General features: G+C 30.3%; 5 protein-coding genes across 7 annotated transcripts in view; 3 read left to right on the forward strand and 2 right to left on the reverse strand.

The window, feature by feature from the left end:
* Nucleotides 1-2,338: 2,338 nt before the first annotated feature.
* Nucleotides 2,339-25,473, reverse strand: LOC135929506 (glycerol-3-phosphate dehydrogenase 1-like protein). The gene is made up of 10 exons (XM_065466115.1): nt 25,318-25,473; nt 21,699-21,879; nt 10,836-10,976; nt 10,094-10,235; nt 9,240-9,352; nt 7,198-7,276; nt 6,084-6,238; nt 5,376-5,482; nt 4,794-4,894; nt 2,339-3,177 (listed from the first exon to the last, which is right to left on the reverse strand). Exons 1-10 carry the CDS (start codon nt 25,359-25,361, stop codon nt 3,164-3,166), a joined length of 1,077 nt encoding a protein of 358 aa, XP_065322187.1. The 5' UTR covers nt 25,362-25,473; the 3' UTR covers nt 2,339-3,163.
* Nucleotides 25,474-26,933: 1,460 nt separating this feature from the next.
* On the forward strand, nt 26,934-46,864 carry LOC135929505 (uncharacterized). Of its 2 annotated transcripts, XM_065466113.1 has the most exons (17): nt 26,934-27,068; nt 27,121-27,314; nt 27,377-27,547; nt 27,783-28,049; nt 28,096-28,225; nt 31,090-31,193; nt 32,768-32,926; nt 37,238-37,333; nt 37,824-37,998; nt 38,501-38,746; nt 39,256-39,566; nt 40,389-40,556; nt 40,857-41,004; nt 41,176-41,329; nt 42,631-42,862; nt 43,638-43,794; nt 45,578-46,864. In XM_065466113.1, the coding sequence occupies exons 1-17, from the start codon at nt 26,975-26,977 to the stop codon at nt 45,901-45,903; spliced, it is 3,132 nt and encodes a 1,043-aa protein (XP_065322185.1). In that variant the 5' UTR covers nt 26,934-26,974; the 3' UTR covers nt 45,904-46,864. The 2 variants fall into 2 exon arrangements, with proteins under 2 accessions (XP_065322185.1, XP_065322186.1); XM_065466114.1 differs by lacking the exons at nt 27,121-27,314; nt 27,377-27,547 and having other exon boundaries at nt 27,048-27,068; nt 45,578-46,862.
* Nucleotides 46,865-52,222: 5,358 nt separating this feature from the next.
* On the reverse strand, nt 52,223-70,455 carry LOC135930454 (uncharacterized). The gene is made up of 10 exons (XM_065467251.1): nt 70,250-70,455; nt 69,551-70,038; nt 63,409-63,662; nt 62,993-63,124; nt 62,545-62,722; nt 58,248-59,194; nt 56,405-56,567; nt 55,101-55,205; nt 53,038-53,193; nt 52,223-52,832 (listed from the first exon to the last, which is right to left on the reverse strand). The coding sequence occupies exons 2-10, from the start codon at nt 70,014-70,016 to the stop codon at nt 52,627-52,629; spliced, it is 2,607 nt and encodes an 868-aa protein (XP_065323323.1). The 5' UTR covers nt 70,017-70,038; nt 70,250-70,455; the 3' UTR covers nt 52,223-52,626.
* Nucleotides 70,456-104,821: 34,366 nt separating this feature from the next.
* LOC135930038 (partner of xrn-2 protein 1-like) lies at nt 104,822-105,700 on the forward strand. 2 transcript variants are annotated; one of them, XM_065466804.1, is made up of 3 exons: nt 104,822-105,021; nt 105,065-105,156; nt 105,228-105,700. In XM_065466804.1, exons 1-3 carry the CDS (start codon nt 104,852-104,854, stop codon nt 105,434-105,436), a joined length of 471 nt encoding a protein of 156 aa, XP_065322876.1. In that variant the 5' UTR covers nt 104,822-104,851; the 3' UTR covers nt 105,437-105,700. The 2 variants fall into 2 exon arrangements, with proteins under 2 accessions (XP_065322876.1, XP_065322877.1); XM_065466805.1 differs by having other exon boundaries at nt 104,822-104,989; nt 105,043-105,156.
* A 25,017-nt stretch (nt 105,701-130,717) lies between these two features.
* The window catches only part of LOC135929688 (uncharacterized), a 25,493-nt gene continuing 12,031 nt past the window's right edge, over nt 130,718-144,179 (forward strand). Inside the window, exons 1-10 of the mRNA XM_065466383.1 lie at nt 130,718-130,967; nt 131,010-131,083; nt 131,127-131,199; nt 131,423-131,472; nt 132,141-133,575; nt 136,112-136,249; nt 137,985-138,111; nt 138,304-138,381; nt 140,035-140,167; nt 140,360-140,583. Coding sequence (XP_065322455.1) covers nt 130,807-130,967; nt 131,010-131,083; nt 131,127-131,199; nt 131,423-131,472; nt 132,141-133,575; nt 136,112-136,249; nt 137,985-138,111; nt 138,304-138,381; nt 140,035-140,167; nt 140,360-140,583 — 2,493 coding nt within the window. The 5' untranslated portion in view covers nt 130,718-130,806. The remainder of the gene's footprint in view (nt 130,968-131,009; nt 131,084-131,126; nt 131,200-131,422; nt 131,473-132,140; nt 133,576-136,111; nt 136,250-137,984; nt 138,112-138,303; nt 138,382-140,034; nt 140,168-140,359; nt 140,584-144,179) is intronic.

A 144,179-nucleotide genomic window follows, 5' to 3' on the forward strand; every position in this document is an offset into this window, starting at 1 on the left:
CACAAGATCATGATTTATACAACGTATAATTAAAATATCATCCAACATATCTTTGTTACATCTCGTTATCCGTATTCGATCGCAATCCTAAAAACGCTCTTTCGAACAAAAATCTTGCGTATTTATAACTAGAATTGTTAAACGAATCGTTTTTAAAAGAAAGAAAGAAAGAAAGAAACGATTTTTAAAAACGGCTAACTCAATATTTTATACCAGAATAATTTTACGCAAACCCTTAAGATTTTGCTCATAGGTAGGAACAAAGGTCTAGAAATCTATTAGCGACAATATTTTTCTGACTAAAATATTGAGTTAACCGTTTTTAAAAATCTGCTCAGAATGATCCATTTAAACTACACTAGCTAGTAACAAGCGATCGATTCATAATATTAGTTTTCAAGAGGAATTCGAATGTATGAAGTTGAAAAAATATTTTATAATTTAACACTTATGCGCTTATTTCATTTCAAATACAGATTATAAAACTGTGCAATCTTTAAATTTTACGAAGCAATATTTTAATTAGAAACTGAAATTGCTTAGAACTGAGCATTAAAATAATACCCCAAATTTTTATACTAAAATTTAAATGTAGTTAATTTTTTTTTTTATTACTTTACTATTTTTTTTTCAAAAAAATGTCAGATGGAACACTCCAATAATCGGGCAACTGTAGATTAAATATTTTTTAAAAAAAAACTCGCTAATATTTCTGTCATGTACACCCTAGAAGTTGGGAAAATGAATTGAGGGTCAAACTCGAAAACATTCATATTATATTTTATACTGAAATATAAAAAATTCTAAGTAATATCTAGAAGAAAAAAATTACATTAAACAAATGCCTTTATAAATCACAAATATTGTGATGAAATGAGATTGATAGGAAAATAACAATTATTCTTGGACATCTTTTTCTCTTCTTCTCATAATCCTCTGGTGCTAAGATCTTTAGATCCAACCTGATGAACAGACTTAGTTCCAGTTTCTTAATTAACTTCGTCCTTGAATATTTCTTGAAAGGAGGCTTAAAATATAGTAATAAATCTCAGAGACCTGCAGGCCCGGCCCTAAGCCCGGGAACATGTGCTAGGCCGAATTTTAATTTTTTTAAATATACCCGGGCCTGAAAAAACCGAACCGGGTTTGAAGATGTCAAATCCGGGACAGGCCACGCGAATGGTACCTCTGCAGGTCTCCGATATATCTATCAAATTTTATTTTTTTTTAAAAAAAGGTTTAAAGCTTCAAGCTACGCTCTAACTGTTCTCCAGAAGCTATTAGGATAATTTCTAATTACTACAGATACTTTTAAGATACGCTGAAAAAGTATATTCATTTTTCCGTTTTTAGCATTACATTCAGAGAAGCTATTTAGAATTCTAAAAAAAAGAAAAACGAGTTAAGACATCCTATAGGAGATTTTCTGCTTAAATTTCTAAAAAAAAAACACTTTACATATACTCAAATAACTTCGCTGTATTATTTTAACTGAATACTAATTTTATACTAATAAAAAAATGGAGGGAAAATATATATCAGAGACGTGCAGAGATACCATTTGCACGGCTCAAAAAAATTTCAGGCCCGGCCCGGGTACTGAACCGGGCTCAGGGCCTGCAGGTTTCTGATATATATATTATATACTGATCAAGATAGTTTAAATTAATTGGTTCCCTTTTTGGGTTAACTCATTAAAAAAATGCTTCATTTCTTATAAGTCGTGCCACCGATTCGAATCCCTATTAGCTTTTTTGACAGCTTGATTTCCTCTGATTAAAAATTATTCTTTCACTTGTATAAAAGGAGAGGAACATCGAGAATGAACGATAAAAATGCTCAAGTTTGAAACAATAAGAAAAAAAGTCATATAAAAATTCTAAGAGATATTTTTTTTAAGAATTGTGGCCGCGAAATAACCTTAATCTATACTGGGCGATGCATCTATCGAAAATGAACATACCTCTAAGTAGCGTTAAGGCTCGTTTTGAGCCGATTTTTTAAAACGGCTAACTCAATATTTTAGCCAGAAAAAATATACCTAAGCCTCTGATTTTGATAATATATGTTTTAGACCTTTATTCCTTCTATCTGAGCAAAATCTTCAAACTTGCGGAGCATTTTTCTGGAAGAAATATTGAGTTAACCGTTTTTTAAAAATCGGCTCAAAACGAGCGGTTTAACAACACTGCCTTGAAGTCAGCTGTAGCCAAACGGAGCGGTAAAATAAAACATTAAAAAAAATAGGTTAAATATTAAATATAATTAGATTTTAATCACATAATTTAACAAAATTAAATTGAAATAGTTATATAATTAAACATTTTAGAAAAACTGCTTTCGTGAAATGAAACTTTTAAGAATGTAATTTATTTTATAAAATTATTGCAAAAATAATAAATCTACAATTTGGATTTGTAAAATAATATGAAAACATTTCTCTATTTTTTAATAATGATTAAGTAAAATATATATATATATAATTTTTTTGTTGAGAAGCGCTACATTTGGAAGTATTGTATCTCAATACAAAAATTAAAAGTAATGTTGGTAACCGGTTTAGGGTGGTTGTGGCGTGATCGATAAAAAAAAAATATCTAAAGTTTATTAGTTTACTTTTATTCTTTCATGAAGACCAGGTTATATTTTTTTTAAAAATCATCAAAAATGTCATCTTTTCTATGAAAGGGTAGAATGGGCAAAAAGGTAAGATTTCATATTATCTTGCATCGTGTATACCTGGACCAAAATCACGAATTTTGTGCGTTTTTTTCTTCCGAATATCGCCAAATTTTTAATAATTAATGAAGTCTTACTACAAGTCACAGTTAGAACGAATTCGCGGCGAGTTATACAAAGTACGCCGTATTTTTGCGTTTTTCGGTGCGAATTTCGAATAATTAACAACGATTCACGCTAATTGTGAATGAGGAGGGAGGGGGTCAATGGCGGCATAAAAAATTTTTAAAATATAAATCACAGAGTGTATGAGAATATGCTTAAAAGCTATAAATTTTGAGAATTTTCACCATAATAAAAAAAATGACAATTTTGAATTTGCTAAAATAATCACAAAATATAAAAATCGTTATTTTTTTAAATAATAATAATATTAATAAATTTGTTTAAATATTTTTTCCTTGGGGATGATGAATGCATTCCGTCAGTTTTTATCATCTGTTTTTTTAGAATGAACAAAAAAAAACAATTTAAAAAAAATAAAGGTGTAAAGGGTTTGACATATAATAATACCTAGACTGACGATGTATTCATTGAAAATGTACATCAATGAAAAACAGCTGGGGACGCCATTTTGGTTACCCATATCATTATTATTTAAACAAGAGAGCCAATTTATTCCTATGTCTGACGTAACTGTATCAAAGAATTGCCCCTGATCATCGAGATAATAAGGAAGCAAGTTAATCAATTTAATAGTAGTTATTTAACATGAGACCTATACTACCAAAAAGGCGGGTCCAGCTGTTTTGCATTCACCGACGCTTTCAAGTGCATTAATATGAATTCAACGTCAATCAAGGTATTATTATCTGTCATTGACTAAAAGCTAGGCTAAGCCAATATTTGTAATTGCCAGAAAGGTGATTTAATAATATTTATTTTTTTAAAATGTATATTAAATTCAAAAAAAAACAATTTCGCTTTTGAATGCTGGTTTAATGACACTTTAAAATAATCACATGATCGACCGAAATCAAAAGTCCGCTAAAAGATATGAGATTGATTACGAGATATAAAAAAATAATAAAAAGAATTCTTTTTTAAAAAATGGCGCTTATTTTCCAACAATAATAGACCAATGATGTGTGTATATATATATATATACTAGATTGGCGATTCGTTTATTAAACGCATTTAAAGGTGTCCACATATATAGGTGTCAGCTGTAACGCCATTTTGTGGTTTCCGCGTCGCTTGAATGACACGCATGCGCATTCTTTGATAAATAAGAGACAATCAGAAGTGTAAAACCACAAAAAGGCACTACAGCTGACTCATATGCATCGACATTTTAAATTACAAATTTGGTCCTAGCTTAAAAAAAGGTTTGTTTTTTAGATGAAAGTCCGAGCAGGGACATTTAGCAAATCGTATAAAATGGATTAATATAACATTCAATTTACTGCTCGTATTTTAGATTTCCTCTTTAAAATAATTTAGAAAAGGTCAAGAAATGGGATTTTCTATTTTTCAAATTAGAAGAAAGAAGCAGGGCCTGGAACTTATCATAAGGATTCGTTTGGCAAAAATAGTTCCGGTAAAATTAGGCATTCGACGAAAGACGCGACAGAAAAGTGGATGCCAAAAGTACCATAGAAACTCCTTCAAAAAAAATTTTTTTAAGAAGAATCTCAGCTGTTGGAACAGTTAAATCGGACGTAGCCCAAAAGGTAAATATCAAAATTTCTCAACAAATGCGATTAAATATGGGAAAAAAATCAAATGATTTAGCCATATCTGGAAACCTAGGCCCGTACACCGGAGCAAATATTTTTTATTTACTCTAATATTTCAATTTTCCCCTTTAAAAGAATTCGAAAAAAAATAAAAAGTAAAAAATTGTAAGAATTCTGGAGCGGGGGCGGCAAAACGATCTAAAATAAAAATTCCGCGCCGAAACTGAAAATAAATATATTTTTTTCAAATCAGTGCCGAGCCAAGAATATTGATCTCCGCAGGTCTCAGATCATATTCCAATCCCAACAAGCTACTATTTTTTTTTTCGAGTATAAGTTTAAAAAAAAAAATGAAAGAAATAAAAAAAAACTTACACAATACATCGACCTTGGGGTGTTCCTGAAGGGTCTCTATGATGTAAGAGGGTTCCTTTTTACCGACGCAAATTAAATGGATGCCGGTAAATATCGGAAATCTATAAATTTGGCGCGTAACGCAAAAAAAATATATTCAAGATTTAATAACACGCTTTCGCGCTTACTATAAAGGAGGCGCTATCAATATTCAGGAGACTAATAAAGGGAGAGGACAAAATCATCCTAAGCATTACACAATACATGAGAGAGCGAATTCTAAATTCGAAAGATTTGACCGGAAATGTATTCCAACATGCATAGAGCATTTAAGACAATTTTGACCAGAACTTTTGTCCCCAATTTATATCAATTTTTCATACGCATGCGCATCAAAAAAAATATATAAGGGTATATGGCGTATACATTTCCGGTCATACCGATTTTTTGAAAATTACCTTCAAGTTATATAAAATACAGAACTATTAAAACCCTCGTAGATTCATATTACTGTAAGGGGCAAGACTGATTTTATCAAAAAAAAATAGAGAAATAATAAAATAGAATAGAATTGAAACATAGATTCAATGAAAGAAAATAAACTCCTTGAGCAGGTTAGAAGCCTCCAATTCCTTATAAACGTCCAAGGCAGTATGAGGTCCCTGTAACTTCTGCCCGTTCAGCATCTCGAGTTCCAGCTCTTCGATTTTCTTATATATTTTAAAATAATACAAAAAATATATATATGTATATAAATAAATTTCGAGAATAAACTGCCCACCCAAAATATAGGGGGAAGATAAATAAACTTAAGAGTATTAAGAATGTTATCAAGGAAGTAATGCCAATAAGGAGTGGGGAAAATTCTTTTTAATACCAAAAAAAGGGTTGTTATGAATATGTTGGCTAAAGAAAACATTTCGAAAAAATTCTTTGAGCTCCTTGTAATATAAGCGTGTTCATAGATGTTCTTTTGAAAGGAAGGAATATTATTAAGTACGGCAAGTAGTATAGTCACGTGGGCGATTTAAAAAGCGGAGCGGCTAACTAAATATTTAGTGGACATCTATTAGGCGAAATATCGAGAAAATATTTTTTTGAATAAAAGTATAGAGTATCAATCCATTTGACAAAACGAATGGCCAGTCAATACCGGCCTTATGGCACTCAACCATGACATCAACGTATCCCCATTAAAAACAAAATAAAAGGGTGCCGTCCTTGAACAACTAATAATTTCTATCGATATTCGTATCTACGAGTTCCATTTTTATTAAAGATAATTTTTTTTAAAAGAGAAAGAGAATAAACTTTTCCGGTTTTGACGAAGGCTTCCCCGACTTTCCTATTCCTGCCTCCGTAACAGGTCGTTATAAGATCGGCGATGCCGCAACTTTCGAAGAAGGTCTTCAAATGGGACGAGGTCGGATATTTCATCTTGCAAAATTTTACCATTTCCATCAGTCCTGCCCATAAAAACAAATAAATAGCGTAAATAATATAGGCTAGCGGTTCAAAAATCATGAATCCCAACCGTAACCCGGCGAAATATTCCTAAGCGCGAATTCGCGCTAAATGTGAATTCGGGGTAAATGAATATTCGGTTTGGTTTAAGAAAATATTTTGTTTCGCCATTACCCAACTAAGGTTACGACATAACACCAATTTTACGAGGATACAGAAACCGATGGAAACCCGTGATGGCTAGCTACTACGATTTAAAAAAAAAACTATTTTATTAAATTTAAAATGAAGAATTATGTTATCATATGATAAACAAAATTTCAACTTTATTATAGTATCATAAAATAGTAATAAATTTGAATATAAAATGAAATAAGTTAATATATTTTATAAAAGGTCATAACGAACATTATAATAATTAATAAATTATTTTAATTAATATTATAATTTTTGTAAAATTAATTTTACATTATATTTTTATAATTATTATAATCATGTATTTTAAATTTATTTTATTTTAATTAATCTATTATTTTATTTTATTTTAATTAATGTTAAAATGTCATTTTATTCATTTATAACGGAAACAAAAGGTTATTTATTTTTAAATAAATTAGCTGTTTTAGATTTACCACTTCAGCAACAAAAATATCGATTAGAAATTGAACGCCAAGTTGTGAGGGGTTAGTTGTTCGAGCTAATCTTTCACTTATTCAAAAATAACGTTGGGGGGAAGTTAATGACTAGTTTGCTAAATAGACCCGGGGTATTATAAATCTGGAATAAGTGGGCCAAACATAAACATTAGTGTATTCAAAAAATATCGTACGCATTTTATATGGAATAGTAGTCGTATATAAAAAAAAAATCTTAGGGGCATAAAACCGAAAATGAAAATTCTATATCTTCGTTCGCATCAACGAATCTCGACATAATTCGCAATCAAAAAAAAATGTCTAACCCAATCTAATTTCGGCGGCTTTGGTGTTGTCTCCGTACTCGAGCCCATCTATGACACCGGCCCCAAATGCTACTATATTCTTTATTTTGAAATGAATTTAGTTTTGAAAAAGGATAATAAATGGAATGAAAAAGAGAAAATGCAAATAAAAGAAAGAGAATGGAAATAAAAGGAAATAAATTTAAATTAGAAGCCTCGAAAGCAAAGTTAGTGTCGGCAAGCGTGGATCATTAGTTTATTAATTTACGAGTATCATATTTTTTAATTTTTTCTTACTATAATTCATTATCCATTTCTTGATAATTTTATATGAAATTACTAATTTTTGACCAATGACATAAAATAATACCTCACTGACGATGCATTCATTATAATGCATTTGAAAGCGTCGCTGAATGCAAATCAGCTGGATCCGCCATTTTGGAAACCCATATAGTAATTATTGTCATGTTAAAAAACTACTATCAAATTGATAACTTGCTTCCTCATTATCTCGATGATCAGGGGTAATTCTTTAATAAAGTTTGCGTCAGACATAAAATTGGTCTGCCGTTTAAAATTTTTAATAATGACATGGATAACCAAAATGGCGTCCCCAGCTGTTTTTCTGTACACTTTTAATGAATGCAATCGTCAGTCTAGATATTATTATATGTAATTGATTTTAACACAATATACATTAAGTAAATTCAAACTACCATTAATTTGAATACAAAAAGTAAAAACACAACAAAATACAATATTATAAAGGTCATTCAGTATTCTGATAATAATAATTTGTTAATATAATCATTATTATAATTTATTTAAATCTGTTCTAAAATTAATATTTAAATTAATATTTTAAAATATAAATCATTTCTTTTTCCACAATATATAACATTCCCCTCATCCAAAAAATTCCCTTATTGTATCTTTGAGCTTAACACTTGACTTTGTTATTTTCTTATTTTGTAGTAATCTTGATAATTTGTAATTTTCAAGCCAATTCAAGGCCAGAATTTTGTCCCAAGTATTTAAGGATTGGAGTGTCTTCGAAGGATGGTTAATCCCCACCACTTTCCTAGAGTTAGCCAGAAGAGGGTTAAGAAAGGATCTTTGTTCCGAGAACTGAGTGAAAAAGATAAAAGGTATACATACATCTTTCCTCCATAAGACACGGGCAGTTTCAAATAAACTATCTCTACCACTTCACAGTATAGCCTCTTCGCATTGAAAACGAGAATAAAGGAAGGCCGACTTAGAAAACTAAATTAAGAGAGAGAGAAGCCTTAAACTAACCTTTGATTGGTCGAAGTTGTTCAAAAGCTCAAACTCGAAAAAATGGGATGCTTAAGAATAACCACAAGGAAATTTTGATTTTCAGGTCTAGGGCTCAAATGAAGAAAAAAAAAGTTTAAAAATGTATACGAAACCCCCTCCTAAATAGACGTAAAATTCTAGGAAGCATTAACCATTTCCTTGCTAAATATAAAGATGATGGGCAGGAATATAACGCAATATGGCTTCCAATTTAGTTTAGGCGGAAAGTTACTTCCTCTATGCTCGCTTTATGGAGATTCGAACTATTAAACGACCGGACCCTAAAAGGGAGATTGAATTCCGGTATTAAAAATATAATATAAAAAACTTAATTTTAAAGAAATCATAATAACGATTATATTAACAATTATTATTATTATTATAAGAATATTGAATGGCCTTTACAATAATTTATATTTTTTATTTCGTTATATTTTTTAACTTTTTTTTGTATTTCAAAATTAATACGAAAATTACTGTACATAATATTTGTGTAATAAATGGTGTTCATATCAAAATTGACAAAAAAATAAAAAAAATAGATTACCAACATGGTGGTGGTGGCAGCTTTTTTAAAAATGAATATTGACAATTTTGAAAAAAAAAATCCAGTTGAAGGGAGATAATAACGAATAAGAGAGAAAAGAGAAAGGGGAAAAAAAAGGTAAAATAAAGAAAAAAATGGAAAATAAAAGGAAATAAGTTTAAATTAGAAGAAAAAAAAATATTTGATAAAAAACTTTGAGTGCCCCGCACAATTCCACGGTTTCCATGTCCTCCACGACAGTTATCCGGAAATAAGGAGTTTGACAAAGCAATTTGAAAATTTCCCCGTTCTCCATATTGTTGGTTCCTTTGTCGGAATCGGAAAAGATGAAGGAATAAATAATATAAAGTTTCCTTCTTTTTTTTTAAAAGTGGAAATATAAAAATTATTTTCTTTTCGCATTTATTAATTTCTTTCTTCCGATTCTTTATTTTATTCTCGTACATTTCTTTTCTTTCTTATTTATCATTATTTTTTTTATCGAAATCTCCTCCGAAATACAGGACTTGTAGGCTCGGCCCTAAGTCCCGGGTATACAGGCCGGGTCCTATTTAAATTTTTTTAAATATCCGGGCCGGGACTAAAAATATAAAACCCGGACCGGGGCGGGCCGAAATTTAAAAAAAAAAAAATCCGATTGGGTCGTGCGATTGATAACCTCTGCAGGTTTCTGTTATATAGGCCGTGGCTATGTTTTTTTTTCTTTTTAATGGTGACAGTAAATAAAATTATATTGGGTTGGTTCCCTCATAATTATTGGATCCGAGATTGGACTCCATTCAAAAAATCGGATGAGAAACATGTCGGTCAAATGTTATTTCTATACATGGGTACGTATCCATTTTAGATCAATTTCAGGCCGGACAAGTTTTACGCGTGTTTTTATCACGGGAAGTGAGTGGCGTGGAACCGGGAAAATATATTTTAAAAAAAAGAAAGAAAGAAAGAAAGAAAGAAAGAAGAAAATATTTATCTTTCCTCAATATCTTACAAAATACTAAATTTTCTCATCTATTCTTTAAAAAAAAAAAATTATTTTTAAAAAACCGATGGTAGTTTCGCAAAATTTTTCCGCGGCGATTTCTGGTGCCAAGTTAGCGCCCATGAGTACGCTCATGTTGAGCGAGGTTAGGGAAGATTTTATCATGTCCGTGACTAGCAAGGTCTTACCGTCTTGGAAATCTAAACCCTTTAGGTGTTCGGTTGAAGAGGGAGGGCGAGATTTAAGAACAAAAATATTTTGATTTTCAGCGCTTGAATTTCGTGAATTTTTTCGAAATTTCTACAAGGTAAAGGGGGGAGGGGGTTAAACATGTGCTTACTTACCGCATGTCAATTTTCAAAATTTCTACAAAGCCTACCTACCACAATGTTCGCCGCAAAAATGGCGGCTATGAATATAATTTATAAATGGCGGGTCAAAAAGGAATATCATAATAGATCAATCGAAAACGTAAAAAAAAATAGTCCTGAGCCGATAAAATAAATTTAAATTTTGTTTAAACAAATTCTGATTGGATAAGATCGAATCACGAGCGTTTCCACGTGTCAAAACGACTATTTGTAATTTATACGTATAAGAACCCTAGAACCAAAAAAAATATTTTTTTGAATGACCAGAGTATAAAAAAAAAATTTTTCGAGATTTCGCTATTTTTGGGGGGCCAAAATCTTGAGTTAGTCGCTTTTAGAAGTCGGCTAAATCGATCCGTTTTACTAATCCTATTTCCGGCAAAAAAGAAATATATCTATTTAGTCCAAAATAACAACATAATCATGCACCCAAAACCTTTATGAGAGACAAGCCAATGGCGGAGGGCTTGACGTGCGGCACCATGGGTTTGCATATGGCGCGAATAAATTGGTGAGGCATAACGAAGATCAAGAGGTCGGCGTCTTTGACGGCTTCGTCGATTAGAGGCGTGGCTACCTAAAGGGATAGAATGGTTTAATTTTCGATAAAATTATGGCGGGCATTGTTCGCGACGATTATTTTTAGAGTAATTATTGTCGCGTTATGATTGACGTCGAATCTTATCATTTAAAAAATAATAATTTTCCGAACAAAGTTATCGTTAAATTAATAATTCAATGCCGTTCATTAAGTTTGTTAAGGGGAGGGCAATGATTTGTAATTAAAACTGCCCATGTATTGGGGTCAGCTGTGGGTGTCATTTTGTGGTTTGCATTTCGACTAATTGACTTTATTTAAATATTAAATGAATGCGCATTATTATCAATAACGTAATCGGCGTATAAATAGCAAAATGGCGCTACAGCTGACTTCTATGTATGGACACTTTTAAATGCACTAATCTAGTAGTATATATGCAAAGGGGAGGATGGGTTTCCCTTTATTTTGCGAATTTTATCTTGTATTTCCGGAATAGATTGTATTGTATTTCCTGAATCTCAAATCCAGGTATTCGAACCGAACCCGAACCCGGAGAATAAAACCCGGTTTTTGGATAAAAATCTGAACCCGAACGGAACCTGAACCCCGTTTATAAAGTGAAGTGTTAAAAAAATTTTTAAACAACTTAATTCATTTACTCCATTTTTAAATTTTTTTTAAAATTTATTCTCGAAGATTCCTATTGGATTGTTAATAAATTTTAAACAATTAAATTTATTTACGCCGTTTATTTTTAATTTTTAACTTATTCTCAAAGAATATTAATTAGAGGAAAATTAAAGTGAACAAGTCAAAGTAAAAATTATTATATTGGGAGAATTTGTAATGTGTAATATATATATAAGGGAAATGTGTAATTTAAATGTTGAATTTTTGGAAAGTTAATGTTGATGTGTTAATAATTAAGTTTAAAAAGTAAGTTTAAGAGAAAAAAATAAAAAATAAAATATGTAATGTATAAATGTGCAGGAAACTTCTGTTGTATTTGTTCAAAAAGAAATATATGCAAGTAAGTAGAGAATTTGTAATGTGTAATATATATATAAGGAAAATGTGTAATTTAAATGTTAAATTTTTGGAAAGTTAATGTTGATGTGTTAATAATTAAGTTTAAAAAGTAAGTTTTAAGAGAAAAAAATGAAAGATAAAATATGTAATGTATAAATGTGCAGGAAACTTCTGTTGTATAAAAGAAGAATGGCAGTGCTTCAATTCCTATTTTTAAGCAGGTCATGGAATAAAATCATGGATATAACATTTGTTAATTGATGAACTAAAAGCATTATTGGTGTTGTAAATATTGTAAATGTTGGTGTTGGTATTTATGTAGGATGTTCAATTGGGAAAAATGTCATTGTATTCATTAGTAGGTTGAATATTATAATTAATTAGATCCATAAAATTGGAATATGATTTTGTGAGTGTTCTTTGGTTTATTGAATTTTTATTGATATAGAGGAGTTAAAAAAAAAAGATCTTCTCAGATATGTGGTCTATGAGTTGAGTTATAATAGACACTTCAATTAGGGGAGGATTGGGCTGATTTTTGTTGCCAATTTGGGGAGACAGCAATAAGAAGTTTAAGAAGTTCACTCAGTATATTATAACTTCCTTATATGTATCGATTACTTAGGCAAGGCAGGCATTGAGCAATGAATAGAGATCTAGATTAGGATAGGTTGTTGCAATGTGTTGTTTCTGATAGATCTGCGTTGGGTAGATTACTTTGACAGATTCTGAGTAGTTGGGTTATTATTGCAAGGGATCTCGATTATAATTAAATGTAGGTGAATTATGTTGCCGATATGGGGTTGTTGGTATATTTCACAATTATAGTTAGGTTGTTATGGAGTTGAGCTCTTCAATTAGGGTAGGATTGGGGTCGTATGGAATTATCATTTCCAAGAAGTTTGTTTTAAATGTCAAATTGAGATATTTCAATTGTAGATTTTCACATCTACACATTACAAATTCTCTACTTGCATATATTTCTTTTAGAACAAATACAACAGAAGTTTCCTGCACATTTATACATTACATTTTTTATTTTTTTCTCTTAAACTTACTTTTTAAATTTAATTATTAACACATCAACATTAACTTTTAAAAAATTCAACATTTAAATTACACATTTTCCTTATATATATATTACACATTACAAATTCTCTACTTACTTGCATATATTTCTTTTTGAACAATAAATTATTATTTTCTTTTTACAACACTTCTGTATTGTAATTTTTTCCTCTTTTTTAAAACTTTTTCAAAAATTTTTTTTTTTTTTCAACACTACAAAATTCAAACCTTCCTATAAATCTTTAATTTTACTCAATTCTTTTTTAACATTTTTCTTTTACAAAACTCAAATCTCTTTATACATCTTTAATTTTACTCATACCTAAAAATACACCCAACTATAATTTCTTTTTTTTTAAAATATATATTCCTCAGTCTTTTAACCTTTATTTTCCCTACCCATTATATTTCACAAAGCAAATAATCAACATCACATACCAACTATTCCCTAAAATTCTTATGCCCATCTCCTTCCATATGGAAAAATCTTGTTTTTACAATCTCATTATTCTCTATAGATCATTTCTCCTTACTCTCCATCACATCTGTATTCATTGTACAAAATAATTGACATTTCTCTCACTGATAAGTTCTTTCACTCAATTCATAGCCTCTCCTTTAGTCACACAATGGAACGCTGCCCCACGTGTTCCAAAAACATAAAAAATCACCAAATCCGGCCTTTTCACCAGGCACAAATCCAAAGGCTGTGCTTGTCCTGAGTCTGGAAAGCGTCCTTCCCCTCCCTTCCAAAATCCCCTCTCCATTTTTTCTACTCACAGTTATACTTCCACCTAATCCAATAACGGCCACATACCAACCACATCAGACACATTCATTTTCCTCCCACCTACCACTCACGTCGACATCATTAACTTTCTAAAATCCGACAAACCTCCCATTATTTCTAGAATTCCCAAAGGCTCTAGAATACAAGTAGCCAAAGCTCTCTCTACCTGTCTTCATTCACTATTAAATAACTTTTCCTCTCTAGATCATTGGCTCAAACTCTTTTCATTTTCTTTCACGACTCTCCAACCTCCCAATCCTGAGATTCACAAATCTTTAACCCAACAAATTAAAGACGCAACCATACACCCCCTCACCCTCACATCCACCTTTTCTTCTCATAATTCTAAAAAACTTTCCAGCCTCCAATTAAAGGCTAAGATAATTTCTAATAAAATAAACAATCTAAACATCAAATCTGCTCTCCGCCTACTAGCATCTGACGACTCAATTGCAACCAGTAATGAGGAGAGCTACAACAAACTTAAACTTAAGCACCCTTCTGGAGGTGACCTCATACCTCCTCCTCCGCCCAACATATTTCCCACTAATTTTACCCCCGTCGAGGTGCGCAAAAGTATCCTATCCTTTCATCACGACTCCTCGCCCGGGTACGATGGGCTTCGCCCCATCTTCCTCCAGGACCTTACATCCCCCCTCATAGTCAGCCAGGTCCCTATTTTACAGAATCTAACAACATTCTGCAACAAAATAGCACATGGACCTGTTCCCGAATCCATCAGGCCACTCCTGTTCGGCGCTAAATTAATCGCACTCGAAAAGCCGAACAAGGACATCCGGCCGATAGCAATCGGGACAGTATTCCGTCGTCTCGTTGCTAAACTCATAGCTTCCAAAATTAAGGATAACGCAGCCTTAATTTTAGCACCCCATCAACTCGGTATTGGTATCCAGGGCGGTTGCGAAATAGCCACACACGCTACTCGCATCCATCTCCAAACCAACCCTAGTGACGAAATCCTCGTCAAAATTGATTTCTCTAACGCCTTCAACTCCATTCGCCGTTCCCACTTTCTTCCACAAATATACCACTCATTTCCCACCTTCTCCCAATTTTTCCACCCCTGCTATTCCAAGCCATCTCATCTCCAATTCAACATCTACTTACTTTCATCTGAAGGGATCCAGCAAGGCGATCCTCTAGGCTCGATACTTTTCTGCATTGGAATCAACGAAATGGTCAAAAACATTTCTACCAACTGCAATCTTCCACTCCACACTTGGTACATAGACGACGGAATATTCTGCGGCTCCCCTCACGAGGTCGCCAAGGCCCTCGCCATCATTAACACACATTCCGCCGCAATTGGACTTTCACTTAACGAACAAAAAACCGAGATCTGTCCACTTCATTGTTCCATCCCATTCACCCATAACTTCCTTACAACCGAGTCATCATCCCTCACTCATCTCGGCTCACCTGTCGATGGCTTGCAATTCATTAATCACTTCTTCTCTAACGCATCATCTAGCTTACTTCATTTCAAAAACATCTCTAAATTTCTCCCTCGCCATCAAGCTTTTTTTCTCCTCAAAAACTTTTACTACATTCCTAAAATTCTTTACGCTCTTCGATCCACCTCAATCTTTAAATTTCCCGACTCACTAAAATCATTTGAAACTTCCGTCAAATCTCTTGCCGAAGAGATCCTTAATCTTCGCTTCAACCATAATTCATGGCTACAGGCATCACTTCCAAAGCTCGGGGGCATCGGCTTACGCTCACCTCTAACTCTTTCCATCAATGGATTCATCGCCTCCCGCCTCTCATCTGACTCACACATTAGCCAGCTTTCTCACTTTCCTGACCCATTATTAGCTGAAGCCCAGACCATTTGGGACAATTCCGTTGTCCCAAACACTCCTCGACCCTCCTCCTGTTTACAGAGAGACTGGGATACTCCACTCAACGAAGGCTCAGTCGCTTACCTAAAATCGAGCCTTCATGACGACGATCTCACAGTCTTTCACCAATTAAACCAAGGATCGGGTTACGAGTTTCTGGAAACTATACCCTCCAACAACCTCGACTTGTTGCTGACCGCTGACGAGCTAAGATTTGCCATTGGATTACGGCTCAATTGCGAAATTGTTCTACCGTACCAATGCAAACATTGCGAAACCAGCGTCGATCGCAAGGGCAGACAGCCTCCATTGCCGCTTTTGCCGAGGCCATTTTCCACGGCACACCAATTGCAATGACATCATATTGCGTGCTCTCAAATCCGCAGGCATTCCATCAAGACTTGAACCGACCGGCATTTTTAGATCCGACGGAAAACGTCCTGATGGAATGTCCTTGATTCCTTGGTCAAGGGGCCAGCTACTAGTCTGGGACTTCACCTGCATTGACCCAAATGCACCATCCAACCACAACGTCGATGCCCTCGCTCTAGCAGAAACTCGTAAAACTATCAAATATAGTTCCATAGACCCCTCTTTCTTATTCATACCTATCGCCTGCTCTACTCTTACCACCTTCGGTAGCAAAGCTCTAAGTTTTTTAAAGAATTAGGCAAACGGATTCGGGAAAAAACCGATCAGCCTAAAGAGTCCCTTTTCTTACGACAAAGACTTGCTACCGCCATCATTCGCTCTAACTACCTAAGTTTCATCTCTTCCATTGAATAATCTCCTATGTCTATGCTCTCTCTCTCTCCCTTCTCTTTCCTAGTTTCCATTCTTTTATCCCTTACCCTCTTTCGCAAATTATATTTTTATATTTTTTTTACCTTTATTAATTTTACCATATAAAAAAATTTATTATTTGCTATAAACTTTTGGTAACATATTATATCAGCAACTATTGAAATAAAGAGAGAATTTACCCCGTCAAATTAAATTATTAAAATTGATACATGACCGCTTTGTATTTTTAACTATATTTTTGCCTATAAATAAAATAAAAAAATTAATTTTTTATACCAAATTTATGTCTAGTTTTTTTTTTTTAAAAAATTATGATTTAAATATAGATTCTTTTTTTATCAATTCAAAAATTCTGAGCTAAACCCGAAACCAAACCCGGGTTAAAAATATTTCCCTTAACCGATCCCGAGCCCACCTATTTTTTTTAATCTAAAACCGAACCCGAACCGAACCGAACCCGAACCGAACCCGAACCGAACCCGGGCTAAAATTTTGCCGGGTTCGCATCCCTGCTCGAATCAAATCGAATTTATATACGATTAAACTTATTATTCACACACTGATAGCAATGACGATGGTCAATTTTCAAATAAATAAAATAATCGTTAAAATTAATGATAAAAAAAAATTAAATCATTTTTCAATTTTATCCATTCTATTTATTTTTATATTTTGAAGAAAAAATGACAAAAAAATATGCTAGCAAGATTAAAATCTTTTATTAATGATCCTTTTTTCCGATAAGGAATGGACGAAAAAAAAAATAATTCCAAGGCCAAAAGTATACGAAATTATTTTCGAAATTTTGACGATAAAATTATCGAGTGGCCATTTTTAATTATATGTACAGTATAATCAGTCTGATTTATTTGGAATTTGTCATTATCGATTTTCTTTTACATTTTGAAAAGTCGGTCTCAGTGGGTTTTTACCTTAATAGGGGGACATAGTTTTTAATGACGAGAGTCGAGAAAGAAGCCTGGGGAGGTAAAATGGAAAGTATTATTAGAGAAAGGGAGATAAGGATTTCCGTTGCGTCAAAGAATGGCAGATTAAACGCTCCAGAAATATAGGTAGGCGTGAATGCGAGCTCATATTAAAAACGTTATAAAATATGAACCGGATGTTATAGTAACCCGCTTTTTTTCGATGAATTTACTATTTTTTAAAAAAAATAAACTATGCCCACCATTTTTATTTGCTTTTGAATGAGTTTTTTTGAGTCTTGGGAAGGAAGGAAGGAAGGAAGGAAGGAAGGAAGGAAGGAAGGAAGGAAGGAAGGAAGGAAGGAAGGAAGGAAGGAAGGAAGGAAAGAATGCATTTAAAATATATAAATTTTTATTTATCCTTTGCTCTCTCTACGAATCGTACTTGATACAGTTCTCACGTATTAGATCTAGTGTACATCTCTTAAAATCTCAATATTGGTTTTATTTTTTACTAACATTCGCAATATCGATTTTAATCCTCATACTTGTTAATATCAATCATAATACACGCAAAATACATATAGATATATAAATATTTATTTTTTTATCCCTCGACTAAAACTTCAATATTTGTTTTTTTTGTTAAGCCAATTATAATTGCTTGTATTGATTATTAACATTTCAACTCACTCATAATATATTAATGTAATTTCTCTCTAAAACCTGTTGCTCTCAAAACTTCAACATTGGTTTCTTTAGTACCTTATATTTATTTACATATCACCTCATATAATATAGTTTTTTATCCTCTCTAAGATCTTTCGAATTTTTCCTTATTCCATTCTCCCTCCCCCTATTTTTCAAAATGTCTAGTTTTATTTTCATTAAACTCTCCCACCATTAGATTTTATAGTAAATGCATGTTTGCATTGATTGAAGTGATTTCAATTTAACCATTAATTTAGATGGAATTCAGAGGAATTCAATTCTGAAAATTCCCCTCCATTTTCCCCAGATTATTTTATAAGATTTCCTTCTACTTCGCGTGATAACCTCATTCCCGGAGATCTCTGCTAAAACAGTTTAAATTCCGACTCCTCTTCCAGATCCTCATGTTTAGACCTAATTAGTTAGTTGATGGTTCCGAGTTCTGGTTAAACCCTCCAATAGCAGCTTCTAGATAAAGTGTTCGCTAAATGATTAATCTTGTTCTCTAAGTCTTAACTCAATATGCGGAAAATTTAGCCCTAAAAAATTTTGACCTTGGTGATATTAGCAGTTCTGCTCGAATTTTTGATATGATATAATTTCTCGGATCAACATCAATACTTTCCAACAACTTGTAGCCATCGGCGCCATTTTCTAACATTAATCCCTCTTAGTAATGAAGTCCTTGAGAACCTGATGTCCTTTAAAATGGTGGCAGGTAGTTTAAACGGTTTCAAATTTGTTGACTGAATCAAATGCCCTGATATTGTTTTTACTGACCCCTTAAAAAATCATTAACCGAATTCTTGTAATATTATTCTCATAATGTGAGTTCCTCTTCCTATACTTCCTATTCCAGTTGGCGCACCCTCTTGTGTTATTAACCAACCTGGATCGGACGGTAGTATTAGAACGCATAACTGATGGGTCGTATTAGTTGTCGAAATCATATTAGACAGAATTCGTTCTACGGTCATTCCCCCGGTTAGGCTTCAGAGATCGGATTCGGTTGCGAAGTGGCCCCTCTCACGTTGTACGTACTTTTATGATGAGCTCGATAAATATTTCTGCAAATTAAGACTTCAGAAGTGGCCTTCAAAATAGCATCCATAAAGGTTCGCTCTTGCCATCCTTCTTTTTCCTACATATGGTCATATTATCAACTCTCGCTATGGCTTCCTCTTACTCAAATTTAGAGTTTACTTTATTATCGCAAGAGGGAATTCAAAGGTCGATCATCTGGATCCCTTGCAAACTATTAGGCATTAATGCCTCAGGCATAAAATCTTAAAGAATGATTTCAACTCTGATTTATATCTTGAGGGTTCCTTGAACCTAAATTTGTGCGATTGAGATGAGTTGTAGGCCTCTAAAAGTAGCCTTGATATCCAGCCTCAACATAAAGATGTTATTTCCCCCCCTTTCCCACGATGAACTCTCTCCTGTAGGTTCAACTATAGGGTTTTCAACAAGAAAAATTGACTAATCTCTTTTTAAATCCCTAAACAATTTTCCTCATTCCACTAGTCAGTTTTTGTTCCTCACTCAAAATTCTTTCTTGCTCATTTTTATATCTTCCCCAGCCTTCCAATATAATTCCCTTCCAAATTCCTTTTTGAATATAAAATTTAAACGTTTCATCTAAATACTTTCTTAGTCCTAAAATTTTCCGATTCAAAATATAATAAGTCCGAGCCCAATTTAGGGTCGCTATAACGTGTCATCGTGATATAAATGGCAATTTCATAAATTCCAATTTCGCGCGTTATTAACCGCGTGACTTTGATGGCCGAGTTTTCCGAATCTCGCAGATTTCACTTTCAAGCGTTATAGCGGGATTCAGGCTGACATGCAGGGTTCAGCCATTGTCGATGAAGAATTATTAAATCTCTGGTGCTATTTTATAAAAATTTCCCAATGATAAAATTATGCTTTTCGCAAAAAAATATTAAATTTTATCAAATTTTTTTTTTCTCGAATTCAACCTTCAAAAAGATTCAAATTTTTTTTTTTTTCAAAAAGAAAAATGATATTTTTGCCATTCACCAAAAAAATTTTTTTAAGAAAATCAGCTGTATTATATCTACCATTTGTTTCTAAGAGGTGTCCTATGTTCAACTTTCTTGAAGTGCGTCTCGTATTCAGGCAATCCTACACAATTATTGTATTTGAGTGACCCGTGTGTCTCAGCCGTTAGATACCCCGATTTTATAATCGGTTTAAGTTTCGAAATCTTCACGGTTATAACTATAGCGAGTCGGTAATCAAGAAATGATTTAACTAAGTATCCGCTAATATACATCAAAAATGGATCTCATTGCGTTTTAGTCAGACCTGCAGGACCGGACCAAAGCCCGTTCCGAGTATGGAGCGAATGAAAATAAAGCTAGGCTATTTCAAACCAAAATATAATTCTAGGAAATTTCATAAATTTTCAAAAAAATTTAGCATACGACTTTCCTTAAAATTTTAAAATTAAGATTTTACACTTTCCGAATTTTTTTTTAAACAGTTTTGGACACCGCCAATTTCCAAGTTATCAGATACTAAAATCTGAAAAACTTATAGTAATGACATATTCTTTTCGGCCCAAATTTATTTTTTGTAAACCGTGCTGTAAAAAAAAAAATTTTCTATATCCGGGCCGAAAAGTAATTTTTTTCGGATAATTCGAGTTAGGCTAAAAAATATTCTAAACCGGGCCGGGCTGTGCAATTTGCGGGTCTCAGATTTTAATATAATTTGGTCGTTTATTTAGTAAATTGTTATACGCTGTCTAACTGCGCACCATCTCATTACCCGGGGTATGAGAATCGAGTGAGAAGACAGACATCATACAGAACTTGTTAAGAAATCTCCAAAATATTTAAAATGCAAGGAAGACTCGTGCTTAATGTACATTAACGGCGGATGGATACTTAATGCATATCGCGTCCCAACTTTATATCCACTAAATATACATATCCCGTAGAAGCCTTATCTTCATAAAAATACCATCCCACCTGGATTGAAACCAAGGTCGAAATTTAGTGATTCCTCAATCACAAGATCCCTTCTGAGCCACATGCTACTCAAAAAGAGCGATTTTTTTTGTGTACGACTTTATTAATAGCACAAAGAAACTTTGCACATAACTACCCTCCTTTTAGGGTAGCCAACCCTGGCATCAATGGTCCTTTTTCGAATATGTATACTGATATAATTCGTAAAAATGACAGGTGTAAATATGGGTTATATAATAATTTTAAATATGGTTCAGTTTCACTTTTGGGAGATTTTTGATGATAAATGTTCTAGCGAATAAATGCGTCGACGCAAATATAAATTTCTATTTAATCTTTCTCTCTTTCTTCTTTCCTTTCATTTATTCTTTTTTGTCACTTTCCTTTCCATCCCTTATTCTTTCCTTTCATTCCTTTAAGTTTAAACAAGGCATATATTACATTTTATTTAACATCCTTATCATTTCACCAATCAGGGGAGTTTAAAAAAAATTATCATAACTTGCTTTCCGTGGCGGAAATTTTAAAAGCGGAAAAATTTATTCTAAAAAAAATTAACTTACGACGTTGAGGGGAATTTTGTAACCGGGTAGGTACTTGACGTTCTCGTGATCTGAGTTGAGGATCTCAGTCAGTTTTCGGTTATTGACAACCTCCTCGTAAACGTACATTTTAACCGTGTTGTCAAACTTGTCGGCGTGTTTCTTAACGTTCTCCCCGATAATCCTCGCTATAACGGTCCCCCTTTATGAGAATTAAAATTAAGTGTCACGTGGTTTCTTAAAGTGTGGACCGATGGGACATTTGGGGCCAGTTGAAATGGGGCCAATCTGACCAAATTTAAAAAGGGCGAAGGCCCTATAAAGAATCGGTGCATCAACTCCTCGTCTTACTTCTTATATGCGATAATCTAAATTTTCGGTATATTTTATATGGGAGAAAGAAAAGGATTGATTTTGGAGCTAGAGAATGATTGGATTGACATTTGGGCAATGATATATCAGACCTGCAGGCCCGGTCCGCCGTATTTTAATTTTTTTAAATATATCCGGATCAGGCCTACTATTTTTTTTAAAAAATAACCGGGCCGGACCGGGTTTGAAATTCTTTTTAAAAAATAACCTGGCCGGACCGGGTTTGAAATTCTTTTTAAAAAATAACCGGGCCGGATCGGGTTTGAAATTCTTTTTAAAAAAAAATTCCGAGTCGGGCCGTATATTTTAAAACGCAATATTTTAAATCGCCATTATTAGCTACAAGAATCAAAAATAAATATAATATATTTTTAAAAAATCCGGGCCGAGCCTGAAAATATATAACCCGGGCCGGGCCGAAAAAATTTCTGAAAAAAATCCGGACCGGGCCTTGCAAATGATACCTCTGCAGGTCTCTGCTGAGATATATCAATTAATGGTAGCCATTCGGCCAAAATCGTATAGCTAAAGGGGTCAAGAATTTTTCTATGAAGGGGCAATAAAAACACAAAAATTCTTAATCCTGTAGGCGTTCTATTTGCGGCCTCTCATAAAAAGTTATATTGTATTCTGATCTGGAAGGAGATGGGGCGGACATTCGTAAAAAAAAATAAACTTCTGAAAGCAAAGTCGAAAAAAATAAAGTTTATACGCCATCTATTGCGCTAAAGTTTATTCGATTAAATTTTATCGGGCCGTATTATGGTTATATAACTCTTTATTAACATTTTTTACAGCGGCATCGAATAATTGTAAGATGATTCACAATAGACATAAAAACAAATTTGGGAGGGCATGCAAAAAATATTTTGAGTAGGAAAAGTTAGCATTTTTAATGGTGGGCTAAATTGGCTTTTAAAAAAGACATCATTTAAAATGGTTTATAAGACAAATCAACCTTTTGTCTGCCAATTAACGTCATCTATAAAATTATAGGGTCAGTCTGACCCCCAAAAAAATATTAGTGTTACATTTCTTTCATACGCTTCCCCTTTATGCCGAAAATTTTAAATTTATTGCAGCACAAACAATGTGGAGACGAAAGACTAAGAATGACTGAATAAAGAGGTGCACCAAAACGGAAGTAAGAGGATCAAGACCTCGAGGAAGTCCCAAGATGATGTGGACAGAGTTTTGGATCTTAAAAATAGCGATGGAAGACAAAAATGGAGAAAGAATCAGAGAGGAAACTGGCTTACTTAGGGTAAACCTGGAAATCGCCATTAAAAAAAGAAGAAGAAGCATTAAAATAGGAAATAAAATAAATATTTCAAGTATTTTTTCCCTTATAAGTTTTTTTAAGGCCACAACTGTACAGGCCAATTTGGACCTTAGGCTAGAATAACGAATTTCAATTTTGCAGGTCACAAAAAGATATAAAAAAATTTTGCGATAGTTACCCGGCTTTCTATTATCCATTTCTATTATCCACTAAAAAGATAAATTTAATATTAAATATTGGATTGTTGAACATATTTACCATTCAAAAAAAAATTGGATAGAGTTAATTTTAAAGATTGATTGTGAATAAAATCATGTTCAGATAAGTTTCTTTGTGTGAAAATCTGAATATAGTTGATCAGATCAGTAAAGAAATTGTGGATTCTACCCCATCCCCAATAAAATGTATCTTAAATATTATTCAATATAGTTAACTATATTAATTTAATAAATATAAGCTAAAAATGTGAGCTCTAAAAAAATTATAATAGTTAAAAAAATAAAGTTCAAAATTTTATTAAAATGCATTTTTAAAAAGCAGATGTATTCACCTAAAATAAATTATAAATTATCTTTTTAAAAAAACCATATTTGCTTTTTGTATTAAAAAAATAAAGGGTATGGAAAATTTTTACAAAATCACACAAAAAAAGTAGATGGAACAAAACAAAAATAAATAAATTCCCTCAGTATTTTATAGATATAGTATTTTAATGTTTAATATATTTATGAGATTAAATTCATCAAAATATTTGCTGTCTGGTCAGAATAGATAAATAAATAATAATATTTCAATCTTAACATTAAATCTTAGATATCTTATCCACTAACATATATCAGGCATTCATCCATATTTCATATATAAATATAATTGTAAAAAAAATATAGAATTTTTAAAAAAAATTAACTAAATCTTAATTTATTTTTAATATTGCTTTATATACATATATCAATTATAATGTAAAGGGAGAAGTAAGCCTACCAGAGTCATAATAAAAACAATTCCCTCGGTCTCCCAAAACATGAGAATCCTCATGAGACTCTTACCCATGATTTGATTTGTACCTTTAATTTAATACTTGTTCTTCACACTTCTGATCTACCATTCATATAAGTCAGTCCTATTGGTTTTAAATAGAAACTAGACTAGTAGGGAGATTAATTTTTTGTATAAGGTCAATAGTCTGGGCAAGTTTTTTTAAAGCATTCCAGCCTGAACCATGATTTGGAGTGGTACACCTACACTTATATAATTTTAATAAATGTCTAAATATTAATCGCAATAGCATTTAGTGCATACAAATTATTCATATTTATGTTATTTGTTATTCCTTTTTCCAGAGCAGTTTCCATTCAATCATTTCCCATTTCCCACATTAAATCTATTATTAAGAAAAAACTATATTTATAGTTTTAACCAAACACAACATTTTTTCCTATCATCAAATATATTTTGCAAAGTAAGGTGATGTTGTTAAAAAAGAAACATCTTTCCAATAAAATGAAGCTATGAATATAACTTTAGAAGCTATGAATATGAACTTTAGAATATAAATATAAAAATGGAATTGATATCCCCCATCTCATTCAATTATAAGCATGTCTTTTAACAGGGATGTTAAAATTTATTATTCAAGATATATCAATATAATTGTTTTATCATGTGTATTTATGATATTTAAATATAAAACTATAAGCCTAGATGAAACATAACCAGGGAACAAATTTAATACAAAAAAAGGTTGATCTTAGACCTGTATTTTTTTTAAATCTGTGTTCAAAGTCAGTTTTTTTTAGTCCATACCAGTCTTTAAGTTTTTTTAGTCCCAAAGTAGATATCATATTTAATTTAAAAATGTTAGTATTACTTTTTATACAAATTTTAACAAATGAAATACCAGAGTTAGGATATATTGATATTAATCGATGTTTATAAAGAGGCAAAAAAAATATATGTATTAATAAAATAGCAGAGTATTATACATACCAGTTTCCTGATCCAATAATTGCTACTTTTTTAATTTGAGCCATATTTTAAACTTTTAAGAAATTTAAGCTTCCAATTACTATGCAAATATGTAAAAGGTGAAATTTAAAAATGGATAGAATCTGCCTCTTTAATTACCTCTAGAAGATATAATTATATGAACTAACCGTTAACTGGTTAAATAGCGATAGTAAAAAGTATATTCTTAAACAAAGATGGTAAAATTATATAAATTACGTTTAATAAAATATGCGTATTTTTTTGTTATATAGCTTAAGCCTCGCTATTTATCATATTTCGCGATTTTAACCCATATCTGAAGAGGGTATAATATGTCTGATGTATACCAGTCGGTGATATATGAGGATCATTAATTATAATCAGGTGTGTATTTTGAGATGGATCGCGAACTGCAAATTTTTTCTTAATTTATTAGTTCGCTTTCCAAATTTCCAGGAGAGGCTGAATACCCCCCCCCCGCCCAAGGTGTATATTTTTATAATATTTAAAATATGTTTAATTTAAATCCCCTTTCTCCTTAATATTATAATTATAAAAATAAAAATTTCATAGGTTTTATTTTAATATTTTTGTTTTCTTTATTTTTATAGAAGTTTTTATTAGTCGTGCTTATCAACCTAAATAATTTGTTCCAAATATGAAATCATAACAATGTTTTAAATATCCTACTAAATTCGGATTAGTTATCTATACATTGTTAGGTCAGTATAAATGATTCCAAAAAATTTTTTTTAGTAAGTTTTATTTTTATTAATATTAAATTCCCTCACTTCATATCAGTTGTACAAAACTCTTCTTCAAAGATTTTAAAGCAACTCAATTTGAGCAAAATCTTTCGAGTTCGTGAAATTTAAGATCTTTATTTTTAAAAAATATTGAAGATTTTTTATTTAAAATATTTTTGATCAGCGATGATCTTCATATTATAAAATATTTTAATATACTATCATTTTCATAATATTTTTTTCAAAGTAAATGGGTTCATAAAATATTAAAATTAAAATTGAATGAAGATGTACCATAAAAAGATTACAAATCTTTTTTTTGACACAAATAGGTAAAAATTCATATGTTAATAAATTGTTATATTAAAATTTCAAAGAAGATGTAATCTAATACAGAAAAGCGACAATCGTTCTAATCGTTATATTTTTTAAACATTTTTTTTGATAAAATGGGTAAAATTTATATTATTAAAAAATATTAAATTAAAATTTCAATGAAGATGTAAGGAACACCGAAAAGTAACAAGTGTCATAATCGGTAGTTTTTAACTTTTTTGAATTTTTTGATGCAAATTGGCTAAAATTTATTTTATTAACAAGTAAATTTAAAATTTCAATAAACATGTACCATAGAAAAGTGATAAGTATCATAGGCAAAAATATTTTATATAAAAAATTTTCAAAGATCTAGATCTTTCAAGATCATTGTTCAAAATTTTTAAAAATTTGAAGATCTTTTTATTTTGAGCAAATGAATAACTCTGCATCAAAATTATTAGAGGCCATATTAGATGCCATTTTAGCTTTCTTGCTTTTTAGTATTATTTAATATTCGAAAGATTGGACCCAACTCCAAATAATCATATGATTGATTACTTAATTTACACCTATCCATTTTTTAAGATTTTATAATGCTTTGTTTTAATAAGAAACATAAGGATAAAAATTTGGAACCTACAGACTTTAATATTATCAGCGATTTAGCAAATATATTAAAAAGCAAAGGTTTAATTTATTACCTTAAAATAATCATTACTCACATTTATATATCATTCAGGCTATGAGCTATTCCGTGAAAACTCTTTTATTTCTTTGACTACCTTAATGCTTACTAAGATAAATCAAGAGTTAGCTTTGCTAACACAAGAGAAATTAGATCCAGGGAATCAACTACTTTTTAAAATAAATCAAGATTTTATTAATGATCTTTATTACCTTATGGATGTATTCTATTTTGCTCCATCTTTAAAAGTATTATAATTTAAAGCATTGTTCTCACTTTTTATATTTTTGGTGAATCTTTAATCAATTAGCTTACTCACGACCTTTTGAATACTATACCTGCAAAAATTGACTTGACTCATTTTAAAAATCTAATCACACTGGAACTATATAATGTTCCCACTCATCTTATTGTAAATGCTCATCATCTTAAATACAAATTGCAAACTTTTGCCATCAACAAATCTACATACGATTTTAAAGTATCCTATTTAATTCATAAATTAATCAAAATTTAAAATGCATCATTTTTTAAAATCTGGGCTGGGCCATGGAAATGATATCTCTGCTGGTCTCTGATATATAATAAGATAAGTCAAAAAATTGATGAATTTGGGGGGATTGGATGGGATCTTGGAAAATATATAAATATTTAAGAATCATAATCATCAAAATCTAATATTGGCATCTCTAGATTATAACTTTATTTTATAATAGGAATTATTAATTTCATTAGAGGAAAAGCATATATCCCCAAACAAGAATGTTGACATTGATTTCGAAAAATGTGCAGATGATGCAATATTTCATGATTCTGGTAATTATGATTGGCCTATGCTTAAAAAGCTTATTGTTAGGCATGATAACTTAAAACATGTGTATCTTAAAGATTTAGTGAATATAAAGAATCCTAACATTTTCTCTCAACTCACCCACTTAGACTTTAGCAATCAGAGTTTAACCACTTCAAAGAATTTTTTAGAGGTTAATATATTTATATATATATTAATTTTAGAATTAATAACCATAGTATATACCAAAATTGAGGCATGTCAATCTGGGCTTCAATCAACTCAGGGACATTCCAACCTTCCATACATTAGCGTCATCATCACTTAAGAAACTTATCTTGAGAAATAATAAGCTCGAATCATTGGAAGGTACAAATAATATATTTTAATACTTGATATCGATCAACACATGTAATTATTAACTATAGCACGGTGCTGTTTAAAGGCAGTCATACAGGGGCACAGATTAGTGATCTGCATTGGGCCTAATTTTTCAATTCCGACATGGCCCAAAAATTTTTATAAAGTTTTGCCAGCCCAGCCCAAACTCGATTTAAAAAAAAAATTTACCTCTCCAGCCCTGCCCCAATTTATTTAAATATAGAAATTAATTTCTATATTTACTCAAAATAAGAGGTATATGTTATATGGCCTCTAGCTTAAAAAAAATTCAACATATAATTGATAAATTTAGATATATTTTAAAAATAATCCAAGCCCGTCTGGAAGCCCATTTTAGCCGGCTATGGGCCAGCCACCTTTTGCAGATCTTTAGCTTAGATTACTTTTAAAGGGGGGGGGGCTCTGTTAAATGTGGCTTGGTGTGCCTCCAATAATATAATTTTAAAGAAAATATATGAAGATATAGTTGGTAATGGACTTCCACTTTCCAATTAAATTGATATATTTTTTTGTGTTATCGACGCCTTCTTTTTTAGAAGACCATCTCCTAACATGCCATATTTCTGTTTTGGTTTGGAGGCTTAAACGATCCCATATCTCTTTATTTTGTTATACGAACCTCAGATTGAATAGATAAATGTTCATTGACAATCGGGAAATGGGGGGGGGGGGGGGAGGAATGATTGAGCCTACCGTTATACAGGTTCAAGTGCTTTCATATAATCATCGATTTTTTCCGGGGATATATATATAGGGCTGAAATTTGCCGCCATTGGCTCTTCCCAATGTTTCATTTTTCATATAAATAATCTTTAGAATTTCTTTCATCCATCCCAAAGAATCATGGTTTTCAAACTAAAATAAAACGATGCCATATTGGGAGATGACCCTCTAGTGGGAAAAAAAAGCGTTGATAATATTTTAAGAAATTATGGAAATTAGATTGAAAAAAAATATAGAAAGAAAGAATGATAATAGTTCTCGACTTTAAATCCACATCAACCAAAATCCAATTTACGAATAATTTCTAGTAATTACGATTCGAATAATTGGGAAATATGAGCGAATCGGATATAAGCGAATCAAATAACGAATAATTCGTTTTCTTAACTATCCTATCCGGGAAACTATAAGTTTAAAAAAATCACCATCCCGCTCAACCGAGTCAAGGGTAAAGCCTAACCGATCCTCCGCCGAATCAGGTTGATGCACGGTTTTACTCTATAGGGGCTCGGCGTGATTTCAGGACACCCCCTCCCCCTCTCCCCACGTTTACCTGATGCGTATTCGATGTATAGGGAGACTCTGTATACATTATATGTAAAGTAAATCTAATGAAAAAAAAAGGTTTATCGATGATATACGTTTTTTATTTTCCTCGCGAATAAATTTTCTTTTTTGAAAAAAATTTTTTGGGCGATTTTATCGAAAGATAAATTTGAATCTATGACATATAAATATTACCTAGACTGACGATGTCTTCGTAATAATGCATTTGAAGGAGTCGTTGAATGTAAATCAGCTGGAGCCGCCATTTTGGTAACCTATCATATAGCAATTACTCTCATGTTAAAAGTTGGCCGATAATTTTTTCTTCATTTGAAATTATTTTTTTAAATCAATTTCTATCCCTTTTTACCCAGTCTCAGTTACCACCCCCTAACGCCATTTATATTTGGCGCGATATCTTAAACATTTTAATTACAGAGTTGACCAGACCAGATATGATGGAAAACTTTTCCCATATTTTTTATCAATTTTTGACGAAATAAATAAACAAAAATATGGAAAAGTTTTTTTGGATTATGATCTAAACACTGCATTTCCCCAATTTCGACTTCTATAAAGTAATATAAGTCAATCAAGGTCATTCCATGTCAAGTCAATCTTCGGCCGACCCCTCTCGATTTCGACAAAAAATTGTAGGCTGGTTATATATGTTCACATTAGATCGCAAACAAAATTTTAGCGGATTAGCAGCTATGTTAGCGGAGATAATCGGGGTTAAAGGTCCAAAAAACCTCCTTTTTTTTTGCTTTTTACCGCTGTTTAATAACTAGTTTTTAATTTTAACTTCTTTCTTTCTTTCTTTAAAAAAATACCCGGGCCGGAATTCGTAAATAAAAAAATAAAGGATAAATTTTTTTATAGGAGCTTCCGATAATTAATTCTTGGTTGGATTTATTTATTTCGTTTCCCATAATTATTTTAAAATAAAATTACTTGAAAAATTGCAAAAAGGGAAAATTTATTTATTATATTTTTTAAATTTCGAATGGAATTTTGAGGTCATATTTTTACGGCCGACTAGTAAAAAAAAAAAAATTCTGGTTTTCACTTTTGACCAGAATGAGAGGTTTTAGAAATGTAAGAAAATTTAAATTTGTAGTATTTTTTTTCCTGGAGAATCTTCTAGCGATTTTTTCCGGGGGGGGGGTGGGGGGGGGGGGTTGGGGCGGAAGCTAGTTCATGATTAAATAATCTAAAAAAAAAATTTTTAGACTCACATTTTTCACTTATTATAAACCATCTATCCTTTTTGGAATTAGAGCCAGTCCTAGTGGAATATCTTAGGAAAAGAGCTCTGTTATAACTTCGAGTAAACTAAAGGGCGGCGCATTTACTGTAAACATGATTGCCCAATATCGTTGCGTAGCGCGTCGTATTTGCTTGATTTTGTATCTCCTCATCGTCATGCGGGACGATAAGCGTTACTATAAAGTGTGCTCTATGCTTAATCCATTTTCCTTATTATTTTTTTTCCTATAATTATTACCATAAAAGTATATTTGTTTTTAAAAAACATATCATATACATAATGCGTGCACTAGGAGTCCAGGTTTTATCTCAACTCTCCATTTTAGACGTATCGAACAACGTTATCTGTTTCCACAACTCGCTGGTCCCCTTGAAACAATCGACCCATTTGAAATTGGTAAATCATGGGATTTATATATAGTTTAAATAGGGGATAGATTTATAAGTGACCCCCGTCACTCGATGACTTACAGCTGACATGGGAAGAGAGGTGGCAAAAGATGTAAGCAAGGCGGAAATACGCTTGTCTTTATGAATACAGTGATTTGTACCATGCCCCTCTCTCCCCGACGAGGATGCTAGTAATCTGGACATTCGACATCGCGATATTGGTTATAGCGGCGTAGGCGTTCGCAGCTAATATCACGATATCGTTTTGCTCAGATTACTCTCTTGCCTTCCAAATAGAATCGGTCATGACATAAATCACCGTAAAAAGGCGAGTACACTCTAGTCTTGCTAAGTCTACGTACATTTAGATTTCATTGGCCCATTCATTCCACGTGTGCCATCGACTGCCGTGACACAAAGGAAGAAGGAAAGAAAGAAAGGACGGAAAGAAAGAAAAGAAAAAATATATAAGAAGGACATCCATCTGAGATATAGTCGAGCGACCTTTAAAACGGTTTGTTTAATCTATTGTTTTTATTTAAATATGAGATGATAGCAATAATTATAACTATTTACACAAATTGTCTAAATATTTTTCATTCTTATGTTAGAAGGAAAGGGAACATGTGCCTATTAAGATTGTAGATTAAAAATTTAAATTATAACCACTGCTGGGGTTGTCTTCCTCTTGACCAGAAATATATTAATCAATGGGAAGATTTGATGCTTTATTTAGATCGTAGGTTAAAATTTAAATCACAACCTGCTCTCGGCATCGTGAAAGATGTATTAAAGGGAATTAAGTTGATTTTTTTTTATACCCAATACGGTTTGGTTTGTTATAATTTTAAAAAACGTTATCATTAATTTTAAATTTATTTTTAAACCTTATAACCTTCTCTTCTTTCTTTTTTTTTCACAAATGAAAACAAAAGAAATTGTCTGTCAGCTGATATGATTAATTTAAAACTTTCTAAGTGGATTTTTGATTCCCTTTTTTAAACTTTTAAAAATGCAAAGAATGGAAGGAAGAAAGAAAGGAAGGAAGATGCTATAGTTATATGTCGGTTTTCATTGCATTAAATGGAGTTTAAAATGTACTATTAATAAGGTAGGGGGGGGGGGGTTACTTTTGTAATTAATAACGAAAAAAAAATTTGTTATCTATTATTAATCGTATTTGTGAAGAAGGCCAATCACTCAAAAATAAGAGCTAATAATTTCTAAACTTACGGGCAATGACGTATAATAATAATACCTAGACTGACGATGCATTCATAATCGATGCATATGAAAGCGTCGTTCAATGCGAATCAGCTGGACCCGCCATTTTGGTAACCCATATAGTAATTATTTCTCATGTTAAAAACTATACTAAATAACGATATGGGTAATGTAATCAAAATGGCGACCCCAGCTGTTTTCCATATGATGTAACACTTTTAATGAACGCATCGTCAGTCTAGGTATTATTTAATGTATTGTAATTGGTTAATTTTTAAAAAAAAACTATTTTCTATTTCTTAATTATATTTTTTAAATATTTATATGCTACATTTTCTCTTGCTCTCCCAATAAAAGTTGAAAACGTCAGGAAACCCTATATGCCTTCATCCCTGCCATCGCCAATTGGTCGCGGCCAATATTCACGCCGACGCCCTCGTGAGGCAATTCATCTTGGACACGGAAATCGTGACGAAAGATCACCTGATCTCTTATTTCCGTTCACCTAATCACCCGGTTTTTATTAATAATAATCTTGTATAATAGCCTGAATAGGAGGGTTGAGGGGGGGGGGAGGATAAGATAATTACCTTTAAAAAGAAAATTTATTACAAATAATGATTGTTCTTTTTTCCCCCCAGTGCAATTTATTTACTAGGGTTGTGTCGATATCAAATATCGAATTGAATGACGAGCCGATATTTACGGTTTTTTAAAACCGGATCGAACCGGTATTTGAAAATGCGTGTCCTCTCCAAGGACTTTGATGTTGTCATCCATGGATGCTGTATATTAACACATTATCTACCATTCTTTTGACATCTGTATTCAACATCATTATTTATTCCTGACCGTCACGTGTATATTCTACTTGCTCTAAATATTTTGTTTTACCGGCGCCTAATTGTCCTTCGTGTAAATGATTATAGGCAATTCTTCATAAATACGCAATACTGTCATCATATTAAACGTCCATCAATTCCCGTATCATTCGAAGTTTATTTTTGCAATCATCTCGGAGTTAATTGGTACGTCCTCCCCCCCCCCTCCACATAAGTCATTGTATTCTTTCTAAACCAATCTGTATAGTGTCATACCAGCTTTATGTTTCATTTCATTGCGAGATTGATTCCATTTCCGCAATGGAATGATGGCTCGTGATCTGTAATCTTCCCGTAATCTTTTTCGTGGCGGAAATTATTCGCTAGCGCCTCATCACGTTCTATCTGTTGGTGTATAATTTCTTTTCCGATTTTAAAAAAAAATGGTGTATGAATTATTAGAATCCAACAGGTCATTAAATTTTAATCACGTATTTTTTTTTATATATATAGATATGATACCAACTCAATTAGTGTCTGTTAAACGGCTCGTTTTGAGCCGATTTTTAAAAAAACGGCAAACTCGATATTTCATCCAGAGAAAATGTTACGCAACCCTGAAGATTTTGTTCTTAGAAGGAACGAAGGTCTATACAAATATTACCGAAATCTCCAGGCTTAGGTCAATATTCTTCTAGCCTAAATATTGAGTCAGCTGTTTTAAAAAAATCGGCTCAAAACGAGCCGTTTAACAACACTAAACTCAATAGATGATTTTTTTTTTTTAAACTCACTTCGAATTTCTTGCGTTTTAAAACAATGTAGAATCCTTAATTAAGCATTTGCGCACTTGTTGTGATGGATTTTTACTATGTGAATTTTATGGTTTATTTTATATGGATCATTCGTACAATTTGGATATGCAAAATGGAAAAAAAAAACCACCAACTCCCTGGTTTTGATTATCTGCTATAGTTCCAGTGGTATTCAGAGAGTCTAAGAGCTGGTAATTAAGTTAGGTCAAATAATCATATTTATATTACTGCCCCTTACAGAAAAAATCATTCTCACAAGATTATAAATGATCCAAAAACATTAATCTAATATATATAATCTCCATAATCATAACGATCGTTTTCGTATCTCCCTAATGTATTTTAAATTTAAGGAGACTATATAGTGTAATGTTAATTTTTTTGCTCTCTACGAGAATCGAACTCGAGCCTCCCGTTTCAAAGGCATATGCTTTACCGCATGCACCAATTGAATATAAATAAATTTAAAATATTAATTATATATATATTAAATTTTCACGCATGCATCAACTTGAATATAATTAAATTTAAAATATTAATTGTATAGATGTTGAAGGGTAATTATTTAGTTTGTGTGTATGGTATTAAATATACTTTATTAATAAATTTTATATAAATATTAAAATTTAAGAGTAAAAGAGGTAAAATTGTTGCAATGTATACTGTGAGCATGTATTAGAAATATCAAAATTTAAGAATGTGATGGAAATCATATTGAATAAAATTTAAAATAGAGGTGCTTTAAGATTTTTGAATTTTAATTATGGGTTATAGATTGGTCTGTTTTTTTTGCAGACATAGCCAGGCCTGATCAAAAAACCATGGGTTGAAGCGTAATTATTTAGTTTGTGTGTATGGTATTAAATATACTTTATTAATAAATTTTATATAAATATTAAAATTTAAGAGTAAAAGAGGTAAAATTGTTGCAATGTATACTGTGAGCATGTATTAGAAATATCAAAATTTAAAAATGTGATGGAAATCATATTGGATAAAATTTAAAATAGAGGTGCTTTAAGATTTTTGAATTTGTCTGAAATTTTTTTTGCAGACATAGCCAGGCTTGTTTAAAAAACTTTAAATGTATTGTGACTTTTTATATATTTTATTTCAGTCCTCAACTATCTAATTGTAATATTTAACACAGAATATTTATATGGCCCTCAGATAAAATCTAATTTAAATATATTTTTATTCAAAAAAATAGTATTTACTCTTAGTCTTAATGGGTTGGCCTTGGTTGGGGTGAGCTGGGTTAAAATAGACTAAAAAATAGATATGGTTTTTAGAGATTTACCTATCTTGGAAAAAAATTTTAAATTACTATCGGTTGGTCAGGTTTTAAAATTTTTTTTTATAAAATTATTATGGGTTGGGCTGGGCTTGGAAAATATTTTTATAAATTATATTGGGCTGGACTTGGGGAAAATATTTCAAAATTATTATGAGCTTGGACGCTTCAGAATTTTTTTATTATTAATTATAGGTCAGACATTGGCCCAAAACAAATTTTTTTGCAGGCCTGGGCTTGACCTGATCAAAAAACCAAGGCCCATGAAAATCTTAATTTTGATTGTATTTTTAAATTCATTATGATTATTTAAATATTTTATTTCAGTTCTTAACTACCAAAATTATTATGATCTTTCATTGAGCTTGGAAGAATTTTTCATAATTATTATGGCTTTGGACTTTGCCTGGGAATTTTTTTAATATTAAATATTAGGTATAAGTAATCAGTAATATTTAACAAATAATATTGGTATTATCAAGTAAATGCTTTAAATTTATTTTTACTCAAACCATAGCACTTAGTTTTAATGGATTAAACCTGGCCTGAAGGGATGAGGGGGTAAGAAGAATAAAAATTGGATATTATTTTCAAATAACAAGTAACATGCATAAAAGTAAGAAGAAAATTTTCATTCCCCGTCATTTTTGACGGGCTATCTACTAGTTATTTTATAAAAAGATAATATTATATTTGTAATACAATATTTATAACTTTTCCTACATTTTAATATTATATTTATCGAGGGTAATCACAAATTGGATACTATTAAGAAGTTAAAATTGATAATTATATAAATGTATATATATTAGTGCTGTAAACGTTACTACAAAAAAAGAAACGCGTTACAGTTACTCGTTACATCTGAAAAATTGAACGCGTTATTACTTTTTTGACGTTATTTCACAGCACTCATATATATATACAAAAGAATTACAAAATAAAATTCATTATTGTTTTTTAAACTTTTAATCGATATAATAATAATAATATTACTTTTTTTTTAATATAAAAGAAATTTTCATTTTTTGTTTTTTTATTTATTTTTTCTTAAATAAAGTTGAAAATTGATTTTAGTTTTATTTTTGTAGTTAATTATTTAAAATCTTGTTTTAAATTTAAAATTAATATCATTTAAAGTCCAATACCACAACTTCGAAAAAGCGCCTTATGTATATATATGTATAAATGTAATAAAAATTGTAACTATATTTAGATACTTTTGAAAAGTATTTCAACAACTTTGGCAAATAAGAATCAATCTAAACATTTAAGGGTTATCAGATTAGTTTTATATGAATATAGGATTAGGATCTGTTTAAAAAAAATTGTGGTCGACACAGCCCTATCATTTTACTTAATGACTATTGTCCAATCTTTATAATGATAGTCACTGCCAAGTCAACGTATAGCAATTTTCTAAATACCGACCAAAATTTATTAAAATGTAATAATAAGACCCTTATTGTTTAACATATATATTATAACGGAATCACGTGGTCGAGTTCGGCCTCTCCTATTTATCACCCACCCCCCCCCCTCCACCATCCCAAGGATGGAATCACCAAGTTAGATTAAGAAGAAAAAAAACATGATCATTGCTGGGATTCGAACCCACAATAACCATCGGATTGGTAAGCGATGCTCTTGCCGACCAGGCCATAGAGACTTTCCCAAAAATCACGATTTTTCAAATATATATTATATAATAAATTTTGGTAGTTCCTATCCAAATGAAAATAAACAAAATTACAACTTTGATAAGGTAATACCTTAAGGTAGTGGTGACTATCATTAGCCATATGTATCCTTTATGAGTGATTAAAATATTTTTATTTCCTTCCATTTATTTTTATTTCCTTCCATTTATTTTATTTGAAAAAAATAAAATTCGAAGATTAAACGATCCTTCATACGTAAATCCATACCGGTCATAACGGCCGAAGTTTATGTACCCGCTCCTCAAATAATTACGACGACCCCTTCCAACAAGGTGATTTATTAAAATCGAAATGAAAGATTTTCTTTCCTTCAATTTTATTTATTCGGTTTCGCAACGTTATCGGTTTTCCTAGCCGCTCTGGGTTCGACCGACCTTAGCCATTCGCCATGGGGGTAGTGAATCAACCGCGCAATTTTCCTAGCGTTCTATTGGTCCTCTCCTCTGGCGGGTGTCAAAGTCACCCGTTGTCGCTAGAACATCGTTCATACACGTGACGCCTCGAACTCGAAGCAGTTGGGGTGTTAAATAATGATTAAATTTTTAATTTTTGATAAAGAAATATTGATCTCAAAAAAAAACAGATTTTTCAAAAATTGATCAGCTGTTGAATCATGCCGGGCTGGATTACACTATGAATGTATGTAACCTTAGCTTCCGGCATATTTTTTACTCCCTTCCCTTTCCAACCCCCCCCCCCCCTTCAAAAAAAATACCAAAAATTATCATTTAAAAAATTGTTGATAAAACATTAATTTAAAAGGTAAAACAACCGCTAAAAATACGGGCTAAAAGACCTTCGGTCAGGGAGATCTCCGAGCAAAGTTGCGAGAACTCCTTGTGCCATTTGAGCGTGGTCGATACCGCTTTAAGGTCGGAAGACGAGAGCGCCGCGTTTAGGAGTATTAATAACACCGCCAATTCCACTCCAAAACCAAGTGAATTTTTTTTCGGGAGATGATGGGGGGGATTAATTTTTCCCCCTTATTTTTTCGTACCTTCGCTTCCCATTATGCCTTCCTTCCTTTCATTCATTTTTTTTTAATAACAAGAACCTTACATTGTAGCGTTAGATAAATCGCTTCATGTTAGCCGACGATTTCATAATGTTTGAGGTTTAAACCGGAAAATAAACAGTTTGAAATATGGGTTAAGTCTTGGGGTAAAAATAAGGCATCAGCGAATTCATTTTGGACTCGGGCCCTGAGCAAATTTAGCATAATGCGTAACGGAAACCAGCATTACTTTCGGCTTATAACTTGGTTCCTCTCAAAAGTTCTTCCATATCACACCATTTACTCACCTTGCTATATTTTTTTTCTTCCTTTTGTTACGCTTTCCGTTGATTCTTTTACGCCCCCAAAATATTGTTTTCCTTTCATGATATCTTATTTAGGCGTAAATTTAGTTTTTTTTTTTACCATAATACAAATAATTTAGTCAACGTCATCACCGTTAGTAGGGAAGATTTGGCGAAACTCATGAGAACATCTTCCCCTATAGTCAAATTCGATGCCGCGCACTCCGATCATCCATCCTTTTCACTGTACGATAGTCCCCATTTCCGTGCCATATCCGCTTTCATGAATCCGCCACTCCCCAGCTCGATTAAATCGCGCGCGGATCTGAAAGACGGCGAACCTCGTAGGCACCACGTGAGACACATATCTCACGATCTCGATACCGGTTAGCCCCATCATATTTAACGTTTTAAATAAATTAAATTGGATGGATAGATTCTACAATTATTGATTTCTGTCAGATATAAATCTCCCCCCCCCCCCCATTATTTTATAGACCATTTTAAGGACTTGACCCATAATTTTTATATTTGATCATTTTAGGCCAAACGGAATTTTTGAATTACCTTTTTAATTTGTAATAATTTTGGTTGTATTTTGTAAATTCATTCATTATCACGTCAGTCATCCACGAAGTATTTGTAGAGTGTATCACGTGTTTTCACAGATATATATATATAGATCCCGTATAGGGAAATTGAAAATTGCGAGCAGTAAATGAAATATTAAACACTACCCATCATATGATTCTACCAACTGATTAATAAATATAATTTTGACGGGTTTTCCTGGCCAACGGCTCTCAGTATTATTTTATTCTATCTCCATTTTAATTTGCGACACGACCTAAACTAGGGACAAGATCAATCCACTATATATGTATTCTTTTTTTAGAAACGAGCAAGTCCGACCATGCCGATCCCACTCTGGTAGCTTCTTCTTTCAAGGAAGGAATCATTCGCCCCTATTCGAATTGTTCTACCCTGTTGGGTTTACGGTCCCGTTATAACGGCCTCGCCAGGACTCGACAGTTCGCGGGAAAGTGCGAAGAATTTGACGACGTGTTGCCCGAGATGCCAGAAGTTCTTGGACTCCCTCGAGGAAAAGGGGGATCCGATGAATACGACGAACTAAGTTTAAACAATGATCCCAATTTGTCCTTGGAAATGTCGACCGATGGTCACCACAAGAGTCATAACGAAACGGTTAGCAATTATGGTTCACTTTAAAAATTGTTTTGAAGTTTAATTAATGAAACACATATACCAGATTTCCTCGGAATGCACCCTTTTTGCAGGACCGGTGGAATGATCTATCACGTGATTTTTCTAACTGATTAATCGCATAGTTTTGAACCAGAACGGGTCGCGGTGTTATTTAATTGTGGCACATTTTTTTTATCGTAATTTTTGCGCGAAGATCGCACCTCCATAACCAGCTATGCGGGCCTTTAGCCCGCCTTTTCCCCTGCTTTTTGCCCGGACTCAGCTGATGGCATCCTTGATATTTTATTTATCCAAAAATATATCGATAAAAAGGGAAAATATTTCACGAATTTATTTTAAAAAAAAATAAAATAAATTCTATAAATTCGTCGACTGCCTTTAAAGTGGTAGATGATGAGGAGTATTAACAACACCACCGATTCCACTCCAAGAGCGACTGAATTTTTTTTGGGGAAGGGGGGTCGGGGATTTATTACTCAAACCTGGGAACTTGACTTTAATCAACTATAAAACAGCGTCGCCATGTTTTTATCCAAAAGTATTCGAATCAAATCTTCAAGTTGAGACTCAACTTATTAATTCGATTTTGGTCATAGTTAGTTAATTTAACAACACTACTGGGAACACTTTGCTAATTGATCTGTCAGCGAAATCTCGAGGCTCAGAGGACAATGTTTATCTGGCCAAAATATTGAGCGTTTTTTTTAAAAATCGCCTCATATCGAGCCGTTTGCTAGGGCCGGACATGCGGTAGTTCTTATCGTTTCCCTTTTCCTTGTTATTATTATTTTAAATAAACAGAATTCCAGCGCCTTCGAGACGGCTTTAAACCAGTCATCTTCGGCCAACGGTGGATTGGTGTTCGGGGATAACTCCGCCGCGAAAATAGACGAGAGCGACACCTACGTAGACATTACGAACCTGACTGTTCCTTCCAAATCGTTAGACCAAAGTTACGATAATGTCAGCGTGAGTTAACCCGTTAATTCTTAAAGTTTTCCCCACCGACTTTAGTCTTATTGTTTCTCGATTTTTAGTCGGGTTAATCCGGGTTGGCTAGTTTTTAACCGTTTCACTCACCTCAACCCCGGTTTTTTGAAAATATAGCTAACAATTGTTCAGCTGATTTTCTTTAGCATAATGTGCCAAGCCGACATTAGTCGATTTTTAATCATTACCGAACTATACTTGCTGACTAATATTTTACGATTGATTTTCAAGATTGAATCTTTCCGTGCCTTTAATAAAAAAATTTTTTTTTAAAAATAGGATGATAACCAGAATGATTATGTCGAAAGTGATAGTCGTTCTTGGAGCTCATTTGGGAGTTCTGAAGACGGAATTGGAGGGCAAGGACATTTTCTTGATAATGCTCGGTGTCAGGACCTAGTGAGAAATGAAAATATTCCAGGAAATGGTAAAGAAGATATATTTATTTCATAAGGATATCTCTCTTCTTTTTTTTTCATCTATCCTTCGAAGTAGATATTGAAACTTTATATTAAAAAAAAAACTAAGCAGTAGTATGTTCATATATTATGGTAAGTAATATGACTAATTATTTTTATATATTTTTTCTTTAAAACAGGAACCGGAAAAGCACCTATTCCTATCCACATATTTTCTGATCCAAACATCTTCAATAAGTCTAGACATACTAAATCCCCACCCTGCCTGAGTATATCAGATCTTAAATCTAATAGCCGTCCAGCTTTCCTTTCAATCGATGAACGTTATCTTAGGTATACTATTACATTTTGTGCCCACAAATTTAGCGTTTACCTTTTGCCGTCACTTTTAAAATTAAAAAAAAAACGTAACGCGTCCCTTGTTTAAATTGAGGTTGTCATTTTATCGTTCTAGAAAAAAAAAAGGATTTGTCTTTGAAAAATTATATTATCGTCTGCCTTCTTATTTCTTTAATTTGAAACAATTTTACGGCATGATATCTAATTTTTATTTAAATATAGATATCGGAGACCTGCAGAGGTAACATTTGTACCCCGGTCCGGTCCGGATTTTTACGACCCGGCCCGGTTTTGTTTTTAAAAAAATTTTCAAGCCCGGCCCGGATTTTTTTTAAAATATATTTTTTTGATTTTTTACAGCTAATAATGGCGATTTCAAATATTTCGCGTTAATTTAAAAAAAAATTAAAATACGGGCTGGTCTTAGGGCCGGACCTGCAGGTCCTGATATAAATATTTGTTACTAAAATATATCTATTAAATTAAAGAACTTTTCTTAATTTGAAGTGGGATTTTTTAAAAAAAAAATTGTAACAATTTCACTGAATATAAAATAAGGCTTCTGGGTGAGATACTACCTTTCTTACATGATAAAAAGATTATTGGAAACAAAAATAATATATATTGGCGATTTTACCATATTAAAATAAACGATGATTTATGAATATAAATTAATATAAACCCTAAAAATAATATTTGATAATAATTATATTTTAAATGACTTATGTTATGGTATAATCATGGATGGTTGATATATTATTTATTATCTTTTTAAAGTAGAAGAGTATACATTGAAATATTGAAATGTATCGAATATTTGTCAGATACCTGCAGGACCAGGGTACTCGGGCCGAACCTAAAAAATTTTTTTTAAAAAATACTCGAGTAAAATACCCGGACCTGGCCGTAAATTTTTAAAACCAAATATTTTAAGATCGCCATTATTGGCTACAAAAATTAAAAATAAATATAATAAATTTTTTTTAAAAATCCCGGGGCTGACTGCGCCATGCAAATAGTACTTGTGCGAGTCTACGATATTTGTAAGGAACAAAATGATATCGGATCGGTAATCGGCCGACATCAATATAATTATCGAATCGAATCGGCCTCTTAAAAGGTGATATCTTTACACCCTCTAGTTATAAATAATTTGAAAGTTTATTTTTCGAATAATTTATCCAAAACCACCGGGAATAAAGGGGACAGGATCTAAATCCTGAAAAAAATTAATCAATCCCATAAATATTTTTGGATTTTTTTTTTTAAATTATATATCGATTTTTATTTATCAGGGAAACGGGTAACGATGGAAAGCCAATCAATAATTTCGACCTTAAACTCATTTCCTCCTTTTCCCAAATCGATAAATCACTCTTCACGAAGACCAATTTTGGTATCGATGACTCTCCCAATGTCCTAAATAATCATCCAGCAGTAAATCTTGTCAGCATTAGATTCGGTTCAGGTCGAGGTTCTGACACGAAGAGGAGAATTTACATATTGGAGAGCGAAGCTTCTTGTCAAGTTTTATTATCAATAATCATTCTTGTTTCCCTTTCCCTTTCCTTTTGCAATTGTTTATAATTACGGTTTTTAGGACTTCCTAAAGCTGGTCATAATTAAGAAATCGCTTGGGTCTGGAGCCGATTCTCAGAGATCTTAAGATTAGATTTAAAGTTTTTTATCCTTATATATTCCATCTTAAGCCATGGCCCAGTATACAATGATAGAAAGTGTCATCTTGCTTGATAATCTATATATCTCTTCTTCTTTTTTTTACTGTCGTCACTGCTTTTGGGAAATAATTGTTCACAAGAAACTGACAGTTGATTGAATGGCCAAATAATTTCTCGATAATATAGACATACAATGGAACCTACTTAAATAAGAAGAAAAAAATAAGCAGATGACAATTTTCTATAGGCTTAGAACTTAACATTTGAGCATTTCATCATATATAAATTTATGTCAGTAAAAATTTAGGCACGAAAAAGTTCTTAATGAAATTATCCAGGGAATATGAACAGAACTTTGTTCAGATGCCAAAACTTCTTGATTATTTTTTTTTTAATTAAGAGATGATAATATATAATTAATCTAGTGCCGTAAATATAATCACGGAGTTATGTGATTCACAAATATAAATATTTACTGTATCACATTCGTTATATATGGTTAAATTAAATTAATCTTGAAATAAAGATAGTTATACGAAATATGTTATATATATTTATTTTAAATATAAAATTATCAAATCGTAAATATATTCCCCCCCCCCTTTCCTTGTAAAAATTTGAAGTCTCTTTTGCGCTTGCTCGAAAAATATGTCAAACCGTCGCGCAGTGCCAACCACTCCAGATACGAATCCTATTCTATAGATAAAGACGAATCAGCTGTTACGTATCTTCAGTGTCTCAAATGCTCCCACAAACGTTTAAAGCCGCGAGAGTTTACGAGTTAGAGAAATTTAAAAGCCATTGAAATATTTTTACATTCGTATTTACGATATTTTTAATAATTGGAATCAGAGTTGTTAAAGGATCTAGATACAAGTACCTAGATCCTGTATCTTGATATAAAAATGTGGTATCTGTATCTAGATAGATTTTTGATTAAAATATCTAAATCTGTATCTAGATATTATTTTAGACGATGTATCTATATCTAGATCCATTTAAAAAATCTTTAACAACTCTGCTTGGAATCATAGCTCAGCAAATCGGACCTAGGACTTAGAAATTTCGGCCGGGTTCGTGCTTGATACTTATTTAAATCGGGCCAGAGTCTGATCTCGGGGTCTGCAATTGGCGGATTTTTAGCCCTGCCCGCCCATTTTACGGATGGGCCAAAGGGCTAAAAATATTTTTTAACGAGCTGGTGAATTTGAAATATTTTTTCGGGCGAAATAAAATCAATTTTTTTTTTATTATTTCAATAATATTTCATATTTTATAAGTTTAAAATAAAAAAATACATTAAAATGAAATAATTAAAGAAACCAGTACAATTAATAAAAAAAATTTTTTTTAAACAATTAAGGTATGGGAGATCAAACAAAATTTTTTAGAGTAGATTGGCCAAGGGAATTTTTTTTAAAAAAAAAGCCATTGACTAGCGAAAGCGGGTTAAATTTTCTAATAAAACAATGGGCGGGTGGTCACTCGGATTTAACTCCAGTGATTGCAGACCTCAGCCCAAGCACATTCTGTCTAAAATCAGCCCTACCAAATCCGAGAGATTTGATTTTCAAAATTAACATTTTTATAAAAAATATTTTCAAAAATGAGAAGAAAAATGAATTTATTAGGTTTTTTTTATGATTAATAAATGTGGAAGTAAATTTTTGATAAATTAAAAGTTCTACAAGGAATATATTGAATAAATACTAAATAGTGCAAAAATTCTATCGAATAGCGAAAGATTCGACGAATTCTATTATTCGTTATTTGAATTGAATTTTTGAATCAAATTATTTCGCTGTTTTATATATTCGCTAACACTACTTATCGAAATAAAAGAATAATTTAGTCTAACCAACGACATGTAATAATAATTAGACTGACGATGCATTCACAATAATGCATTTGAAAGCATCTTTGAATGCAAATCAGCTGGACCCGCCATTTTGGTAACCCATATAGGTAATAATTCTCGTGTTAAAAATTATCATTAAATTGATAACTTTCTTCCTTATTATCTCGATGATCAGGCATTTCTTTAATAAAGTTTAATAAATTGGCCTCTCGTTTTAAAATTTTTAATGAAGATATGGGTAATCAAAATGGCATCTCCAGCTGTTTTCATTGATGCGCACTTTTAATGAAGGCATCGTCAGTTTAGGTATCCTTTATATGTAATTGGGTCCAACCGATCCTAATTCGGTCGTTTTATATTAGGTCTTTTTAACATGCGTACATAAAAATTTTACGATAGAAGCCGAAGCGTTATTTAACAATTTAATATTTATATAATTTGGTGTCGCGTATCTGTTTATTTTTGATTTACGATTCGTAATCGCACCTTACGAACTAGCAAAAATCAGCGGTTCGGTTAAGACCGTACAACCGAACCCACGAAAAGTTTTCCCCGAACCCGAGTAAAACCGATTTTTCTATATAACTTAGTGGGATCGAGCAGTTTCTAAGAACCGGTCCGGTCCCTCAAAATGCGTTTTTTTTAAAAAAAAAAAAAATTTTTTGTATAAGTTTATTAATAAAATCAAAAATTTTATAAATTAAGCCATGAATCCTTACAAGCTCAAGCATTTCGAGTCAGACCCGGCCCAAAAAATCTGCCCAAAATGCAAGAGCGATCTTATAGTGGAAATCGAATCCTCCTCCTGTTCTACTCCTATAGCCTCCTCTTCCGTGCCTAAGAATAGGATGTTTCCCTTGATATCTTTCTTGGGCAAGAAAAATTCGGAAGACGTCGCCAACCCGAGCAAAGGTAGCGTAGATCCTAGCAGCGACCAAAATAGTTTGGGCGTCGTAATACGCAGCAGGAGCCGGAGTGCTTCCATTGGTTCCTGCAGCTCGGCCCATTCCGCCTCTAAATACGTCGAATGATTGATGGTGCTTTAAAAAGAGAGAAAATTTATCAGCTGTATGCGTTACGCTACATGATGATTATTTGATTTCTTAATTTTATCGATCCATAGTTGGACAAGATTATTTAAAATCGGTTTTTTTTTAACAAACAAACAAGTCGGATAATATTACCTTTATTTTTTGCCCTCCATTTTATATCATATTATATTCACCAAATTTCCTACCAATAATTATTTATATTTTTGTGAAATATATTTTTTTTATTATTATTATAAATGCAATTCCTGAAGGAAAATCTTATAAGTCCAAAATATTCTAAAATATATATTTAAATCACATAGTTTTAAAAACTTTATAAATTAATATAAAGTAGTTTAATCATTTCCCCTTAATTTTTTTTTTTTTTTGAAATCTCTAAAAAAAATATATATATATTTATATATACTAACAAATATATGAAAAACACATCTTTAAAAAACTCAAATCAAATTTATGTTTTTTAAAAAAAAAATTATTTTAATAGAGGAGATATAATAATTTTTATAATTCTATAATAAACTTACTTATTATATAAAAATCAAAAAATATTTGATAAATTTTTTTATTAATCTAAATTATACGATGGGCATTATGTAACGGCACTACCTAAACTGATCATTCATTCATTTAAAGGTGTATCAATGCGCAATCAACTGATAACGCTAATTTTTGGTTTTCCCCACGTGTAAATTAATTTATATTTTATGAAAAAAATTCGTGCGAGAAAATCAAAATGGCGTCACCAGATGATTCATTGATTTAAAATTATCAGTTTAGTTAGGTGTTGTATGTCGTCAGTCATTGCTTTTTATGATATGCGGGATATGAGCACACAATATTATTTATTTTATAGTATCTCCGATATCAATATTTTACAAACCAATTTAAAGGTCTACTATACAATTATTATAACTATTTATATACTGCGCTTGATTAAAAATGAATAAAGTCAAATAGATTGGTCACAGAAATTCGCGTTTATCCTGTAGCTTCTAGAATATGTGAGATGTTTATTCTTCCAAGTTTCATCTGTGAAGAAGAAAAGAAAATTATGCAAGTTCTAACATAGTATGCAGCAGGATCTGACTAGAATTCTATTTGGGGGATCGTCACTTTTTAAAAACAGCTGTTTCGCTTAAACACTATAATCAGAATTGGCCCCTTAAATGGGCTAAGATTTCGATAGTATAATAATTATAATGATAGTACCTATACCCAGGGATGCGAACCTAGCAAAATTCTTGCCCGAGTTTTGTTTAAGGTAAAAAAAATAGGTCGGTTCGGGTTCGGTTCAGGGAAATATTTATGAACCCGGGTTTGGTTACGGGTTCGGCTCGGGTTTAAGAATTTTTGAATTGATAGAAAAAATTTGTATATTTAAATCATAATTTAAAAAAAAAACTAGATCAAAAATTTGGTTTTTATTAATAGGCAAAATATAGTTTAAAAATAAAAAAGTTTACAAAAACTTGCCTTACATTTTTTTTTTAAAAAAATTTTAAGTTAAATTTTGAAAATTTTTTAAATTTACAATATCCAATATAATAATTTTTACTTTGACTTGTTCACTTTCATTTTCCTCAAATTAATAATATGTGAAGAATAAGTTAAAAAATTAAAAATAAATGGCGTAAATGATCTTAATTGTTTAAAATTTATTAACACTCCAATAGGAATCTTTGAGAAAAAATTTAAAAATGGCGTAAATGAATTAAGTTGTTTAAAATTTATTAACACTTCACTTTATTAAAAATTTGAATCTCAATTAAATTATTAATATTTGTATTTACAATTATACAAATCATCTTAATACATGATTTTAAACAATACACCCGGGTTCAAATAAAATTCCTGGGTTCAGTTCGGGGTTTTGAAAATTTTATGAACGGGGTTCTGTTTAGGTTCAGGTTCAGATTTTTTTCAAAAACCCGGGTTTTCTTCTCCAGGTTTGGTTCGAATCCCTGCTTATACCCTATTAAATTTAATTTTTTTGAACTTTCCTGTCATTACCAATCCCTTTTGTTAATTTTTTTGTACATTATAAGGATACCACTAAGAGTTACTTTATGAGAACTTTGAGAAACAAAACATTCGCAGGAAAAATTATCTTATTAGTAAACTTCTTTCTTTAAAAAAAAACTATGTATTTTTTATTGGAGGCCCGGAAATGGGGGGGGGGGGGGATGTTCCTTATATTTTATTCCCGTTCCCTTATCTTGCGTTTTCCCTTGCCCTATTTATTATTTCCATTTGCGTTCTAGTTATAAACATCCGGGTGAATATCAATGAAGAGTTGAAAAATGCTCCAAAGATAACTAAACTAACGCAAGAAATTAAACGTTGGATTGTCGGAAAATCTAAGGAATTATATTGAATCTAGAAATCACTCGATCTCCGAAAAAAGGATAATAATCATTTCTTTGATTTAGTAATTCACATATGTCTAGATTAATTTCCCAGTCAAATCATATTTGTCAAATTTACAAAAAAAAAATGATAGAAAAGAAATTTGAAAGATTACGAATTCTCCGTGGATTCCATACCCCAATCAATGACGTATACCTAGACTGACGATGCATTCATTAGAAGTGTACATCAATGAAAACAGCTGGGGATGCCATTTTCATTAATCCATATCATTATAAAAATAATTAAACGAAAGGCGAATTTATTCCTATCTCTGAGGCTAACTTTAATTAAAGATTGCCTAATCATCGAGATAATAAGGAAGCAGGTTATCAATTTAATAATAGTTTTTAACATGAGAATAATTACTATATATGGGTTACCAAAGTGGCGGGTCCAGCTGATTCGCATTCAACGACGCTTTCATGCATTATTATGAATGCATCGTCAGTCTAGGTATTATTATATATCATTGATCCCAATACGTCATATATATAATTTTAAAGCCATGCACGGGCAAACACGTTAGAACTGTATTCGGTCAGGTTTGGATAGACATTTTCTCAGACACTCTTTCGAATTTTTAAATATTATATTTTGTACCTCTAACCAAAAATTTTTAAATAATTTTATATTTTCCTAATCTTATATTGAATATTATTTCGAAGAATAACTACAAATTTATTTACTTCTCTTGGATAGGGTCGGACCTGATAATATGTATCCGATTGCGTGTAGATGGGGATTAGAAACATAAGTATCATTTACTAATGGTGATTTTTGTTAATTTAAAAGAATCCTATTTTGAGCAGAAATATATTTCAATATTGTGTGTAGAACACTAATTTTGTTTATTGATTTTTTAAGATTAAGAAATTTCATGGCAAAATTATTGGGAAATTCGGAAGGTAGTTACTCTGACCAGCGTCTGCGTGACAGAAAATTTGTTGGAGGAACCCTCCCCCCTTCCATAATCTACCCCTAGTTATGCCATAATTAGGTGGTTATAATTTTTGAAAAATCTCATAAATGTGCCTCCATTTATAATCTTCCAACAAGATTCTAATTAAATCTCTTTCAATAAACAGGTTTAGGTTAGGAATAACAAATCGACATTTGTCTCAGATAATCAATAGTTGTCACAAACCGTATTCTCGAAATTAAACCCCGAACCTGTGTATAAATTCAAATTTGGGAAGGAATGATTCAAAATTTAATTAACCATTTATGATCGAAATAACTATCTATTATAAAATTAGATTTTATTTTTGCTTTACCCTACCCCTCCCCATTCAAAAAAAAATTAGTGGCAAAATCACTCCTACACCCCCCCCCCCCTCCTCTTCCCCGGCTCTTTCATATAGATGCTTACAAACACATATCAGATAAGCATCGAATCCTCATAAATTCCATAGATTTGGAATTCAGAATCTCTCTATTTTAAATCATCTACTAAGCTGATCGTCTATTAGATTTTGAAAAAAAAAATTATAATTTTGCCAGAAATGTATTACAGCATAGTCTAATTAAGTCTATGTAAAATTATTAGTTTAAGAGTTTATGGTGTATTTAAAATTTGGGTTAGGTAACTACTATATAGTATATACATGTTAGAATGCATTTCCGGTAAAATCAAATTGTCGAATTCAAGAATCGTCCTCAATAAATTATTTAAAATTGAGAATCCAAAACTTTATCATAAGACATGCACAGCACACTACTCACAACATTTACCTATACTAGACATATTAATTTTAAGTCAATTTTACAAATCTTATATGTATATATAATGTAAAAATGATTCTAATTAGCTTGCTTATACTACTAGAAAGAGTAAGGGGAGAACACGAAGCAGAATCGTCAGTAAAGTTTAGGCGCATTGCTAAATTATATATTGCACCCCTCCCTCCTCGATTCTTATAGATGTAGGGCAAAATCAATGACATATAATAATACTTAGACTGACGATGCATTCATAATAATGTATTTGGAAGCGTCGTTGTACGCAAATCAGCTGAACCCGCCATTTTGGTAATTTTTATACTAATTATTCTCATGTTAAAAACTACTAATAAATTGATAACTCGCTTCATTGTCTCGATGGTCAGGCAACTCTTTAATAAAGTTTGCCTAAGACATAGGAATAAATTGGTCTCTCGTTTAAAATTTTAATAATGGTATGGGCAACTAAAATGGCGTCCCCAGCTGTTTTCATTGATGTACACTTTTAAAGAATGCATCGTCAGTCTAGGTATTATTATATGTCATTGGGCAAAATGTACAGAATTTTCAAATTATTTGTTTATTTTTAATTTAATTGCCTCGTTGAATTTTTATTTTCGACTGTTTCCTTCAATGCCAGGCAACAAAAAATTTGTCCAGGACAAATTATCCTATTAATTGAATAGTTGAGGATAAAAATTAATCTTTTGAAGAGGGGGGGGGGATGTTTCTTAGGCGATAAAGTAACCATTTTTAGCCAATAACATTGTCAGTGACTTAGGGGGAAAGTAGAACAGCTGATTATAATACATTTACCGGTCTTTCAGATAATCGGGCCATTCTTAAAACGCTAAAAAGTGGTGCCGATCCGATTCTAAGTACAGTGTTTCCTGTAAGTGCTAAATGCCTCGATTTTTTAAAAACGGCTAACTAATATATTAGCCAAATGATATTATGAGAGCACGGAGATTTTGCTCATAGATTAAAGGGCGGCTTAGACATCTACTAAGAGATCTTAAGGGTTGTGTAATACTATGTTGACCAAAATCTTAATATAAAATTGGCTAAATCAAACCGTTTAACGCTAGTCTCTCTGCATCTTACGCGGAAAATTATTTTATTTAATAAAAATACAAACGAATATTTTACACTTCTGGAAGCTAGAAGCTACCGATATTTTAAATATCTTTATTATTTTTAACGAATTTTCAATAAAGAAGGGCCGATCTTCATTGTTTTACAAATTTTTTATAAAATTTAATTTATTAATTTTTACAAAAAAATAAAAATATAATTTAATTTCATAAATAATATTTACAATTTTTTTTTTTTTTTAAAAAATGAAAAGGGATGAGTTTTAAAAATATAAAAATAAATGATTATAAATTTTTAGCAAATGATTGCACGGGGTATAACGGACTCAACAATGGGTAGGAAATTTATTAAGCCATGTTGATAAACGAGAATGTTTGTTTTAAACAAAAAAAAATAAAATATAATATAATATAATAATTTAATATTGCAAAAACAATATTTTTTTTAGATGAGATTTTTGGGAAAGAGATTTCCATCTTCCAAGAGAGCATCGAACAAAGATTTTAAGAGTTTGGAACAAGGGACAAATCTAAACTGGAAGATGGGAACCGCATTTTTGGCAAATATTGAGAAACGAAAACCCCCTTTTTTTATTTCCGGTTTCAAACTCCGATTCTTTAATACGTCCTTTTTTGCCAGCGGTATTAGTTGGAGGGGTGCGGGCGGGAAAGTGTTAAAATAAAGAGTATAGGGAGTAAATATTTTATATTTTTTTAAACACATTTAAAATTTAAGGATAAATAAATGATAAGTAATTTATTATTGAGGGAAGATTGTCTAAAAAAAAATTCTTTCTTTTAAAGATAGATGGACATTTTATATACAAAAAAAAAATTGAAAAATTTTTTAATAGGGTGGACAAGATGGCCAATTATTTGTAAGAGAAAAATAAGATAATCGCGTAATAACTTAAAATATATTATTTTAAAAAAAAACATAAAAATGAGACATAAATTGGGAGAGAAAAATGACCATTAAAATAAAAATATTTTTATTTAAAAAAAATTAAATTAAATTAATATTTTTTACATTTTATAATATATATATATAAATTTTATTTTTTTTTGGTGGAAGACTTTGGTGATTTTGTTGTTGTTTTTTTATTAAAAGACTATAATATAAGATAATTATATTTATATAAAATATTAAATGTAATTAATAATAACATTTCTCTTTTTTTAAAAAAAATTTTTTATATATAGATAAATATAAATCATACGGTTTCTTATTGCGATTCAAACTTAAATAATGAGTTTAAAAGTCCATCGATTATTGTTTTGATTGAATATTTTCGCTCGCGAGGGTTATAGAAGGTTCTCGTAATAAATCATATTGGAAACCATCCATAATATAACCAATATAGTGGGAGATGGGTAAAATAAATATTGCACAGATCTTCTCGACGTAAAGAAGAGGGGTGGGGATGGATACGCGAGAAGATAATTGGGAATAGAGGATGGGGGGGGGGGTCATTTTTTATTAAAAACTAGTAGCGTTTCTGTATGGTTTGCAATAATTGTACCGATGATTCATGTGCTGGCTGTAGGAGCCTGAATGGGAAAATCTTTTGAGGCATTTGGAGCATTGGTAAGGCTTTTCCCCGCTGTGAAGTCGATTATGTTCGGTTAAATGGTGCTTGTGTTTGAAGGCCTTGTAACATATGGTACAAGCGTAGGGTCTCGTTCCTATTTTGTGGAGTAAAAGAAAACAATATATACATAATTTACGTAACACGTGATCAAAAGTTTGAAAAACTGGATTAAATGGGGATCGTTTGCAGACAGGAATTTAGTAAGAACAGCTCTAAAACGAAAATGGAGAGTAAAAGATCGGGAGTAAGTGGGGATATTTTTTAAAAATCTATAAAAAAAAAATAGATTCCCAATTTACCAGAATGTTCATATTTGTGCCTAGCCAAGGAACTTTGCTTGCTGAAAGCTTTGTCGCATTGATCGCAGGAATAACAACCATTAGCCGTGGAATTGGCCAGAGATTCGCTACCGTTAATATCATCGCCAGTTTCGTCTTTTATGGTTCCGTCGCCAGCTTGCGGTTTTTTAAAAAAAAAAAGTTATACTTCAAATGATTAATAAACCCTATTATAAATACAAAGTGAAGTTTTTAGGTAAAAGTATCGGTTAGCTCTCGTTAAGCCTACACTGAAAAGGTTAATTTTCTTGATTTCGACTTAATTTAGGTTTTACAGGAGGTGGTTGAAATATCGGTGAGAATGATATTTGAATTGATGATCGGCGGATATACTCACTATCCCTTCAAGCAACCCAGGATTATCTAATAAGTTAGTCCAGGTTTTGTTGAAGCTAATCTTCACCCCCCCCCCTCCCCCTATGCCGTTCTTAATCAAAGTTTAACGTTAGTTTTGAAAGTAACGTCCTATAGCTAACGCTTTGGTATAAAAAAATAAGGTATATCTCTATTTTTCAAAAAAGTAGTGTGTTATTATCTAATTTTTAAAATAGCTTCAATACCTTTACGTTACTTTTTTACACATAATCAATATTCACAAAATTAACATTTAAGATATCAAATATGTAAAAGAAAAAAAAATTGATATAAAAATGTGACTGTAAAATTTATACATTTTTAATTTATTTTTTGTCACATTTTAATATCATTTCTGCATTATTATTCCCCAAGTCTTATGCGGTGATCAGAAAGTATACGCTTTGACTAACTAAGTAATCGCGACCAGCACGATGGCAGTGTTGTATTTAATTTTATGAACATATTTTGAATAAAAGAAAAATAATTCTGCTATTGTGCAGTGTGAGACATCTGATAGATCCAGTGTTGTAGACAAGGTATGTGAGAGGGGGGGGGGCTAAAACCCCCTCCATAGAAAATATGATTAGGTAAAATTTCGTGTTTGCATAATACCTTTATATTGATATCTAGAAGAAGAAGAAAATTGCTTTGATTTTTTATGAAAAAATATATATTAAATCCTGTCGAAGATATGACTTTTATTGACACAAATCGTGTCACAAATTGCAACTGTATAAATAGAATGAGATTATTAGACAAAAAATAAAAAGAATAAGTACTATGTTGTTCATGGAAAAAGGGTACTATGAGTTTGAAAGAGGACAGACGAAACGCTAAATAATAAAACCAAAGTTCAAAATAGAATAAGAATAAGAATTAAGACAAGATAGGGCGCGGTCATAAAATTAAAATCTAGGTTTCATAAGCCATTTTTGTACTTTGTTTTTTTTACACCAAAAATAGAAATACTTTGGATAAGGGAGTGAAAGGGAAGGGGTGATTTCCTGGTGATAGCTCAACCATTTAATCTTACACTGCACTTAGATCTGAGTAAATCTATTATAGTGTCATAGAATGACTCCTTCTCGCTCGAAAATTTCCCCAAAATCAAAACTTTTTTGCTAAGCAAGATGATCAAATGTTGCTTAAATCCGCTAACAATATTTTGTAAAAAAAAAAATTTCAAATAAATCTTTAGGTATCAGAAAATATTTCAAGCAATCATTTTTGCTCATTCAAATCTTTGCTTAAAATTTAGTTCTCTGAAGATTTCTCGAACAAAACGTGGAGAATCCGTAACATCACCAACCCGAACCCAATTAGAAAGGTCTTGTTATTAAGGCCAAAAAGATAAATAAATATAAAACTTTGGAAAACTTCATTTTTACTCCAATTGCCACATCCACCTATAAAAATTTTCCCTTCAACACCTCTCTTTTTTAAAAAAAACTTTGGCCCATAAAATACGAATCTCCAAAGAATGATTTATCACCCCCACCCACCCTCTCCCTTCACCCATTTTTACATAATTTTGCATTTAATATCGTATTTTTTTTTGATATTATATTATTCAAATATTAAAATGCAAATTCGAAATACAGATAGAAATAAAACAAAATGTTAATTAAAGGAGCATAAATGTGAACGAGGGTGGGAACGTATAATACCGTTTATATCGTTGTTCTCTTGGGAGGAATGGTTGTTGATTGGAGGTGGCGGGCGATTAAAGACTCGCAGGTGCTTCCAAGATTTACGCTTTCTCTTGATCGAACCTTAGTTTTTTTTAAAAAAAACATCCAATTTCAAATTAATTTTATTGAATAATTAAATAGCACATATGTTTAATCGAATAATTTATATCGGCATTTTGAACCGCAACATATGTTCATCGGGAACCAATTTTATAATTTTGGGAAACTGGGACTGAAAAAACGATTCCACAAAACAAATTGTGGAATTATGGTAATGAAGCAAATTTACAAATATTGGTTCAAAATTTTGCGTGATTCATTCTTAGAGGGATTTTTTTCGATTATTTTTTTTTTCTCTTTAGCTTTCACCTTTTCTGGTGGTAAGCTCCTTCAACATCTCTCTCCACCATATGTTATTTGTGCTATCTCTTTTATCTAATTTATACTTCTTTATATTGGCTCTAACTTTATGGCCCCATTGAAGTTTTGGCCTTCCTCTTTTACGTTTGCCCAACACTTCCAAACTCTCAACCTTATTTCCTATGTAGTTCATAGGCCTTCTCATTGTGTGCCCATACCATCTAAGTCTGTTTACCATTAACTTATTAATGGGCACTACCTTTAAACTACTTAGTATTCTTGTACTGCGCACTTTATCCTTTCTTGTTACCCCAGCATTCTCATCTCCATAGTTTGTAGACTTCTCTCGTCTGATTCTTTGGTTGGCCATGATTCCGAACTATATAGAATAGTTGGTTGTACTATGGAACTGTAAATTTTTCCCTTTAATTTGTGTGGGATTCTTTTGTCAAATAGCACTCCAGATAAAGATCTCCACTTTAACCACCCTTTAATTTTACTCCTTATCTCTTTTTCTATTGTGCCGTTAGTTTGTATAGTGGAGCCCAAATATTTGCAGCTTTCAATTGCCGATATCTGCCATTCATTTATATCAATACTCTCTGTTTCATCTCCTCCTATCACCATATACTCCGTCTTTTCTCTATTTACTTTTAGTCCGTGCTTTTCTAGGATATTTATCCAACTCACTGATCTTTCTTTCATTTCATCCTTGGATTCGGCAAGTATCACTACGATTATTTTATGACCACATTTTAAGAGTTTGGAATCAGATTCCTTCGCAACTGAGTCGAGAACTCAATTTTGAAGTTCTCAGCTCTCATTATAAAGCAGAAATTATTCCCGGAAAGATCTTATAAATTCACATAATATTCATTTATTTTGAGATAAAAAAAAATATGCTACATTCGTGTGTATACCTTGTGCCGAATCGTCCGGAACGCTATTAGCTGTTTGAGGCTCTCTTGAGCGTTTATTTGGCGGATTCGAGCAGTCCAGAGTATCGATGGAATCGTAGAAGTGAGGTTTAGGAATGGTTTCTTTGTGGTGAAACGAGGATGGTTGATTACTGTTCGCGCTTTTCTGAATTGTTTAGTTTTTAATTTATATTATAAACACAATAAATAATGACCTATATACCAGACGCGCGCGATACAAAAAGTAACGGTATCGATCTATACCTTTTATTTTTTGTAAATGGGCGCAGAGGAAAATATTGGGCTCCGCCATAACTGTTTATTTGAACTCCTGATACAATTTTTAAATATTCCTCTTCATAGAGCCTATATTAATAAATTCCCTTTTTCTTTTTTCTTGTGGAAGTATCTTGATTAGGGTTGGGTAAATTCAAATATGTTAAATTTTTGAAAATTTTCTAAAATCATAATTTAATGCTTAAAACAAAGCACTGGCGGGGCTCTGCCCAAAGTACCCCGTGGGCCTCATCACCCGCCTACGATAAAAAAAGAAGAATGGGAAAACTGGTGCAATTCCGTAAAAATTTAAAATAGCTTATTTACATTTATTAAAGTTCCGTAAGTTTGTAGAAGAGAGCTATTAAGATTAGGTCCCCTAAACTATTCGATATCCCCAGCTAACTAAATCTTTGTATCAACATTTGGGATTGGACTCACTCAAGAAATAATGATAAGGAAATGAAGGAGCAACAAACTGTGTCACAAAATAAACCTACTCCACATAACCAGGAACCTTTAGATGAGGGGGAGGGTTTTTAATGACTTGGGGGAGAACTTTCGAGAATAAACATGTAAGGAAAAAAAATAAACAACTACATGTTTACTTTAAAATTCGAAAGCATTTTTTTAATGCCGCAAAAATTTTTATTTATTTATATTTAATTTTTTTTTAAAAAATAAAGTGTGGTATCTCTATGATATATCATCGCTTGAGAATTAGATTATTCCATCTCCAATTATTGCAATTTTAAAAATTAAGTTTCTAATATTTTAAATAGGATAATTAAACCATATATTAACTATAATTAAATTAATAAATATTTCGGATTTTTTTAAAGTGGATATGGAATAACCTAATTCTAAGGCGACGATATACCGAGGCAGTGGCACTCAAAGGACTGTTCAATTCGGAGTTGTTAAAATACAGATACTGTATCGTATCTGTTTGTACCGTATTAAACCTATTGAAAATTTATCGCGACTATAATTGTGTTGTACCTGTCGATTTGTAATTGACATTTATGGACGTTTTCCAATATATTTACCAGAAGAAAATGAATGATAGATTTTTAATTTTCTTTGTTTGATTTTAAAACATTTTTTTTTTATATTTTACTATCAAATTCATAAAAAATAAAGATTTGAATGAATATTGAGGTATATAACTAGGATCATGTGAAATATTGGGTTTTGATTAGTGTTGTTAAAGGGCTAACTCAAAATTTTAGCCAGAAAAATATTGCCTAAGCTTCTAGATTTGGCTAATAGATGTCCAAACCTTTGTACCGTCTATAAACAAAATTTTTAGGCCTGCATAAGTATGTTTTTGAATAAAATATTGAGTTAGCCGTTTTTAAAAAATCGCTCAAATAAGAGCCGTTTAACAAAGCTAGTGTTGATAATATGCAATCTAGTATCGTTTTACATCCATAAAACGTAATCTAAGTTAATAAAATATTCTTTTTCGAGGGTGTACAGGTATAAAGATTACATTTATTTCAAAAAGTATCTCTTACAAAATTTAAGATAAAAAAAAAATAATAATAATAAATTTATTTGCACTGACCCCGTAATCGTTGAAAAAATTTCGATTTTCCGAATCGCTCTTCATCTTTTTGAACGATAAATCCAGAGGTCCGTTTTCGCTGTCGGATTCGTCATTTTCCTGGTCAAATCTATCCACCCTACCCAAACCTCGGTCTCCGCCATATCGATTATCCTCGTTTCCGCCATTTTCTTCTTCGTCAATACTGCTTTCGTAATTGATGGGAATGGGATCTTGAAAATTACGTCTGTTTGGTGGGAAGAAAAAGGGCGCCAAGTAGGGTAGTGCTAAGGTGGGGGCAAGAGGTGGTGGCGGGTAAAATGGATGGTGGGGAGGCAGCATCGGGTGCATCAGAGGGGGTAGTGGACGGGCCAGGTATTGGTGGTAGAGATCTGCGAGCGTTTCCGCCCTAAAGGACGCATTATAAGAAGCGCTAGCGGAAACGCCGTGTGGCAAAAGTGATAAGGAATTAGATGCGTGAGAAGGGGAGCGAGATGAGTTTTCGGTGTTTGTGGGCAAAGTTTTTCGATGATCGCTATTAGCGGTATTATTTTCTCTATTAGCGTAAATATTGGCGGATAAAAAGCTGTTTTTTTGTGGAGTATTATCATGAGGAGAGTGATGGTTGCTGAATCTGAATGTTTGTTGATTGTGAATATTTTGCTGTTGATTCTGTTGATGCTGCTGGTATAGATAGTAGGAATAATAGAAACGCTGCCACCATTGCATAGGCGACGAACACGAGGACAACGAATCAGAAGGCGCGATCGCACTATTGAGTCTTGCGATATTATTTTCATCGCCATCCTCGCCATTCGTTGAATCGGAATCCGCGTTGGCTTCTGTCGCGCCTCCCATCCCTGGCCCATTATAACGGGCGGTAGGGCTGCGCGAATAGACGGGATAACTGGCGGTGGTTGGCGATGCGTTCATCGAAAAAGGGGGTTCTTTATGAGAACCTATAGCGTCTGCAAAAAAAAAACGAGGAAAAAAAAATATAAAAATTAAATTTTTGGTGATATTTCCACCACTTCCAAGATCACCCAACAACTGTAAGATTTGACTCTCGAAACCAAGAATTTTTAACATTAAATAATAGGACCGAGTTATTTTGGATTTTTTTCCTTGTGGATTTCGAAACCGTTTTGAAAAGATTCAAAGCGGCTAGCCCAAAGGAGCAGGGTGACGTAACTACGATGGGGACAAAGTGGTCAACACCGTTCAGGCAAGATTATTTTTGGCGTTTTAATGACCCGGCCCCGAGAAGAGGGGTTAAAGGGGCAAGGTGGTCTAAGAAAAACGAAATTTAAATTTTAAAAAAATGGGGTGTGTGAAATAAATCACGATAATTATCATTTCCAACATAAATGACAGAAAATATCAATTCTAAGTAGTAAATTATTTTGTTTTTTTTTTTAAAATAAATAATTGTTCATCCTTTTTCATATTTTATTGTAAAGCTATTTTTTGTCCAGGAATCCTGGGACAACGAATCATGATAGTTTGAAGAACCTTTTTGCCAGAAAGGTGATTCCGCAATCAAATCGCCGGCTTTAGAAAAGCTTCTTACTTAGATTTATTTGATATATATAATGCCGTCAAAATTCTGGAAATGATTTAGGCCCTGATCTAAACACATGTTCTAGAAAAATAATCCTACTAGGTAGGAAATATGATTTTTATTTTAAAAAAAAAACTGAGAGACACTAATAGCACATTATAAGTGGGGAAGGGGAGGCGTTAAAAAGGATACTCTAAAATCAAATCTTAATCACTTTAACAAATATTATATATAAAAAATAAGAGATTTCTCTTAAATATAATTGGGTAGCCAGCCGATTTATTTTGGTTAAAACTAAGCCTATTTTTACTGGCTAAGGGTAAGTTTAAGCTTATTTAGCTTGGCTAAACTTAAGCCGATTTTGATTGGTAAAGGCTAATCTTACGCTGATTTTGATTGGTTAACGCTATGCATTATTATAAATTTAATAAAAATGTAATTCAGTTGTCACACTCGATATTTTAAAACTTTTCCAAGATAAAGATCATTTATAAATAATTTTTATTTTTTTGACACGATGCCAGTTTTACTTTAATGCCATTTTAAAGTCCTAGATAGTACAAAAATTCCCTGGATAAGAAGACACTGGATAAAAATACCCAAGAAGAAAACCACCAAAAAAATAATTAGACGCTTAAGAAGGTGAGCACTTTTTAAATTGCCCTGTCAATTAATTTTTTTTTCTTCTAAAATTGGAATATTTTTGCCCAAGGTCTTTTTCTCGACTGTCCATATTTTCTTTAAAATTGCGCATTTTTTAGATTCTGCAAAAGATGCTGGAATTGGACTAGTATAAATCTACGCCTGATAAACTTGCTAATTTACCAACATCAAACAAACGATGGGGGGGGGGAGTAAAATTTAAAAAAATTTGGCTCAGGGACATCGCTAAGATGGGCTAAATTTATATCGAGGTTCGCCATTTCTTCTAGGGAACCAATCAAAGAGAGTAAACCACTCCATTGGATAGAATCGAGTGGCCGGTCAAAAACTAACATCTTTGCCTCGAGACTTTAGCCAAAAAATGGCGCAACCCAGAAACAGGGGAGAATCGAACGCGCCTCAAGATTTAGGCAATCAGATGAGAACACCAATAATGCTGTTCTAATTTTTTTTATTCTCCTTATTAAATTATAGAAAAAAAAGATGCATGTTACATAAAAAATACTCTTCCTCTAAAAAAATAAAAATAAATTAATCAATTTTTCTTTCTTACAAATTTAAAATTTTTAAAAAGGAGTATAATTACAATGTGCAAAAAAATAATAATTTCATCTTAAAAATTGAGGTTCTTTTAGTGTGTCTTTGAGAAAGAATTTTTTTTAAAAAAAAAGCATTTTTCAAGGTTGACATATAATATTTTTATCTTTTTCAAAATCTTTCCTTCAAAAAAAAAAAATTAACACAAGAGTTTATAAAATTATTACAACAAAAAATAAAAAAACATAACATTATATTTAAGAATTCAACTTATGCCAAGTCGCATTCGCTACCCTTTATTAAGGCGCACCTTGAAATTGGGGTACGCGAACGCTCGCCTTCGCCGCTCCTCATCCCGAATGGCGTAGAGGAATTAGGTAGCAAAGATAACTATGACGATAGCAAGAAAAAATCCTAAAGGGAAATCAAGATACCTTATAATATTACCTTTTCTCCTTAATTATTTTCGTAAATTCTTTCTGGCGGGGTGGTGGTATTATTTAGTAACATCTCAGTGGGTTTCGGGATTCTGGAATACTGTACATGGCATCAAAAACAAAGTAAGAATGGATGATGCGCAGAAAAACTTAAAGCGTTACAAAGAAAAGGTTCGGGGTCTGCTGGTAGAGCACGCGCACATTGGTTAAAAATGTTCACGCCTGCCCGGCCACCCACTCACCCCAATAAAAAAATTAACGTGCCGGACAACCCTAGCCGCCCATTGTTTAAATGATATTTTAGACCCTCCCTCCTATTGGGATAAAAACCCAATCCTATTCGACGGGAGTGTCCGATTATATAGGATTCCCCGAATCTTAAAAGAATATTATAGGGGAGGGAGTTGGTAAATAGGAGGGGATAGTTAATTTCGAATTGTCCTCCGAATGATTGTGCTCTCACGCAGAAGCGGTAAATGCTTACGCGCCTGGCCTCGGAAAAGAAACACTGGGGTCTTAAGCAGTGGGGTAAAAACTCCGCTGGATATACCCATGCCTGGCAAAGATATTATGCTTCATTATCCTATGGGCCAATTAATGAATGAACGACATTTTAGGCGAATCGCATACCCATATTTCAAAAAATCGAAGGGGGATAGATTTGGTATTTTTTTTTTTATATTCCCTTCCTTTTTAATCTTTTAAAAATCGATATTTTCAAAATATAATATAAGTATATTTTTAAAAAAAAAAATTAATCCTAATTTTCTTTCGATCTTATTTCGCGAAACATATACGATATTACATATTTAATTTTTTTTTTTTATTTTTACGTGTTTACGAATTTTTTAAATATTTTTTATTTTATTTTTAAAAAAAAAAATGAAGTCGTATGTCAAATTAGTTGATCGATGTCAATTACAATTACTCTTAGACGCGTTTTCCGCTGGACCGGATCGAATTCGTCCTAAATCTTTCTGGGCGGGACGGAATTTATAATATTTATTTTATCGTTGCCCTTTCTCTTATATTTTATTATTATTCTGTTTCTATCTTTTCCATCTACAAACTGGGAAATTTAATCAATTTTTTAAAAAAATTATATTATTAATTATTATACCGTTTTCGGTCTTGACGGGGGTGGGAACGGACGACGACGAAGTCGATGTGGTATTTTTAAGCTTAGAAACGCATTTTTTGCTGGTCATGTGACTGCTATAGGAACCGGAGTGAGAAAATCGTTTATAGCAAATATTGCACTGAAAAGGCTTTTCGCCAGAATGAATACGGAGGTGTTCCTAGAGAATTATTTTAAAAAATTTTTTAATCGACCAATCTAATCCAGGAATAAATCAGCTGATCTGACCGTAAACTCAAAATCCCTAGTAATTTTCACGAGACGAAAAGGTTTGTTTTTTAAAAAATAAATTAATGATCAATTAATCAGATTAAAGAAATGATTCACGATCATGTGAATTAATAATATGGCAAGAGAGAGATATCCTTTCTTTAAAAAAAATGTTTCTTTATTTCTTAACTTAATATAATATAAATTCCAGAATGGTCACCTTTAGGTGATGCTTGAATTTAAACGCTTTCTCGCATTGATTGCACTGAAATTTTCGGAGGATTGCACTTTCGTTATGACTGATCATGTGTCTTTGAAGGCGGTAAATATTAGCGAACACTTTCCCGCATACCTGCGCGCGTTAAATTCAATACAAAAAAAACGTAATTTTTTTTAAAAAAAGAAGTTCCATAATATTTTCTTGAAAATATCGAGGGCTGGAATGTACTCTAGGGTATTTCGGTTAACATACATATAACTCGAATAATCGGATTGGCTAGCCGTATCACGTCACCGAACAGGTGGACGCTTAAATAGCCATTCGAAAACTGGTTATAATTCTCATTTTAGGAAAGCAAAATAAAACCGGGGTATTGAAAGTTATTCAAAATAATCGCCCAAAAATAGAAATAATACCTCGCACGTTTGACTAACGGGAGAGTGCAAGGCTAGATGCTTATCGAGTTGCGTCTTGGAACCGAAATAGAGATTGCACTTGGGACAATAATTGTGGTAGGATTTGGATACGAAGTAATTGTTGAAGGTCGTAGAGGAGAATCGCTGATGAGGGGAAGGGTTCGAAACTAAGGGGAAGGAGAGCGGCGGCCGTTCATTAACGGCTCGTCCGTTGGGTAGAGAGAGGCGGGTATTGTTGTTGGACGAGGAGGAAGCTGAAAAATTTGAACAAAAAAAGAAAGAAATATTACTATTACGTACGCGCCACCTTGACACCAAGCTGTCAATTAGGATTAATTCTAAATATTTAATCAATGAGACGTAAACGTCAATATAAAAAAGATGGTTTTAAACAGAACACGGTGATTGTCTTGACAAGACATTTTGGTGTATGATAGAAATATCCTGAAATCTGATAAAACTCATCTGCCAACAAGAAATCAATTTCGGAAGAATTTTTCGATAGGGTTTAGAGAACCGGGAAAAATAATTCAAAAGCAAGAAATACACAAAAATTGAAAAATTTCGCCAAGTTATTTGTATCGGATATACGTAACGAAAAGTCAATAACGCGTATATTCGAATCAAATAAAGGCGAAAAATAATTGGCCTAATAATGGCCGCTTAGTCTTGGGAGGCTAAGGACGGGGTATTTCCGCTTTACATAAAATATATCATATTACTACAATACGCAAATTATTCGGAATTAATTGATACAATGAGTGAGCAGACGGTAAAAAAAAATTCATGAGCAAATTCTTATTTTATTTTTTTTTATAGCTTTTGCTATATAATGCTTAAAGTCTAAAGGTCGCTTTGGTAAAAAAAACCTTAGGGACAAAATTATTCAGATGTTTTCACGATAAATGGTTGTTCTATCTAGCTATTTAAAAGGTACAAAATCAAAAAAATATCCGATAAGTTAGCTCCAAAAATTGAGGTAAACACAAGATCGCTTAAGAGAAGTAAATCGGTTTTTACACGTAACCCGAATATCCGAAGAATCGAATAATTATTATTCGTAAAATCGAATACGAATAACGTGATTATTTGATATGTATTTCCGTACGTCTAATTAACGAGGAAGAAAAAATTTTTTCAAAAATATTCTATACAAAACTATAAAAAACTTGTTTTTTTGGTTCGTGAAATACGGAGATAGTTGGAGACAAAAAAGTATAATATTCTACTGACAAATTATTGTCAAAAAATATAGATAATTTTTTTAACTTACAACGTCAATTTAAAAAATGATTGGTTTTTTTTTTAAAAAAATATATTTTTATATTTTAACACCTCAAAAAAATAATATAAAATGTCAATTATAACGCAAATGACGTTAGGTATAAAACAGATAAATATTTTAACGAAAAGGTAAAATTCAAAATTACCTTGAATGACATTTCATACCTGTCAAAGGTAAAAAAAAAATTTTTTTTATTTTTTTAAATATTTTCTTTATTAAATTTGAGATAATTATTAACCGAAGATATGGGCATCGTGGGTTTCAAAAAAAAAATAGGTGGGGCAGTATGAAATGGGGTTTTGTGGGTAATTCTTATCTCTCATATCATTTTTTTTAAAAAAAATTAGGTAGTCTATGTGGTTTATTTTTTTACTTTTATATTATTATAGGTTCATAATACAGAATCAACCAAAAAAAACCACCATATGTTTATTTTATATATATATTTTATATAAAATATTTTTTTTTACAAATATATAAATATTAATGTAATGAAATTTTAACGAAAAATGTAATCATTTTTAATTTTATAAACGTGAAAAAAAACGTGTGTGCATGTTTAACCTGAATCAGAAGAAAAATAGGCGAAAAGGGGAGAGAGGGGGGTAAGAGAATAAAAATATAAAATTATCTTTTTTCTGGAAGAGGAAAAATTATAAAAATTAACTATGGGGATCAGGGTTGCCAGGCCAAAATTTGGAATGGGTGGGTGGAGGTTGGGGGGAGAGGACTGGGTTACTAAATATACGAGAACGAGGCCGCGCCCTCATCTCCTCGCCCTCTTTTGAGGGCCCTCGGGGTGGGTTTTATCTCAGTCCAAACAGGGTTATAAATTTTGGATAGCCAGCAAATATATTCGGTTTTGAAATTATATCGTAATTCATAGCTAAATTTATTTATCGTAAAAGGTATAACCGTGATATGCAAACTGTAATATCATGTTCGGTAATAAAGGTATATTAGTTGATTTGATCAATTATCGTTGTTATATATGTATAATTCACTTAGATAGACGTACAATGACAAAAAATGGTTTAAGAATCCCATTAAAAGTAAAACAGTAAAAATAATAGTTAATGATATATTTAAAATAATATTAATTATAATTTGAGTTTTGATTTGATTTTGAGTATTAATTAAATGACTAACTTCTTTATTAAGGTATTCATAAAATCGTTGGCAGGTTTATAGTTTTGCTTTAGCTAAATGATGGTTTATTTTATTTTCAAGTGTGATAAATATTCAGACATTTATAAATAAGACCTTTGAAATCTTATTTCAATTCCAAATACTCCAATTTTGTTTTAAAAATAGTATATGCTTCGTATTAGACATTTCTGTTATAACACGACATCCTTAGATTGTAGTCATCCGATCAATTTCTGGGATCGCACTCCATTCAATAACTCGCTTTGCCGAAGAATCGAATTCATAGTAACTTTTCATTAAGATTTTTTTTTTACCTCAAATGTTAATAAATTGATTGTCTTCGCACGAATTATTTAAAATGTAAAAACGGAATATAAGTAAGAGTTTTTCGTTAGATTGCCTTATACTAAAGTTTTTTTTAACACCAAAATAAATCTTATCAGCACAGAATGCTGAAATATTATTTATTTTAAATCCGAATCTTGTTATGTCATTTAGAATTTTAACAATTCAATATTTACGCCTTTATCGTAAACTATCTTACTGTTAATGAAAAATGTTTAGCTTTCCTTCTGTAAGAATTGAAAAAGGGTCAGTAATCTATTAGAATCTTCTATAATCATTTTTTTTAAAGATTTTGGTCTCAATACATTGATGATTACTTTGCTCGCTTTTGTTCCATCGCACATGCATTTTTCTTGTCCCGCATGTCAAAACATTTGCACTATCGGTATACATATTTTTTTTTGAATCGTAAATTGTGGACTGTATTTTTCAACGTGAAAACCACAATGATTAATGTGCATGAATGAAACTTAAAAGCCCGAAATCTGAGTAAACGAAATTATAAAGTTTTGGGCTAGATTTTAGAAAATTTTAGAATTCGGGGGGGGGGGGGAGAAATGAGATATTTTTTGAAAATTAGGGTGACAATCCTGAAGGGGAGGAGTCTGTTTCTAAATGCCCCGAGAAGCCTCAAACTTGCCCCAGATTCGAGCACCGCTCAAATTAGGAGAATGATAATTAACAAAATATAATTGTTTATCTACTTTTCGATTTTTGGGGGTGGAGGGGGGGGGGGGTAATATAAAATGAAATTTCCTTCCGTTCAAAAATGTTTCTTAAAAAAAATATATTTAATAATTTTAAATAAATTTTTGTGGGGACATTATTTATAATGATTTAGTTACGGAAAGAAAACAGCTCTGTCATCATCTACCTAATCTACCATCCAAAATTGAGCAACTTCCCATGACATCTAATAACACCTAGACTGACGATGCTTTCAAAATAATGCATTTGAAAGCGTTGTTGAATACAAATCAGCTGAACCCGCAATTTAGGTAATCCCATATGTAGTAATCATTCTCATGTTTAAAAACTATCATTAAATTGATAACTTGCTCCTCCCTTATTATCTCGATGATCAGGCAATTTCTTTAATAAAATTCGCGCCAGATATAGGAATTAAATTGGGCTTTCGTTTAAAAAATTTTTCAATAATGGTACCGGTAATCAAAATGGCGTCCCCAGCTGTTTTTTCGTTGATGTACACTTTTAAAAGAATGCATCGTCGGGCTAGGTATTATTTTTATTACATATATCATTGGCTACTTCGCACAAATTAAAAACGATAAAAAAAATTGGGTTAGTAGTTAAACTCGAAACTTGACCTCAAGATCATAAAAAGGTATTTCCTTTTCCTTTTCCCACCTCTCTTAAAAGAAAAAAAAACTTTCTTTATCGGCCTTTTTCTCTTTTTTTTTTACTACGCGAGGAAAATTTGGCGTTTCAAAAAATTTCAAAGAAAGAAAGAAAATTAAAAGTAAAATTACAAACATTATTTATATTTTAAAAAAAGTATATTATTTATATTTATTTATGTAATGTTTTAAAATAAAATGTAACCTTGATTTTTTAATTTTTTTTTTTTCGAGGGGAGAAAAAAATTACGAATTTTTTAATCGTTAAAATAATACACTTCATTTTTTTAGGGGTTAATTTTGGAGGAGTTTTTTTTTTAAATAGAGAAAAAAGATGATTTACCATCAGCTGATTCGTCTACAAATTTCTATTGGTTTCTAAAATAAAAATTTCGGCAGCCGCGAATGACTCGTTGCGGTCAGTCCAATTTTCGCGTAAAAAGTTTTAAAAAAATATTTCTCCATCTTCGTAAATGGGATCACTGGGATTGGGCATCGTTAGTTCTTAATGGTTTAGACTAATAAAAAAAAATCTCTAGGGATGAGATGCCGCTGACTCCTGGTTCTTACATCTCGACATTCCTCATTATAAATTAATCAGACTAGGTAATCACATTTTAATCTCGTTCATTCTTTAATCTATATGAAACTAATAAAATTCGAGATCAGTTTTTGAACCTTCTTACCTTCTCGAATGATTGACGGGAAATTATTCGAGATAAAATTTTATAAATCCACCCTAAAAAAAGAACCTCCAGCCCCATCATAATCTATGATAATTATATAATGCTGAATATTACGACTGTGTGGTATTCTAAATATAACTTCCTGAATTGTGATTTCTAAACTTTAAAAAAAATAAAGATGTAATTACAATTACAATTACATCTTTTAAAGCATGTTTTAAAGGTATCATCTGTAACGAATCTAAAATTAAGTTCAATCAGTTAACATGTCTTATATTTAAATTTTTGCGCATTGATATCATTATTAATGTAAAAAGTCTATAATAAATCTTTTTGAAAAAATGGTGGTACCACTCTTACAATCTTTTCTGAATCGAAATAGAAATGCTCTATTCGGAATGTCGAACAAAATCAAAACGAGCTAGGAGCGCAACCTCAATAAGCTTAATATTAGAGGATCAACCCTCTCTGATTTATAGATATTTACACACCCCCCTTTCTCACTAAAAAAACTAATTACTCAGGATAGGACCCGAGCCTTTAGGCCGTATCTCTAAGCAGAAATCTATTTAACCGTTTATATAGCTTTCTGTAAACAAATTAAAAGATGAGGCTATAAATTTGCCACAACTTAAAACAAAAACAGGATAAGGGTATCCTAGCTCAAAATTTTGACAGGTCTAAAACAGAAATACGTTAAACCAGAGGTTATAACGTTTAACCCGCTTCATTAAAACGGTCCGCATCGCTCCTTTCAACGCGAGGCGAGGAAAGGTGGTGGGAAAGGGGTTCCCAATGAAATGAATGACAAATTATATTTACCATTTATAATATTTATTTTTTATTTTTATAAATGTCAATAAATGATTTTTTCGAAAATATCCGATAAATATATTTTTGATTATTTTGTCTCCTTTTCAAAATATGTTTAAAAAATATATTTTATACGAGGATAAAAGTAACAAAAAAAACACACACAAGACTTAAAACGAAGAGAAAAGAAATCGATAAAAAAAAATGTAACACGAAAAAAGTAGGAAAAATAAAATAAAGTGCTTTAGAAAAGAAAAAGTGAAAATAATTTTATGGCTAAATTTTTTGAAGAAGAAAAAAAAGGTTAGGTTTTTAAAAAAAAAATTTTTCTAAAAAAAATATTAAAAAAAGCAGGCGATAAAATTATCGAGGATAGATGGAGTCTGTTTTTGTGTGCGAATGTTTGTCCTCAGTATTTTTTAAATTTATTATGTTAGGAGATATATATATATATGCTATTTTATAAATTGTGATTTTTTTATTTACTAAATATTTACGATTATTACCTGAGTTTTGTTTCATGAGCAGGTATTTTGTTCGTGACTTTAGAAAAGATGACAAGGTTGGAGGCAGGTTCCTGATTACATCAGTTATTTTAGGTGTCACCTCAGGTACAAATCTGGTATCGACGGGCTTTTGAACACCTATTCTCTCATTAGAATATCTCTTACTTTTCAAACTCTGCAAAAACTCGGCTACGCTCAATTCCTTTTCCAATTTATCCTCTTCTTTAATAGCGCATTCATTTTCGGACTCTATTGCACGAGTAAACGTAAATTGGTTACCGGAAGACGAGGACTCGTTATTTTGAGTATTTGTCGCAACATCCTCTACGTGATATGGATAGTTTCCGTCGATAGAATCTGACACGTTCGTTATTTTGCCGTGATCGCCAGAATTGGGAGATTGAGAGGTAGGAGTTGAGGTGGAATTATTTTTATATTCCCTAGATTTTGCGCCATACATCGCCATCGCTCACGTTAACATAAACACACTTTTAATGATTTTTTTTATCGAAGAAAAATAACATTTTAGAAACTTGCTGCTGACATAAACAAAGTCGAGAGAAGAAGAAGAAGAAAAAAATCAAATATCTTGATAATTTTATCGTCTGCTTTTCCCCCAACTTTCTAATCTTTTTGCACAGTTTATTTCTATCTTATATTAAATTATCCGTAATTACAAAAAAATGAAATACTTTTTACTTGTATGCGGATTGGAGAGAATTATTACAAATTAAGGAATGTCGTCAAGAAACGCCGAAGGAACATTCAGTTATTATTTCTGCTTCTATTCATGATGGATATTTAGAATTTAGCGATACTATTTTTTTGTCTTTTTTTTTATAATCATTGTCGCTAGAAAAGAAAGATATTGAAAACTTTATAATTTAACCATCGAATGTCATATTACCTATAAAATATATTATTTATTCGATGCACCGTAAATCATCCCTTGAAAAAAAAATGTTTTATTTTTTGAAAATTATTAGAACTTTTAATTTCTTAAAAGAGTTTAAAAATTTTATATAAATTTAAGGTAGAACAAAACGTTCCAATTAACATAACGTAAAAATTATGTTTTAAAATAAAAAGGTAATATTTAGATTTCAATATTATAAGGAATTTTTACTTACACATTAGAAATTTTAAATAAAAAAATTGCAAAGGTAAAATGATAATTAAGGTTTAAAATAAAAAAAAATAAATAAAAAATTTGAAACCTAATAATTATTATAATTTTATATATTAAAAAAGCACATAATGCAAAGAATAAGGGGAGAAAATTTGTTATTTAAAAAAAAAAATTGATAAAAACAGATGCTTAAGAAAGAGAATCACTAAAAAAAAAAATTTAAGAAAACATTCCTGCCTATTTTAACTTTAAAATAATAAAAACAAAGGTTGGAAAAAGTCATTATATTTCTTCGTTAAAATGTTGTTTGACAAATGGTTACAATTTAATTTTATATATAATAATATTTTTATAAAAGTTTCATCTTTTACTATTTTATAAAAAATAATGATTTGTAATACCTAACTCTAAAGCCTAACACAAAATGAATAAAATAATTTTACTTCTATCCAATTTTTCCAAAGAATATTTGTGGATTCAGTGAAACCAAACGATTTTTTTTGGTCATTTCGACGTTACGCAAATATATTATGTTTCATTTTCTTTCTTTTTTTTTGAAATTTTAGATAATTTAAAATTTAATTAAAATTTTTTAAAATATATATTTTTTAAATCTTTTAAAAGTATATTTTTAACTGCATAATTAATTAATATTTAATACAAAAAAAAACATAATTTATAAAATAAAAAAATCAACATATGCAAACCAAAAGAAATATTTATATTTATAATCTGTCGTTTTGAGGAAGATGTCTCAAAACAGAATTTTTTTTTTACATGTGCAAATGTTTACGCTTTAGCTTGCTTATTTTCTTCGCATTAAAAAAAAAATTTGAAGGTAAAATTTATTTTTTATATAATTTTAATATTTTTATAAATATTTTTTATGAATTTATGAACAATAATTACATTAAATCTTTTAAGTATTTAAATTAGATTGAGAATGGAAATGGTTTAAAAGGAAGATTTTTAAAAAAAAACTAAAATTTTTAAAATGTAATTTGAATACTCCTTATATTAAATTTCTTATTTATTTCATTTTTTTTAAAAAAGAAAAAAGGTTTTATTTTTAGCTTAAAAATATCATAAAAATTATAATAACTTTTTAACTTTCTTTCCTTTAGAGAATTTGTTTTTTTTTTAAATTTTTCTAAACTCAGGTATTTAATTTCCAGACAAGACAATATAGAAATTTTGAAAAAATTATTTTCTTAAAAAACATACTTTTTAAAATGATTAATGATATACCCTATTTTATATTTTTTTTTATTTATTAAATGAAATTTTAGAAAACAAAGAACACAAAAAAACACCTTAAAAATGGTCGTACAAAATTATTTATTAACTCTAAATTTTTTTTTTGTAATCTTTTTAACTTTTCCTATTTTTGTAAATTATTTTTGGCAATTGAAAATTTATATTACAAAATAATTTTAAAAAAATAAATGTTTTATAATAAATAATATTAATATCGACATTTAATACCTTCCAATCACCTTTCTTCGTTTTTTTTATTTATTTTTTTTTTGATGCGCATGCTCATACCTGGAGCAGCAGATATTTATAATTTTTTTTTATGAAAAATAAAATCGAAAGTAAAAAAAAAAATGGTGGAAGGAAAGGAATTGTGATTTTGTTGAAAAAAAAGGATGATTTAATTTTAAAAAATTTGTAAATATTTTGTTAGTTCGTCTAAATATTTGGAGATTTGATTTCAATCATAGCATAGCAGGCAATTTTAATAATTGATATTTATTTTCAAGTTGTCTAATAAAATCTTTAACAGGGTCTCACGTGTCGCTTTAAAACTCCAATTTATCTAAGCCTTAAGAAAAGGAACTTAAATAGTCCAATTTTGGCACCAGCTACCCTGTTTCTAAGGGCCTTATAAATTTGTAAAACGGGCTTAGCCGTGCTTGACATGTTTATGTCTTTCCAGAATGTCAATTTTGCCAGCCCATTAACAAGGGCGAACAAATTTTAAACAGTAGAATGGGTTAGGTAAAAATGTTAGCTCTATGTTATTTTAAAGAACCAACCTCTAGTCTATTTTGTTGGCATGGTGCGTAAAAATTGAGATAATGACCTGGCTAAAAACTCGCTCATTTGCATGTATGCCCAGTTCCGACATCTTGAAGTATGGTCAAGTTAAATATTTAGTGACGAGTTTACTTAGAATTTTATTCTTTTAATATGGAAGCCAATTCTAGCAATGCTACCAAAAGTCATTGAAGGATTTGATAGAAGAAGATGATCCACAATGGTTTAAATCTTAAAATACCTGGACAACATATAAAAAGGTGAACATTTTATAAAATTACCCCATTTTAGCCATTTTGACAAATTTCTAAAATTGGAATATTTTGTCCGTTATCATTTTGTCCAGGATATTTATGTGCGTGATTCCCTTGGGAGGTAAAAATGATTTGAATTCCATTAATAAGATGATGGTAAATCTTAAGATTGGACTTTTATTCTGGTTATGCTAAGAATTTTGGCGTTCAATCCGGCCGTTCTCTAAAACCAAATTTACCTAAGTTTTAAAAAAAATCTAGAAATAACAAACCAAGGTGTAATTTTGAAAAGAGATTTGAGGTTTTTAGAAATTTGACATCCCCTAAAATAGTCGCATTTTGTCCACCCTGGCTGCTCAACCTTTCCGCGGGCATGTTGTTACTCCACGCAATAACCCTAACTCTATTACTTGCGGAAAAATTAACTTATCTCTTAAAAATAGTACATAACCCTACGCCCAAATCTGAATCAATAATGTTTTAATAGTAGGGATGTACCGATATTTTTTATCGGATCGGACCGATATTTCACCAATATATCGGTTATTGGCCAATATTATAAAAAATTTCTCACCCGATCCGATATAAAATGGCGTCTTTAACAAAAATATGATGCTATAAATTTTTAAAAATTAAATTGAATATAAAATCATTATATGTATTTAAATGACATGAGTTATGGTATAGTTAAATAATAGATGTTATATTAAAAATTAAAACCATTGGTATCTTTGCCGAATACAAAATTAGATATGATATCGGATCGGTAATCGGCCGATATCAATTTAATATCGGATTCGGCCTCCAAAAAGTTGTATCGTTACACCTCTAATTAATAGGCAATTGTTTTAAGTTTTTTTTTATTGGACAACTTTAATTTAATATACATGATTTCTCGCGTAGAATAAATCAGTCTTGGAGACGCGTTCTCGAGGTAGGCGCGGCTCGTTTACCTGATAAATTTCGCGGAAAATTTAGGGAGCCAGGTCTGGGGACCTTCATTTCGCATAAAAACCATAACGCCTCATTTATATTAAAAGCCATTTGTTCGAGGAGTTACCCTGCTGCATTATTTGCAAAATCTGGCCAAATAAAAGTTTATAAATATGAAATAATGGAAACCGCTAAAATAAAATTTGAAAAACATATGTTTTACCACGTGTGATTCAAAAATTCTTACTGCGAAGAATGAACTGTGGTTTCGATAACTTACCACACCCAATGATATATAATAATACCTAGACTGACGATGCATTTATAATCGATGCATTTAAAAGCGTCGTTAAATGCAAATCAGCTGAACCCGCCATTTTGGTAACCCATATAGTAATTATTCTCGTGTTAAAAAACTACTATTTAATTTGATAACTTGTTTCCTTTATTATCTCGATGATCTGGGCAATTCTTTAATAAAGTTTGCGTCCAAACAAAATTGGCCCTCTCGTTTAAAATTTTTTAAATGATATGGGTAATCAAAATGGCATCCCCAGCTGTTTTTTTATTGATGTACACTTTTAATGAATGCATCGTCAGTCTAGGTATTATCATTATATGTCATCGACCACATTGCGCTTGAAAAAGTCGCATTTACTGTAAATGGACCTAGCTGATAAAAATATTCAAAAAATTTTCACTTAAATATAAAAAAATATAAATCTAACACAATGAACAATTGCTTAAAATTTTTCCAGAACATAATAATTAAAATAAGGTAAAAAATAAAATAAAATAATTTTTTAAATTACCTTAATTGTTTGATTGTCTTGGAAGATTTTTTTTTAAAAAAAAAATCATTATTTAAGAAGAATATTAAAAGGAAAAATTAAAAGTGAATTTTTATTATAAAAAATAATTAATTAATTAATTAACAATGTATATATTGTGTAATTTTTTTTTCAGTTAATAACACCCCCTTACATTACATGAATATAAAATAATTGTAAGGCATTTTATATAATTAATTGATATTTACGAAGAAGTTTGAAGTATATAAGTTCAAGATATTTAAAAAGTGATTTATAATAATAGGTATTTCTTTTTTAGGTATAAAGAACGAACTCTTATATGGTGGATTGCAGGGTTGTTTAAGGATCTAGATACAAGGATCTAGATATAAAAATGTGGTATCTGTATCTATATCTAGGTAGATTTTTTATTAAAATATCTATATCTAGATATTATTTTAGACGATGTATCTGTATCTAGATCCATTTAAAAAGTATCTTTTAACAACTCTGATGGATTGAGAAGAGGGAAAAAAACATCGTACAAGTGATCTTCTTTGCTAATCTAAAATTCCATCTCCACCTTTTTTTTTATATTCTCTAAATCTACATATTCGATTCGTGCCTGAGGTGATCACTTCTACGAGGGAGCGGTATTAAGTTAGTCATTTTTAGAGAGGTATATAAAACTCCTAGTTAATTAACACTCTTCTATTGTTTTATATTAAGTTTAAAATAATTTTAAAAAAAATTAATATGGCTTAGTGTCTTTTTTCTTAATGAAGGTATATATTTGAATGCCCTAGCACTTGTAAAAGATCTAGCATCCCATTCGTCACGTGTTGAACGCCTGTCCGATCCTCCTATAATGTTGGCTTTCCTAAATCACCTGTTTTTTTGTGGGGAAAAAAATGATTTTTTTTTTTACAATTTATACAAGTTCAATATAGGATCAAAATATAAAATATACATAAATAACATTTTTTTTTTCATGGTTTGATATCCGGACTAAATAAAGTTCCTGTTCTTGGAAAACGTTTTACTTCCGGTTACTGGAAACTTAAAAAGAAAGTTCTGTTGCCCGTTCCTATTTGACTCGGTTTGCATGGCCCCGTATTTTGCTTCCGATTCCATAAGATTATTCCGGAAGTGGTTCCAATTACTGTGAATTTTAAAAAGGGAAATTTTTGGGTTCTTAAATTTGACCCAGGATTCATATTTTGGGTTATATACTGATTTTATCAAATACGAAGAATAGTGAATTATCAACCAAATAATCATTTTTAGTCGTTTACAACTATACTAGTAAGAATTCTAGTTTATCCCGAATTGAATGATTTTATTATTCGTACGAATGCAAATACATCGACGTCTTATTATTCGACGAATCTTATTATTCGACGAATCTTATTATTCGACGAATCTTATTATTCGACGAATCTTATTATTCGACGAATCTTATTATTCGACGAATCTTATTATTCGACGAATCTTATTATTCGAGAATCTTATTATTCGACGATCTTATTCGACGAATCTTATTATTCGACGATCTTATTATTCGACGAATCTTATTATTCGACGAATCTTATTATTCGACGAATCTTATTATTCGACGAATCTTATTATTCGACGATCTTATTATTCGACGAATCTTATTATTCGACGAATCTTATTATTCGACGTCTTATATTCGACGAATCTATTATTCGACGAATCTTATTATTCGACGAATCTATTATTTGATGGATCATAAATTATTCGTTCGAACGCGAATGGTATGGTATTTATTCTACACGTATTTTCGTGAGCCTAGGTGATTGACAGTTTTTGATGGTATAATTTTTTTTGTTTAAATTTTATCGCAGGAAATCGGAAGCGCTATTTTTAAGAAGATAGGTGTTTATATAACCATGACAGATTTAGTAAATAAGGGAGATTCGCCATAAATGGCCATGTTTGATTTCTGACCACCGTCCTTTAACTTTTTATCTATTAGACAGATTATCGTTCACAATTGGTCAAAAAGTTGTATATTTATGATCTGATCCTTACCTCTAAGAACAATCCAATATTAAAAAAAATATTTTCAAACAATTTTTAGTACCTCTTTCTAGACCAATTACCTTACACACTTTTTATGATTTGGTGAAAAAATTTTTACTAATTTAGATTACTGATATTTTATATCAATATTATCCTTAGGCATTTAGCATTTATTCAGACAAAAACAAATTAGAGTTTTACATACAAAGGGGGCTGAATATTGATAGACAGGTGAGTTTGGCCATATATTGGCTGGCCACAATTCTTACATTAGCACATGCATTTTAAAAGTGTTATTAATATCTTATCTTTACAATAATTATAGTAATTCTAACAATTTTATAAGTAAGTTGTTAGTTACAAATATATGGAAATGTTTTACAAAAAATCATACACACACTGTAAATTTAGATGTTAATACTAATTAAATTAGTGCATAATATTATTAATTTTTCATATACCTAAAAAATGAAGAAATATTAACATAGGTCTTTTACAAATATTTCATATTTATAATAAAATTCCTAAAATAATACATTATGGCCAGTTAATACATAGAAAAAAGCAACTTTCACATAACCTCATTTAGCCTCAAAAACTATTTAAAGATTAGAATTGGGCTACATATTGATATAAAATTTGTTTGGTTAAGCCCAGATCTTAATGTCCTTTTTCATGGCCATTTATAGCATATCCTCCTTTAAGGATTTTTAATTATCTAAGTTAAAGTTTAAAAAAATTTTATCCATTCATCCATATCCATCATTTTTCTTTAAAAATCGTTATCGTTTAACTTATATAAATTAACACATTATTTATTTTAAAAATTTATGTAATTATTTTAAAACTTGTCGACTTGTTTTATTTTTATTATAAACTACATTAAATAAAGTCCGTTAATATGTCCCGAAAAACGAGAACAAGAACGAACGAAAAGAAGGAAAGAAAGAAAAAGTAAGGAAGGAAGGAAGGACGGAGGAAGGAAGGAAGGAAGGAAGGAAGGAAGGAAGGAAGGAGGAAGGAAGGAAGGAAGGAAGGAAGGAAGGAAGGAAGGAAGGAAGGAAGGGGAAGGAAGGAAGGAAAGAAAGAAGGAAGAAAGGAAGGAAGAAAGAAAGAAAAAAGAAAATAATGAAAGAAAGAAAGGGAATAAATAAATTTTTTCCGAACTATAATTTCTTTTCCTCTCTTTTTTTTTGTTTATACAAGAAACAATTTTTAAAGGTAATTTATTTTATATTCATATTAAAGTTATGTAATTTATCGATCGATATTATCTTTGAATAATTGTAATATTGGCATTTAATAAGATCATGTGATCATTTGTAAAAATATCATTTGATTTGAAATTATCTGTTATAAAACTTTTTTTAATTTGGACAAAAATGCACAGATGGATGCTTAGGTGGTAAAATGTAATGAAACGCAATTGTCAATGAATATAGTTGGATAATCGGCTGAAGAATTAGGCTCAATCTTACAAACGCGCGCCGCAAAAAATCTACTGACCATGGAGGAGCGATTTAGAAAGAATAGCTTTCTCGAAAGATGAGCTGCGTTTTCAAAAAAAAAACAAGCGGAAGTATTTCGCCGGTTAAAAATGGTGGGGGGGGGGGGTGGATCATCTAACTAGCTAGCGAAAAAACGGTTAGAAAGAAAGGAAGGGATTATTTTTGATTGGGGCAGCTCCCCTTAAGTACCCACCTAAATACCTAAGTCACCCTCATGACTATGAAGGCACCCCCCATCCCCAAGATTTTAATGACGAAATTAGTGGGCCTTGAATTTTTATTAATTTTTTTTTACCTCGGCGACTATTATTCTCCTAATCTCTTTTAGACCTTTTTAAAAATGAAGTCATCCCAAATATAATAATTATTTTATATAAATTTGTCGTGATGAAATATGATTAATTTTTTTTCTATTTTTTTTTTCGATAAAATGTAAATTTTGAAGAAAATAAAATTAATTCTAGCAAAGGCAAAATCGATATTTTAATATATTAAATTTTAATAAATTTTTATTTTTTAACATTCCTATCCCCCCTATAAACCCCTTCAATCCTTATTTTTCTTTCCACTACGAAAATAAGGGGATGGAACATATACATACATAATACCAAGACAATACATTAATTAAACCAAATTAAACATATTTATCAAGTGGTTCGTGAAATTCATTCGTATGTATAAAATGTAATATATTTTAAAAGAAAGAATATATATAAAGATAATTATTAAAATTAAAAAAAAAAATGTGTTTCGTTTCCTTATTGCCCATTAAAAATATATTTATATTTTTTAAAAATTTTTTTTATCGCGACATTTTTTAAATACCTTTTATATATATATATATGTTAATTATAAAATGGACAGGTTAGGAGAAGGTATAATAAATATTATTTGTAATTATATAAAATCAAAAAGAGTAATGGGTTTGTTCAGGAAACTCCAGGAACAGATTACTTGAATTTTGTATAACAATTACAATATATGTATAAGTAAGTAAGTACATATCAAACGTGTTTACATAATTTTATAATTTGACTAAATTTCATTTGTCGTTTTATATTCATCATACACTCAATAAGAAATACTACAAGGAGACCTTTTTTTTAAAGGTTGAATGTTTTTTTAAATATTAATATTAACACATCTTACATAACTCAACATATGTTGTTCAATTAAAAAAAAAATTATATATTTGTTAAAAATATACTTACGATTTTTATATAAAAAAAACTAAAGAAGTAAAGGATTACAAGAAATAAATATAAATACTACACAAAATACACATCATTATAAATTTTTTTATAAGTGAAGAAACATAACCAAAATCAACTAATTAATTTCTTAACTTATATACATACTATAATACAATGTAAGAAGTAGCCAATGATTCAAATCGAACCCAATATCTGTTTGGGATTCAGATTAAAATAACGGTTCAAGGTTCAGGTCCGCTCTGCTTAAAAAAAGAATAATTAAACGGTCCGAACCTCTCAAAAAACTGTTTGAACTCTATGGTATAATACAAGCTTACATTAGAATTATATACAAAGAAAGCACACATTTATAACATAAAGATCATTCGTGGGTTAGGGTTAGGGTAACTCTTGTATTAAACATTTACTCTTTGAACTGTTACAATTAAATTTTTTTTTAGATTCACCTCAGTCAAATTAAACATCTATTATAAAGGAAGCATAAATTTTATTTGTGGAGAAAGATATCTCTCCTATAAGCCTATTTGAGTAGACGACAGTGACTCTATAACATTAGACAATTTACATAACCCGGGATTTTCCAATGGTCTAGGTAGATATTCATTAATCACCCAAAATTTATGTAAAAATCTCCAATCATTCTAAGAAGATTTTGTTTATATCATAGACGTTTCCTCCGAGTGGAGATGGGGGGGGGGGCAATAGGAAGTTCCCAGCCTCTTTGCCTATTGTAAATATTAATATAAGCTAATAAAAATCCGCACCCCCTCCCTCTCACTACATACCCTCATAAAATATATCACTAATAAATAAAAAGTTTGAAAGAAAAATTGGTAAAAAGTTTGAAAGAAAAATTGGTAAAAAGTTTTAATTCAATAGAAAAAAATGCCCAAATTTTTGTACAAGGGTCCAAATCAAATCTGAACCGTTAAATCGGTATTAAACGTTGTCGTATACTAACCCTAAACCAAGCCTGAGTATTATATAATATCGGGTTAAAAAAAATTCTAATATATCCGAAGGCCAACAATATGGGGACCTAAAAGATCTCCAATAAAATTTATTGGAAAAAAACCTTCCCTAATAAGCGGCCCCTTAGCAATATCCTGGCTACTCCTAAGGTTTACACGATCTGTTTCATCTTCAGTGAAGATCCATTCACAGATGTTGATTCATTTTCACTAGAATCTTCCATTCTTATGAACAAATTTTTTCCATGTTCATTTAGATGTAAATCACCTATTATACAATATATAGTTAAATAAATTTGACTATTGGATTTAATTTATCGAAGACATTTATTTTATAACTTAAAGTTTAAAAAATATTTTAAAAAATGTTCTAAAAATCGTGACTGAAACCTGTTTAATCAAAATTGATTGATTAATAAATTTTTTAAAAAAAAAAAAATCGGATATAAGTTAGAATTTTATCAAAATATACTAATAATAAACTTTCACATTATTTTAATAAGAATATAAGGTCATGAGGGTCTACCCGGTTCACAAGCATTTTTGGCGGTTCAGGTTAGAGTTGAAAATCTCCTAGCGGTTCGGTTCTATAAAAAATACCGGTTTAAAGGGTCAGTTTGCACTATAACTAGCATTCTTCTTTACACCTAAATGAATCGATAGTTTCAAGATCGAAAGCCTTTAAAAAACTATATATAATATGTTAGCGTTAATGTGTTATCAACTATTTTAAGCGCGTTTTTTAAAATTTAGAAAATCTGATTTTACCGGAAATGTACGCCGTCATGTTTTAGAATACCTACCCTATGGATTTCAGATAATTTTTCCATGCACTTTTGAACTTGATATAATTTTCCATTAATTTTTCCATACATTTTTCGTATAAATTATAAATAACTCAAAATTTAACGATAAAATTATCTACAACCTAATGAGATGGGTGTTTCTAAGCATGCTGGAATTCATTTTCTGGTAAAATCAGATTTTTAAGAATTAATATACGTAATTAGATCTTATTATCTCGAATCCTCTTTTTTTGCAATTCTTAATGTCTCAATATTTTAAAAAATTTATCGAGAACGAATTTAATAGAAATATTTTCAAATCTATCACTTAAATAAAGAGTGATTCAAAAGTTCAGGAAGAAATTCACTGAAATGTATAGGGTAAAAAAAAAAAAAGAATTCTTTGCACATACTGGAATCCATTTTCGGTAAATCCAGAAAATTTAAAAATCATGTATCATAAATAATTTAAAATTGTTTAGATTCCCCAGCAATTCCAAAAACCCTTATTGGTATTTTTTTCATAAAAAAAATGCAGTGTAAGTTCTTATAAGAGGTAGGATAGCGGAGACAAGAGGGTTATGGCTCAAAAAGCAAACATTATTCAACTGTAAAGCATAATTTATAATAGATGTATCATTTTGTTTATCTTGTATTTACTTAGTTCTACGTGTATATAATAAGGGAATAAATTTTAGGGAAAATGCCGATAAATCTTCAGGGGAAGGTTTAGTCTATTTCCGGGACTGATCATCCAGAGATTAGTTCCACAGGTATCAGTCATAATTTTTTTTTTGCCGATACCAAAATTATTCAACTTTCTAAAGGTTGGGTTGAATAATTTTTCGGTGAAATTTTGCACTTACATTTTTTTTAAAAAAAAATTAAGCAATTGTTATATAATCTCCAACGACCATTTTTAGATATTTTAGTTAGTAAGAAAAGCTGAATCAAGGGATTCTCTACTTGCACCTCGTTTTTGGCTTACTTAAAAGAATTTTTATGGGTGTTTTAGCTATTTGTCGAAAATATGTAATTTGACTTCTTGTCATCAGAATTGACTTCTATATTATATAATTCTCAAGTATTTATTTGCTCGACACATACAACTATTTTTTTATTTTCATATATTATATTTACTATTTATGTCGAAACTCGAATATCGGATCAGCCCCATTATATGTTAATTATTTAAATTGATTAGATTAAATTGAATCATAGAAGTTGAGGAATCTTCCGAGAAAAACGCACATAGAGGATTCAACATTCCCTATTGCATTATTGTTCCTCCTAATTACCACTATTTTATGAGTCTTTATAAAATCGATAATCATAATTGATCCTTTTCCAATTTTGGCCATAAGTTTGATTGTTTATTGGTGATCCAAAAATTTTATCTCATAATCTAAGTTGACTCATTCGGATATGAGGTAGGATTTATTAAAGTTAGCTTCATCACTAAAATAGGGCCCTTGACAGATAAACCATAATTTTTTTTCGTGATAATATCCTATAATTCAAAAAATTGTTATATCTTTTTATACGATCTAAATATGATTATAAAAATTATATGCTAAATAAAATAAAATTCTTAATTTTTTAAATCGAATTTGCAAGAGAAATGATGAAATAATTAGTTTTTGTTAAATAAATAAATAAATTATGAACAAATTATATGCCATTTTTATTTCATTTTTAAAAGAAAAAAAGGTGGAAGATTTAATATTCCTATTTGATTAACGTTGCATATATGATGTTACATTAAAAAAATTTAAATCATAATTCGAGTGGCCAATCCTAAATAGAATAGGTTATGGCATCTATTAAGACTAAATTTATATTCGATTGCATTAAAATAAATAATTTATCTTGTAACTAGGGAGTAGTCTAGAAACATGTAGCATTATATGCTAAAAAATTAAGAAATTTAATGATATATAGCCAATAAAATAAATACCCACTGCTTTTGGCTACGCTATATATTGACGAATCTATGAGCTATAAAAAATCATATTTTAAATTACTCCAACTCCACAAAATATTATGTGAAAAATCAATGGTTATTAACTGTGCCATATTTGCAATGTTGAACACAAATGAGTTAAGTTACTCCTTACGTACAAAATAATAAATATGCCCATATAAAAGAAAATCTGAAATAGATTGCTTTCGATTATAAGACAATAAACATAATTAAATTATAATTAAATTTAATAGTATTTCCTATTTATGGCAAATTTATCGAATTCTTTCTTAAGCTTCCATACCTCTTTCAAATTCAAACCTTTTCAATTCCAATCCCGAGTAGGTATTCAATAAAAATATATATATCCTCTAGGAATTCTTTTATTTTATCCTGGCATCCATCAATTAGTTTTCCAATTCAAAGTCCAGGAACATGATATCAAGATGATGGAACTATATTCGGACTATCTGTTTAGGTTTTGGGTTTTTTAACAACACTACTTTAGAGCAATAAAAAATTTTTTAAATAATTCCTCAGTATGGGATCATGATCGCCATTTAACACATGGGCAGCCATTGCCTTCCTGTTTATTATCATCAAATGATCGATAAATAAAGCATTTAAAATTTCCGAAAAAGAAATATCGTATAAATATTATAAGTTTAAAATTTTATGAATTTCTCACCATATATAAATATTATTATTAATTTGAAAGAGTAAACTCTTCCCTAAGTAAAAAAATTTTTTTTTTAGTGTAATGGACATTTTTTTTTAAATTATATAATTCAATAGATAAGACGGTATAAAGGTGGGGAGGGGGGGGGGTCATCATTTTAACACTAATGACTCTGAATTCTGGTTAGTAGTGTTGTTAAACGGCTCATTTTGAGCCAATTTTTTAAAATGGCTAACTCAGTATTTTAGCCAGAAAAATAGTGTCTAAGTCTAGAGATTTCTATAATATATGTCTAAACCTTTGTTCCTTCTATGAACAAAATCTTCAGACTTGCGTAATATTTTTCTGGATGTAATATTGAGTTAGCCGTTTTTAAAAATCGGTTCAAAACGAGCCGTTTAACAACACTAATAGTTAGTGCGAATTCACGGCGAGGTATACAAATGTATATTGCATTTCTAAATACTTGTGCTCGAAATCCAGCTAACTGTTAATCCAAGATGACAAGCTCTTAAGGAGTGGGCAACGATTTTATTACCACTAATATAATTCCATTACAGACGCCGATCCAGGAATTTCAACCCTAAAATGTTTTTGTCTATTATTTCAAAATTATAAAAAGGGTTTATATATATATATAATTAATGTGAATGTACCGATGATTAAAATAAATTTTTTTTTTGATAAGGCTATCGATTATATTCGTCCCATCATATTGATTAATCCCCACTGAATGCTCATTAGGACCAAACTTACTACTCTTGCTTCTCCCATCCCGTTGGGTCCTTCTTAAACAGCTCCTCAATCCTTTTATTGGTTGAAAATGATCGTTCAGCGGCGACACTTTGTTTACATGAATAATGGCAGCCACCCGAATTAAACGATTTACATTATATAATCAGTAGTTGAATCGTATAGTTTGATTTGATTTTGATTTGATGAAAATTATTTACAATTTCCAAAAGAATATATCAGAAATAGAAATTATTAATTTTCTTTTGGCCCGTCTTTTTTTTGTATGCACAATATACTTCTATAATCTATCTCCATGGAAAAGACTCTCAAAGCCAAAATCTTCCTGTAACGCTTTTAAGTTACCTTCCGAGCCTTCATCATATCTTCCACTTTACGCTTCGCAATATTTTAATGGCAAAAGATTTTTTTTTCGTGATAAAATGGAATAACTTTAAAGAAAATATATATATATATAAAATGTCGAGATAAATAAAATATTTTAGCGTAAATCCAACCTTTTTATATAAACGCGTTATTAAGGCATACCATGCCCTTCCTCTAATAAACCTCCTACTAATGACGTTCATAATAATAACGAATTACTCTAAAATCAAGATTATGACACTTCTCTTTCCCTCTCAGTAACATTGACTTCTAAGATAGATTCTTTGTGCAAAAGGGAACCTACTTCAACACATTTACCCAATAAATCCAGAAATTTTGTTGCCTAAAAGTTAGGAATTTTTTTTTTTAAAAAAAGTATGTACTTTTATTCAAAATGCATGGATCATAGATAGGGAGAGATTATTAAATTTTTATTCTGTAATTTATCAGCAAAGTTATTTATAACCCCCCCCCCCCCCAGATCTGCTCCTGCATTAGAATAATGTGAAAGATTATTAAGCCACCTTTTTAAATAGCCCAATCTGAATTTCCATTATATTCGGAATATTTATTCAAAAAATTGTCTTTAATTTTTTGTCACGTGTTACAATATTTGACAATTTAAATCTTCAACAACATTTTTCTTTTTCCCTTAAATAATAAATGTTTAATGAGATTGGAATTATAAGTTGTGAAGGCTTATAAGATCTTCTCCCCCCTTTTGTCATATATAAAAGAAAAGATGGCCGATACCGGACCAAAAGGTAAATAAGACCAATATCGAATATTTTTCATAAAAACACATAAAAAATCAATAACGTTCGACGATTTACATCTATTTTAAAAAAAAACGTATTATAAATCATCAGATAAATTGCGTGTGGTCAAAATATCTTTTCTATAATATCGAAAGTTAAGTTATTTATGTACTAGCTATTTTTTTTTTGAAAGACTGCTAATCGAAAATTATATCTTTAACTTGTAAAGAGTATACATATATCATATCATTGTATAATAAAAACATTATTATAGACTAATTAGAAAATTTGTGCTTAGTATATTATTTAAATTGCAAAGATCGTTTTTACTAGTGTTGTTAAACGGCTAACTCAATATTTTAGCCAGAAATATTGCCTAAGCCTAGAGATTTTCCCTAATAGTTGTCCAAACCTTTGTGTTCATCTATGAGCAAAATCTTTAGGCTTGCGTGAATATTTTTCTAATATAAAACGTTGAGTTACCAGTTTATAAAAATCGGTTCAAATTTAGCCGTTTAACAACACTAGTTTTTACACGATATACTACGATGATAACACTGAAATGAAATCAGGATTAAGTTGTCACTAAACTGAGGAATAGAATTAGGAATTCGATTGTCGGACTGTGTATAAAAGTTGGGTTAATATAAATGATAATTAGAGTTATATTTAGCCGTTTAGCCTATTTCAACCGTTTTTTTAGCCTAAATGTCACCTCGGCCTTTGGGGTTTATTAGAAAAGATAGGTCTACCTCTGAGAAAGCGGAATTTTCTTGAGTATATTATCATTTTACGATAATATAAGTTTACAATGATAAAAACTAACTATTCGTTATCCAATTCGATTCGTATTTAACGAATACCGGATCGATTATAAAATTTGGAAAAAAATATTATTCGTCAATTACACCTTTTTATTTTTAGATCGAATAATTTTCAAAATTTAACCTTTATCATTCGAAATTAATTGATTAATAATTTTCGAAATTATTTTAAAATTTTTAAACTTTATTCCCACCACCAACTAATAAACTCCTCTTAAAATAATATTTAAATCCATTTATTGAATCATATTTGAACGAATTCGTATTTTTTTGTAGGCCTTTTTAACGTTGTTCGAGATGTTACAGTTTATTTTATAAAATGTTACTACATCCTATGTCTTTAAAATTCTTTCTTTCTTTCTTTCTTTCTTTCTTTCTTTCTTTCTTTCTTTCTTTCTTTCTTTCTTTCTTTCTTTCTTTCTTTCTTTCTTTCTTTCTTTCTTTCTTTCTTTCTTTCTTTCTTTCTTTCTTTCTTTCTTTCTTACTTTCTACTTCTTTCTTTCTTTCTTTCTTTCTTTCTTCCTAACCCTAATCGTGCCACCCCCTCCCTCTAACAAAATTCTTGCTACCCCCCTATGTTTTTTTACATTATATAAACTATAAGGTAAAATGTTGCACTTCATGTTTAAAATGATACTTTAAAAAAAGTTTGAAATAATTACTTTTTGAGGTAAAAAAAATCAATGACATATAATAATACCTAGCTAGACAGACGATACATTCATGATAACGCAATTGAAAGCGTCGTTGAATGCAAATCAGCTGGACCCGCCATTTTGGTAACTCATATAGGTAATTATTTCTCATGTTAAAAACTATACTATTTAAATTTGATAACTTGCTTTGGTTCCTTATTAACTCGGTGATCAAGCAATTTCTTTAATAAAGTTGGCGTCAGACGTAGTAATATATTGGCCTCTCGTTTAAAATTTTTAATGATGATATTGGTAATCAAAATGGCATCCCCAGCTTGTTTTCATTGATGTACACTTTTAATGATTGCATCGTCAATCTAGGTATTAATATAAGTCATTGGATAAAATGCAATATTTTAAATCAGTTATATACAAAAGCAAGGAAAAAGTTTTATATAGAGATATAATATTTGCAAAAGATAACCCTAATGATTTTTATTTATAAGATTTTCCAAGTAGAGTTATTGGCCACCTTGTCTTGTCTAGATCTGCCCCATCTGGAGCTCATGGAAGTGGAAATATAATCCACTAAGTTTTTTTTAAAAAAAACAGGCTGAATTTTAACTAAATCATGAGTCTGACCTATTTACAGATGATGAAACATTTGTCCAGGATAGGGGACACAGTCCGTTCCAAGATTCGCCTCCTTGTGACGCGTCCTGTACCGGGTTAAAGTCTTTGACGCTTCCCGTCTATCAGAACGGATTACTCCTTTTTTTTATAATTTGAATATTCTTAAAATAAATTGGATAGAAAAGTTAGGATTAGAAAGGACGTAAGCGCGTCCCGTCTAAGGTTAGCGTCTTTGAGATGCGCCCCATTCTTAAAATTAAAGACGCGGCGGATGTTTGATTATCAACGGACTGACCACTTTGCCGATCATCCGGTTAATTCGTAACACGAGGTCGGAGATATGCTATTAAAACATTTCAAACTTCTTTTTTTCCAGAACCTCTACTGTTTGATCCTCCTAAAACCTGTTTAACATTTTGCTCTTTAACCCTCGTGGAGGTAGATTGACATTAAAGTTTAATCCCCATTAAAATTATTTCCAGCTATTTTGAAAAAAATTTATTCAAAAAATTTTTAAACTTGGAATTTATCCCAATCAAATTATTATCCTAGAAAAATAGAATTGATAGAAAGATGCCTAGAAATGCCGTTAAGTTTCGATAATTTCCGTTTCTAAAAAATTCGATTCCAAACTTAATTAAAATACTCCATATAGCGGATATATGAGAATTTGAGTATTACAATCTTTAGAGCATTGTAAGTTTTCTAACATTAAATTATGTTTAGTTCTCCAGCAAACTTAATTTTGTTATTATGTAATGAAACTTAAAAAGAAAGAATGTATAGTTAAAGTTTGGCACCGAATCAGAACGCGCAACCCTAGGAAAGGAAATGGGCATAGAAACCAGAACCCTAAACCTTACCCACTCTTTACACTTTTTTATGAACCAGAACTAGAAATCATTTTAAATTTAACTGGAATCCGTTCTAACTGAAGTGAGTCCAAATTTATACGCACATTGTTCTAACTCTTTGTGGAATTCATTTCAGACGAATTTTTATTTTTCGTTGGTTGTTCACCAGAGTTTAGAAGGATAACAAATGAACGGGATAGGAATGGCGTCGAATCTAAGAACTAGAATCTTTTCTTTTAGGAACCGAAATTAGAAACCCAGTTTTTTTATTAAATTTAAGGGAACTTTTTAGTTCGGCTTACAAACTTCTTGTGATATATATATCAGAAACCTGTAGGCCCGGCCCTAAGCCCAGTCCGGGTACAGGGGCCGGACCGTATTTTAATTTTTTAAATATAACAGGGCCGGGCCTGAAAATATAAAACCCGGACCGGGCCTGAAAATATAAAACCCGGACCGGGCTGAAAATTTAAAACCCGGACCGGGCCTGAAAATATAAAACCCGGACCGGGCTGAAAATTTAAAACCCGGACCGGGCCGGAAAATATAAAACCCGGACCGGGGAAATTTTTTTATAATAAATCCGGGCCAGGCTGTGCAAATGATACCTCTGCAGGTTTATGATATATATAAATACGTATTATATCGTTTTATAATTCACAAGAATAAAGGAATCCTTTTAGCTATTGGTTAAAAACGTGTTTACCATTTGCTTAGTCTCCAATAGAAACGAGGGAAGAGTTATCAAAATTTCTTCATACCGATTTAATATTCCACTAGCATAGTAATAAATAATGATTAATAAAAAAAATTAATATCTTCGATTGTAAATTTTTAAGAATTTGACCTTTAAAAAATTTTTTAAAATTATGCTAGAGTTAGATGTTGACGAAAGAAGAGATTTACGTACCTCTGTCCCGATTTACCATTAATACTATTGTTTATTTTATATATTATATAATGTAATGTATGATATTACTCTTTCATATTTAGTATTCTTGCCTTGTAGTACCGTAAAGTTATATTAAAAAATAATATATAAATGATATAATTGGGTGTCTATTTTAAAAAAAACAAACAAAATAAGGGATAAATAATTAAATAAAAAAAAACACACAAAAATTAAGTGTTTAAAAAAAAAAATTTTTTTTATTGATTTGGCACCATACCTATAAAGTCCCACTTAATTTTTAAAAAAAATTGTACCTTCTTAAGCCTAGGCGTAGCCAAGGTTAGGATATACCTGTTTTCGTAAATATTATTTGAAGTAAATCAAAAAATACTCCCCCCCCCCATTATGAAATCTGATCTGACCGGAAATGTATTCTAACACGTGTCATATGTGTAGAATACTCATCCCATAAATTTTAGACAAATATTTGTGTATTTATTTTAAAAAAAAATATAATATAAACGAAATTGAAAGTATCTCTACAGTTCTAGAAAAAATTATCTGAAAAAAATCCTCCAAAAACTAATAAATGCTTCTTCCGCCATGGTCTTTGACTATGGTGCAAACTAATTTATTATTTAATATTAAAGAGAGAGATACAATCTGTCAGATACTTTTATTTTTCTTACCGATACAAAATTATTCGACCCTCTTAAAAGTTAAAGGATTTGACGTTTCATAAAATGTCGCACTAAGATGCTTTTCATATACTTTTAAATTGATAATGAATTTTGTTTCTAATTTATATAATAAGAAGATTTATAAAAGATCAATTAGGCATATTTCAGAGATGCGGAAAAGATGATGGAATAAGAAGATTTATAAAAGATCAATTAGGCATATTTCAGAGATGCGGAAAAGATGATGGGAATTATGATTTATTATACAAATTATTTTAAAAAATTTTTTTTACAAAAATATAATCTTTATTTTATAATTACATAAATGATGTGAAAATGGAATATCTGTTTAAGATTAGGTTAATAATTGTTGTATCACAATTCATACCTCATTTATTATAATATAAAATTATTTTATAATTATAAATTTAAATAATTAATGCATTTCTTTTACATATTTACATTCAGTTTAACGAATATAAATTTTAGTATAAAGGGAATTCGATTTGAATTGCTTCGTTTCGTATACATTATCTAATTTACCGTGAAAAAAAAAAATTAACGTTTATATATACACATTACATTACAATTATTTAGTATTAAATAATATTATTTATATAGATAATAATACAATTTGTAACACTCTTTCATTAGGGAATAATTTATTGATTGGTTTATAAATAATAATATAATAAAAAAATTTATTTTTCGCCTTTTCTATTTTGTCAAATAAAATTATAAAATATATTTTTATACCTAAATAAATGTATTTATATATTCTATTATATTTATATGATGCATAACCGTTAGAAATATAATATTAAAAATAATATAAACAAATTGGGAGATGAAGATAATGTGACAAATTGGGTTATTATTGTTATCATTAATTACACACACACACACACACACACAAACGAGATGAGATCAGAAACAATTAAACGATTATATATTTATTAAAATTTTAATAATTATATAATAATATTATAGTTTATATAAAATATTATAAATTAAAATGTGACAATAAATAAATTTATAAATAATTTTTTATATTTTACTAACCCAAACGAAACGACATAACGCCACACAGATATTGTTACAAAATATATGCATAATTTGATTTAAAAATATCTTATTAAATTTTTTAAAAGCCAAACGATTTTTAAAAAAAATATTAAAAAAATTTGTGTGACAAAAGGCAAACGATAAAATATATGGATAGATTATTTTATATTTAAAATAAAAATGAAAGAAATTAAATATCAAATAACCTTTGGTTTTAATTTTTTAAGTATTAAAAATAATAACGTTTTTTTTTTTACTGAGAAGAGGGAAGATGTTGCATTATAATACATTGTAATATGTAATAATAAATATCTTTTGTTGATTATTAAACTAAACATTGTAATACACAATAGAAATTGGTAAAGTAAGAAAATAGAAAATGATAATAAAAAATACAAATAGTTTTATATAATTTCAACCCCTTTTTAAAAAATCCTTATTTTTAAAACAATTTTCATATGATAATATATATTGATTTTTAGATTTTTTCTTAAAAAGGCACATATACATAGTTTAATAATATATAAAATTGCAAATTGTTTGTTTGTATTAATATTTAATATACAAACACTTTGCATATCTTATTAAAAAAAATATTTAATATTATATGGAAAAAAATATAATCGAAAGCCATTTAAAAACCCATTAACAAATCCTAAAAAATTTGATTTTAAAGGTTATATTAACTTTATATATATATATATATTAAATATGATAATTTGAAGTTATAAAATGACAAATCATTGGTTATTTTTTTTGGACAAATTATAAATGTGATATGCATTATTATATATAATGTTATTTCAGGTGATAGAGTCGGCATCATACTCGGTCGGTATATTCCTTTGGTTTAGCTGTTATATAAGAAAATGTTTAAATTTCATACTCACTCACCCAGATGCTCTGAATACTTAGTCGATTTATTCTATTTTTTGTATCTATCTCGCGTGAAGCTAGAAATTATATATTAAATAGTATCAACTTATATACACAAAAAAATAATCATATCTCAACTCAGGAAATGTGCATATGAAGGAAACTTTTTCAATTTGATAAAATATTGGTAAAGTTAGAACAGGTAACTGAAGTAAGGAGTCTGATTCAAGATTAGGAAAAAATATGCCATAATGTTAATTAAAGGTTCGAGAAATCTGGAGGGGGGGGGGGTTAGTGCTATTGAAATATGTCAAAAACGGTTTTATAAAGACGGGGGGGGGGCGGCATATGATTGTAAATAGAATAATTATAAATTTAAATATTTTAGCTGTTTATAATGTCACTTAATTATCGTGAGTTGGACCCAAATCAGTTATAGCACAAATAAAAAAAATTTTTGTCCATCAGAGCCATCATCTTTGAGAACCCAATTTCCATACCTTGGCAAAATTGATCCCGTAACGTATCTATAGATATAATCATATGATAAGCGTTAAGATTTTTTTAAAAAAAAATAATACTCGAATATAATTGGTACGAATCAAACTGGCTAAAATTTAAAATTAAATATATATATATGTCGTGGTTGGGTTAGGATATGGAATTCGTCGGGATTAGGGATCTCTAAATTTCAGATCATTTACTCAGAAGCCATTTTTTAATTCTGAAAAAGATTGATTTGACCGGAAGTGAATTCCAACATGTATAAGAAATGCCAACACTGTGGTGAATTTCGGATAATTTTGTCTAGAGACTATTCAAATATTCTCTTAATTTAATGCTCCCCTTTTTTTTTCATAAAGATTTTTCATATAAAAATTATTTTTTAAAAAAAATATGCCCGATTTATGGGTATTGTTTGAAATTCGCGTGAAAAGCATTTCCGGTCAAAATTAAAATATTTCAAATTTAAATATCTCCCTCGGTAAATGGTATACGATTCTATATATTACTAATCCACTTTAATTCCATATCCCATTACGACATATACATTATTCGTAGTTTTTAAAAAAAAAGAAGGTTACAATATGATTCAAAGCGTAGGCGTATCCAGTATTTTTATAAGAAGATGGAGGGGGGTGGGCACGATTATGGGGCGTTTTCCTGCACAAATCTTATTGGAGGTCTTCAGGTCCACTTATTGAACTTTGTGTAATAGTAAATTTTTTACAAAACCAATTTTTGGGGTTTCAACTTACTTTCGTCATTATTTCAAAAATTTATTAACTTTTACTAATATTTTTTTTTTCTCTCAAATTCTTCATTAGAGCGATATATTGTTTTACATTTATGGGGGGGGGGTTGAGGGTTTGTTAGGGGGGGGGGGGGTGGCTTATTATCTTAAAATGTTATTTACGAGAACAGACAAATTTGCGATAGAGGCGGGTGGCGTTCCTTGGTAGCGTTGAAAACGTGTTTCATTAAAATATTAGATAGCGTTGCCTAATTTTATCTTTATAAACAAAAATAATTTGACGCTTTCGAATAGCGACTGTGACCTAGTCGGTTCAGCAACCCAGCAAAGATCATGTTTTTTTCTTCTTCTAAAAGTCAACTAGGTGGTTACGTCATTAAGTGTGAGAGTGGGTAGGGGGTGATATATAGTAGATCGGACTCGAACACGTGATTTCTTTAATATATATTAATAAATTTTGGTCGCTGTTTAGCAAGTGGAACTTACATCATATATCATTTACCATTGGTTACACGACTGATTCAAAAGCAAATGAAGGTATCTACCAATCAAAATTATCCGATATTAAGTATATAAAAAATTTTATTTTTACATTAATTTAAAATACCATAATTTTAGTAATTTTACAGATCATCCTTTTTTAAAAAATATATATATATAATCCATTTATCGTTCATCTATAATCTCTCAAATGATTCAATTCAAGTCCTTTATTTTTTTTTTAAATAAATAGATATTATTATAAAAAAATAGACGTATAATTATAAAACCTTAGAAACACATAATAAGGCCAATGAATTCGATATATTATATTGTATTATATTATATTATGGTTTATAATCATTATATTATACCCTTAATCAATTCACTAAAATTTTAATGAATTTAAATTAACGATCAATGATTATAATCTTATAAGAGGAATGTTAATTGTACTCTTGTTAAACGGCGCATTTTGAGCCAATTTTTTTAAAACGGCTATATTTTAGCCAGAAAAATTATGCCCAAACTTCGAGATTTAGTTGATATATGTCGAAACCTTTGTTCCTTCTATGGGCAAAATCTTCAGGCTTGAGTAATATTATTCTGGATGGAATATTGAGTTAGCCCTGTTTTAAATATCGGCTCAAAACGAGCCGTTTAACAATATTAGTTAGGTGTATATACTACACTATATATCGCAATGTTGTAAAGTAGAGGTGGTATGACAAGTCCGTTTTTGTTTTAGCGGGAATTTCAAAATTTTAATCGTTTGTTAGCCGCTAGCGCGGTTAAAAAAAGGTAAAGAAACCATCGGTAATTCTTTATATAGCAGCCAAAGTCCCGTATGTTTCTTTAACCGTGACGGCAAACGCCGCCCCGCAGTTTTAGTGCGGATTTCATCCTAATTTAACATGTGGCGAATAAACGGATTGCTTGGCACCGCAGGCGTATTCCGAATTGCATTTCGGCAGGTATAGAGTATCTACCCTACGAATTTCAGACAATGTTTTACAGGAACTTTCGAAAATATACTCTTAATTATAATTAGATGTATCATAAAAATAAATTAATAACCAAATTGTATAAAAATCTAGAGCGGGACCTGTTAACGGGTTCCAAACCGCGCTTTGGGGGCCTTCGGTCCGTTTCCGCGAACGATATAGGTTTATTCGTATCTAATACTTATAAATAATACACTCTCAAAAGGATGAATTACAAAAAAAAATAAAATAGTTTTATTTATACACGCGAAAAAAAGAAAAATTATATTCACGGACGGAAAAGGTTTAAAACGCTAGACCGACGCGCTATGGCGATACATTTAAATTAAATCGTAAATGTAATAGAATAATTTAAAACGATCAATATGAGGCACTGTTAAGCGGCTCGTTTTGAGGCGATTTTTAAAAACCGCTAACTCGATATTTCATCCATAAAAATATTACACAACCCTGAAGATTTTGCTCATAGAAGGAACAGACGTTCGGACATATGTTATCAAGATCTCCAGGCTTAAGCAATATTTTTCTGGCTAAATTATTGAGTCAGCCGTTTTGAAAAATAGGCTCAAAACGAGATTAAATCTTCAAGTGTATAAATGTCATACAAAAATAAATAAGTATTTATTTCACATGTAGAGAATAGAATTAAAATTATATAGGTATGATATTTCTAAACATTTTTTTTTCTGGGACTGACCATGCCTTCATTAAAAGTGTACATCAATAAAAAAAAACAGCTGGAGACGCCATTTTGATTACCCATATCATTATTAAAAAAAAAATTTTAAACGAGAAGGACCAATTTATTCCTATGTCTGAGGCAAACTTTATTAAAGAAATTGCCTAATCATCGAGATGCTAAGGATAGCAAGTTATTCAATTTAAATAGTATAGTTTTTAACATGAGAAATAATTACTATATAGGTTAACAAAATGGCGGGTCCAGCTGATTTGCATTCAACGACGCTTTCAAATGCATTATTATGAATGCATCGTCTATGAAATGTCAATCAAAAGTGATCTTTTGAATGAGTTTGGTTTTTGTTAGAGGATGAATGTAAAAAAAGCAGAAGATCAGATGTTCTTTAGTCGATGAATTTTTGTATGGATTTTTGGATATTGTTTGTATATACTTAAGTATATGTTTATGATTATATGATTATGATTGTAAGATTAATATAATTCATGGGAATACATATATTCGTTTGTATATTTTAAAGTATGTGTTAGAGTTATATTTATATGTTATTGACTTAATTACAGAGATACTATTAAAAATTATTTAAAGTAAATTAATAAACATAGCTATAGGGTTGCTAAAAAGTCCGATCGGAGTTCCATTTTTTAAAAAAAAACGAACTCGATTACGATTTTAGCCAAAATATAGATGGAAGTCCAGATTTTTCTGCCATCTGTGAGTAAAATCCGGGCCGTCAGCAAGTCGACCCAGCAAGCCAACCCAGCAGAAATCCGGCTTTTTTAAACAACACTAAATAAATATAACCGGAAAAAATAAATTTATCAAACAATGCATCGTATTCATATAATATATACATGCTGGCGCCAAATCTCTTTTTTTTCCCCGTCAATGTGTTATTTTTTCGTTTTTGCAACTTTAAATTATATTCTGAGAACGTTTTTTTAGAATGCAAAAAAAAACTAAATTATCTCAAAGAATCACAATCCGAAAGATGTAGCTGCGCTCTCTGAACATTCATCAAATACAATTCCTTCTTGGGACCTATCCATTTAAAGAGATAGATATTTCGCTTGCTGCGTAAACTGTTTCACTGCATAGGTATTTCAGATAATTATTTTCATTGAATGCTTCCGACACTAGTTACAGACTCTTGATTAATATTGTGAGTATTTGATAGAGAGAGTACACGATTTAGCATTTACCAAAGGAACTTCTAAGCATTTATATATCTATTCTATCACTCTAAGTTTTTAGTTTTTGCAGGTATCATTTTGAAGAAATTAACGGCATAAAGACGGATGATGTAAAAAAAATGAATTGACTGGTTTAGTAGAATTAATAGTAAGTAGTTTAGTTAATTTTAATATAGTTATAGTTAGTCAATTTGGCTTCGGTTTTAGTAAGTAATAAAAAAAATAATACAATTTTATTACCATAAATGTGAAAATGACTTTAAGAGGAAATAAAACATTTTTTTATGAATTAATAATTCGAATGTTATGTTCGCAAGTTAAATAAAAGTAATAAAATGAACTAGAATTAGTATTCACTCATTTAAATGTAATTATTATGAGAAAAAAGTTATCTCGATAAAAGGGCTAGGAGGTAGACTATTTATTTTACTAGAGGCCTAACAGGCATTCCGATATTCTCATAGTGCAGCGGGTGTCCTACTCATATGCCCATCCAGGATTTTCTAAGGGAGGAGGGAGAAGCTTTATTGGGTGGGGGGAGGAGGGTATCACTCGCAAATTGTATTGGGGATCTTTAGGTCTACTTGTTTTAGGGCTTTTGATTATACGATATTTTTTAAATATAATATATATATTTTGGGGAGAGAAAGGGAGAGGGGTGGGTTTGTTATCTTAAAATGATAGGCAAATTTGTGATGGGATGGGTGTTTCTCCCACTTGGTTATGACCCTGACTCCACTATGGCCAGTCTACCCTTGATTTTCTAAATTTTTTTTGAGGTTCTTAAATATTCGCCAGATTCTCTGAGGATTTATTTTGTATCCTAAAAATTAACTCAGATTTTTTTTATAGACGTTTCTGAGAATCGGAAAGTTAGGCTTGATGCCTGGTGGGTTCCTGCCAATCTTCGTGCGGTATAAATGGTCACCAGGATTTAATTACGAAGGCCTTATATAAACATTTCTAAATCAAATATAAAATTTAAACAGCTGCCAATCCCAATATAAAGCGTGGATCAAATTCCAAGCAGAAATAAAATATCAAAGTAACATCCATCCACGTCATTGTGTATTTTTCGTCAATGTGTTAATTTTTCAACTTTAAAATGATTTTATTTTTTGAGCTCGTTTTTTTTAATTTCTAAGAAATTTGATTTTACCGGAAATTGTTCCAGAATGTGTAGGACTCCCTTGTCCTACAAATTTCAGACAATTACAACAGTCAAATATAAAATCATTAAAAATTTACATATTAAAAAAAATGTAATTTACAAATAGTTCAAAAGTTAGATCCCAAACATTTTCTGAAAATCACACAAATAGGTGTTCATTCTACATGTGCCGGAATAAACCTAGATTTATGAGCTTTTAAAAAAAAAGCTAAAAAGGGTGATTCAGGTTGAAGTAGCGCAGAGACTGAAAACGCACACAGACCCAACATCGACTTCTATATATTTAATAAATGAATCAACAAATAACAACCGAAGACCCGGTAAGATGAATGTAGGAATTTTTCCTAGCCCTAGCCACTCTAGGCCTGGTCTTTCGATTTTCCCAAAATTTATAATCCTATACAATTGGCTCAGGCGTCCGGCTGAAAACCCGACGGCGGCGCTATAAAGTTGCCTGTAGGTTTCTGCTAAAGCCTCTTGCTTAGCCGTTTTCGAATCGGCTCCAGTGAACCGATGTATTAAGACTATATACTAGCCAAATGGTTAAATCTAGTATCCGCAGTCTCGACTCGGGACTGAGGCAAAATTGCGTGATTAAAAGTCCGAAAAAAAAATGTCAATCTCTATTCTAGCAATCAACCAGTTTTTTTTTAAAAAAAATGATTGTGACATTTAATTATTTTATAGTTGCCTTTGAAACCATTCATAATTTTAAAAACCTAAGACCGGGGTAAGTTGAATGAAAATGTGGTTGTGCTGAAAAAAAAAAAATTAAACCCGAGCCAGCTTCTGCCATTGGACCTTCACGGGTCTCTAATTTAAATAAACATTCCATCCGATAATATCCTAAGACCTCCCATCACTTCATGCTCCTCCAATAAGAGCACTGAAAGTCGGCCTAAAGTCGGAATAGGGCCAGACTACCCGTTCTTAGTCAAAATATTTTTTAAAAAAATTGGAATAGAATAGGATGTGTAAAATAAGTTTTAAACTGTAAACAAAAAATGCGTTTTAATTTATATATTTTTTAAATTAACAATTTCCGGCCGGGATTTGGAACCTATAAGATAAAATATTCTTGAAACCCGGTCCGGCCCGGGTTGTAAATTTTTTTAATAAATTCGGTCCGCGCCCGATTCCAGCGGAAAATAATCGAGTTGGCAAGAGGCCATAACCTCCCAACCATCTTAAATTTATTTATTTATTTATTTTGAATATATTTTCAAAATCCTTAAAAAAAAATATATTTATATATATTTGTAAAGAAAAATAGAAAAATAAAAAGATATCAAATATTTTAAAATCTTTAATGGATATTCACGTATCTGAAAGGTCTAAATGAAATTTTGAAAAATTTAAAAATTTGGCATCGTATCTAAGCTAATAAGGTTATAATAAATACAATTATTTTTTTAAATAAAATTATTTTCTTTTTTTTGTCCCCTTTTAAATATTTAAAAGGTTTTTTTTTAAAACTTTGTCATTTTAATATTTACTAAATTATTTCATTTTTATTTATAAGAAAAATTCAAATAATTTTTTAAAATATTTTTATAACTTTGTTGTTTGAAAAATTAGGAAAAGAAAGAATACTCTTAAACGTTTCTTCAAACAAAAAATTTAAAATTGTGGTATCTTTTACCATGATAAAAGATTAAATAATTGATCAAAAGTAAAAAAAAAATATAAAAGAGAAATTTATCTTATTATTTGTATATATATACAAAGATAAATATAATATCTATTAAATTGCATAATTTAAAAGATAGACATGAATTTTTAGATTTATTAGTAGATCTTGAATAACGCGATGTAGGATTGAATCCAAACTTATAAATTAATATCAGCATTAGATGACATAGCTCCTAGGCCTTAGAGGAATTTAGGGATGAGAATTTTGCTGGATATCATACATTTTAATTTCCAGAAGATCTAAGACTCAGAGTCGAGCAGAATCTCGTTTAGTAGGAGTTAGAACATCTAATATTTCAGGATTTATTTGAATTAATTCGATTATTTTATTTGAACAGGCCACGCCAAGTAAACATTTTATACACATTTAAAGTTCCAGCTCGTCTTTAGGGTTTTGATAAAATGAGTATTGTTACAGTTACAATTTGCATCCCTTAAAAAGGTACTAATTACGGTTACATTTCGAAAGTAACTATCATGCATGATGATTTATTTCTTCTTCTTTGTTTTCTAAGTCACCTGCTTTGATAAAATTGTTCACAAATCCCAAGGAAACTAATTTTTGGTCGAATTGTGTATTTTTAATCTGATGAGTAAAATATAAAAAGAGAATATAAATTAATATACCGGTCAAGATCAAATGGAAGACCGATTCCAAAGATGGAACAATCTTTCTAAAACCGAACTACCCGGGTTGATCTAACCCTTGATCCAACTCGAGCAAACCGGGCCGTTGATTTTCACAATCCTCGCCGAGGGAAGAAAAATATCTAAATAAATAACACAAGGCATGCTAATTTTTAATCCAAAAATAAACTTTCTTCTGGGCAAAAAAGAAGTTTCACGGGAGGCGTTTGAATGCAATTTTATAAATTATATATTTAGTCGCTGAGAATTAGAATATTCTATCAGCACTTTTTATAATTTTATAGGAGAGGGGGCAATTTAACAAAAATTAAAGTTTCTATTATTTTCTATAGAAAATGGTTAACCTTGTATCGGATTTAATTTTGAGTTATCTTCTAAATGTATCGTAATTTTTTTTTATTGTAGATAGAATAATATAATATTTTAAAAAAATTTAATTTATGTTAAAAAAAACAATCATTTTTGACAAAATAAGTATATATATCAGGCGGCGATTTATTTAAACAACAATTTTTTTTTTTTAAATATTGGAAAGCATAGAAGGAAAAATAAATATAAATGCAAAATAATATAACATATTTTTTTAAAGAGTATAACTTGAAAATTAAATAGTTACATTTGTCGTTACATTTCGAAAAGAGACCAGTTACAATTATTTGTGTCTTAGTGTTGTTAAACGGATTTTGAACCAATTTTTAAAAACGGCTAATTGAATATTTTATCCAGATGAATATTACGCTAGCCTGAAGATTTTTCTCATAGATGGCACATCGAGGCATCAATTAGGGAAATCTCGAGGATTAGGCAATATTTTTCTGACTAAAATAAAGAGTTAGCCGTTTTAAAATATCGACTCAAAACGAGCCGTTTAACAACACTATTTGTGTCAATTAATAACACTAGATAAAATCGAATGGACACTCCCCAGGTAACAGCTGCATTTTATATGGAGAACTTCGAGTGTAATGTATATACCTTTTTACTCGTCAAAAAATAAAAATATACAGATACATACGATATATTTATAAATTTTTCCCTTTAATATCATATAAAAGCTAACCCTTAGTGTTTACATCAGGAATTTTGAGCCTACTAGCTAATTTATATAAGGCGAAATGAATTATCTATTGGCCGATATCGATATTTGCTGTATTGCTCAAGGATCTGGGTCTACCAAAATCTTATTTTTTTTCCACCCCCTATAATTTAAAAAGATACCTATTTTTTTTAGGTATATTAGTTTACATTATAGATAAACTCGTGTGCATGACCCTGGATCTTGCTAACGGAATAATCAGCTGATTATAAAAATGGCCTAAGAAAATCGGAGAACTAATTATGATGTTAAAAAAATGAATAAATAAATCGAATATATAAGTGTCGTGTTTTTTTTATAACAAATCTATTCACAATATCAGGCTACATCGTTTTGAGCACAGCAGAAACTCCTTATTATGAGCAGTGTTGTTAAGCGGCTCATTTTGAGCCGATTTTTTAAAAACGGCTAACCTTGAATTCATAGTGGCGCGATTGCGATCGCGATTTAACAGCTGATTGATTTTTAAAATCTGTTTATGAGATCAATTATTCCTTATTAAAATCATTTATTTCTTATATTATTATTAAAATTTGAATTAAAGATAAAATTAATATTAACAAATAAAAATTGATCTCATAAACAGATTTTAAAAATCAATCAGCTGTTAAATCGCGATCTCAATCGCGCCACTATGAATTCAAGGTAACTCGGTATTTTATTAAGAAAAAATATTGTGCAAGTCTAAAGATTTTGCTCATATGTGGCACAGAGGTTTGAACATCTGTTAACAAAATCTCGAGGCTTAGACAATATTTCTTCTGGCTAAAATATCGAGTTAGCCGGTTTTTAAAATTTATCGAGTTAGCCGGTTTTTAAAATTGGCTCAAATCGAGCCGTTTAACAACACTAAATATGAGAGCCTGAAATATCTAAACTACATTCTTTTTTAATATTTAACATCGTATTAAAAAAAATGGTCAAAATCCCTATTTTTATCGTTCTTTTCGAACGTATTCAGAAAAAGGTTCTGGTTTCGATGCGAGATAAAGTCTCTATGGTTCAAAGCATGGGTTCTCAATAGTGTTGTTAAACGGCTCGTTTTGAGCCAATTTTTTTAAAACGGCTGACTCAATATTTTAGCCAGAAAAATATTGCCTTAACTCGAGATTATGATAATATATGTCTAGACCCTTTGTTTCTTCTATGAGCAAAATCTTCAGGTGTGCGTAATATTTTTCTGGCTAAAATATTGAGTTAGCCATTTTTAAAAATCACTCAAAACGAGCCGCTTAACAACACTAGTTCTCAACCCTCACAAAATGTATGTGCAGTATTATATTTTAGAAAAATATTTATCTCGAGGGATAGGAAATATATTTTTTTGAACATAAATGGTTATTAGGTTTTAATAAAAAAAATCAAATTATTACTATCGATTTCAGGTTTTATTTTTCGTGATAAACAAATGCCAGTGAAAGACGTAGATTAATTAGATTAAAATAATATCTAAAAATGCTTATCATTAATCATAAGTGATTTATTTTTTGAACATTAATGAGCGAAAGATATTAGGGTTTATATAAAAATTTTTTTTATTACTATCAAGTTCAGGTAGTGTTGTTAAACGGTTCATTAAAACGGCTAACTCAATATTTTATTAGGAAAAATATTATGCAAGTCTTAACATCTTTCTCATAGGTGGCACAAAGGTTTTTGAACATCTATTAGCGAAAATCTCGAAACCTAGATGAAATTTTTCTGATTAAAATATTGAGTTACCCGTTTTTAAAAATCGGCTTAAATCGAGCCGTTTAACAACACTAAGTTCAGGTTTTTATTTTTGTGATATTAAGAAAGAAAGAAAGAAAGAAAGAAAGAAAGAAAGAAAGAAAGAAAGAAAGAAAGAAAGAAAGAAAGAAAGAAAGAAAGAAAGAAAGAAAGAAAGAAAGAAAGAAAGAAAGAAAGAAAGAAAGAAAACTCAAAAAAATGTAGGATATGAATTGTTGTACTTCCTGACTGTGACTGTAATCTTTGTAACCTCTTATCATATCGATGAACAATTGAGAGTTTCCATTAATTAGATTGCAATTTGTATGCGACATAGCAAAATTTGTGCCTACATCAAATGTAACTTACCAGTTTATTTTAAGGGGGCATTCATAGTTTTAACTGTTAGGAAAAACAGTTATGCCGCTAAAAATCGATTACTCCACTGCTCTTATGAAATGCTTTGCTTAACCACCTAGAACCCTCCAACTATTTACTGAGAAAAGTAAAATAAGACCTCTGGTCTCATTACAATTCTAAAGATTCTGTCAATTCCTATCGGGGATAGGACTTGGGTGTCTTTATTCCTTACAAATCACCTAGCCGTAAATAAAAAAACTAACAAATTTTCTAATTTATATTTAGTCCCATAACTATCTTAACAAATGGCTAATATTAACCACAAAATATATCACCTTCACCTTACAAAGTAGGGCCAATAAATTTTTAGAATAATACTGTAAGATTAACTAGCTAACACGGGGAACACGAGAATCACGAATCCGTATCATCAAGTGGTTATTGGAGGTGGATTAAAGTTCTAGAATAATTGCGCGATTATGGTATATTACGATGATTATATTGGATGTTTATGATTGTAATATTATGAATAATTATATATTAAATTATATGTAAATATAGATTTGTATTATGTGGGCCCAAAAAATTTTTTTAAAATTATTTTCAAAATTACCTTTTTTAGTGGTATAAAAAAAATTAAAAATTATGAAGGAACTCTTAAATTTTTAAGGGATCGAGCCCCTACGGCCCACTGTTTTGCATTAAATATATGCTTGCAATAAAGAAATAAAATAAAGGAATTATCATAATTATTGTTGCCTTATGTCATTGTTAACACGAGCTTTAATAAGAGTTTACATTTCCGATCACTTTGAAACATCTGGTATCCTGATGGTCGTCTAAAGCCACAAGACAATGCAAAAATTTTATGGAAGTTAGAAACTTTATAATCTTGGTTTATATTTATACCTTTTAAATATCAACTTGTATATTCTAATTTTAGCCTAAAACAAAAATAAATTAACAAATAAGAATCTTATTCTCAGCCCTATGACAAATGACCATTTATCACCAATTTATTTTTAAAACCCCTAAGCCTCAGAATTAAACACTTTAATGAACGAGTCCAAAATTTTTTTCTAACTATGAATTTTAAACATAAAAATTGTTCCTCTTTAGGGATAGAAGTAATCATTATATAAGTTTTGTTTTTAAATATTTTAAATATATATTTATTAGTTATTATATTATAAATACTTAATAAATGAGAAATTAACTAATGGCATAACTTATTTTTTTAAAGTATTTTTTAAATAATAAATTTTATTTCTTCTATAAAGAGTACGAATATCACCACTCATACATTAATTTGAAATGATTTGATTTTCTTTTTTTAGGATATTATGTCAAAGATTTCTCTACAGGATTTTGAAAAATATCGTTGTAATCATGAATCATCGAAGGAATGGAAGCTAAGAAAAAGATTTCTAATTGCATTTTACAATAAATATGAAGAACCACGTTTGATATGTTTATCGAAAGTATATTCCAACATAAAATTTTTGGAATGCCAGTACATAAATATAATTTTAAGAAGTATATAACCAAAATATCAGATACTCAAAGGCAATTATGGAGGAGGTAGATATGTTGGAGGAAATACTAGAAAAAAATTATAAACAGCAATTGTCACACAATACGTTTAAAGGTAATCTTCATATTTATAATTATTATTTGTCTTCTAAAAATCTAATATTTACGTTTTCCAATTAATAAAAGGTGGAAGTCAAAAGCCAAAGAAAAAGAAGCCGACAAAATCTTTGACAAATGATAATTCCAGTGAGGTTATGCAAACAAAATCCTCAAGTGTTTCTAAGTCTTCTTCTATAATATCATCTTCATCAACTTCTCTTGCATCCAAAAATTCTAAACCATCACCCTCATCATCTACACAATCTTACCCTAAGTCCTCCAATACTTCTTCATAATTTTGTAAAATGCTCAATTTAAATATTTATAAAATCTCAATTTTATTGCCAACTTATAAAATGTGCAATGAATATTTACAGATTTAATAATAAATTTTATAATTAACATTAACCTATAAAACATGATAAAATTATATATATATATAATAATCATTAGCCTTTTAATACCAATCTACACTTTCTATTTTAAACAAATTTTTAATAACACACCATTACAGTATATTTTTAAAAGAAATTCAACTCCAAACATGTCATAAAATTTTATAAAACCATCATCTACGATATTATTTAAGATTTAATGTTTTTATTTCAAAGATGTTATTTACTATTAGCAAAATCACTCTTTTTTTATATTTTATAAAAGTGAACCTTAGTCGAAGTTTGTATTATAGTGTTGTTAAATAGTCTGATTTGAGTCGTGATTGCTGGGCAAGTCAAATTTTAGCTCAACATTCAAAATTAGAGTTTGTAACATAAAGAAAAACTGTTTCGGTTCTATTATAAATATTACTAAAAGAGTAGTTATGGTTCTGTTAAAGCAATGTAAAATTTAAACAATAAGAACCTTGAATCACAAAACATTTAAAAGATTTAGTGTCCCTTTGATTGATTTAAACAAAATTTAATGTGTCTCAGCCAGATGTTTTCCTAAAAATGAAGTGCACAGTGTGCACTTCTTAATCTTTTAATATTTTTTATAATCGAATAAACATAAAATATTTTATAAGCAAAATGGTATTGGTTGTATATTAATATATACATTTTTAATTCAAAAACTAACCCTTCCCTATTTTAATTGATTCACTTTAAAAAAAATATCCAATAGAAATATGGGAATATCATCATATCCATTTTGACTGGTCGTCTACATGTTTAGATAAAAATGGGAAATAGTACAAATTATTTTTACAACCAGAGCAAGCATTAAAAATGGTTAAGCACATTGATGGACAAACCAAGATAGTATTGAAACTGCATACTTCATACTATCTTGCAAAATTAAATCGTCTATTTGAGAATTTTGAATCATTAATAGATTTACAAGAGCACAACAGCTATATTTTTCATTTTATATATTCTATCTTGTTAATAATTTATTGCCAAGGAAATGCCTAAAAAATTGTAAACAATATTACAATTTACTATCGAAAATTGCTATTCTGGTAGATTAATCTACCACGTTGTCAAATTAAACTCTCCTTGGTTATCTACGTTCAAGCATCATTTATGTCCTTTATGAGGATCTTATAGACCTATTGAACTGGAATCGAAAGGTGCAGAAGATATATTTAATACCTTACTGGATCTTCTTTAATTTCGCTGTATTTTCCGAAATTTTGCCAAAAGTTGTATTTCTTTTGTTATCGATGCCACCATTGTTATGACTGGAGAAAGTCTGTCTTAGCAAAGTGTCTCCGCGCATTACATCCAACGATCATACCCTGTTGTTTAAATCGCCATTTAGAATTAGCGGTGCCCGATGCATGAAAAAGTGTTACAAGGCGTTAATCATTTTAAAGCCTTTTATCGACACATAATATAGCAAGTCTAACAAAAAATGTCAGAATTTGGCATTCAGTTGCCGAGGATAGGAAATGTACTCGATGTAGGACGGGTGTTTATTAGTCTTGATACTGTTAAGACAGCTGTGAATAACTACAAGGCCCTGTTGCAAAATTTAACGGGCTGTTCCACCCCGCTAAAAAGTGGTAAATTTTTAACCGATCTCATCTTGACGCATCATTTTCTATTAAAATTATTGGATCTGTCTTTAAAGCTTCGGACAAGAACAATCAAATTACCTAACGTTGAAAAAATCAGTATAGCAAATAATTCGTGTTCTAAAATCGTTTAAGGATATGTCTGTAGAGGATCTAAATCTCTTTGTGATTTCTAAATGAATGTTTATGGTTATTTACATTTTGATCTTTTTTTTTATAATTATATTATACATTAAAAGATCCCGAAATATTTATTAATTAAATTTATAGCCAATATAAAGTTAACCAACCTAATTTTTAAAATTGCTACTGTAAAATTACAGAAAGTGTAGATAAAATGATCGAATTCTCCAGGCGACGATTTCTAAAGGAGAACATATGAAATCACACGAAGCTAAAGGAAAACAGAACTCTGGTATCAACGAAAATTCATTACTGCCTAAATAGGGAATATTGTGCAAAATAGGTAAATTGAGGCTAATTTCGATAATTATTTTGTAATATGATACTAAATTTAATTATACAGTTTTTGCTACTCTATTTTATATATTTTAAAAAAAAGGTAAAGTTGCTGGCAGAGCAGATCTAGAGTTGCTAAACGGCTCGATTTGGCAATTATGTAAGCCTGGATTCCGTTACTAGGTTGTTAAATCTTTCTGGAATATATAAGCAAAATCTTCAGGGCTTGTATAATACTTATTTGGCTAAAATCTTGGATCAGCTGTTTTCTAAAAAAATTGAGCCGTTTAAACAACACTATAGCAAACTCTCAGATTCGTTATGTGGAAGAGGGAATTAATCGAATTTGTTTCTTGACAATGATAAATGGGATGAGTGCAATATATCGCTGAATAAATGGCCCCGTGATTTGAAGAAAGAATTTCAAAAATTGAAATTAACACAAATTCCTTGCAGTGCTGGTAGATGAGAGCGCGGCTTTCACCTTATGAATTGTGATTATGACGGATTCGCAAGCAAGTATTATTTCCAGTTTAAAGGATGGATAAACTTTGACGGCCTCAGTCAGTGTAATTCTTCTCTATAACATTAGAAAGTGGCTAACAAGTTACGGTCAACAAACAATGGCCAATCGAGTTGAGTTAATATTTTTTTTTTTAAAATAGATAAAGATTCGCTATGGCGAATATAGGGCTTTATTTTCACCCTTTTTTAAAAATATTCTAATTCTATAACGATTTATGAATTATATTACATCTTAATATAAATTAGGCCATTTTTTTTAAAAATCCAATTTACATATCTTTTTGCAATATATTTCAATTTTTATACAACTACTTCCTAGCTATTTGATATTTATAAAATAAAATGTATTTTATACGAAATGTTTCAATATAAACTATTTAAAAAAAAAAGAATAAGTTGGCCTCTAATTGTTTTTGACCCGTTTCAGCCGCCCTTTATTTATTTTTTTAAGAGTAATAGCATGACCCCGCCGAAAATTTTATAACTACAACTTGGATTGATGTGATGCTCTTCGACATTTTCACCTGATATATTGACATGACATCATTAATCTCGACTCCAATTTATTGAAAAATTATTTTTAAAAAAAAATCCATTTACCCCGAATAAATAAATAATCGACACTCTAATTATACAAAATTTTATATAAATTTTGTCCTTAAATTTTATTTACCTTAATAATCTTAATTATCAGATGTGTTCTAATGCTTATGGTTATATTCCCGGTCTTAGACGCTTATGAAGTCTGTTAGGATTCCTGCAATTATTTTGCAAAGTAGTATTATCTATTATAAGGTAACTTTATTTTGACAATTAGTAATGTTGAACGTCTCTTTTTAAGCCGGTTTTTAAAAACGGCTATCTCAATTTTTTTTTTATTAGGAATAATATTATGCAAGCCTTAGGATTTTTCTCATTAGGTGGCACAAAGGTTTGAATATCCATTAAAGAAATCTCAAGGTTTAGACAATATTTTTCTGGCTAAAAATCGGCTCAAACCGAACCATTTAACAACACTACTGACAGACAATAATGTAAGAGGCGATATTAATAAAACCTAAAAATTATCGGCTTGAAACTGGTAACAATAATTTTAAAAATATATATATACATTAAGTTTAATATAATATTATAACCCAAAATAACATGTAAGCCTAAAGATTTTGCTCATAGCTAACAAAAATGCTTGGACATCTCATTTGCCAAATTTCGATGCTTAAATAATATTATTTTAGAATCACAAATCGGGAATTTTTAACACTGTTTTAGAGTCGGCATAATGTAATGATTACAATATATGTTACCATTTGTTACTTATCTTCTGTATAGGAATTATCAAAATATGAGCATGAAATTTTTGATGCTGGTGTAAAAATTTGATTTCATTAGGTCAAAAAATAAATCATATAAAGGTGTTTCGCAATATTTAATTTTTAAAAAAAATCAAATTCTAAGGAAATAAATTTAGATATTTATTGAGCTTATTTGATAAAACCAAAAACGTATGTAAAACCGTTAACACTTTCGAATGTTAGGTCGCCTTTATGTTCAATGCAAAATAATGCCCCAAAGATAATTATATAAATAAAATTAATTAATTATACATCCTAAAAAATTGCAATATTTTTATTTTTGATATTCTTGATAAATGTAATCAATCATCATGATGCTCAAAATGATAATGATTGTAGTTTAAAATTAAATACATACGTAAATGATTCAAACTGAATATATTACTATTTTGTGTTACGCTTAGAAGATATATCTGGAATTAAAGTGGCTCTATCTACGCTTAAATTTACTAATCGCGATACTTTCACGGGCTCTCATCAATCCTAATAAATAAGTATCTTAAATATTGGTGATCAATTCTATCAAAAATTTGGCGGATAAAATATAATGTTTAATTCATTATCGACATAATAAGAAGTGTTCATTAGGTAAGTAATTAATCTATATAATCAAAGTGTCTTTTACTAATATTCAATCTAATGGATAGGTGAATCTAAAATAATTGTCTGGCGAAATAAGCAGAACTGGCTTTTAAATATTTTTATAACATAATAATGCATATTTAATCGATATATGTCAATTTTTGGTTATTTTAACCTTTAGATTAAGCCACCCTTTAACTTGGAGCAGTGGCATGACCACAAAGGGGGTTGAGTGTTTGGAGGTTGGAACCCTCTCCTCAGGCTAAAATCCAAGAAATATACAAGTAAAGGGTTCAAAAATTACTTTATATTCAAATAAATACCTTAACAAAATTTTAAATATTAATTTGGTTTAATATGATTCTGAACTTTAAAATTATCGGTTATAAAAATATATTAAATTAATATAGAATTCATATCTATTATTCAAGTATTTGATAAAAAATCTTCTAAATTATGATTAGATATTGTCGATAGATGTTCTAATATATTTGTTATCTTATCAAAGATATGGTTCTATAATAATGATATAAATACAATCGTAATGCTATATATGGTTTATATTTTGGTTATCTTCCATACATACTCTCTTCCCTCCTTATTAAACAATTTATTAATAATCAGCCTAAATTCTCGTAATAATAACCTGCTGGTAGGCATGCAATATGTAGAAGATTGTTTCGTCGGATACGGGTTTTATTTATATACCTCAGAAAAACATTTTTTTTGTTGACTCTTCTCAAAAATTGATTTTATTCATAATCTCTTATCACAAAATTTATGAGTTGATAGTCTTAGACCTAGTTTTGTTACCGATTAAGATTTTACCTAAAATAATATTATGAAAGCGTAGAGGCAAATAGATGTCCAAGCATTTCTGCCAGCTAATGAGCTAGATCTGTAGTCTTATAATTTTATTTCGGTTATATTCTTAATCGGGTCATTTTTTTGAAATCGACCCGAGTCGGGCTACTTAACAATACTACTTAGACCTGATGGCCTCCTCACAACTATCCCACGAACTTGGGAGAAATCTATCATCTTTATTATACTTGTTATTATAAACTTATCTAAAAATATTACTATTAACACATTTATCCTGTCAAAATATATTTACACCAACAGCCATTTATAAAAACAGATTCCAGCCGAGCTTAAAGAATATTATTATTAAGGTAAAACATACAAATAGAAATTTTGAAATATAATTACTACCCCTATTTTGGCGATTAACCCCTCCCTCGTCCCATTTTAAATATCCAAATTAGTTGTACCATTTAAAAAAAAAATACTGCTAGTAATAACGTTATCTAACTTCGATAAATAGATGTGTTTAATGATAATGTAATTTCCTAAGGTAGATGTTACAATCAAGCTAAATGTTTCTCATTGGTTAAGCACTTCCTCAAATATATTCATAGTTCTAGACTCATCTTTAAGAATGATTACTACTTCCTATCTTATTACCAAACTGGTATAAGACTTATAAAATCACATATTTTGGAGAAATATACGATTCTATTAATTCTTCGAATGTGTTAAGAAGAAACATAAGTGAAACAAATGATGCTCTTGTTACGTTTCAATTATCTAATCTTTGAGATATTATGCAACAATCGTATTTCAGAAATCTTAAAAACTAAATTAAATAATCAAATATAATGTATATTCAAAAGTGATAAATAAATTTGTTGTTTTTAAATATTGGCAAATGCGAACGATGATGATATCTACTATTACCTTCGCAATTTTCAAATGAATATTGAATTTCTTATTTAACATAAATAGATATAATCATTGGATAAGTAATTAATTTATATATTTTAATTGTTTACTAATATTTTTATATGGTGTAATTCAAATGAATACCATATTCATATTATATAGCATAAATATTTATATATTTTTGATTTAACACAAGAGGTTTAACCCAATATTTGGATAGTTTAACCGATATTTGAATCCCGTTTTTTTAACTTATAGATTGAATTTTTTCCCTTAGTTCAACATAGAAGATTTGACCAATTTTCTTTGAGTTTTTCGGCTAAGCTGATACCAACTTCTTAGTTGAGTTCCTCTCTAGATTTAAGCTCTACAAACTTTGGCAACAAATTTAAGTATTTTTATAAAGTTAAACATAGATTATGAAACTATTTATTTATTTAAAGTTTAACATATAAATTGTAGCCCATGTTTTTAAATATAATATCTAGGATATTGGCGTTTCTTTTATTTTTTTTTCACCTTTAGATGGAATCATTTTTTTTAAATGGGATGTTGGAGTCCTCATTTATAAATTTTTCTTGGTATAACCCTATGTTTGATTTTCATCTATTAGGATAAAGTCCAATTTAGATTCAATTATTAGTTTAAGCTGATATATTTTAGCGTAATATAGAGTGTGTATATTATTTTAAAAAAAAATATAGTATGATAATTGAAGCTAATTTTTATCAATTGTAACTTCGATGTTTTTCCCATTCAAGTTCATTTGCTTCCAGCAGGGTTGTGAATCCTGAATTTGGGTTCAAAAAAATTATAAATGCAACTTTTTTTTTCAAGTGTTATAGTGACTCGGCGGAAGATCAGTTTTAAAATGTCATAATAAGGGTTGAGTAATATTTTCAATGATTTACTTTATCTCGATACTTTACCTAATGTTTGGTAGGCTTAACCTTTAGGTTGAAATTCATTTTAAATTCGCAATAAAATATGCTAATTTTAGTTTAACATTTATAAATTATAACTTGAAATCATTATGTTTGAGATACTTCTTTTTATAGAGTTCCCTGTTTAATTTTATTTTCGCCCCTAATAAATTATTTTGCTATTAACATAGTTTTTGGATTTTGTAATTTATTATACACGAATTACTTTATCTATAACAATGTTACTTCACAAATGTATCGATGGTTTTTTATATTATAAAATGACCCAAACCATAAGGTTCAAGATACTTTTCAAACTATCCTTATCGTTATTAAGAGGAAGGGTTGTTGGAATTAAAGTGCAAGCATAGTTATAATTGTATTTTTTAGGTGCCAAATAAATGGATACTAATATCCTTCTAATCATAATATCTACTTCTAATCTTTCTCTTTTCATATCTTTGTTCCCCTAAAATCCAACTCCCACCTTCGCGCGGTTGGGAGCGAACAGCAATGCTGACTAATGGGAGCTTTGGTGATCGGGAAGTTCACAAATTACTTAAAATAATGTTTGTTGAAACTACCGATGCAGCTGTTATCAACTCCAATCCTTCCACTTGGCTGAATCTATTTTTACCAACTACAAACAATCTACTTCTACCAATAAAATGGCTTTAAAAGAGTACTGTCCAAAATTCAAGTAATCGTTTTATTAGACTAGCAAACAAATATCTCCCTTTAGGAAACCAACTAGCGGACGCTTTAGGAATATAAACCACAGACAACATTCTTCGTTCACCTATATTTTTTATATGATCTCCGATTTCTCTGATATTTCTAGAAATGTCATAATCCATTCCGCTTAAAAATGATCCCAGTTATAGCTTCGTTGATAGCTACCGCTACACAAGCCATTAAAATTGACCCAAAAATTAGCTTTCTATTAAATTCCATTCGCACAAAGCAGGCATCAATTCTTCTGATTCATGGCACAATGTTTACAGATATAAATCCCTATCGATGTGCTAATTTCTCTCCCCTACAAAACGTAGTACTCTATCTATGTGTAAGGTAGGTAAAAAGGAGCAATTACTCAGTCTATTTGGAATATATTTTAATCATCCACGCAAACGCCAACCTAGTTTTTCAAGACACCATACTAGTTTTTAGTTTTTAAGACACCATAGCATTTATTGACATGGCAAGCATATGGGGATTAGTGATAAATTCTCAATCATATGGAAACGATTGCATACCTGGGAATTGATTATAATATCACCGAAAAGACGTCTATTGAAGATAGGGAGCATAAAGTGAGTCTTCCTTACAAAGTATGATCGTCACAGAAGATATCGCCCTATAGATATAAGGTATTCATAACCACTATATTTACTCTATAACCGTACTATTGAGTTTTTTCTCCATATTATAATATCATGTTACATCCAGAGGAAATACCACCCATTGATTACCTGACCCTGGTTATAGTCGAGTCAATCTTATCGATAATTCCTGCAGCCACTAATCGGTCTAATTCCATTTCAATTGCTTTGCGAAGTGAAATTGGTACCCTACGGGCTGACGATCTTGGTACAGCGGTATCCTTTAAATGTATTTGCACTGCAAAATCACGTACATGCCCCATCTTATCATCAAAAACTTCTTGATGTTTATTAATCAAATCTCGAATTCTAGAATCGAGTGTTATGCAACATTTTTCTTTTTCAATATTGTTGACCATATTGCGTACTTGTTTAATCATAACCTGACGAGGCATTTCTAAATTGAATGCTATAATCCATGGAACTCCGAAAAGAGGAAACCCCAGTTGTATTCATTATTACCACTGATAGAGTCCTTGTCTGTGATCCAATCCTAACATTGACTTGGGTCTCGCCCAACGTCTAACGGATGATCACCATATGCAGTCAATAGACTGGTTGGCCTAATTTTTGGTCGTCCAATACTTGTCCATATATCAATTCCTATCAATGACGCTTGTGCACCAGTGTCAAAATCAAATTCAACATCTAACCCATTTATCTCTGCACTTAGTTTTGCTCGATTCTCTCGATTTTGTTGAATCTTCCAAATATTATGAATAGAATCACTTGATGATACTCTTATATAAAAATTCTTTGATATACAGCAAACTGCAAAATGACCAATTTTTTTACATTTATTACATGCCGCATTTCTAGCTGGAGATCTCACTTCTCGGTTATGAATAAAACCACATTTATAACATTTAAGTTTATTATAATCCTTATCATTATTATATTTGTATTTATTATTCTCTTTATCAAATGTATTAATTATATTGCCTTTATCAAATATAGTCGTCGTTTTAATTGGATGTTTATAATTATTATCATTATCATTTCTTTTGTTATTATCATTTATCTTATTAACAACAGGCATATTTTTATTTGCCATTTCTTTATCTGCTCGCTCAGAAGCTAATGCCAGATCAAGAATAAATTGGAAAGTCAGTACATTATTATCTCTATCAAGGCCGTCGGGATATAGAGCTCTAAAATCTCTTTCTAATCTCGGTATTTCCATGCCAACCATAAACTGATCACGTAAACGCTCGTCAATATCATTTAGATAATGACAACGCTTGTCAATTGTTCTAATTTTATCTGCAAATTCAGTTATGGTTTCAGTTGTTCTCCGTAATCTAACGAAATCGACGTCGGTTTAAATAATTTAAAACATATTGACTTAATTTCCTTAAAAGATAAAGTTTCGATCGAATCAGGATAACAAAAACGGTCCACCAACTCAATATTCTTATTGCCAAAAAATGTTAAAAATATATCTTATATTGACATTCAGATGGGCTTACATTTTTTGACCGAAAACTGGCTTCCCATTGAGAAAAGTATCTTGAAATTGATGTATCAAGGTCGAATCTATCAAATTCAATCGTAGATAAATCTACCAATTTTTTTGAATCTCCATTTAAGGAATTATTTTCTCCATTTATCGTAGCCATTTGTAGCAGTGGCATCGCAAGGGGGGAGGGGCGCAGGGGCTCGAGCCCCCTGAAAAATTTGAATAGCCCCTTGAAGAAAAAAAAAATTTTTTAAATGGAATCTTAACCCCCTTGAACTAAAAATAAATATTTTTGATTGCCCTATGAAAGATTTCTTTTATAATTCTATTAAGTAAAATAGATTTAATTTTATTATTTAAAAATTAATAAGACTATCTAAATATTTATTAAATGAATACTATTTTAAATATTAGATTAAATTAATACATATAAATTATATTTTCACTTATGTCAGCTAGCAATCAAATTTTGTGTTAAAAATAGAATATCAATATCACTCATTAAATATTAATTTAGCAAACATTTAAAGCTTAATTGACTATTATTATTTATTATTTTATAACCCTAATTAAATAAATATAATCATTTATTAATTGAAAACTAAAAAATTTAATATTGTAATTAGCAGAGTTCAAAATGACTAATCAACTGTATATTTATTTTTAAAATTTATTATCTACCTATTCCTAAAAATATTTTCAAGGTCCAAATAACTATAATAAAAAACAGAGACCTGCAGGCCCGGCTCTAAACTCGGCTCGGCCCTAAGCCCGGCCATGCCGTATTTTAAATTTTTTAAATATACCCGGGCCGTGCCTAAAAAAATTTTTTTTAAACATATCCGGGCAAGGCCTAAAAAATTTATATTTTAAATATATCCGGGCCGGGCCTAAGATTGTTAAACCCGGGCCGGGCCTTAATATTTTTTATAAAAATTTTTACATTATGAGTTAATGGTTATAAGATTATATTATATTATAGTTATGATTAATATAATATTGGGGGATGGTCAACACTACCTAACACCCACAGATCGATCTAATTATTAATTTCCTGCAAATTTATTCAAAGTATTAATATATTTTTTTATAATTCATATCTAAATTTTTATAACATATTTTACCAAAACAATCAAATAAAGGAATATCTTAAATAAGCCCCAATATTCAAGTATTATTAATATATTTTTTTATAATTCATATCTAAATTTTTAGAATATATTTTACCAAAACAATCAAATAAAGGAATATCACTTCTTGAAGTTTGTAATACCTTTCAAAGCGAAAAAGGAGAAATAAAATTGATTTTACTTAATGTAAAGCATTTTTTAATTGAAAAATTTGTTTTACACAAGTATCATTTTATTTCTCATTTTCTCTGTCCCAAATTCAAGCAATTACGTATGTAGTCAGGGACAGGTCGCAAGATGACGGAAAACTATATAAAAGATTATATTAAATTACAAGAGGCTCAGGAAGTAAATGAAATACCATCGACCAGTCAAATTACGACTGTTGTTAAACAAACTGAATCGTTTTATGACAAATAAGGCGATGGTAATTCTGGTAATATGTGAATACCCGATGATGAATATTATAATTACATAAATAAAAAAATAGATGAAACATTTAAGGTGGATAATTTGTTAGAGTGGTGGGCGGCTCATCAAAGCGAATTTCCAATTTTAGCAAAATTGGCAAAACGGGTATTGGCAATTCCTGCTTCAAGTGCAAGCTGTGAGCGGAATTTTTCCACTACTGGGATAATTCTTGAAGAAAGAAGAAGTAATCTTCAACCTGAAAAGGTAGATATGCTTCTCTTTCTTCATGATAATTTGTGAATTTTTAATATCTTATCTTGAGTATAGGGTTTCGTCAATCATGCTGGTTTTTTACTTTGCAAACTGTCAAATATTTATTGCATTTATTATATTTACCTTGAGTCATGAAAGTTTTTAATCCAACATTTTTCATTATTTTTTTTTACAATATTATATAATACAATTATCTTCTTTTGTCAAAAATTTATATTATAAAATAAATTATATTAATATTGTGCAATTAGATTATATTTTCAAAATACTATTTATTATACATGCATTTTTTTAAATAGCGATTTATTTTTATTTTATAAATTAAATAGTAAATTAAATACAATATATTATATTCTCAAAATATTTTCCATTTTTATAAATTAAATAGTAAATTAAATACAATATATTATATTCTCAAAATATTTTCCATTTTTATAAATTAAATATTAGTTTTATTTTTTTTAAATGCAATATAAAATATAGTATATGCTCAAAATATTATTACCATTTTTATGAATATTAGTTTTGTTTTTATAAATGCAATATAAAATATAGTATATGCTCAAAATATCCATTTTTATAAATAACAGTTTTATAATTTTTATAAATTCAAATATAATATTCTCAAAATATTAGCTTTTTACATGTATTTTTTAAAATAATAAGCGATAATACTCGCTGAAAAATATGGTAAAATACCTCATAGGTGAATTTTTGTATATACCAGGTCGAATATAATTTTAAAAAATTCCGAGCCGGGAATTTTTTTTTAAAAAATTATCCGGGCCGGGCCTTAAATTTTTATATCCGGCTAAAAAATTTAAAACCGGGCCGGGCCGTACAAATGGTACCTCTGCAGGTCTCTGATAAAAAGTAAGTAAGTAGACATATAGTTTATAATCCTTTATTATATACAGTTGTTTATAAAATATTAGATAAAATGCCACTTTTATAGACGTATTTGATAGTTATATAATATATTACAGCTAATATTATAATTAATTTTACTAATAAATGCTTTTGATAATAAATATAGTAACAATTTGCTTTCAAGTATATAACGCTATCTATTTAGTTATAAATAATTTTAAAAAATTAAACATTTTATTATTCATTTTAAAATAGATGTGTAATAAATTTGATATCTTTTTTTTTTTCATTTTTACGTTAGGAAATCTATTTTTTTCTTTTTCAAAAAACAGTTTTGAGTTAAATCTTTAATACAAGTATATTTTTGATATTTTTACAAACTACTATTATTTTAAGATATAATATACCAACTAGAGGTGGTGCTACAATAATCATCATTCTGGTACTTATTTTATAGTTCTAAAATGTTTCATTTCTAATATGGCATCATTGCCGGGTGTAAATAATTCAAGGCTTCAATATATTTGCACAATTATTTCTTTAAAAGATTTTTAGTGTTTTTATTTTATCAATTTATCCAACATAATAAATTCTGATACTAGCTTACATCGTGAGTGTCATGGCCATTACTGCAAATTAACCAGCATCAATTATTTGTGTAGGTATGTAATTTAAGATTATTATTACAGCTTTTGAGAGCATATGATTTAATATTTTATATATGCAATAATGGTCAACTGTGTAGTCGTTTATATATCATTAAAAATGGAAGATAATCTTTTAGAAATTTAATATCTCACAATAATTTTCTTTACTTATCTAGCTTCCATCATATCATCTAAAAGGAAGCTCTAACTACTATATAGTTTTATGATTTGGATTGGTCGTTTATATTTTCTTCTTCAAAAATTGTTGATTTTGTTGGGCCTATAAATTTTTTCTTATTAGTCCATTCTATAAATTGTAGTAATACAACTACTAATTTATAAACAATGCGACTACTAATTTATATTTCAATTTATTTCAAACATCAAATTTATATTAATTAATTTTGGAATGTTCCATTCTATTTTTATATATAATATCAATAAATAATATTTTATTAATTTATTACAGTACGATTATAGAGTAAGTATAGTGGTTATGAATGCCTTATACTATTGGGCGATATCTCCTGTGACGATCATGCTTTGTAGGGAGGACTCACTTTATGCTTCCTATCTACAATAGACATTTTTTCGGTGATATTATTATCAATTTCCAGGTATGCAGTCGTTTCCATATGATTGAGAACTGATATTATTGTTTATCACTAATCCCCATATGCTTGCCATGTCAATAAATGATATGGTTTCTTGAAAAAATAGGTTGGCGTCTGCATGGAAGTTTAATATATATTCCAAATAGACTGGGTAATTGCTCCTTTTCACATACCTTACATATATATCGATTACTACATTTTGTAGGGGAGAGACATTAGCACATCGATAGGGGTTTATATCTGTAAACATTGTGCCAAGAGAAGTCGGAGATTATATAAAAAATAGGTGAACGTAGAATGTTGTCTGTGGTTTCTATTGCTAGAGCGTCATCTAGTTGGTTAAGATATATTTGTTGACTAGATTAATAAAACGATTTCGGAAATATACATTTTTGGCGTTTATCGGCTAGTTCTTTAATTTTAGACAGATGCCACTTAAAGCTCCTCTCTTGGTAAAAATAGATTGTTTGTAGTGGGTTTTAAGAATAGAGGCAGGCAAATGGAGTAAAGCTATGGGATTGATAAAAGCTGCATCTGCAGCAATACACATATATCTATATTTTATGAGACTTCCCGAACCCGATTGATTTGCTATCAATCTTCACGATTTATATGAAAACCATTGTAGAAAGATACCCTATTCGTCAATAAGTTGGCCATATTAATATGGTCCTTTTATACTATAATGGTGCATATTTTATAGATATAAATAAAAAATATGTATTATAATAAAATAAATAAAGAGTTAAACCATAATATAAAATTTTATAAACATTGAGAAGACAGGTTAAAAAAGAATTTTTAAATTGGTGGGCAGATGAATTTAAAAAAAAAAAACCATGGGTAGGTTGGTTTGAGAGTTAAATATTTTAAAATAATGATGACCACGCCATGTTCACTTTGTTTTAAAAAAGTACCTTCCGTGCCATCCTCTCTACAACACTGAAGTTGATGCCAATTTTTGTTTAGTTTAATCTTTGGATTCAAGTTCCCTTTTGAATTTAAACATAAAATTTAAGTTTAGTATTTTTAAGTTTAATATCGTAATTGAAGCATATTTATTTTTAAAATGTAATAGTCTTTCTTTTAAAAAAAATATTTTTTTACCTTGACGAAGCTAGCTTTGTTAAACGGCTAACCTTAATATTTTGGTCAATAAATATTACGCAAGCCTTAAGATTTTCTCATATAGGGCAAAACTGTTTAGACATCTATTATCGAAATTATGAGACTTGCACAATATTATTTGCCTAAAATATTGGGTAAGCCGTTTTAGATAAATCGAGCCGTTTAACGACACTAGTAGAAGTATTTTTCTTTAATAGCTTAAACGCTAGCTTAAGTCAACTCTTAGAATTAGACTTGGAGGTTGAATTCCATTTATGATTAGTTAAACCTGTTGAAGCCATATTTTTAATTTAATTTCGAGATTAAAAATCGCGAATTTCAGTCTAAGATTAAGGTTGAAACCAATATTTTTTAAGGTTTCAAATCAAGGTTCAAAGATCCTTTAAATGACTTAATAGTTTTACAACTTTCATTAAAAATTCCGATATAGAAGCGGTTAAATAATTTCTTTTTTAAGGTATAACATAAAGATAGAAAAGTACGTATAGAAAAAATAATGTTTAATTATAATAAAACTCTCTATGATAGAAGATACAATAAAAAACTTTCTCATAAAATAAGCACTTTAGTAAATATATTCATAGTCCTAGACGCATTTTATTCTTTTATAAAAAAAATAGATATTTGACTTTCTATTTTTACTAGCCAACTTACATTAGGTTATTATAAAATCACACCTTTTTGGTAATGACTATCTTATTTCAGAAATTTTAACAAAAGTCTAAATTTGGAAATAAATATCTTGGATATTCATGATTAATTTGATAAAAAATTTGGCTGATAAAACTTATTTGTAAATTTTAAAGATGTAACGGTATGAATTAAAATCATTTGGCAAATAGATACGAATCGCAAACAATTTAAATTTTACTCAAATTAAAAGACGAATTCCGCTTATTTACAAATCTTAATTTTTTTGTCTGGTTTGACTAATAAAAATAAATGTTTTTCAATTGCTTCCCTAGTATAAAACCTGTCGCCAATAAACAACCCCCCCTAGCCTACTTTTAAAATGCCTGCACCCTACCCCACCGTCTATATGAATGTGGAGAGGAGTGGTAGGAACAGTTTGCATCCAATTTTTTTTGAGGGATAAATTTATTCAGGTGTTATTTATTATTTTTTTAGATGAAATAAAACAAAATATATTGCTGTAAAAATTAATATTTAATGATATTGCTGATCATCGACCAAATCTATATATTGCAAACAATCATATTATTTTTCCAAATAAAACCTTCTGCATTTGAAAGGGTTAGACATTTTCAGCAAAATATTCATGCCAAAGCATATATGCTATAATAAATGTATTCATTGTAAATGAGGGGGTTTTTTAAATTATGAACTAAAAAATAACTTTTTTATATTCACATATTTTTGTAGTTGGTAGTAAAGCTAAAATAATATAAATTTATTCTTTGTAAAATTTATGAAAGGATGTACTATTATAATTAAAAGGGAATAATTAATAATGTGAAAACATTGGCGCCAATTTAAGAGGGTAGGTATAAGTTTTTGAGGGAGTTTGCATCCAGTGAAAATCGTGTCTTGTAGACGCTGCCCTACTCTAATATTTAGAGTACTTGGTGGGACCTTGCTAGGTCTAAAACTCTTATAATTCTTCAACACAATTACCTTTTTAACAATTAAATTTTTTTGACAATTTATTTATCTATAATACATGCCACATTCTCTAAACCTTACAAGTTTTATTGCTGCCTTTCTGGGAATTATATACATTTATAAAAATTATTTTGTTTAGTATAATTTTTCCATTATTTCGATATCAATTTTGCTGAGCCCTAAATTGTGATTAAGCATAATCTGAAAATTTTGTATTTCCAGTTTTGGTTTATTATATAAATCAATATTTAATCGATTATTCATATTAATACAATTATGACGCCGATTGCCATGATATCATACACTGTGATTCCTTTCCTCATAAAGGCTTAGCCTAGATTTTGTTGGAGAGGGTGAGTTATTAGGTTAATTATTTTTCTTATAATTATATTTAAGGAATTTAAACACAGTGTCTACATGGCGAAAAATTTACTGAAAATCTCCCTTCTAAAACCTATATCTATATCCCTATAAACAATTTCTATTCCAAAATAAATATATCCGATTACATATATATATAGAAATATACTACAGATATTGCAAAATATAAGCAAAATATTATCATTATATAAACTAAATGTCAGGGGCGTCGCTAGCCTTTACAATATTAGAGGGCTCAACTAAAAAAATTTTATGGGGGGCTTCGCCTCCCATGCCTTCCAATTTGCGGGCCTTCGGCCGTGTTTTATATTATATATTATACTTTTTTTTAAATTGTTAACTGAACAATTATTCTGAATTTTAATTTTCTCATTTATTATATTATGCATACAAAATAAACTGGCATATAAATAATTAAAACAATACAAGACATTTCTAAAAATAAATTTTTTTAATACAAAATCTATATATTACAAGTATAAAATATTTTCGATCGCTGATATAAAAAAAATTTGCGTCAAAAGAATTTCAAGTGATAAAAGAGAATAATTAATTCATACATATGCCTCAATTGATAATAGTATTTAAATGCATTAATATAATTCTTAGCAACTTACATTGACAAAAGGTTATCAAACTAATATAACTCTCTGTTACCATTTTACTCATTTATAGAATGGACTAATAAGGAAAAATTTATAGGGCCCAAACCAAATCAACAATTCTTGAAGAAGAGAATATAAACGACCATTCCAAATCATAAAACTATTAAGTGGTTAGAACTTCTTTTTAGATGTGTTTTGATTGATTTTTTTATTTAACTTAAATTGTTATTATAGCCTTAAAATATATATTTCGTTTAAATTGTTTTTTTTTATAATACATATATATATATGCCTTATTTTATATAAATTTTTAGTATCATTTTTTAGTTTTAGAATAAAATAATTATAACTTAAAACCGTTTTTTCTTACCATCGTTATTGTTATATAACATGGTGCCCCGGAACGATAACTCACAATGGTATATAAAAAATTCTCATATATATTGTGCATATCCCGATAAATATAAAAAAATAAAATTTTTTTTTTGAAATTATGTAATAAATTATAAAAATTATTCGACTTAAAGGACATACAAGGTAAAAAAAAGAAATTTTTTTTATGCTAATGTAAATAAAGTTTTAAAATAAAAATTTGCAATTTGATAAAAAAAAATTTAATACATAATAGTGACAATATGTATCTTTGCTAATTTAAATAAGTTTTTAAAATAATAATCTGCATTATGGATGATAAAATTAGCATATCCTCCAACAGGGAAGTTAAGTTCCCAAAGTTGGAGGGACCCTTAACGGATATATACTTGGAAAGACTTGACGATTATTTCTCTCAAACAATTTTATCCGTCTCAGTAAAAATTGAAACATTGATGAGCAATTTATCTGATGACCTATACGATCAAATTAAGTCATTATGTACTAAGGAAGATATCAAAGATTATAAAATTATTATTAAAAAATTAAAATTTTTATTACCCAGTCAAGATGTTTGGATATTGACTGGGAAGTTTAACCTTGCTTCACAAGGTGTTTAGGAATCTTTTTAGGATTGGTTTTTTAGACTGTCTAAGTTAAGTAGAAAATTTAATTTTATGATGATCGCATAAAAGAAAAATTGAGAACATCTAGTGTAAATGACAATATAAAAAATAAATTAAATAAAAATATTAACTACACATTAGATGAAATGATTGAAATAGGAAGAAAATTAGATAGTATTAACATTAAATCAGAAAGTGACAATGTTAATTATGTTTTTAGTAGGGATAAAAAATTTAATAAAAATAATGTCAATAATAGAAATAATGATAAGAATTTAGATACCCAAAGTATTTCTAATAGGAATGAGATTAATAGTAACTATAATAGACTTAATTATTATTCGAGGCAAAATTTTGATAGTAGGAATAGAAATCATGGTGATAACAATTTTAGTAATGTTAACGACAACAGGAATAGGAATTTTATTAACGTTAGATACAAGCAATTATAATAATAACAACTATAGAAATGATCAGTATAATAATAGTAACTATCAAAATTACAATTACCGGTATAACAAAAGCAACAGAAACTTTCATAATAATAATCATCAAACTTATAACAACAAATATGGTAGGAACAACGCCTGGTTTAATTATAATCAAAGGAGGCAGATTCAATGTGACGATTAAAATCATAATAATTACCGATCTTACAACAACAATTCAAGTTATGAAGGAAACAACAGGTGGCATAATAATGATAACCAAAGAAAACAAATCGAATATGACGATCGTAATAGGTGGAAGGATTTTAATCAAAGAAAACAAATCCAGTATGATAATCAAAACTTCTACGATAGCAATAATTGTAATATGAGCATTGAAGAAATTGGGGAAAATAAAGTTGACACTGCCAAAGATAATACTGAGAATGATTTTAATGTCAACAAACTGGCTGAAAATACAGACAAAGGTGATGACAGTGCTTTTATGACTACTTTGAAATTAAATAATATTACTACTACTATGCGACACTGGATCAAAATATACCATCATACCTCAAGATGTGGCTAAAAAAATTGGCATAAGAGAAATGAAGAAAACCAGGTTGCGGCTTACAGCCTACGACGGAAACTTGATTAAAATCATCGGGACAACTCAGGTAAAAGTAAGTTATGAAGGAATCACTAAATATTTACTAGCAGTAGTTGTAGAGTCGAGAAAGAACGCATTATTAGGAAGAATCTGAATCAATGCCTTTAAAAATATTTTAAATAAATTCATAGGAAATGTCGATACCAATTATGAAGACGAAATCAATAAACTTATTAAAGATTGTGAATTCAAATTGACTAGCGAACCAATTAACAAAGTAAATGTCAAATTATATTTAAGATGTGACGCCCAACCTAAAATAATACCACCAAGACGTATACCGTATTCAAAGATTGATCTTGTGGGCGAAGAACTGAAAAGATGGATACACGAAAAAATTATTGAGCCTGTAAATGATGTGGGATGGGCGAGTCCTATAACCGCCGTATACAAAGATGATGGGAGCATCAGGTTTTGCGCAGATTTTAAAGACACTATAAACCCAGCTCTCGAAGACTTTAGATATCCACTTCCACGTATAAATGATCTTATAGCTAAACTTTCGAAAGGAAAAAAATTTACCAAAATCGATTTCAAAAATGCTTTTCTACAAGTTCCGATCGATAAGAGCAGAAAATTTTTGAGTATATCTACACATATCGATACTACCAATTTACCAGACTTCCTTTTGGGTTGAAAACTTCATCTGCTATATTCCAACAAATCATGGATCAGATTTTCGGTGATATGAAAGATGTCATATTTTATATTGATGACTTATTAATAACTGGAAATAACGATGAGGCAGATTTAAACAACATCAAAAAAGTATTTGAGAGAATATTATCGTACGGGTTAGTACCTAACTTCGCCAAAAGTTTATTTTTTTTAAAAAAATTTAGATTCCTGGGTCACGATATATATGACAAGGGGATTCATGCTAATCACGACAAATTTTTATTTAATTACAGAAATACACGCAATGACACTACAGGAGTTATACCGTCCAAGAGAATGTTTAACCGTGATATTAGAGTGAAATGGGACTTATTGAGACCGTTGGAGGAAAAGGAGAATATAATAAACATTACTTTACCACGAAATAGAACCTTCAATACAGGAGATTTTGTTTGGTATAAAGTGCAAGAGAATGACACGTGGGACAAAGGGACGATTAATTTGAAGGAAAGCGACACTATGTTCCAAGTCTATACAGAAAAAGGTATTACAAGGAAACACCTGGACCAATTAAGAAAGAAAGAATGCTATAACACATTTGCATACCATGACTCTCCTAGGAAGGACGGAAGTGAGGACAAAAATGTTAAAACTAAGGATAAATTGTAATACCGACTCCTAGACCGATACGAAGTAGACAAAAACCTGTTTATCTAAAAGATTATATAACTTAGTATATTAAAACATGTAAAAATAAATTAAATACTAAAACATGTAAAAATAAATTAAAAACTAAAACGCAAAATAAAAATAAAAACGCTAAAAATATCATATAAAAAATAAAAAGGCTAAAAATATTATCTAACAATCTTGTTGATTTATCATCCTTTTATTATTCTAACATCCAAATTTGATCGATTCTGTAATTATTCATATATTCCGAAATCCTATTTAATAATTATAATTTTACAATTGGTGATAATAACAATTTTGTAAAATTGTCAATGATAACGACAGAGCTTGACGACGAGCCAGCATACTCAAAACGATATTAATAAACCAACGTGATAGAATCATGCCAACGACAACAATGACTTATGAATGACTTGAACAATCAAAATGAACAACCATTTGAACGACATATTTTATATGATAGCTCAGATGGATTATGGGAAGGCTTTTCGGAAGAAGGGGAATGTTGATTGATTGATTTTTTTATTTAACTTAAATTGTTATTTTAAAATATATATTTTGTTTAAATTGTTTTTTTATAATACATATATATATATATATATACCTTATTTTATATTTATTTTTAGTATCATTTTTTAGTTTTAGAATAAAATAATTATAACTTAAAACTGTTTTTCTTACCATCGTTATTGTTATATAACAGATGACATGATGGTAGCTAGATAAGTAATCGAGAAAATTATTGTGAGATATTAAATTTCTAAAAGATTGTCATCCATTTTAAATGATATATAATATATAAACGACTACACAATTGACCATTATTGTTTATCTAAAATATGCAATCATATGCTCTCAGCCGTTGTAGTAATCATCTTAAATTACATAGCAACACAAATAATAGATGCTGGTTAATTTGCAATAATAGCCATGACACTCACGATCAGGGTTGCCATATCTCCCCCATCAGCGGGAGACTCCCGTAATTTTTTAGTTTACTCGCAGACATCTCTCTCCTGCAAAACTACCGCAATTGGAAATCTCCCGCAAAAATCTACCGCAATTTTTTAATTTCTACCGCAGAAGAGAAGAGAAGAGAATAAAAAGTATTTTAACGTTTTTAATATATAAATAATAATTTTGAGAGACATTAATTGATTATTTTTATATTTTTAAAATAAATTTTAAATATTTCGAAAAACATGTCTAGTTTGTAAATTTCTTTCTATCCTGTTTTATTTTTATCCAATAATTAATCAACATCATTTCATTCATATTAGTCAGTACAGGGGAGTATATAAACATCGATTGCAATACAAAAATATTCTCAAAAATTATAAATAATACAGACGCAACTACATTTTCTGAAATCGTATACATCTATCATGTATTTCAACATTCACAGAGCTATATCATCACATTGTGGGTCGAATCCTTTTTCATGATATTTAACGACTGCAATATAAGTGCAAACCTTAGTGGCAGAACAAAAATGAGCAAGGCTATCACAAATGTTTTAGTACCTAAATCCTAGAGGTCAATTATAGACGATTTGAAAGATGGACATCCATATACAATTCTAACAGAAGCATCTAATAAGGGAAATATTAAAATATTTTACCTATTTCAACAATAATAAGAACATTTTAAAACTGTTAATTTTTTCCTCAGATAGTGAAAAATCCAACGATGTAGCTAGCCACATAATGGTAAATATAGCTGATTTAGGGTTATCAATGTAAATTTTGGCCAAAACCAAAGTTACCGAATTGAGGCAGCACCATAATGAATTAATACCAATTGGCTGTATATGCCATATATTAGGTTAATGTGAATTTTGTTTATTTTCATTTGGATAGGCACTACCAAATATATTTATAATATATATTTGAAAAATCGTAATTTTTGGAAAGCCTATATGGTCTAGTCGGTTAGAGCTTCGCTTACTCATTCCATGGTCACGGGTTCGAATCCCGATAATAATTATGTTTTTTTTCTTATTCTAACTTGGTGGTTCCCTTGGGGGTATGATATATAGGAGGCCGGACTCGACCACGTGATTCCATATTAATATATTAAATAATAAGTCTTATTACATTTTAATAAATTTTGGTCGGTATTTAGCAAATTATGTTGGTATTTAGAATATTTCCATACATTCACTTGGTAGTAAGCATCATTAACCCATATATTACAAAATTCTTGCAAGAAGGCAATGAATGTACTATCTGTAGATGTCGAAGTAATTGTGATGAAATGTTTTAACGAATTTAGTTCATCAACTAAAAGAGTTAATGAATTAAAAGAGTTGCTGAAGTGGTCTGACTTGGAATGGTGTGAGTTGTTGCGATATGTACCTATCAGGTGGTTATCATTAAAACCTTCCATAGATAGAATTTTAAAATTTTACGAACCCTTAAATATTTCTTAAATAAAAATTTTAAAAGCTGCCCTAAAATTTTGGAAATTTTTTTTGAAGATGAAATGGCAGAAGCTTATGGGATAAGTTTCACATATAGGAAATCTATTTCATGTTAATATTCAGTTGCAAATATTCTTTATTAAAAAAGATTTACAAATCATGCTACAGCTCTATTCATCTCTACAGTTAAAAATTGATAATAAATTTTATGGCGCTATTGAAATTTTATATTAAAATGTTCAAATGATACTCTAATTAATACATTTTTAAATGAAGCAGATATTTTTATTAAGACAATATTAGAATATCTACAATTAAAATTTGATTTTAATAACTCTACTTACAAATGTATAAATATTATGACCATATTAGCTGTAATATATTATAACTGTCAAATTAAAAGTGGCATTTTATCTAATATTTTATAAACAACTGTATATAATAGAGGATTATAAACTATATTTCTACTTACTTACTTTTTATTATACTTATTTAGACCTTGAAAATATTTTTAGGAATAGGTATGATAATAAATTTTAAAAATAAACATACAATTGATTAGTCATTTTGAATTCTGCTAATTACAATATTAAATTTTTTAGTTTTCAATTAATAAATGATTATATTTATTTAATTAGGGTTGTATAATAATAAATAATAATAGTCAATTAAGCTTCAAAGGCTTCAAATGTTAATGCTAAATTAATATTTAATGAGTGATTTTTTAACACAAAATTTGATTGCTAGCTGACATAGTGAAAATATAATTTATATGTATTAATTTAATCTAATATTTAAAATAGTATTCATTTAATAAATATTTAAAATAGTATTCATTTAATAAATATTTAGATAGTCTTATTAATTTTTAAATAATAAAATTAAATCTATATTTTACTTAATAGAATTATAAAAGAAATCTTTCAGGGGGCAATCAAAAAAATTTATTTTTAGTCTAGGGGTTAAGATTCCATTAAATTTTTTTTATTTGCTTCAGGGGGCTATTCAAATTTTCCAGTGGGCTCGAGACCTTTCGCGCATCCGACGACACTGCTAAATGTTAAGATTTAACTAATCATAGTTTTCATTATTAATTATCAAAATATAATACCTAAAACTTCTAGAACTATAATACTAATTTCCTGGGCGATTAGATTATCTCTTGCATAGAATTAGATTACCCATGCATTGATTTGTGTTAAAAATATAATAAGCATGGGAAATGTCTCTCTTCAAAAAACTAAAAAAAGGAACGAATTACTGACCCATAAACGTACCATGGGTTCCACAGTTGTCATAAGCCTAAGGAAAGGAAAGGAAAGGAAAGGAAAGGGATAATTAGGTATCCAGCCAATTTCTTAAAATTAGATGGAAAAATTATCTGCCTTCTCAGAAGACCCCATAAATTCCTTTTATGTTTATCAAAACATTAGCTACCTAATATGCAGTCCATATTTCTTATCAATTCGCAGTTCCTTGTAGCTTTACAAACTTTTGTCTTCTTTTATCAAATATTTTGAAATTTTTTATCATAAATATTATAATTAATACACCAATTACACTTTATTGAATTACTTTACAGAAAATCATCAGTCAGTCCATCACGTCAAAATTTATTATATGTTAGGTGGTATATAATATCAATTTCGGATTCTATAAAAAACACAACTTTTGTAAATTCAGAGCTCTTACGGTCGAAGGTCCATATTAGTCATTTTTAATTATTTATGAATGGCGGAATTGTTATTAAAATATCGAGATTTGAATGAATCAGATAAAGAATGGCACTATCGTAAAAACTTTCTCCAACACTATATGAATACATTTAAAGATAAAAATAGATTAATTTGCTTGTCAAAAGTATATGCTAATATAGAATTTTTAGGATGCAGGTAGCAAGACTTTAAAATAAATTTCATATTTATCTATTTTAGTTATCCATCTGTTGTCATGGAAGAAATTGATGAACTAACTAAAAATATTACATTAGATGAACATAGCAATGAACGTATAAAATATATATTATAATATAATATCTAATTTTATAATAGAATTATTGCCACAACCAAAAAAGTTAAAAAAGAAATCTGATTTTATTGTGGAAGATGAAAAAAAAATAAGAAAGTACTAACTAAATATTATAAAATATTTTTTTTATTTGTGAATCATAATCTAATTGAATGTTTTATAAATTGTATATTACATTAAAAATAATTGTATCTGCTGATTTCTTGTTTATAAAATATATTAATAAAGAATAAATATTCTCAATTTATATTTGTATATTATCTTAAAATTTAATAAATGTGTCACAAAATTAAACTTGAATATTTTGTTAAATTTGCAGGTCAAAGAACCAAATTCTAAGTTTGACTTTGAGAACGAATCCTATCAATGGTATAAATATATACATTTATTTGATTTTAAGGGAACAATACTATTCATTATCATTTAAGTGCATTATTCCTATAACTTTAACAAGAATTATATATTTTCATGTAATTTTGCTTGTTCTTCTGTTATTTGGAAAGTATGGATAATTTTATTAAACTCAACATCTTAAATGAATAATAGCTCAACTCATGGAGTGCTCAATTAAGAGATATTTTTTTAATTGGTTGGAATACATTTAAAATTAAACAGATATCTAAAGTAAGGAGTAGGATTAGAGGCTAGGGAGATATAAGTTAGGATTTTAAAGGTGGAGATATTGATTAGGGTTAGGATATATTTAAAAAGGTTCTTTAAAAAATTAATAATTAGAAATTTAAATAATTTAGCTGTTGTATGTATCATCAATTTCCTTGAGTTGGAATATAAACATCAATTTTATGAAAAGTATTTTCACATAAATTAATTTAAATTTCATATTCTTATTACATTTGAAAAAAAAACAATGATTAATAGCTCATTCTAAATGTAAATGTAATTATTTTAAAGTAACATTATGGAAGTCTAGTTTCTAAATTGAGAAAAAATAAATTATTATAAGCCTTAGTTGTGCATTTCTTATGTAATAAAAAAATGATTGACAAAAATAAAAATATTACAAACTTTTAATTTAGGCTGTGATGATTATGAAAATATAAATGAAAGGGATACGTTGAATCATAATCCTTTATTATCTCATATAAGTGAAACAACTGTTACTGATAGTAATATTTACCATAAAGAGAAACACCAACCTGATTTAAAAAATGGCAACATAACAAAGGTATCCTTTGATCCGACAGAATTTTTAGATTCCCCCCATTTGTGCGAAACTCCTTTGCAATTAATCCAATCAGAAGCTGCTAAAAATATCGATCAAAAAAAGAAAAATAATAAAAGCCTCACAGCTACTACTACTACTGGCCATATTGAACATAGCGCATCTCTCAACAGCTCTTCAAATGCCAACCTACGTGGAGAATGTAAGGTCAATAAAAGCGCCAAATGCGTTAGCAGCAAAAATAATATGAAGAAGAACACCAAAGTTGAACGTGAGATGTACAGTGAAATTTCTTGCTCTACTATTGAGAAAATTTTTAACAACATAAGTTTAGCTGCCCTTAAACACTTATCTTTAGAACCAGTCGATTCGAAACCCTCAATACCAGATACCCCCAAAATTATCGTTGGCCAGGTCAAAAATAATAACGAGAAACCAACAGTTGAAAACGCTTTCAAAAAGGATGCAACGAATAAAAGCGTTATTGAAAAGGACGCGTCTTACGATACACGTCCCGCTGGTAGGGAATCGGATTCAAATGGCGTAAAGCTGGATACACCCTCCGATGCCCTCGAAAATGTGACCCCATTATGGCCGTTAAATGCGAAGCATAATTCGACACCGATTGGCGGAAGAATAAAGAAATGTAAAAAAGGTTCGGACACCCAAAAAGGCACTCCATTTTCCACCACGAACGAGGTCAAATGTGGCGCCAAAACTGGCACCTTAAACGGAACACCATCCGGTACGCCGAATTTAAAAACGATTAATAACAAGGCAAAAATTTTTGAAGGCAAAAAAAACGGTAAAGAGGACAAAAATTTGAAGCTTGAAAAGGATGTTTCATCTAACGAAGGAAATGGAGGAATATTCGGCATCTATGATAGAGACCATAATGTTATAGGGCAAATAGACACGGGTAAAGATGAGATCATATCTAAATGCTTCCAAGGTCCCTCTGGATGTTTCAGCAATGCTAAACGCCGGATACTTGAGCGAGCTTACATGGCGGATACGAGCAGCGGGAACTATATGCGACGAGAAAATTTCGCGCCCCCTTTAGCCAATTTCGCGCCCCCTTTAGCCAATTTCGCGCCCCCTTTAGCGGATTTTGATCGCATGCGGATAGATGCTAATTACTTTGCGAAAGTTGGATACTCGTTAAATGGATCATTTCTATCGCTTGACGTAGAGAATTTGGAATACCTCGTGGAAACAAATCAATTCCAGTTATTCCAGCGTAAAATTGATCCTTCTTTCTTTCCCATCTCTCAATGCGATATGCTAATGTAAAAAAAAATTATAAAAATTATATACGCATCTATATTTTAAAAACCATTTCCTAAAAATTATCATCATTTTGCACATCAATCCATCTATTTTTCTTAATTTCGATCCACGAGTATATATAAGGTAAGCGCGATGTTGCTAGGGCTCAGCGGACATGTTTCCTTGATTCTATATATTCTCTTATCTGTTAAGGAGTACTCATAAAATTACAAAGCGAATTTTGCATTATTCATTAATTAGGTATCAGATTGAATAGCGACCCTTAATATATCCTTGGATGTAGTGGGGTTAAACGACCCGACCCGATTTGGACGATTGGGCCTCTATTTACCAAATCTATAGGCTTACTTAATATTATATTTTTGCTAAGATCCTAATCAGGCCGTTTAAACAACACTACTTCGATTTATCACACATTTTTCTAAAATTGACAGCTGTCCTGATGGCCTAGATCAACGTTCGTTTTATTTTTTGAAACTCATTTCCGTTTAGCCTCAGGCTTATCAGCGCCTTTGGGATCCCTTAGGGTTTGTTTTTAAGTTTTGTACATAAAAGTCAGGACGCTTAGACTGTATTAGAGGAAGCTATGATAGGCAGCTAAACGAACGGCTGTTTAGAAATCAATCCTAGCTTTGACACGCGCACAAACACCATTTTGTATAATACGAGACGAAAGAAAATGGTAAAGAAATATTTTTTAGTCGTAATATTTATTAAAAATGTCGTATACGATGATTATACATCGGTTATCTAAATAATTCGTAGTCATTATTCATCAAATAATTCCGTATTTGTATTCGTATTCGTAATGAATAATCAAATCATTATTCGTATCTATTCGTCTAACATTCGATTCGAAATTTTAAATTATTTTAAATGCAATGACCTATAATAATACCTAGACTGACGACGATGTATTCATAATAATGCATTTGAAAGCGTCGTCGAATGCAAAATCAGCTGGACCCGCCATTTTGGTAACCCATATAGTAATTATCTCAGGTTAAAAACTATACTATTAAATTGATAACTCGCTTCCGCAATTCTTTGATAAAGTTTGCGTCAGCCAAAGGAATAAATTGGTCTCTCGTTTAAATTTTTTAAAATTATTATATGGGATACTAAAATGGCGTCCCCAGCTGTTTTTCATTGATATACACTTTTAGTGAATGCATCGTGAGTCTAGGTATTATCTATATGTCATTATTTAAATGTACATTTTCAAAAAAAAGAGAAGAAATTTGTGGGAAATAAAGTTTTAATAAAAGTAATAAAAAGTTCCTCAAGGAACATGCAGAATACTTGAGAATAATTTTAAATATTTACGAAAAAATAATTTTTTTTCGATTTTTCGAGTTAATTTTGTTATTCCCATTTATAAAATACCGTTTTGTGGGAGTAGGATAACTTTGAAATTTTTTTTATTTTTTTGGGGGGAATAGAACGAAAAAGCGATATGGCCGCTTATCAATAAATACTGTCCAAGAGATCGTCTAGACTTGCTTTACATTGCGTTTTTTTTGAACGCATTTTAAACGCGTTATTGTGATAATGTAAGTTAATAAGTTAAAAAAAACTTGAAATTTTTTTTTACCTTGAATAATATTTATTTAATATACTAATCATGATATCTTATTAATTTCGGTGCCATAATAAACACCCATTTTTTGAGAGTTTTTAATCCCAACCTAAAAAAATTATATGCCCTGACTTGCTCTAAGGCCTCGTCCCAATTTTACTTAGTTAACTCAGAAAGAAAGAAAGAGAAAGAAAGAGAGAAAGAAAGAAAGAAAGAATTTTTTGCATTGAAAAAATTCAGTTACGATTTGTATCTTCTGGGATGAGGCTCATCACCTAAAGCTAAAAAAAAATCGGTTAAGGCTTTTTAGAATAGAGTTTAATCACGTGATTACTTTAATTTGCTTATTAGATTTTTGTTCGTAAATGGGGTGGGAATTCCTTCCCCGAATTTATCGACCATCTATCCGTATTCTTATCTAATTAGCTAGCGAATTTATTATAGGTGGGAGGGTCAAGAGTCCATACCGCGTAGACGCCTCACTTGCGGACGCCTCTCACCCCCCCCCCTCCCCCCCCAAAAAAAATAAAATACGGGAAGTGGAGTGCGGGCGTTTGACCTCTACAATTTACACATTCATTCTATCCCAAATCTTTTGGGTATTGATGTATTGGTGTTGAACGTTATTGATTTCTTATCCGTATATATATATATATTAGATAGGCGGTAATTATTTTTTCCTAATCGGTGAGGGCGTTAATCACTTATCCGATAGTTCTGTTTTGAAAATCCAACGAGGATCATATGGGGGGGGATATATAGAATAACGGACGGAACAGACAGCATGATCCCCTTGAGATATATTCTAGAGTGTAAGTGGGCTTATCGCATTTTGATAAAAATAAGGTCGTTATTTAGCGAATATTACTATATGACCACCAACGATATATATCATTACACATATCTTTCTTTTAGCTATCTTCAATAATTTTTTTTTTAAAACCTCGACCAAAAAGGCGAAACCTAAAGTTTAAACCGTATCTGACCATCCCTGCTAACGAAAGCGTCGGCGTGAAAAATTGTCTTCACTCAATTTCACAGTTAAATATGAAATGCGAGATTACCACAATTAGCGGACCGAATAGGTCTTTCAGGTATATTGCTAAATTATTAATTTAATGGCGAAAAATTCTGGGCTTGGCTTAAATTTTAAAAATATTGAAGATTCGGACAGGGACAGGCTGATTTTTTAAAGATTTAGGTTGCATTCATAATGGCATCCGATTCGATTTCACAGCTGATCAATTTTAAAATTCTGTTTATGAGGTCAGTTTCTCTTATAATTTTAATCATGAAATAGAATTAAGATAAAATTAAATAGATTTTTTAAAATTGATCAGCTGTGAAATCGTGTCGGATCGGATCCCGCTATGAATGCGGCCTTACAGTGCGCACAAATTGAGAGTTTCAAGCGCTGCGTTGCAAACGCAGATAAGGTATTGCAAATGGCATCGTGCAAATTGGGAAAATTACCGTTTGGCGTTGGCATCCATTTTAAAAAACGAAATAGTTTTGCTTTTTCCAGTACTTTTTATTCTTTATTTTGTAAATATTATATAAAAAATATATATATATAAATCAATTTACTTATATATTTCAAAATGGAATATTTGGAGTTTAAAGAAATAAAAACACAGACGATAATATAATTTTCTTTAGTTAAAATTTTGAAAATCGACGATATTAATGAAAAGATAACCTCAATGTAAAAGAGAGATGCGCATGCGTTACGTTTTAACGGCAAAACTCGAAACGCTCAATTTTTAGCAAATATATCAGCTGTTAATTCTCTTTACTTCCTCATTTTTTGTCCAATACCCCTTTTCTAAAAAAATTTCAAAAAAATATTAACCAAAAATTATTCAAACTTACAGAACAAAAAAGAATCGCCAAAAAAAAGATTATCAAAAAATTAAAAATCCCAGACCGGAAATGATTTTCTCTTCTTTCAAATTCGGGACGAACCTTAAATATTGACATCTGCAGATTTCTGATTTACTTAATAACGTTTATGAGCCCTCAAATGTTTAGATAACTTGTTTTACGCAGAAATACAGAAATATGTATCTCCGTATAAATATACAAGAAGGAAGGAAGGAAGGAAGATAGGAAAAATTTTCTAACCAGATAAGATGGAAGAAAGCGATGTAAATTTTATTTTCCCCTATTTCCTTCCTTTTTCCCTCCTAAAATTTTTGTCGAGGAAATTAACATTTATTTACTATGAATAAAAAAAAAATATAATTAATGGACGGCCACAAATTTTCATTAATTTTTTTTGAAATGGCGATATATATATTTTTGAGATTATGTTTTTATTTCATTAAAAGAAAATAAATTTTTGTCATCCGTTATCGAACACGTGACATTGGAGCATCGCTGATATTTGGTATAATATGGAAAGTTTTGCCACAAACCTAATATTTCACCTGTAAAACTAGTGTTGTTAAACGGCTCGTTTTGAGCCGACATTTTAAAAACGGCTAACTCATTATTTATTCTAGAAAGATTTTGCGCAAGCATGTGGATTTTGCTCTTAGAAGGAACAAAGGTTCTAGACATATATTATCGATCGAGGCTTAGGCAATATTTTTCTGGCTAAAATATTGAGTTAGCCGTTTTAAAGAATCGGCTTAAAACGAGTCTTTTAAGTGGGGTCGACCATCTTTTTACGAGGAACTGGCACTTGACATCTATTTTGTATGTGAAAATAAAGCACTATTTTTTTACTTCCGGTTAGTAATAGTTTTAAAGGCTTTCATTTTTGTTAAGTAAGCGTATCTATATTTTCTAAACGATAGTATTTTAAATAAATGAAAAAAAATCAAGAATCGAAATATATTACGGTGACTTTTTGATGACGTCTGTCAATCATTATTCTTCCCACTTTGCTCAGAATTTGGCTTGTATTCAGACCTTCAACATTTTGAAATACATTCTCCCTTACATCATAGTGGTTAGTAATATAATATATTTTTTTTTATAAAACACCTTAAAATCAGAACTAATTATTATTATTTTTTTCTAGACGTTTTTGACCTCTTATATTACGTAGATAGAAAGAATGAAATGAATAAGAATGAATGAAAATAAATAAGAAAAAAGAAATATTTTTTAAAAAAAGGAATAATAAATAATATAATTTAAGGAAAAAGACATGACGGATTGTCCATCTAACTTCGAAGAACTCCTACCTCTTCTGTTGTCTGATGGCGTTGACGGAACGGTGAAATTATATTTAATTGCATTTCATACTTAATATGACGACCACTTTTGAAAACGATTAGCACCGGGGCATGATTGGGCATGTGCCTAGTGATGGTCAAGGTTCGGTCTTTGGTTCGGACCGAGACCAGACTGGACCACGGTTTTTGAATAAGATTGATTCAGACCGCAGTCCTAAATAGAAAGATTATTTCAAAAATATTTTTATTTTTACCTAATTCTAATTCTTGTTTATCGGGACTCCAAGTAAGATGCTTCTTTGACAAGTTTATGGTTATTATATTGCAAAAATAAAAAACTGAACTAAAAATTCGCAAAAACTAAAATGACTCCTTTAGAAAAATAACATAAAAAATTATATTAATTGAATCGTAAAGCAAACTTAAATATTAATAAAAGGCCGGACCAGTCTGGACTGTGGTCCTCAGAAAAGATCGGTTCCGGTCTATGATTGGACCGTTGGCCTTCACATGTGCCAACTATAGCGGAAAGTGATTTCGATGAAAATGACAGTTTTTTATAACCATGCCGATAATAGAGCCTGGAAAGTCGGCCCAAAGTCCTCCTCGGGCCAAGGCCAGGCTAAGCTTGGCTCGACTCAATTTCTTTGATTGACAGGACTCGAATCGAGACCGATTTGTCTATATCAACCAAATACTCCCCCCCCTCTCCCCCTCTCCCACCTTACAAAAAAAATAGAAGAATATTCATTATTATTTATATAGTATAGTTAGTTGTTCCACACAAAATAAGAACAAATTAAAAAGTTTAAAAAAATATATATAACAGTACTTAGGCCATGTTCTGACTAGCCTTATTTCTAAGCAGAAATGTGCTTAGTCGGTTTATACAACTTCTTCTAAACAAGTACGAAAAAGAAAGCCATTTTAGATTTAAGTGCACGCATAGAACAAAACAGAATAGTGGGGTCCCAGAGTTTTTAACTTTTAAAAGTAGCGCGCTACCGCTATCGATACCCATCAAAAAAAGTATCGCGCATGTCATAGTTCAAAAGCTGAATAGAATGGTATTTATATGGAAAATTAGGAATAAGACGAACCAGGAGACATGGTCTTATTCGTATACCATTTTTGTTAAAAAAATACGAATCTACTATTCGTAATTATGCAAATCAAATACGATTAAAATATTCGAATCGAATAGACCTATATCTTAGGTATAAGTTACATGCGAAAGTATCTGACCGCATCCGTAAGTATCTACTCAAATCCATATCATCTTTAGTTTTATAGAGTTGAATGTTCAAAAAAAATAATTGTTTTTTTTGCTGTTTTTTTGGTTTTCATTAGTTAAAATCCGCTTTTATTTGAAAAGTTTGAGTTTCTCTTTATGTGGCCAGATATTGACCCCAAAGAATTTTAACTACTCTACCGCTTTGCGTCAATTTTATACAAAAAAAAATTCGAAATATCGGAATGCATTTAAGTTATACCCAAACTAGCCTTGCCCTGGCTTCTCGTATTTTATTTTCGACTTCCCTTTGAAAAAAAAACCGGGCACAAGAAAAAAAATGAAGCGGCAAATGACCGGAATTTTAAGAATAGGCCCGGCCTCTAAAACCCGGCCCGGGTCTGAAAACCGGTATAATATAACGACATAATAATTTATTTATATATTTTATTTTTGTTTCAAGACCAAAACTGTAAAAGGGAAGCAAGCTCCGTTGACCGAAAATAATATCGGTTTCCAAATGTTAGCGAAGATGGGCTGGAAAGGCGGAAATTTGGGGAAACAATCCGACGAGGCGGATAACGAAAGTTATAGAGGTGAAATATTTTTTAATTTGAACACGTGAAAAAATAAATAAATAAATGCTACCTAAATTAGACGAGTATTTTGAAATTTTCTCTTTTTTTCTTTTTATTTTCTAAACTCTTTTTATTTTTTTTTCATTTTTTTTTCCTATTCCTTTTTGTGATTTAGGCCATAAATAAATAAATAAAAAAATAAACAAAAAGCGAAATTGGATCAAATTTTAGCCAATCAAGGCCGTAAACATTTTTCCCGCCCTGATATTCCTCCCCTTATGGCCTTGCCGACGAAGAGCGTTAAAACTTCCACTCTCGACACAAAACAATGGGGCAAAATCGCCTCACGTTTCCAGTGCCTCTCATTGAATACGGAAGACGGAATCCGATTCGACACTCTGGTTTTTGAACCAACGCTTACAGTCAAGCTAAGGGTACGAGCTTCTTTTTTTTTGATCATGATTTGACATGAGGACATAAGAAATGTCCGGTATAATCGGCTGATTCGTCGAAATTTTTAATGACAAAAAAATCTTTCGCCCAATAACCATTCTTTCCTCTTTGTTTAATTTTCCCCGTTTAGACCGTTTCTTTGCATAAAATAATATAATAACATATTGCGCTAGTTATAAACCTATTTGATTGGTCTATTTCTAATGGCACGTGTTAATAATTGGGCAACGATATTATGATGATTTGTCCTAGTGTTTGATTTCATTTTCTGACAAGATATCTTTAAGGGAATGAATGACCCCATATTTTGTCAATTATGAAACATAAACTCTTAACGCGTCAGTTATATTTTTATATACTTAGAGTTATAGGGTTCTAACTACATTTTGAAGCCAATAAATAATAATGCTCACGGGTTTCGCTTATACACCTTCACATTGAAAGGCCCTGTAAGTAATTTAAAAAAAAATAGGGATACATGTCCTTGACGAAATTCCCGCCATCTATATATCGAGAAACGAATGTAGTATTCGGTCATTTATTTTAACCCTCGAGCGTATAAGATAACCCACGAAATATTTTTTTTAAAAAAAACCGACTTGCAGAGGTACCATTTGTACGGCCCGGCCCGGTTTTTTTTAAAAAATTTTCTACCCGGGCCCGGCCCGGTCTTAGTATATTTAAAAAATTAAAATGTGGGCCGGGCTTAGGGCAGGCCCGCAGGTCTCTGAAAAAAACTGATAAATCTGATCAAAGATAACAAATTTAAAATGTGAGGCGAGTAGAATGAAGGAGTTACAGAGTCTCACCGTAACGCAATTTTTTTTTCTTTTCATTTTACCTTTGGGCTGTGCGGATCCGCCAATCAAATTCTTTTATACATCAGATGTTTACACAGCCGGTATTGGTTTTACCTGAGTAAATTTTGGAACGGGAACGTAAATAGAACGCGTTTTCCGGAACCTTCCCGAACCGGTCAAGGAACGCTCCTAAAAAAATATATATAAAAATCTTATCCATTTTTCTAGTTGCATATATTAAGTTACTTTTTATTTTCTTTTCTTTTATAATAATAATAATAAATAATCATTGATCATATTTAATGGAATTTTTATATTACATATATGTATATATATCAATATAGTAATTCGTGTGTTACATATGTATCGCAATTCATATATTACATATCAATAATGTCAATCATCATAATAATGTACCGTATATGACATTTATAACACCTACGATTTTACAACTCCGCAATCAGGCGATTTGTAGGTTTCCTGGATCTTTGTTTCCGCGTTTCTAGTTTTCCGCTTCCTTCCACATTTTCCAAAATCTCAACTTTTTCCGACTCTCCATTTTTTTTCCATTTTCTTCCTCTCTATCTCTCTCTCTTTGACTCCAAATTTTCTTCATTTTCTTTCTCACTCCCAGACTTCTCCATTACTTTAGCTACCTCCCATTTTCGAAGTTGATCCGCATGCTTTCGTAACATTCTATCCTTGCTTTCTACCAAATACCAGTTCTGGATTTTATAATTCCTTCTCTCCAACCTGAATATATTTCATTATGTCCTCATACCGGTTGTGCAATCTCGAATTCCCTCATTTGAATGTGTTCATCGTGCGCTGTTTTTTGCCGTATATATTAGATCGTTCCATCTCATTCGGATATAACCAATTTAATCCAGTTTTTAGATTTCGCCCAAACAATAATTTTGCCAATGAACGTCCAGTTGATTGGTGCTCGTCCATTCTGTATGCTGTCAAAACTTCTCCTATAGCTTCCTCTGGCTCCCTAATATCTTTTCTAGTGGCAAAATATCGACTCTTAAGTGTTCGTATCGTTCTTTCAGCTAACCCATTCGTCTTGGGATGGTAAGATGTTGAATGTATTAATTCAATATTTTTCTCAAAACAGAATTTCCGAAATTCCCCAGAAATAAACTGAGGACCATCATCTGACACAATTTGTCTTGGCGTTCCAGAACGTGCGAACCATTTTCTTAGAGCCCTGATCATTGTCGAAGACGTGGTCTCCTTATCAACTCCTCAACCCATTTAGAGTGTGCACCAACTCCAACTAACCATGAATACGAATCAATAGGTCCCGCGAAATCCAAATGAATGCTTTCCATCCATAATTGATGTTCCACGAATATAAAGGGACCTCCATTATATTCGACCGGTTACTTTGACATGGCATACATTGACGAACATGTTGTTCAATGTCTTTATCGCAATTAGGCCACCAACAATACATTCTAAAGATTGTCTTCTTAGCATTTATTCCTGGATGCCCTCTGTGTATAATAGTTAATATTGATTTCCTCGAGGCGGTTCGAATTACCAACTTTCCATTCAATGACGTCACGATCTACTGACAATTCCTCTCTACTATTATTGAAACAAACTGACTCTGCATCATTTTTCTCATCAAACCCCACCCATCCTCGCCTAGCTCAATGTTTTTATTTACTTTTTTAAGCAATCTGTTTCTTCCAGGAGTTCAACTTGACCAGCAAATTTATTAGCCCTGATTTTTAACGCACGTTTTTGATCGTTATTTGACTCTACACCTTCTACTGGCAGTCTAGATAATGTACCAGCTACCATATTTTCTTTTCCCGGTTAGGTATTCAAAATTAAAATCATATGCGGACATTTTCCATGCCCAGCGCGTTAATCGACTATTGGAGCAGTATAAATTTTCGTCCAAAAATAAAAGTAAATTTTTCCATTCCAAACAAAAGTGCTCGTGCCTCTTTTTCTATTGGTCCATAATTTTTCTCCGACTCCAATAATGTTTCGCAAAGAAAATGCGATAGGTCTGTTAACACCCTTTTTCACTAAATGACGCAGCACAGCTCCAAAACCAGTGTTGGAGGCGTCACATTCCAATATAATTGGCTGGTTTGGCGAATACGGAATTAGCGTTTTATTTGTTGACGAAAGCTGTTTTATTTTATCGAATACCTCTTGTTCCCTGTCAGACCAACCCCAGGAACTTTTAATGCTCGTTAATTTAGGCCGTGGAGCGGCGATACCATACAGATGTGGCCAAAAGCTCTCGTGATAATTCACGAGTCCTAAAAAAGTTCGTAATTGGTGTATAATCTTAGGAGTTGGTATCCTTCGAATAGCATCTATTTTTTCTTTCGCTGGGTGAATGCCATTTTTTGTCTATTACAAAACCTAGAAAATAAACTGATTCTTTTAAAAAAACGTATTTCCACGTCTACGACAATGAGCAGAGCTCTAAGAAAATGGTTCGCACGTTTAGGAACGCCAAGACAAATTGTGTCACTGGGGAATTTCGTAAATTCTGTAATACATTCAACACCTTACCATCCCAAAACGAATGGGTTAGCTGAAGGAACAATACGAACACTTAAGAGTCGATATTTTGCCACTAGAAAAAAAGATATTAGGGAGCCAAAAGGAAGTTATGGGAGAAGTTTTGACAGCATACAGAATGGGCGAGGAGCACTTATCACCTGGACGTTCACCGGCAAAATTTTTTTTGCTGATGGTGAAATCTAAAAAACTGGATTAAATTGGTTACATCCAAATGTTAA

Source organism: Gordionus sp. m RMFG-2023, chromosome 5 (assembly GCF_954871325.1).
Source record: "Gordionus sp. m RMFG-2023 chromosome 5, tfGorSpeb1-WG-v2, whole genome shotgun sequence".
NCBI lineage: Eukaryota > Metazoa > Nematomorpha > Gordioida > Chordodea > Parachordodidae > Gordionus > Gordionus sp. m RMFG-2023.

Bases quoted from the DNA above. Each gene is read 5' to 3' on its own strand.
- LOC135929505 (XM_065466113.1), top strand. From the start codon at position 26,975: ATGCTTTGTTTTAATAAGAAACATAAGGATAAAAATTTGGAACCTACA. The intron at 40,557-40,856 runs GTGAGTTAACCC...TTTTAAAAATAG, and splicing joins AAAGTTACGATAATGTCAGC to GATGATAACCAGAATGATTA. The intron at 41,330-42,630 runs GTATACTATTAC...TTTATTTATCAG, and splicing joins ATCGATGAACGTTATCTTAG to GGAAACGGGTAACGATGGAA.
- LOC135930038 (XM_065466804.1), top strand. From the start codon at position 104,852: ATGTCAAAGATTTCTCTACAGGATTTTGAAAAATATCGTTGTAATCAT. The intron at 105,022-105,064 runs GTACATAAATAT...CCAAAATATCAG, and splicing joins ATAAAATTTTTGGAATGCCA to ATACTCAAAGGCAATTATGG. The intron at 105,157-105,227 runs GTAATCTTCATA...AATTAATAAAAG, and splicing joins GTCACACAATACGTTTAAAG to GTGGAAGTCAAAAGCCAAAG.
- LOC135929506 (XM_065466115.1), bottom strand. From the start codon at position 25,361: ATGGCTCAAATTAAAAAAGTAGCAATTATTGGATCAGGAAACTG. The intron at 10,977-21,698 runs GTAAGTTAATTT...CTATCCCTTTAG, and splicing joins ACAAAATTCCCCTCAACGTC to GTAGCCACGCCTCTAATCGA. The intron at 4,895-5,375 runs GTTTATTTTCTT...CCAAATTTATAG, and splicing joins GCTTCTAACCTGCTCAAGGA to ATTTCCGATATTTACCGGCA.
- LOC135930454 (XM_065467251.1), bottom strand. From the start codon at position 70,016: ATGGCGATGTATGGCGCAAAATCTAGGGAATATAAAAATAATTCCACC. The intron at 63,663-69,550 runs GTAATAATCGTA...CAAATTTTTCAG, and splicing joins GCTCATGAAACAAAACTCAG to CTTCCTCCTCGTCCAACAAC. The intron at 56,568-58,247 runs GTCAGTGCAAAT...TAAACAATTCAG, and splicing joins ATTTTTTCAACGATTACGGG to AAAAGCGCGAACAGTAATCA.